Source organism: Antedon mediterranea, chromosome 11 (genome assembly GCF_964355755.1).
Source record: "Antedon mediterranea chromosome 11, ecAntMedi1.1, whole genome shotgun sequence".
NCBI classification, from domain to species: Eukaryota; Metazoa; Echinodermata; class Crinoidea; order Comatulida; family Antedonidae; genus Antedon; species Antedon mediterranea.
In genome coordinates this window covers 18,804,076-18,948,254 of record NC_092680.1, presented here as the reverse complement: position 1 = coordinate 18,948,254, position 144,179 = coordinate 18,804,076, and the positions used below count along the sequence as shown (strand labels likewise).

At 32.6% G+C, this 144,179-nt stretch overlaps 8 protein-coding genes and 2 long non-coding RNA genes across 18 annotated transcripts; 6 read left to right on the top strand and 4 right to left on the bottom strand.

Annotated features, from left to right (window-relative positions):
- Positions 1 to 1,515: 1,515 nt before the first annotated feature.
- LOC140062645 (uncharacterized) lies at positions 1,516 to 44,777 on the top strand. Its single transcript, XR_011847511.1, has 3 exons — positions 1,516 to 2,272; positions 11,256 to 11,423; positions 44,678 to 44,777. It is a non-coding gene; the product is annotated as an uncharacterized lncRNA (long non-coding RNA).
- On the bottom strand, positions 8,171 to 19,826 carry LOC140062644 (uncharacterized). Its single transcript, XM_072108948.1, has 2 exons — positions 19,614 to 19,826; positions 8,171 to 11,631 (listed from the first exon to the last, which is right to left on the bottom strand). Exons 1-2 carry the CDS (start codon positions 19,614 to 19,616, stop codon positions 9,412 to 9,414), a joined length of 2,223 nt encoding a protein of 740 aa, XP_071965049.1. The 5' UTR covers positions 19,617 to 19,826; the 3' UTR covers positions 8,171 to 9,411.
- A 16,959-nt stretch (positions 44,778 to 61,736) lies between the features above and the next one.
- On the top strand, positions 61,737 to 73,702 carry LOC140062237 (HBS1-like protein). Of its 3 annotated transcripts, XM_072108361.1 has the most exons (18): positions 61,737 to 61,904; positions 62,383 to 62,457; positions 62,597 to 62,770; positions 63,167 to 63,382; positions 64,144 to 65,214; positions 65,802 to 65,979; positions 66,474 to 66,561; positions 66,994 to 67,229; positions 67,497 to 67,614; positions 67,975 to 68,199; positions 68,662 to 68,779; positions 69,343 to 69,411; positions 69,625 to 69,729; positions 70,485 to 70,575; positions 71,577 to 71,685; positions 72,104 to 72,204; positions 72,361 to 72,505; positions 73,352 to 73,702. In XM_072108361.1, the coding sequence occupies exons 1-18, from the start codon at positions 61,862 to 61,864 to the stop codon at positions 73,361 to 73,363; spliced, it is 3,174 nt and encodes a 1,057-aa protein (XP_071964462.1). In that variant the 5' UTR covers positions 61,737 to 61,861; the 3' UTR covers positions 73,364 to 73,702. The 3 variants fall into 3 exon arrangements, with proteins under 3 accessions (XP_071964462.1, XP_071964464.1, XP_071964463.1); XM_072108363.1 differs by lacking the exon at positions 64,144 to 65,214; XM_072108362.1 differs by lacking the exons at positions 61,737 to 61,904; positions 62,383 to 62,457; positions 62,597 to 62,770 and having other exon boundaries at positions 63,316 to 63,382; positions 64,139 to 65,214.
- A 2,544-nt stretch (positions 73,703 to 76,246) lies between these two features.
- On the bottom strand, positions 76,247 to 78,689 carry LOC140062759 (ankyrin repeat domain-containing protein 66-like). The gene is made up of 3 exons (XM_072109084.1): positions 78,277 to 78,689; positions 77,456 to 77,684; positions 76,247 to 76,550 (listed from the first exon to the last, which is right to left on the bottom strand). Exons 1-3 carry the CDS (start codon positions 78,410 to 78,412, stop codon positions 76,400 to 76,402), a joined length of 516 nt encoding a protein of 171 aa, XP_071965185.1. The 5' UTR covers positions 78,413 to 78,689; the 3' UTR covers positions 76,247 to 76,399.
- A 120-nt stretch (positions 78,690 to 78,809) lies between these two features.
- On the bottom strand, positions 78,810 to 88,034 carry LOC140062043 (uncharacterized). Its single transcript, XM_072108087.1, has 13 exons — positions 87,897 to 88,034; positions 87,152 to 87,324; positions 86,540 to 86,684; positions 85,545 to 85,612; positions 85,302 to 85,377; positions 84,543 to 84,648; positions 84,069 to 84,141; positions 83,716 to 83,860; positions 83,229 to 83,417; positions 82,636 to 82,701; positions 82,110 to 82,193; positions 81,463 to 81,621; positions 78,810 to 81,052 (listed from the first exon to the last, which is right to left on the bottom strand). Exons 1-13 carry the CDS (start codon positions 88,032 to 88,034, stop codon positions 80,798 to 80,800), a joined length of 1,677 nt encoding a protein of 558 aa, XP_071964188.1. The 3' UTR covers positions 78,810 to 80,797.
- Positions 88,035 to 89,553: 1,519 nt separating this feature from the next.
- On the top strand, positions 89,554 to 95,740 carry LOC140062589 (dynein axonemal assembly factor 11-like). Its single transcript, XM_072108871.1, has 14 exons — positions 89,554 to 89,676; positions 90,106 to 90,179; positions 90,635 to 90,712; positions 90,926 to 91,022; positions 91,475 to 91,550; positions 92,260 to 92,370; positions 92,733 to 92,830; positions 93,015 to 93,080; positions 93,229 to 93,321; positions 93,773 to 93,850; positions 94,197 to 94,332; positions 94,851 to 94,946; positions 95,314 to 95,387; positions 95,557 to 95,740. The coding sequence occupies exons 1-14, from the start codon at positions 89,576 to 89,578 to the stop codon at positions 95,738 to 95,740; spliced, it is 1,362 nt and encodes a 453-aa protein (XP_071964972.1). The 5' UTR covers positions 89,554 to 89,575.
- On the bottom strand, positions 95,006 to 101,721 carry LOC140062590 (telomerase Cajal body protein 1-like). The gene is made up of 11 exons (XM_072108872.1): positions 101,703 to 101,721; positions 101,064 to 101,326; positions 100,567 to 100,665; positions 100,062 to 100,262; positions 99,422 to 99,512; positions 98,832 to 98,964; positions 98,138 to 98,227; positions 97,621 to 97,739; positions 97,261 to 97,364; positions 96,801 to 96,944; positions 95,006 to 96,353 (listed from the first exon to the last, which is right to left on the bottom strand). The coding sequence occupies exons 2-11, from the start codon at positions 101,276 to 101,278 to the stop codon at positions 96,209 to 96,211; spliced, it is 1,341 nt and encodes a 446-aa protein (XP_071964973.1). The 5' UTR covers positions 101,279 to 101,326; positions 101,703 to 101,721; the 3' UTR covers positions 95,006 to 96,208.
- A 1,165-nt stretch (positions 101,722 to 102,886) lies between these two features.
- On the top strand, positions 102,887 to 110,132 carry LOC140062042 (uncharacterized). The gene is made up of 9 exons (XM_072108086.1): positions 102,887 to 102,959; positions 103,409 to 103,472; positions 103,958 to 104,056; positions 104,326 to 104,390; positions 104,777 to 106,561; positions 106,797 to 106,869; positions 107,441 to 107,549; positions 108,038 to 108,185; positions 109,138 to 110,132. Exons 1-9 carry the CDS (start codon positions 102,887 to 102,889, stop codon positions 109,263 to 109,265), a joined length of 2,544 nt encoding a protein of 847 aa, XP_071964187.1. The 3' UTR covers positions 109,266 to 110,132.
- A 3,409-nt stretch (positions 110,133 to 113,541) lies between these two features.
- LOC140062327 (uncharacterized) lies at positions 113,542 to 116,458 on the top strand. The gene is made up of 3 exons (XR_011847471.1): positions 113,542 to 113,650; positions 113,811 to 113,854; positions 115,623 to 116,458. It is a non-coding gene; the product is annotated as an uncharacterized lncRNA (long non-coding RNA).
- A 643-nt stretch (positions 116,459 to 117,101) lies between these two features.
- Positions 117,102 to 142,845, top strand: LOC140061944 (cytosolic carboxypeptidase-like protein 5). Of its 7 annotated transcripts, none has more exons than XR_011847450.1 (17): positions 117,102 to 117,551; positions 118,038 to 118,338; positions 119,006 to 119,177; positions 120,095 to 120,252; positions 120,715 to 120,892; positions 121,781 to 122,772; positions 123,210 to 123,345; positions 123,930 to 124,114; positions 125,165 to 125,367; positions 125,716 to 125,936; positions 127,295 to 127,384; positions 130,657 to 130,742; positions 131,440 to 131,642; positions 132,464 to 132,518; positions 136,752 to 136,836; positions 137,259 to 141,864; positions 142,613 to 142,845. XR_011847450.1 is itself a non-coding variant. In XM_072107953.1 (17 exons), the coding sequence occupies exons 2-16, from the start codon at positions 118,139 to 118,141 to the stop codon at positions 136,830 to 136,832; spliced, it is 3,009 nt and encodes a 1,002-aa protein (XP_071964054.1). In that variant the 5' UTR covers positions 117,102 to 117,551; positions 118,038 to 118,138; the 3' UTR covers positions 136,833 to 136,836; positions 137,259 to 137,342. The 7 variants fall into 7 exon arrangements, 6 of the variants coding, with proteins under 6 accessions (XP_071964054.1, XP_071964055.1, XP_071964057.1 ...); XM_072107953.1 differs by lacking the exon at positions 142,613 to 142,845 and adding an exon at positions 133,546 to 133,594 and having other exon boundaries at positions 137,259 to 137,342; XM_072107954.1 differs by lacking the exon at positions 142,613 to 142,845 and adding an exon at positions 132,119 to 132,155 and having other exon boundaries at positions 137,259 to 137,342.
- The last annotated feature ends 1,334 nt before the right edge of the window (positions 142,846 to 144,179 follow it).

Genomic DNA, 144,179 nt, shown 5'->3' with positions numbered 1-144,179 from the left:
GCAAGATCCTCTATTAATGGTATTTTTTGTATTTTCTCATTATAAATTATCATTCTTTTTATTGTATTGTTATACCATTGATAGAAACTAATAAATGTTGAATTAAAAATGTCTAAATCATGTGCAAATGTATTTCTCTACTTGTCGTCAGTCTATCCACCTCTCGTAAGTGATCGGCTTTCAAAACTTAGCACTCTGATCGTAAGCAACCACCTTTGTTAGCGACCACCTTTAATATTTAAAAGGGACTACCTCTGTTAATGGACCGCTTCTCACAATGGACAACCTCCTGAAGGGGTAACCACCTCTCATAACGGACTGCTTTCATAAACTACCACCGCTCGTAGACGACCACTTCTTTTACCGACTACACCTCCCGTAAGTGACCACCTCAATAGAGGTGGTAATTTGCGAAAGGTGGTCGTTACGGAATTATGAGAAGTGGTCCCTTAGGAGAGGTGGACGTTTTTTTTTTAGAGATTATTCGAAAAATACAAAAAAACGAAATACCCTTGAGTGAACGAATAATTTTGATGCGCAATTAAGGTGTTTATTTTGCCATATAAAATATAAAAAAATAAATATTTTTTGGTAATATGCATCAACAATATTTTTCAAATGTATTTTAGATAAATAAATAAATAATGTAAAATCTCTAGAAACAAATAAAATATTGTGACTAATCAATTCAATGTTTTATTAAATAAAACCAAAAATCAGGCATCTGTGAAAAAAAATATAATGAAAAAGAACTCACTTTAACAATGACGAACTTACTTGTTTAAAGCACTTTTGTTATCAGTTAATATTATTAAATTAGTAACAGTATTATGAATATTACAAAATAATATTTTGAGAACTGAAAAATATTTTGAGGGAACAAATATATTTAGGGAGAACAAAATAAGATTTCAAGAACTGAACAATATAAAAAATGAATTACTACTTCGAGACAAGGAATGATCGAGAGAACGAAATAATTTCGAGGGAAATTATTTCGTTCTCTCGCGAATTAGTAATTCGAATTCCAATGAAATAATATTTCGAGAGAACGAAAATAGGTAGGCCCTATGCCTATATGATTTAGTGATATTCATTCCCTAGAAATAATAATACAGTACCGGTAGGCTATATATTTTTTCAAGTTGTCAGATTTACTTCAAATTGACAACAGGTTGTATATACTCAATCAAAAACAAACAATTTAATTTGATTAGACTATATGTCTCCAGATATAATAATAGTAATATTTATTTCAATCGACTTGATATTTTGCGATTCAAGTTGGTATTCTAAGGAATTATAATTACCCTAACGGGAGTTGGTGACCGTCCAGTGCCCTAGTTTTTACGGGGTTAATATGATGTCGATGGTCCTACTTTTTTATCGATGAAAGCTGCCCGGGTGGTTGCAGCCATTTTCAACAGCTGGTATTACACTATTCAATGCTGAAAATTGTCCAGTGGACACTTTCAAACACCGGACACATTTAAATCTTACACCGTTATATTCCGGGGTTCCCCGTCGAGGCTTTGACACCTTGCGCAGTCAAGTGTATCACTTTGGCGCCTATTCAATTCAATTAACAATAATAATGTGGAACTGGAGGGATAATGAGATAAGAGAGCTGCTTAAAATAAGGGGACAAGAAGAAATTTGTAGCATAATCTATATAGGCCGCTAGGCTAGGCCATTATTAGCTCTTTGTTTGTTGGTGCCTGACCTTTCGTCGCCTTGTAAATTGTAGGCCTACAGCCTTCTAAGGTGTTTTACAGATTGCCGATGACGGCAAATTAATTGCTATACCTGTATAATATATGCACAATATACTGTACATAGCATGTATTGCATAAATATGCTATAAAGGAAGATAATAATCTGTAACTTAACATTCGCCGCCATATCATCGCTAGACAAAAATAATAACAATAAAGGACGCCCTCAATAATTATTTTGTCAGAGACTTTTTATTGGCCGAATATGCCCGACTCCTTTCTCACAGAAAGCCGGTATATACCGGTTATATTTCCGGCACGATAGTCCGATGAGAATGGGTATATGCCGGTAACGATACCGGCACGACGCCAGCACTGTACCGGTATATTGCAGGCACATCTGTGAGAAAGGGGCTCAGGAGCACTCAAATCAGGTCATTAGCTCAACTTGAAGAGTTTACTCCATATCATCCAGAGTTATTAACACACAATTGATGAGCTTTTTGCATGATGAGCGCAACAGTAACATATTCTTTAATGACGAGGGTCGTTAAAAGGTTGTTGTACAATGTGATGTAATTATGTTTTGAAAAGGCTTCGGTAAAGAGAGCAACAATGGATATTGCCGAACTGATTATAAACACGATGCTTTTTATAGGTTGAAAAGTGGACTGAATGTAGGCTGAGAAATTCTGTGGTGTCCTACATAATGCAGTTAAAGCTCTGTGTACACTACCAAACTCTAATGTGATGTGCCCATATATGGACATGATGATGTCACTTCACTACCATATTTGGGTATATCACTACCATAATTGGACGCATCACACTTTTTTTTTGTCAAACTAGTTTGATAGTGTAGACAAAGCTTATAGGTCTTGAATGTGTTTTGCACTGGGGAGGACATTGTCATGGTGTAGCTTGGTTCCCACTAGGACACAAAGAAGAAGGTACAACTAACAGTTTGGATAAACGTTGTGTCATGATTGGTCAAATTATCTGTGTTGAGCTTACGCCGATGCTTTGCATATTTTTAAAGTCATAATTTCCTTATCTTTATACTGCTTACGGGCTGCTTACACAGTTTATTTTATATACTGTATGTGTACATAAAACAAGTTTAGATATTTTGCAGAAAATTTTAATTTCTATAGTCAAACTTAAATTTTCTGCAAAATTGTAGAATGTTTTTCAAAAATGTTAGATATATTTTTTTTAATCAATTACCATATTCAGTAATGATATTTAACAACTAGTAGTAGTAGACATGTGAATATTTTGTATATATTCATATGACTACTACTAAAGTCATTACAGATATTGAACAAAATTTAACCCATTTATAAATCTCATTAACCGATATTCTTCTAAAAATGAAACAAATAAAGGTAATGATAAAAAACATTATCTGTGTGGATAATGGTATTATATGTAAAATGCTAATCGCTTGTTATTAACGAACTGCCAATCATTCATGTCGGTGTGTATGTACATGACCTGGCCTACAATCGGTAACCATTTTGTCTGGTTTTCTTTTTCAGTGGATAATTATTTTGTTTACAAAATTTTTAAATAAGTGTTAAATATTTTCAACATGGCATGGAGTAATCTTCAATAATAATTTTTATAGGATTACCATGTTTTTTTTAGACCAATTTCTTTGAAATGGCAGATAAACAAATGTCGTTGAAATAGCAGATCACATGTTCAGTCATCGTTAGTTATGTCACACATTCAGAATGTAGAGAAGCAGGGCCGTAGCGAGCATGAGGCAGACGAGGTGCTTGTCTCATATGAAATTTTCAATTTTCACCATCCACCCCAATTCCTCAGGGCAGATCGTCATATTTTATATTAATAAAGCATTTTAAGCATCTTTGCCTCGTCTGTTTATAACCTCTCGCTACGACCCTGAGAAGATAATAGTTTGCATTTCATACTCAATTTGTTTAAAGAAAATGTCATCACTTAAACATTGCAAATAACATTCATTATAATCACAATCATCAACACTGCTAGTCGCATAATTATTATTATCATAATTTAAAATTGTATCCTAACAAAAAACTTTTTTAATGGAATATTTTTGGCACCACATAAAATTACAATGCAATTTGTTATTCATTTCTATTATAATAATTATAATGCAATGATATAAACATCATCAGACCCTAAGGCAATATATTGTTTAAATTCCTATTAAAAATTAATAACTCGGACAACAAAAGATTTTAATAATACTCCATTATACAACCTGCAATGCAAATAACAAATATAAGAACATGAATTATTAATTTTCACTATTCACTCATATTTTCCTCTTGATTAAGTCTCATTTATAATAATAGTAGATTCGTCTATTGTTGTATTTCATGGTTTCCAGTCGTTGTTCTTTGATTCTGCCGTTGTTCTCAGTTCGTGTTGCCTCATTATCCCAGCAAACAATCATGTTACGTGACATTGACAACTTGATTGGTTGAGTTAATTACCATCTATCCACTCTGAAATCTTCGTAACCATGGTAGTGATCTGCTTTGAATGTCACATGTGAATTCATTGTTAATAAGAATTTGATGATACATCCCAGTATCATTAATTAATGGAAGAAAGCAAATTAAACATTTTGTCTATTGAATAGGTCTACATATTTAGTAAATTTCTTTATGCTGCTAAAGCTCTGACTACACTATCAAACTTTATGTGACAAAAAATGTGATGTGCCCATATATGGACATGATGATGTCATACCACTACCATATTTGGGCATATCACTACCATATTTGGGCACATCACATTTTTTTAGTCAAAAGAGTTTGATAGTGTAGACAGAGTAGTACATCTTTTTAGACAGCTGGATATAGGCTTCGGTAAATCTAAAGGAATACATTAACATTACTCTTCTGTTATGAATGTATCATATCATCTTTTAGTATTTTATAAATAATTTATAGAAATTAGTGCTAAATTTTTGTGGGATTATATTACATATATAAAAAAAATTATAAAGTTGCTTTACCTAATATTTAGTGTGGTTTAACTAATGTTGGCAGCTTTTTTGCAGAATTTTCACTCCAAATATAAAACTTGCATTAATTGTCAGTTCATCATTTTCACCATTGTCTTTCAATATGACTAAATAAATTTCATGGCGACTGAAAAATAAAATATGAGAATATAATGTACTCGGCCTATTTGTTTCATGTTTGGTAGTACTGTGTATACTGTATGATATAATCTACAGCTCTGTCTTACTAGTTTGTATGATGTCATCATTTTTTTGTCACATAATGTTTGATGATGTTATACTTAGTATTATTCCTCCAACACCCCTAATGTTCACCAAATTTCATAACCTTGTCCTTGGTGGGATTGTGAATATAGGACTATTTTTTTTTTTTTTTTTTCAACGTTCGTTTTAAACATTTTAGCCTATTTGAAATTTTAGCAATTTATAAATTGTAAAGGTTTTAGGAACATTCTAATGGTTTGAATCCATTTAAAGCTGTTTTTAATCCTTTTAAAGCTGTTTTAAACTATTTTAATCTCCTGAATCCTTCTCAATTTTAATACCTAGTCATTTGTATTCCGTGTAGTCATAACTTATATTTTTGGTGCAATTATGTGTGTGTACATAATATATTTTATTGTATATCTATTTATTATTGTACTAATAATTGTCAATCTTCAAGAAGAATTTATGTTGTTATTTTATGATGATGATGGACAAATAAGGGATTTCAGTATTCAGTATTCAGTACTCGGTCATTGGTTGTTGGTCTCCCTGGTATAATATTCTGATCGAATTTTTGTATGTTCTCTTTTGTTGTTTTATTTTATTTTATTTTATTTTATTTTATTTCATCCAACAGCGAGTAACCCGCCAATTACAGGGTGGATACCCGCCAATTACAGGATTTAGCATCAACGTTACCTCTGCTGTTGCATTCAGTTAACTATTTATTCATCATCAGTTTGTTCATGTAATGAAGGAAGAGGCACATACGGCTAATTAATTTTGTTTGACCTCTTAAAAGAGAAACTTAATGTCCACCTTGATTAAATTCTAGGTCAAATGGTATTGATGTTTCTTCTTTATGTTGTCCTCCGTCTAATGAATGTTTATTAACATTGAATGTGTAGAATATGAATATGAGCATTGAAGACATTAGGTTCCAAGGTTCTTCATTTAGATTTTCAAGGTAAGTCTCCCTAAGTTCATGTTATTATCATTGATCATATGTACCTTCATTTACGTCATTTGCAAAGATAAACACAGAGCAAGTACATGTTTCATGACGCTCAGATTGTGTTGTTTTTTCAGCCTGACAATGTTCTTTGTACAAATCATGAAACCTTATTACACTCAACTATCCCAATACTACACTGTCACAAAACTTTTTTCGTCCAATAGGTCTTAACTTATTTTTTACCATTAATATAAGCGATTCCACCATTGACAAGCGACAGTGTGAATAGTCCATCACTTGTGATTGGTCAAATTACTTGCGTTGCACTTACGTCCTTGTGGGAACCAAGCTTTTTGCGTACATACAGATGCATATCCCATTACTCTTGATATTACAAAAGGGATCCTTTTTCATCTTGCAGGTCCATAACCAAAATTATCAAACAAAAAGAGGATTTTTCACTGAGGTGCACAAACCTGTGGGGTGGGGAGGGGGAGAGGAGAGGTAGTGAACAAGGCCATATACATTGCTGCAGTTGCGTGCTCAAATATGAGTTAGTGTTTACCGACCAACTGACCGACATAGTGAGATGTAGAGTTGCGTAGTCAACTGGATACTCTTGGGCTGGACCATAATAGTTTGGGAAATCTTTTGTATACAGTTAGTATTTATCTAGACTTTAATAATATATGAATATTATTAGGCTTACGTACAAAAATTACCATCTCATTTGCATACAAAGAAAACAATTCAAACCATAAATGCCCAAATATTGTCTTTAATTCGAGTGGAAGTATATTTTATGATTCATTTAATGAACACATGAAATATATTAACGACTATGTTGATGTCGTAATAACACTATAAACATTAATCAATGTCGGTGTAGCTTCTAACTGGAGTCACTGGTCTGGTCTTGGTGGAGTCTCAGATCTAGTCTAGCAAGTAATATTCTAGATATCAATCATTATTAATTTTCAACAGCAGTGAAGAGAAAGGTACCTGTAATTGTAAATTATGACAACATAATAATAATAAACTAACATTTTACGATAAAGGTACGTTTTTGAAAAAAACTGCACAGTGATAAAAAGTTATTTGGCATTCATCAAAATTCTTTATTTTTGAATCGGTTATTGAAATTTATGACATCTATACTGTTGTATAATCAGTTACATAAACATGAAAATGTTATTTCTATGTTTTAAGCGCTGGTACCAGAGAATTAAAAAATTGATTACACTTAAACCTCTCCGAAGCCCCACAATATCCAGACGGATATAGCCATAAAAAAACTTTTTTTTCATGTCCCCAAATCGTCAGGTTTTGTAAATGTGCCATTTAATTATATACTAATTTTCGGCCAGAAAAGAGGATTCTGCAAATCTTACATTTCAGTGCATAGGTATTCCTTTATGCTTAAGCTCTGTCTACACTATCACACTTTATGTGACAAAATGTGATGTGCCCATATATGGACACATATTTTTTTGTCAAACTAGTTTGATAGTGTAGACAGAGCTTTATATTTGAAACCTTGTCATCAAGTAGTATAGTACTTAGTTAAAGAAGCACTGCATCCTATATAAATTAAGCCTTCCTTATTATATATATACTTATCTGCTTTCCACTGCATCTTTCTGAATAATAAAAATGGTTATCCTGGTGCAATAGTTCATTTTAGTTAAATTGCATCCCCTGTCATTGTTGACAGACAAATGAGCACTGGCCATCAGCTACACAAAGGAGCCCTTGTAAGGCTCATCCACATCTGTGTGCAATTCAGCACAGTAGAATACATTCTTTTTCCTTACATTTACACTTACAGTAGAACCTCTACTAAGGGGACCCCTTCGGGACCCTAATAAGTGCTGTACCCTGAGTAAGGGTTAGGCGCGGTGTTAAAATATGTATTTGCAATCATGTAAGTCATAAGATAGTGTCCCAAAGAGGAAGTTGGTCTACTGTATCATCGTTACCATCTTGTCATCGTCATTATTGTCACCAGCACCATCATAATAATTACCATACCATTATCAAATGATTGTCATTAAATTGTCATCATCATTCACTATCATTATTGTCATAATCATCACCTCTTTATCATGTTTGATAGTCAGTAAATGTGTCCCTCTTCAATTTCAAGTGCATTTATACTCCAGAGTGGGCTTATGTGTGTGAGACAGTACTTACAAAACAAAATTCATAAAACATGTCAATTTAGTTTCAGATAATTTATTCTCAGAAAATTATCAAAAGCATCAACCTCATTACTTAATGTAGTAGTTCTAATTTCCTAATTATAAATTCAATAGACAACAATAAGAATTTAGATATTAAATTTACATTTTTACAAATAACATTGATTAAACGTTATATAACTAAATATTAAAATGTTTCCACAAATTTTAAAGTTAATTCAAAGCCTGTAACTAGGTAAATCGAGGTTCTAAATGCAGTGGTAGGTGGGTGAGAGTGAGGTGGGGTATAGTAGAGGATTTTGTCGCTGAAATGGGAAGGGAAAATGTTCACCTGAACCTCTAAAAAAACATCCAGGTTACAGGAGTGCAATGAATTTATCAGTAGAGGAATTGGATTCAATTCCATAGCCGACCTACAGTATATAAATATCCTATATAAAAAAAATGATTATGAAATGTATGGTAATCCAACAATTGTTGCAGTATTATCCTTATTAATGCTAATCCTAATCCTAGATAATCCATAAAAGCTTAAGGTGATTATATCATAAATGTCTTTATTGTTAGAAACAACTATATCATTGTGATACAACTCTTGCTTTTATCACTAAAAAACAAATTTAATATTTGTTGTTATAGCATACTCTAATTCCAAGAGAAAATGATGTATTATAACTGAAATTATAATGAAAACATTGGCAATTTGTAATAATATTTGATGTTTTTTTTTTTTTAAATGGATATTTCAGTTTTATTCCCCAAAAAATACCTGTGATACATTTTATGATAAATTGATATACCAGTAATACTAGTAGTAGTGCTAGTAGTCCTGCATTTAATGTAATTTTTTGTACCAAAGAATTCAATCAAATATAGTATTATTAATATTTTAATCCCCTCAATTAATCCATGATAAGACAAAGTAATGCCCTCATGATCTATGGTCTGTCAGTTAAAATGTCAAAACAGATTCTTATGATATTCATAATGCCATAGTTTATAGAAAGAAAGTTATCACAATTGACCCGATAAATTTAGTTTGCAATTTGATGTATTTTTTAAATAGAAAATTATTCACTTAGCCAAGATTCAGTTTACTACAGTATAATGTTATAGGCGCACAGCCTCAAGCCTGCCACGACTCACCGCGATCAAGATTTTGGTAGTGTCATCAAATGTGGATTGACTCGCACCTGGCTTGAAATCTCGATCATGGTGAGTCACGCCAGGCTTGAGGCTGTAGTATGACCATAGCCATTTATTTTTTTAATGTACAGTACAATGTTTTTAAATAGCTTAAATACATTTTTACAATTCTGTGACTTTTTCAATGAGTTTTCTTCGTTTCGCCATTGCTACTACATTATTTCTAAATAGTGGTTTAGCAAGTGTTACACCATAAACTTGATCTCCATCTATCCAATTCTCATTGTCCTCTCCACTAGCTAGACCCTGCGCATACGATTCACTCACGTAACCAGACAAAGCGATCATGTCAGCATTAACATCTTCCGAATCCGATCCTTCGCTGTAATCATACACAAAGCTCAATCGACTGCCGACTCTTTCGTGCGATAGTCTTCGTTGAAACGAGTCATCAACTTCAACAGAGTTGTTTTCTTCGACAGTATCGGTAGATCTATTAAGAGTTGTTTCCGGACTACTGTAATTACTGGATCTTGTTAACAGAGCCTGCACGCCCATGGCTGGTCTGCTGGAAGTGCTTTTACGATGACTGTTACTGCACTGTGATTTATTATGGCTGTTTTCAGGGGTTGAATTGCAAACTTTTGACCGGCTGTCAGTTAAAACAGTCTTTATAGCTTGTTGATTAACGCTGTGGGCACTACCTGATTGCCTTAAGTCTGATGATGAATTCCTCGGATAATGATGTGGTGATGGAGCTGTTCCAGATTTAAGTTTTTTGTTGTTTTGCGTTCTTTCCGATTTGTCCTCACATGTTTTATGACTAGTTTTACTATCACGTCTGGAGTTTCTCCTTTCTCTGTGTCTGTCATTTTTTATTTCAGAGTTTTTTATTTTTTTGTCTTTAGGGTTTTGATTTAATTTCTTTGAATTATGATCAATTTCTTTCATATTAAATTGAATTTCTTTTAATAAATTGCACATATCATCTTCATAAGTAGGAGTATTTCCTTTTCCTCTTGAGTAAATGTTACAAGATTCGGATACAGTCCTCCGTAGCTTTCTATGTTTCTCCACATTACTTTCTTCCTTTGTTTTTTCATCTGTACTTGTACCCATATTCTTCACTCCTTTACTTTTGTTCAAACTCAAGAGTGAACCAAAAAACTTTTCAATTTTTCCAGATTTTTTCTCATTCATTTTAATGTCTTTTTCATTTCCTTTAGAAATGTTGTTACTCTCAGAAATGTCCGAATCTTCTTGGAAAAGTCTGTTTATGTATGGAAAATAAGGAAGATTTATTGAGCTAACATCGTTCTGATTGTAAAGATCAGAAGAGGGTGTATTTGTGCAGACACCACGACTTGGTTTCCTACGATTACCATGGTCTTGTTGCATTTTACAACAACTACCATTGTGTTGATTGGTCACATTAGGTTCTATTTGGTAATAAACCGGTGCTTTACTTTTTTGGTGTAGGTTGACCATGCTTGTCCAACTCTTTGGCCGTGGTGGTAAATTTGGACCTTCAATCTCTTCAAAGTCCACTTCGTTACAGCGAATGATGTTATGCTCAGTAATCTCTTCGTATATTGGATCTTCTGTGGGTAGACATGTTCTAAATTGATTGTTGAACGATTTAGAAAGCATGTCTACTGCCCTCATAGGCTCCTCGTAACGTTGGTGATGTAACTCGCAATGAGTTGGCTTATGATGTCCATTTGGTATCCAGCGTTCATCATTTTGCCGGATGCCATTAAAATGTAAAAATTGGTTATGTTGCTTGGTAGTCCTTTTAGGATGCATACCAACTTGTATTTGTATACCATTGCTATGGTGACCACTTCTATGATGACCATTGCTTTGGTGACCATTGCTTTGACCACTGGTAAATGCATTTTGTTTTAAATGTTGTTGTTGTTGATGGCACCATTGTCTCCACTCCATGTCAATGGATTTTCTGATAGACTCTTTATTATTATGTCCTTTATTTATTTCTCTCACAGACGTGTCCATTGATTGGCTAGAAGTGTTATGCCTCCAGCAAATGTCACTCGAATTGGCCAACGGCGAGTCCAGATAAGTAGTTGATTGTTCATAAGAGGAAGTAGAGGTACCATAATCAACAATGTAGTCAGGATTTGAGCTAGGCCGGCTTCCACACTGTGAACTAGGTAAGCTATGGTATCCTAAACTTGCTTGACTGTTACAAGGAGAAGGGCCTTTGTTCCTCATGTCCGTTCCATTTACACAATCCTTTCTTTCATTGCCGAAATCTTCCCATTGATGTATCTTATTAAATTCATGTTGTCCACCAAACTGCACATGTTGTAGGTGCCCTATTAGTTCTCGATCTAGACTGTTTTCTCGGTTTTCCATCATCTGAAAGTAACAAACAAAAAATATATAAACATTTTTTGCATCAACTGACTCATGAAATTGCAATAAATATTCTTACTGTCCTAAATTGATTGTGTGCAAGATAGCAAAGTTTATTATTGTATGTAACATTAAATTTACTGTTTACTCTAATAAACATCAAATTCCATACCATTTAAAAGAAAAATAATGGATGACAAAGTGAAATTACTAAACATTTAGGCATTATAGATGTAGCGTCAGGAATAGTCCTGAACAGGGAGATGAGCGCCCCTGCCCACCGATGAGTTTCGGGATCCCTTTGACCCTGAGGGAGAGTACCCATAAGGGTCCCTACCAAGGGTTACAGGTCCCAGGTTTTTAGTTGTTTTTAAAATTAATTAGTGTTCCATGACCTTCTCATCAAAATTAACGTCTCTTATTGTTGTGCTATGTCAACATAATGTCAATGACGGCGAAATGTCCCTAATAATGGGGATAGCTATGCAAACAAGTAACAAGTCCTGAAAAAAATATTATTAACTGTATTAAACCTACAAAATAACCTATTCAAAGTCTGGTTTAATTAATCTTAATTTTTCATGTTTTGGGGGCACAATACATATTTAATTAATGTTAAATTGCTATTGGACTGCCATTTGAAATTTGTACTGTTTATTTATGTACAGTTTCTTTTTTAATCTGGAAAATAAATTTCTCAAGGATACATGCACATTCAACAAACATATGCTCATAATGATTGGCAACGTCAACATTGAATAAACCTCTGTTGATGTTTACTCTCCTCTTTTCACCACAAGATCAATTAATCCAAAAGTGTTTAATTAAAAATCTCACAGGTTTGTTTGAGTTAAATATTTCTGCTGGTTCACTACTCACAACACCCAAGGTTTTCTGATGGGAACTAAAATTCTAACGATAATTGTCAAGTTTGATTTAAATAATCTAGGGTATAGGATTAAACATCAGCACAAAGCAGTTGATACAGCGTATAATGACCAAGGGTGGCAAATAATTAACAAAATACTTTGTTTGGGAAACGTGTACATGAACAGTATTACCAGATAGATAAAGTCTTCTATAAAAATCGTAATATATATTCTAAACATTCAATCCTAACTATTATAGAATCAGTATGCAGTTAAAATCTTTTAAGACTTCAAACATTGGATTAAAAAATGCCCCTTAACTTGTTTTGTATTGACGTTAGCTAATGATAGATAATCTATAATACCATTGTTCAAACTAGTAAAGGCTGTCCGAGTAAAGATTTACCATAATCTATTTTTGGATTTTGTTCCAAATGACATGATCAGAGTTTAGAAAAGCTACAGGTACTGTCCAGACAATTGTATACAGTAGTACAGTACCATGGCCCACAATCTATTGCACAATGTCCAGTTTTTCAAATGTCCAGTTTTTCTCCTTTTTTTTTTAGAATTCAGTTTTAAGAATACAGTAACAGTAATACTGTACAAATAATTTTGGCCACAGTATTCGCATTCATTTTTTTTTTTTTTTCAGATATTGTATAAAAATGAATGTTTCGGAGCTATTTTTTTTTTAAACTAAAAACATTTTAACATTCTTTTGCTTCTCTTAAATATAAAATTTCAAATCACATTAATATGTTTTATTATAATTTATAAACTTGTATTACTTTTGATTTATTTCTAGCCACAAAGTCTCTTGCCTGTTCATTTTACTTAATTTTCATACTATAGTATAATGTCCAAATAATTAAATTTCTTTTAACTATTTTAAACTCTAAACATTTTCTGGGTCAAACTAAAAAGTGCTTGGATCTGGCAAAACAGATAGGTACTGAAAGCCTACTGCTAACACATGGTGGAACATCTAAAAAACACATTTTATTAACTGAACTTGGAGGAAATTAATTACATACAAGTGATGGTTTTAGTTAGCCCAAGGTGGTATTGTTTACTGGACCTGTGTATGCTACACTCATGATTGATGTTGACTCTGTGATGAATGTCAACTCCTGCCCCCTGGAAAACAAAGTGCAGGTTATGTTGCCTACCTCCTGGGGGTATGAATGCTACAGAAGATGAATTGTTTAGACCAGGTAATGTTATTCCCATTATAAACTTATGATAGGTATTATAGTACAATACCTTTATGTACAGATTGTGGTGGGCCACATGATATTAAATCCAGCCTAAATCCTTAACTGCTGATACAGTATAAGTTCTACGGTATCCTAATTTAAATTTTTAACCTTATTGTCTTGTCATGTTATGATATACAGTACAGTACAGGAGTTAAATAATAATTAAAATGGTACGTCTACAACTTAATAAATGCTTATTTCAAAATTATTATTTAACGATCAACAATTGAATTTTAATTTAAAGGTGCATGAATTAGTTCGGCATCTTTATGCCTTTTGTGATAACTTACAACTGCTAAAATAATATTTATATAATCAATAACAATAATTCATACGATGAACGATTACATTGTGAAGTGAGGCGTTAACGAGAAAGCGCAAAATAAACGATCGGTAAATTATCGGAATTGATTTGCAGACGGGGAAGCAATTCCATCGCATCGATCAACACCCTGCAATTTCACAGATGTCCATCACTTCAGGGCTAGTTATGGTGTTGCTTTTACCATTTTATTGACTTCATTAAAAGTTCATCAAATAGGCATTGAAAACTACAAAGCAATTATTGTTTTGTATAGCAGTGAGGTTATATATCAGTTCTTGTTCATTGCTTGTGATTTGAAAATGTAATATTTTCACAGTTGTTTAATTTGCAGAATGTAGAAGTCTGTCAATCATTCTGTCTGATAGAATTATATTAGAAAAGCTTGAATAACCATTAACCATACATTTAATATCTTGTTTTCACAGCAAGTATTGTATACAATATGAATATTCAGCTAAAGTGGTCCAATCTGAAAATAATAGTAATTTTAGATCAATCCGTTTTTAAATTTACTCTTCCAAGTTTAGGAACTTATTTATCGATTAGTCAAGTAACATAAGAGCACACGACCTTCACGCACACTATTGTTCTTATTTCAAGACAATACAGGATAATTGTCATTGAGCATGTAACACAAGTTTTTAATAGCACACTTCAGGTACAATATTAAACATTGAGATCCTATCTTTTAAATATGACAATGACATATTAAAAAAACATAATTCTGACTTATTTCTGTAGAAATTCACAAACATACAGTAGTGCGTTATTGTTAATTTTCTCAATCACATATTTGTGTTTATTAACCCATTTCCACACACGGAAACTCTGTGCTGTTTCTGCCTGATTAGTTTTTTACTACACCCGTGTTATAATCAACGGTCCATTGTCAATTTAGAGAAAGTATCAGCATTGTCTGTGAAATTAGAGACACAGAACAGTGTCATATTTATGGAGGTGGCGTTCAATAAATTCTCATTCATAAAGTAATTTCTCATTCATCAAACACTCAAACAACCAAATATGTATCGAGGAGCGCCCATGTGGAATAATGCACAATAAAGAAAGCTCAGGAAGTGAGAATAAGCACTAGAAAACGTTCTTTTGTGGACATTGCCGCGGAGATTGGTAAAAGATTCAAACAGCAATGTGATTACCCCTGTGGATCTGTATACAATAGAGTGTTTCACTCTCTGTAAGTGGTCTGTACTGCAAAGCCAAGCCTTTTTAATCAGAGGCCTGACACTAACGCTTGAAGATGTTTTTATAAGGACTTATAAAAGTGATTTTACATATGCCCATTCACTGTGGATGTTTTGAAAAGACTTTAAAACCAGTTTAGGCCTAGATAAATTTTGGTATGGAAAATGAAGTATTTTTTTAATACTGTTGAAGTGTTTACCTTGCAAATAAATACTAGTAAAGCTACAGTAGAGAGAAGAAAAGAAAGTATGGTATTTCTCTCATTTTATTTTGGGAACACATGATGATGTACCGTAAACCTTTAAACTTGAATGATATTTTTTTACCATAGCTTTTGTTTATCCTTATCAGGCACCACACGAAAATGTTCTTTTTAATTTAAATTTACAAGTTTTAACTACTTGCAAGTTATGTAGAAAATGATTGATGTTACAAACAAAATAAATGATTGAACATCTATCAAGATATTATCAAACAAATTGCCAATATAACTTTAAATGGATTTACATGATGATATGTACTGTACTATACAGTAACTACTAAAACAGCTAAGAATCCAAAAACAGCAATTAATACTGTAGGCCTACTTTATATACTTTAACAATACTGTACATTATTATTTGTAAAGATTGGTTAGGAGGTTAACATATGTATTGTAAGACAAACTTACCATTGAACTCCAGCTGCTTGCTAACATATGCATATGCTTTTTTTTTATTCAATTACTGCCCACTCAGATCAAACAACTACCATGTTTACCTGTAGTGCAGTAATTACAAAAATATGGCACACGTCTTGCTACATGCCACCACACTTCTTGTGCATTTGGCATCTACCCAATAATGACAATCCTTACACCCAGCACTTATTTATAGGTCAGAAAGAGGAGTCCTTTTTAATACACTAACAATTGAACGGTTTATTAAGATCATGCCAAGGTAGAGCCAGGGTCTTTTGTCTATTAACAGGCAATTGTTCTATTAAGTGTCCAGTTCTTTTCTTCTTGGCTTTTGTTCTAATACCCAGATAGTGACTAAACAGGATAGAGGTAAACTATTGCATTGTAAAGTCTGTAGTGTATTTGTAATTGATAATGAATAGAAGTCTTTTAAAGTATTACTGTAGATTAACAATTTTAGGGGGTGAACCTGTTACTCTTTAAGTTGAAGGTCTGGACTTGTCCACTGATGACCAGCTGACCCTAGGCCAATGGTCATTTAAGCTCTAACTTTTGTTTTTCAAGTATAAACTAAAAAACAACTAAATAAAATAATACATTGAAGCTGATAAAGAATTTAAAAACCTATACTTTTTTAAGAGAATAAAATAAAAGGAAAAAGATAATCTACCTTTTAAAACTAACCTAGCAACAGTAACTACTTATGCTTAATATATTACAAGTTATATTACAGCAAAAATGTGGTTAGCAAAAATAAATCCCTTCTAAAACGAATAACATTGACAATTGTTTGCATCAACTAATTGTTCAAGCAATTAAAATACTTTTTTTTTATTACAGAGGAAAATCTTTAAATAATTTCATTTATGTTTAATAAATATGTAAAATGTGTACATGTATACCCTTATTTTGTAATTCTTTGCCAAAATTAAATTTTACTAATAATAAAAAGGGTGATTTAGTATTCTATCCACACATTGTTAACTTTTATTCATACCAGCAAAACTATATAATTCTAATACTTTCTAAATTTAAGTAATTCTTTGATGAAATATTTTAACCTTTTGTGTGTTCTATTTTCTTTGTTTTTAAAACAAAAGTATTTCTACCTGATGTTTAAAATAATGGTAGTAATCCACTATTGTCTACTATTACCTGTAAATCTTTCACATTATGTTGATAAATTATAATTCTAGTCAAAATTAACAGAGCCAACTTTAAACCTAAATTCCTTAAATTATGTAAATTGTTAAAATGTATATATAATTATTCTGAAAACAAGACTAGTTGATGAAATTTTTAAGAAGTTGCCACTAACCAATTGATGTTTTTTCTAGAATTACACTTAGAAACTGTCCTCCATTAATTTATGTTAAAAATTGGTTCAAGATCAATGATTTTTTAATGATTGGGTCACTTTTAATACAGTGTGTATATCTTGTTTGAATTGAAAAAAATGTTGTATTTAGATAAAAACTCTCAAGCATTATTTAATATTCGATAGCATTGCCATATCAACAGTGCTCAAGGATATCATGTTCTAAAAGCACTTAATTGTATCTTTATTTAACATGCTACTTAATAGCTGTATGTAAACAATTGTGTTTTCAAGTATCTGGAAGTGGCTACCACCTGGGCCAATTCACAGGTAAAAACAATGTTTACATAGCTTTCAAGCAAGGCACATGGCTAAACTTTTTTAAGTCGCTAAATCCTATTGAAGACTTGCTGAAAATTTGTGATTGCATTTAATTGTAGGATTAGCAGTATCAATATAATTAAGTACTGTACAGTATGTTGGTACAGTATATTATGTTCTGTTCACACTGATGAAGAACATGCTGTGTTGGCATACAGCACTGACACATTCTTTCAGTAAAGTCAACACCAGGGAGTTGTATTTACAACTCCCTGTTAACACTGAACCACATTTGTGGAAAAAGATAAAGTGTTTAAGAGCAAGACACTAACAATTCACTGATGTACAGTAATTAAGAGTTTTTAAAGCTTGGTTCCCACTAGAACGTAACGCAAGGACGTAAACGCAACGCAAGCGTTTTAACCAATGACAAACAAAGTTATAGACAGTTAGCAATCACAAGCAAATAAGCCATCGCTTTTGATTGGTCAATTCACTTGCGTTGCGTTACGTCGCTAGTGGGAACCATGCTTTAGTGAATGCCACTGCCAATAGCTGTACATGTACCGTATAGTAATTCACACTCAAAATCAGACAGAAAACTGGAATTCATACATTTTCATCCATAGCTACAGTACAGTGTGTATTGTGTACAGATCTTTGTTCTTTAAAATGCTGGCTGGATTTTGGATAGTTAAATGAACACTACTATGTTTAAATGCTGGTTTTATCATAATAAGTTTTAATGGTATCTAATATAGAGCTTTTCTCATTTACATAAAGATAACAATATTTAATGGGCACCATCTTGAATTGAGGATGCCAGTAATTAAAGTGTATTCTTACAATGTTTTATTTTAATATCATGTGGAAGTAGGAATTAACAAATCATGTGACCTAAGTCAAAAATTCCTCAAGCAATTTTTATTTTCAGACTACTGTATCTTTTTTTCAGTAGTATCACATAAAAAAAAATGCCCTTAACAAAACAATACAATTATTTCACTTCAAAAAACCTGAGCTAAAACTTTAATTCCACTAGTACAATCAGGGAGTTGTGACTTCCTTGGTACAATATAGAAAAATGGTATTTTTAATGATAAAACATGTGTGATTAATGACTCTAAAATCGTTAGGTGCTTTAAAGCTAATAAGTCCTATCAAAACAGTACGTGCTAATCAGTGGATATAACAGCCTAGCTAAAGTTAGTTTACAAACACTTCAATTTGAGACCTTATATAAATATTAGTTCATAGTTTGGTGGTGATTATACTTTTGTGTTTCGTTCCGACCTGTTTTGTCGGAGGACGTTGTACTTTGTAATCAGTTGACATTCATTTTATGTTTAAATACTTAAATATATAAATTACATTTATCAAATTTAGTATCAACAAAGTTTCAAAGTAAGAACATCTGATTCTGATGAAACATTTCAACAGCCATGCTATTACACCAACATACAAAGTTACATTACAGTATATACACACCATAAACTAATTTAAAATTGCAAAACCAATTATTGGAAATATATTTCTGAGACTGCACGCCCATCAATTGCAAAGCATTACCTAACAGCTGCCAATACAACCAGTACATATGCTTAATTAATCAATCAACTTGAAATTAAATTTATCATTTTTTTAAATAAGCAATATGAAATATACAACATACTGAAATGCTGTTGGGGACGGTGCCCTGTTGGGTACCAGTACACTGTATCACAATTTAAAACAAAAATAAACAAAAAAATATTTTTTGATTAAAGAAATTAAATTCAGAAAAAAAATATCAAGCTTTTGGAAAAACACAAACTAACTACTGCTACTGTATTCCTTTGCTATATATCAATAAATCTAATGCAATTATTGAAACAAAAATGACAATGCTGTTGGTATCAGTGGCTACAGTAGTTCTCAATGGATACAAATAAATTAAGCAAAAGCTAAAAGTAACACAACCAAAAAGAAATTGCAGAATTTTATACTAAATATAAAGTTATAAACTCACCATGATTAAAACTTTTTGAGTGAACAATAATTCCTCTACTAAGTATCCTTGTTTTAGTTTCAGAAAAAAATATTTATCCAAACATTGCTACAGTTATAATACTGGTATTCACAGCATCTCTTGCTGATGTCTTGGGGATTCTTTAGTCTGGAGTATTGTAAAAATGTACTTCCACTGTGAATGCTGTCAGCTATAAGAATGATCTAATCTTGCTAAACCAGTCAACCATACAACTTACAGACTGTTCCATTTTTTAAATAGGGAAGTCAGTTTGACTAATCTATTTAGCCTTGTATTGTATAAGGTGATAAACGTTTAGATAATCCCCTACTGGTTTCATTCAAATAGGTTTTATTGATTTTTACCTGAGTCACTACTTGTTTAATTGAGTTTTATGTAGATTTTATAATTAAAATGAGTGATTCATTTCTGTTTTTAAATGGTTGAGCCAACTATTATGTTCTTTGTACTTGAGTTAATTTCTCCCAAGTATACTGATAAGAAACCTCAAGGCTTAATTTCATTACTTTTGCTTGATGTGAGCTGTTTAATTGACCCAACACAAAATCTTTTCATCGAAATTCCTTAATTTAAAGACTATAACAATGTTTCCATTTGTTTTAAGATGCCTTTGAACAAAGTTACCATTTATGCTTAATTTCCCTCATATTTACACAACTTTTCTACTCTGGAAAATGCAATGAACCCCGGACTCCCACGCTGCTGAACAATACCGAACCCACACATCTTCATGGGAAAGTAAGTAGTGACTGTAGAAGCCGTGAAAACAGAAGTTATTTAATTGGATTAAAACGAACGAGTCAAACATACAACAAAAATCTGTTTGTAAGGATACATCACTTAGAAACTAATTCCTCCATACTTTAAATAACAGTATGGCTAATTAACTTTTGTACTCTTCTAGGTGAAATACTATGCACAAGCATGGGTCTGTACAGGCCCTGGGAGGTTGGCTTGGGCTAAGATGGGGATCGATTCACATAAACACAATCTATTTACAGGTACAACTTGGTACGAAACCTATATTTAGACAAGGAATTGAATTAATTAGAATCTAAAAAAAGGAAATTAAATTCTTCGCAGGGTGTTTTCCCCTTGTCTTTGGTTGGATCGGATTTTATTTTTAATGAATTTTTTGTTTGATGCTTTTGTCTTGCTTTTTAAGGAATACTTGTAAACAAGTTTTGTCTCTGGAAATGTGATTTAGCAGTGAAAGCTTTGACAGGAAGTTATTTAGTAAAAGCAGACCAGTTCGCTTATTTTTAGACAGTTATGTGTGCCTACGTGAACTTCTATAAAGGCTGTAATTATTTCAGAACACATTGGTATGTTTTGTACCTCTTATGTGCACCTGATCTACTGACAAACACATGACATTGGTTATGTAGTCAATCATTTAATAATATATTTATGGCAGTAAAAGAGACTACTAAAGGATTCATTATGATTAAGAATTATTAATAAACTCATAAATAAACTTACAATTTTAGCATGTATGCTTTGCAATATTTCAGTATTCAAGATAATTTGGTAAACAGTTTATTTTTGTTCAGTAAAGTTCTTATTCCATACTGTATATATAATTAATATTAAAATATTGCTTGTAGTTGTTTTCTGAGGCTTAGTCTGTCTGTCCATACTGTCATCTGTAAATAAGAAAACGTTAAGGCCTGTCTACACGATCAAACTAGTTTTACAAAAAAGTGTGATGTGCCCAAATATGGTAGTGATATGCCAAAATATGGTAGTGATATGCCAAAATATGGTAGTGGTATGACATCATCATGTCCATATATGGCCACATCACATTTTTTTGTCACATAAAGATTGATAGTGTAAACAGAGCTTTAGAAGCTAAAGTATACCTTGTGAGGTACCTCTATATAATATGCTGAAAACAACATACAACGTACAAACCATGCACACACAAAAATAATATGATTTTTAATATATTCCAAAAATTAAGATGTACATTGATGTACAGTATCTGTTTTCCACGTTCTTGTTGGAAGAGAAGTAATAATAGCATCTATGTCTCGTAGAATGTTAATAGGTATTAGTTAAAGTGTCCATTAGGAGCTGACTTCTGCTCATAAACTTTAGCCTCTGAACATCTTGTAAGCTTACTCTGTTTTAACAAGTAGTAAAAAATTGTTAGGGTATTGAAATTGATGGATGGCTTGCGCTTTTTATTACGCTGAATTGTCTTCAGTACGTGAGAATCTTTCCAAATATGGACAGTTAGTTCCGGATGATCAATTATCATTGAAAATAGGAATTTACTGAATTTTGAGCAGTTGTCAGAGTTACAGATTAAACGCTTCTTCTTTATACAGTAGTAGATTCAAAGCATATTTGTCATATAAAAAATGATATTTAAAATAAATCTAAATCACATTTATTTTAAACAGGTTAAGGTGAATTAAAAGCTTATACGCTTTATACTGTACAATAATATTTTCAAAGCATATTTGTCATATAAAAAATGAAATTTAAAATAAATTTAAATCACATTTATTTTAAACATTATAAAGTAAGAATCTTATCCAAATGTAAACTGTTAACTGCAGATAGTTTGGACATTCAAAAGGAGAAAAAAAATGAAATTTTCTTCTTTTTTTCTTGTCATGGGATTTACCAGACTTCTATAGTCCATTCCTGCCTAAACTTGGGTTTCTGAAGTTGTCTGATTGTGGACTTTACTCTAGAAGATAGTTGTGTATCTGCACGTAATGTCGAGACATCTTCCTTTTTGGGGAATTGTATGGTGTACCACAAACCTTATGTGGACAAACTATTTATCTATAGAGTGATAATATGAATAGATTTATGACTAAACTGTTTAGTGTAGAGAGAACATTGAGGTATACAATAAGTTTGCATTGTACAATTATAAGCCCTTTTCACATATATGCAATATTGCAGTAAGCATTTTACCATTATTTCCAGTCTATAACCTTTTACCCAGATAATGTTATGGTAGTTTACCCATTTCTGTGTGAATAGAGTCTAAGTAAAAGTGCAAAATTGGACCAGAATTTGAATAGGTAGGCTACAGAGGCACTTGAGCATTTTCACATAAGTTGGTAATTTACAGCTGTGTGAACGAGGCTCTAGATCATCACTTGAGCATTTTCACATAAGTCGGTAATTTACAGATTTGTAAATGGGGCTCTAGATCATCACGTAAGCATCACATAAGTCGGTAATTTACAGCTGTGTGAACGGAGCTCTAAATCATTTGTTTGTTTGTTTCTTTATTTCCATTCACAAAAAAAAAAAAACATTAACATACATAAATATTCATTACAAAAATGAAAGAATGGAATCATCACTTGACCATTTTCACATAAGTCGGTAATTTACAGCTGTGTGAACAGGGCTCTAGATCATTAAAAGCATTAACGCTGTATGGACTTCCTGGATTATTGAGACATTGAACCAAAAATGATCTTTTGTTTTATTATAAATTTCCTGTTGTGTCTCTTGATCCTTATTATTTCCTATTTTACTTAAATTTCATTGTTTGATTTTGCTGAATTTGATTTATTTTAATTTCATTATTACATTGAACTTATAATTTTTGTTCAGTGAACTTGCCTAGAGCAGTATTATATTTCCTCATTTTACATTGCAAAATGACGGAATATTTTAAGATGTGTTGCAATTTGTAAAAAGGAGTATCTTATAATAACTTTTTCTTTTTCTCGATTGACTTTGTAATCTGCTGATTCCAAAAGCCTTTTTAGAGTTGTGCTTTATCATAATTTTTTTTTAAATAATAGATTAGTTGAATTGTTTATCAAAGCTTATTATGATTATGTAGCTGTATCTGGTTTGTCAGTCACCAAGCCCCAGGTCTGCCTGCCTTGTGTATCCTGCCCATCAACAAAAAGTGTTTTTGCTTTAAAAAAAATCTGCTTTTTTTCATATAAATGCTGTACATTATTTACCTTCATGTCTATTTAGTTAATAGTAATACATTTATATGTTTGCATATGTTCTGACTAAGTATTAAATATTTTAATACCCACGATAAAAATCAATATTTAGTGACAATCCTCCAATATTCCTACTTCCTAGGTTAGGGTTCTTGTCATATGATGTATCCTCCTCTCTCCTCTTTTTTAAAAAAAATTATACAGTAGGCCTATAATTCAAATCTTTCTTTTAGAATTTGTTACTTTAGAGATTCATTTTGGTGTTAATTTTATAACTTTTACCACTAGTGTAATGATAAAAGTGCTGTTATTTAAAAAAATGTGAACCCAGCTTAATGATACCAGTACATACCAAATTGAAAAGCCATCAATTTTCAATTCATTTCATCATCCAGGCTTGCTTTTCCAAATTAAGCTGGAATGCTCAATAAGCCTCCAGCACAGGCCCATAAAAAATTATTACCCTGTGGAATGGGCCCCTTGATGTTTTAGCTCTCCCCGGTTGCCTAAGCTAACATCGTCCGACAGCATGTTCCTGATTGCAGATAGGGCATAGAGAACGAGTCCGCTGTCACATTTCATAAACATCATGCTGGTTTTGCCACTAATGAGATTAAATACCTATAGTTATTCAACTATCAAAATTGAAGGCTTTAGCTTATGTACTAATAAATTAAAATTGTTGAATTGTGACAATTTTACAGCATTGTTTTTTCCCCTCAGTTCTCCTTAATACTATTACTGTAATGCTACTCTCCTTTAATGTTCTTCGACCTGTATTCAATAAAAGAATTTCCTAATGTTGAAAGAGCATTAAAACTTGTTCACCTCTTTGCCTTAACATGCACATAAAAACATGTTAGACTTAAGCTCTATCTACACTGTACACTATAGTTTGAAAAAAAAAATTGTGATGTTCCCAAATGTGGTAGTGATATGCCCAAATATGGCAGTGATGTGACATGTCCATATGGACACATCTTATTTTTTTGTCACATAAAATTTGATAGTATAGACAGACCATTTACAGTGTTCAATACTAGCAATTCCTCTTCAGTTAATTTACATTTGAAATGAATGAAATAGTATATCTTTAGACAGGTATAAAAAAAAAAGTTTAGTGTAGCTGTCACTTGTTGGCTAATGTGCTTGCCTTCTAAACCCGAGGTTCAGGGTTCAAGCCCTACCTAGTGCTAGAGTTGTAACTCATGACTCTTTCAACTCTATTCCCCAAGTCAAATAGTTTAGCCACCCTGTAATTGGCGAGTTGGATAGGATGTGTATTACATTTTAAATATAGATTTTAAAAACAGGCTGGGAGTAAATTGAACTGGACTTTCTGAAAACTGGAAACTTTCCCAAAACCAGATAATGTTTTAAAAAAAGTTTCCAAATGGTGATTCCACTATAAATGTTTATGATTGAACCCAAGTTTGCAGTTTATAAATTGGGTGGGTACCCTAACAATAAATTTACATCTGTTGGCTTTGGAATGAAGTCATAACAAAGATCATTAATGTTGGATGAGTGACATGATTGTTGCAACAAAACGATTGCAAGCTATATCCCTTTGTGCTAATGTATAAATGATTTGATTTCATGATCTCTTGGTTTTAAAAGATCATTGTTAAAATGCTTATCACAAAAATCAATAATAATGATATGTAAATAATTTCATATATATAGTGAGAGGCAGGGATTTACCATTCAATGACCTGAGCAATAATTTTACTTAGTTTAAATAAATATCATAGAGTTGGTAAAATGAAATGATAACGTCCTTCAATTGAATATCAATTGTTAAAAATCATATCAAAAGAATTTTATAAATGGACATAATATGGAAATCCTTGGCTTGGAAATGAGATTGTCCTTCAGTTTCTTTTGTGCCCATTAGGCTTTTTTATAATGTTATTTTAATGATGAGTTAAGTGTGATGTGCCCAAATATAGTAGTGATATGCCCAAATATGGTAGTGATCATGTCCATATATGTGCACATTTTTGTCACATAAAGTTTGATAGTGTAGACAGAGCTTAAGAAAACATTTAAGTAAAATTACTACAGTCAACTCTCCCAATACTGGGTACCATTGGGCTAGCCTAATTATTTCTTCTGGAAAGTATGGTATTTGGAAAGTGTTTTTAATGGTAAAACAAAATTTGTTGATGTTTTGGACCTCATGAAAAGTCCGGTTTTTGGAGAATTTAGCAGCCGAGAGGAGTTATTTTAAAATATGCAATTTACAGGTATTTTGACGTGCAACTCAACATTATTCTCTCACCACCCAAACCATACACAATTTTAAATTACCTTGCTAAGAATCCTATCCCTAACTACAAACATTTAGCAGCCGAGAGGAGTTATTTTAAAATATGCAATTTACAGGTATTTTGACGTGCAACTCAACATTATTCTCTCACCACCCAAACCATACACAATTTTAAATTACCTCGCTAAGAATCCTATCCCTAACTACAAACATTTATTGATCTAGATTCCTTTATCCATTGCAAGGTGAGAGCAAGGAGGTACACACGAATAATATCATCAGTTTAGCTTGCTATACACAACCCAATGTCAACTTGAGAACAGCTGCCAAAACAGGTTATTAAAACATTGATTTAACTATTATTACATTCTTTAAAAAAAAATCATCTTCGAACGAACGTGTGCAATAATAAAGTTAATTGTGGGGTTCTGTTGTTAACGTTGGCCTTAAACTCTAGGCACACTCTGTACTGTCAGTGTACTATATGATTCATGAGCTATGAATAGGTGTCTGCCTTGGTAATAAAAGTCTAGCATGCATTATATAGTATTTATAGTTATGATAAATTGCTTATAAGTCTACCACATCACCCTGGAGTATTTTTTACAGTGTTTGATGTAGGCTACCCCTGTTTTTATATCAAAACCAGACAGAAATAAATGAATTTTAGAAGAGGGATTTAGCATCAGCCTGGGTTTTTTTACTGTATTACCTTGATGTAGGCTACCCCTTTTTTTATATCAGAACCAGACAAGATTAAATAAATTCCCGAAGAGGGATTTAGCATCAGCCTGGGTTTTTTTAATGTATTACCAGTACCTTGGTGTATAGGCTACCCCTTTTTTTATATCAGAACCAGACAGGAATAAATTAATTTCAGAAGAGGGATTTAGAATCACCCTGTTTGTTACTGTATTACCTTGTTGGTGTAGGCTACCCACTTTTTTTTTAAAGAACCAGATAAGAATTCGTTTTAAATGAATTCAGAATGAATAATAGTATTGACCTTTATTGTCTTCTTCCATTATCCAAAAAATGTTGTTTTTCTTCTGTCAATTAACAATGTAGTCTTATTTGTAATACAGTATAATGCACTTTTTCTCAAACATCTTGCGACCTACATTTTATACAGATTATCCTTTATCACAATAGATAACTCATTTAATTTATAAAATCTTACTTTTCCTGAATATTAACCACTCTTTAATTTATTTTTTACTGTTTTATAGGGTTGGCCTTTCAATATGTTTTCATTAGTTTTTCCATATCCATTCGTTTTAATTAATATATACATTTAGATTTACAGTTTTAATTTGCTGGTAAGGGTAATGAGTACTGGTAGGCTTACGGGTTGTTTGTACTTTTCATTATCAAATTTGGGTGTGTTACAGTATTTACATAAGTAATTGTACTTTTAGCATTTTAATTATTTATTGGATTTGTTTTTCTATTGTAAACAAATTTGATTCATTAGTTTTATTCCTCCACAACATCCGACAGGTATTAAGTAATATCAATTATTTCTAAATAAGGTATAGTGGCACTGTTAAGCATGAGAGAACATCCTAATACTATAATAGAGTCCGAGTCATGATTTGAATGAGTAATTTTGCACAACATGTAATTGTACTTTTTTTTTTCTGCTCTATATGTTTTTTTCGACATTATTGTAGCTTTGTTTTTTATTATTTATTATTAGTTTATGTATTATATATATATATATATATATTTTTTTTTCTTTTTCATATTCGTATTTAATAATGTTATATCTTGGGGTGGGTCAAACTTAAAGTCTTTCTGACTTATATGACTCTCCCCCCACATGAATACTTAATTGCATTTATTATACTGTATGTATGTTATAATATTGTGGAAATAAAATTGATTTGATTTGATTTGATTAATATACTGTAGTGTACTTTAGTTCCACCATGTGTGAACAAATTGATTTATTAGTAATTGTTTACTTGGGAGTTTGAAATTTTATTCATTTGTTGGCCTATAATAATTAACATACTGTAGTTATAGAGTAAAAAATGAAACATTTGTAGTGTATTTAGCATACATATATTAGAAGACCAACCATGTACTATTCTTGATAATTATATTAAGGAAAAATGTGCAAAATAGAAGGAAAAAAAATAATTTTAGAGTAACATATTATTTATTACATTTTGAACCATCATCAGCTGGTAGGACTGAAGTAAATTATGAGAATCAAGGCACATTTGCTACTGTAGACAAATTTATTAAATGTGGCTATGCCCTAACTTTGATCTTTATATAAATAAATAGTAATACAATATTTCAATTTTTTCAGTAAGTTCACAAAAGTGTATGCAATCAAATGATACAATTAAGCACTTGACAAAAACTGTATAAAAGTACTGTATACTGTATTTAACTTTAACAATAAGATACAAGAAACTTTATTTATCTTCGTAAAAAAAACAAAGAAATTTGGTTGTCAGCAAATCCCATAAATACATACCATAAATATATTTTACTATCTTTATCTTTCAACACTTTATTTAAGCAAATTGATTAGATTAATGTAATTACAAGAACATTTATGCCTTGTTAAACTTTCCACTTGATCTATTATTTAGGCCAAAATTACAAGGCCTCCGATTAAAACACCAAGCCAAGAAAAAGTGTGTGTTTCTTAGTAGGTCTCTCCATGGAGAAAAATCTGCCTGATTATCTCCTAATTGAGTTATGAAATCCATTTGATTAGAGCATTATTCTCACTAGTACGTGCTTGATATTGGTACGCCTACACCATCTTTCACCGCGCCTATCTAAAAGTGATCAAACTAACAGGAAAATCATTAAGAGATGCGCATTGTACACCCTTCATTGAGTTTTGATGGCGATAATGTTAGGTAATTTGTTATAATCATGCAGTAGGTGTCCTTACAATGCTACAATCAAAAGTACAAATTTGGAGGTTATTAACTTATCAAGTCTTTGTCTCTGAATACATTAACCTAGAAATAATATATTTCAAGATGCATCGCTTTATAGAATATGTATCAACAGATGGGAAAATGCATATATGCTAGTACCGTATCTATTAAAATGTAAATTCCATTACTAGATGGTAACCTTCGGTTAGATTTTTGTTACTTACTGTAGGGTTGGTTGCTGCTGCATAGTGCTGAACAAACAATTTATTTAAACAATTGAATTTATATTTACTGCATTTCAACTTAATTTATGCTCCCAAAAATAACTGTTTTAATCAGTCAGTGGTTGTCGGCAAAAAGTATTCACATTACCCAAAATGCAATATGCTTGGCGTTCAAACGTTCAAGATGCTTCAATAGTTGGCTCAAGGACAACGGCGGTCAATCAAATAACCGTTATTTTGTGTTGGTATTCTAACCTACAATCATTCAAGTGTTTTAACCACTTTTTCAGGTTACAATTTAACTAGTTGAATGTATGCCCTGTCTCTGCTGCCAAGAAACTGGCAATAACACAATAATAAACAAGTTTTATTTCTTGTAGCCTAAAATTGTAATAAAATTTTAAAAACCTTTAAATGAGCTTGCTATTTAATATATTCACATGTATTTTCTATATTTGAATTTATATACTGGTATTTATTTATTTATTTATTTATATACTGGTATTTATTTATAAATCCAAAGGCAAATTACTGAAAAAAAATGACAATGCTGTGGGTATCAGTGGCTGGATCTCAATGGAGATACAAAATAAACTAAGCACTGAAAAAATAACAATGATGTGGGTATCAGTGGCTGGATCTCAATGGAGATACAAAATAAAATAAGCACTGAAAATGACAATGCTGTGGGTATCAGTGGCTGGATCTCAATGGAGATACAAAAAAAAAACCGAAAAGCTAAATCAAAACGATATAAAGTAAACAGCCAGAAAAGTTAGCAGAGCTGGTATTTATTTATATAAACTTCAATAAAATCAAAGAGCTAAAATTGTTGTCTGATTTTTACTTGTGTGGCTGCAGTCTTTTATTTTGATTTTCTTTGTAACACCCTGTATGGCTTATTTATATCTCATTTACCCATACTTAAGACAATAGACTTTAGTTATAATTGTCTGCCTTTAGAATTATTGTTTATTCCTGATGATGATGATGTTTTATATTTTTACTTGTTATGTTTTATGTCGTATTGTTGAGGGCCCCTTAAAATCAGCTTCCGCTGGCTGGGTCACCCTCTTGAAACATGCTTGAATAAATAAATAAATGATGATCAAATAAAGATTGAAACGTTGAATCAAGGCTTGCCTCTCGTATTGGAGTCAGTTTTGTACTATTTTATAACAAGATTCATCATAATGAATAGTAACATATTTTTATGACAAACATGGCAGAAAAAAAATGTCTCTTATCATATCATTTTTTTAAAAGAGAAAAAAATAATAAGTCTTTCATTATGATGAATCTGGTTATTTTATTGATATTTCCTGAAAAGTAAAATATTTTATATGACAAACATGCCAGAAAAAAATGTCTCTTAGTCTTATCATATCATTTTATAAAAGAGAAAAAACAATAAGTCTTTCATTATGATGAATCTGGTTATTTTATTAATATTTCCTGGATGTCCACTAATAATTAATCCTGCTCTCGTTAACAAAGAAACTTTCGTCTGTTTGTAAATTTACGGAATTATATCAGGATGTGGGTATCATTGCTTCCTTTAACAGGTGGTTCACACATTTTTGTTTATTTATTACCTTTTTTGTAAAAAAAATTCTGAATTTGATATCAATCGCAATGTGACAATGTCAATTCTTATTCTTTATTGCCAATTAACAACAACAAACAAACAAACAACTACAAAGTAAGTGGGAAACTAACTTATTTCTCCATGGGGAAATACAAAAGGGAATAAATCCCTTTGACAAGAGCCTGTTACCAAGTAGCACATAAAGATAAAATATAGCATTTCAATATATATATATATATATATATATATGATGAAGGGCTAGTGTTGCCCGAAAGCTCTGCTAACTTTTCTGCCAGTTTTACTTCTCGTTTTGATTTAGCTTTTCGCTTTTATTTTGTATCTCCATTGAGATCCAGCCACTGATACCCACAGCATTGTCATTTTTTCAGTAATTTGCCTTTGGATTTATATATATATATATATCCAATATAATAATATATATATATAAACACATTAGGCAATGAACATTAATTCGAAACCGCCCGGTGATATACTGAAATTTAATTAATTAATTTGAAACGATATATCAAAAAACAACAAAAAAATTGGAAAAAAAATTAATAAAAAAAAAAAATTATGATTATCCACAATTTACACCAGTAAAAAACAACATAGGTGACTGTTGTATAAACACACATATGAATAATAAATTAACACATCTTATTTAAGTCCATAGAAAATAAAATGACACCTTTTAGTTTTTTATATTAAATGTTTAAAAAAAGTTTTAATTAGGAGATAAGAGTTTGAAAGGTTTTGTAATTATTCAAAATTATTTTTTATGTTATCGTAGCATTCTCATTGTTACTTTTTTTTTTTAACTAAACATAACAACATTTCTAGTTTGTCCAGTCCAGTTATTACCGACGGATTAGCCGTAAGTGAGCATACTTTAGACAACGGTAATGTAGGTCGTTATCAATCAATTCATGTTTGGGTCACGTTTCGGTGTATCTGTCGGTGTCTCTTACACAGAATAACTAATGAATACTCCTGCATTCTTACACACATTTTCTTTGTTGGGCCATATTCCCTGATGTGTTGAAATGCTCTGTACTGATGTCGGTTTCGGAAGTGAGGTGATCATATTAAAATATAATTTGTGATATGCAGATAGAAGCACTATTTCCCCTTGGGGGTTAGGATGGTGTGCTGGATATGGAAAATCAGGTGTATCATTAACTAAATTGATTTTTACTGATAACAAATACTACATAATAGCATCCCTATATATGTGTACCTCTACATTTATATTCTGTCATGTAAACCCACCCCGTAACATTTTACCTTGTTTTTCAGTGTTCAATGAGATGGGCTTATCCCTCTACTCATATATGAGGAGGTGCAGCATTTATGGGATATATTTCCGAGGATTTGGTAGGACAAGCGTGGGAAATAAAGGGGTGAAATTAGTAGTTTAAGTCCCTGGCCCGTCCAGGGTCAAAATGTTACGATTTATCGCACAAATTTAGCTATAAGCTATACTGGATGCTAAGTCCATCACTAAAGAGATCCTACCTTTGAATCGATGAAAACTGGCCACCTATGTTATTGCAAACCCTGTCATGAACAGTTCCTAGTATAAATTTTTCCTGTCGTCTTGGTAGTTCAAGTCCATAGTATTTTTCAGTAAAACAGGTACCACAAGTGCCTTATGTCTCGAAGTGGCTGCTGCACCCCTGTTTGGTTTGTATACAAGTGGGGGTAAGACCCAAAATGTATGACCCTACAGTGAAGCTATGATGATTTTTTTTTTTACATAATCATATTTAATGTTTGCATGTTAAAAATATTATTCAGTAGATAATATTTTATTGTGGTTTATTTTATACTGGGCTTGAGTGATTGGCCATTAGGCATATACATTTATGTAATAGCTTGATCCACCTTGCTATGGATAAGGTTACAATTTATTTTAAAGCTTACGGATTATAGGATAACATGTTCAAAGAGTAGATGTTATTTCATTCACCTGTACATTATGTAAATCACTTTCCGTATTAGCATTCTCATGTTACATATCCATTAATAGAGTAATATTTATCAGATTGCAATTACATTAAGTAGTTCACTCACTTTACCCATATCTTATCCTCCTTCAGTTGTCAATCAAAAAGTAACTATCATAAACAGTTATCCATATTAAAGCACCTTATTCAAATTGCCCACTTAAATTAGAGTCTCTACCAACAAAACTTAAAAATTTTGTAAGGACTGTAGGCTTGGCACTAATAATGGAATTATTAGAAAATACATTGGATAGAGTTTATATCAGGATCATATCTAAAACTCTATCTCATCGTGTCCATATATGGGTGCACCACTTTTTTTGTTACATTAAGTTTGATAGTGTAAACAGAGCTTAAGAATTGCCAGAGCACAGTGTTTAAATCAAGGTTCCACTATGGGCCACCTATACATAATGTCTGATTGCCTGCCACATTTATTGCAAGAACAGGCCAATGGAGAGGATCCTGGAGAGAACAATAATGAGATAATTGAGAGCAACCTATTTGCTCAGGACGGAAACTCAATAAATTATATAACAATATTAATAGGTTTGTGTAATAACAAGAAAGGTTTATTATATAATAAGGAAACTTCACAGGAAAAAAAAACAACTACTGAACAATTAAATTATTAATTAATAAACAAAAAATGGTGTTTCATTGTTTTAATACTGATAACTCCTGGTAAAAAATTAACTGAACATTGATTTGATTAAAAACATTTCTTAAGCTCTGTCTACACTAGTTTGACAAAAAAAAGTGCACAAATATGGTAGTGATATACTTAAATAAGGTAGCAATATTGTCATCATGTTCATATATGGGCACATCACTTTTTTTTTGTCACATAAAGTTTGATAGTGTAAACAGAGCTTTATAATAAAGATCCTGCTCTGATTCTGCTGCTGTTATTTTGAAGTGAAGATGCCCGACTCTTGAGATATTATTTTATTGTTTTTGGAGTATAAATCAATTTTGTATAACTTAATGGAAATAATCATATCATTTATTAAGATAAATTGCAATCGTTTCCATGGAATTGATAAATTAAATTTGTTGTTTTGGAGGAAGGGTGACAGGGAGAAGAATTCATCACCCACATCTTGCTAATACAGACATCTTTAGTCATCATTTACTATGAGGTTCTACGAATTAAAATTGCCATTGGCTTACTACACAAACTACAGCCTTAGGTGTTTTTTTGTTCCATTTACAAGATAATTGATTTTAATCAGAATTATGTTTTACACATAATGATAATATTAGGTGCAGCTTTGTCCTAGCATGTACGACAGTCCTTTGGTATACTTCTCACGAGTTAAATTAAGCTGCGTTACCGGCATTTCTATGAATTAATTTACGGGTTGATGATCTGTGGTTTTCTATTTGTAGAACCCCTGTGGTGGCCACTTTTGGATCAAGTTCCACATTTTAGAAGGAACACTTGATGCAAAATCATGTACTGTGTCCTGTCACATAAAAAACATCATACTATTTAATTTATTTTTACAGACCCATGCTGGTAATTACAAATTCCATTCATACAAATACTTTAAATGACAAATTGAACAAATAGTTTAGTTATAATATGTTTGATATGTATTGTTTATAAAGTGTTTTATAGTTTTTTAATGCAAATTGAATAAATAGTTTTAGTTTCTTTAAACATTTGTTTTATTTTCATAGTTGTTAGAACAAATATTTGTGTTATGGTTTAATCTGTTTAATATTTACAGTTTTTTAAATGAAAATTGAACTGATTTTGTTGTTATTTTACATTTTGTTTAATATTTATTTTAAAGTTTTTTATATGTTTGTTATCCAAAGTAATAAACCTTTTACATTCTAATTTCATGTGACATTTTACATAACATAACCATAAACAATATTTGTTATGTATTATTTTTCACATTGTATTATTTTTCATTTCTGTGCCGACTATCACAAAGAATGTTAACGCCATGCAACCATAACAATTATTATTTATTTGTTTCATTAAAAGTACAATATTTTTTTCCAAATAATAAACGATTAATAATAATAATAATAATAATAATTAATAATAAACCATTAATAATATATCTATTTTATTATTTTTTACTTATCTGCCGCTTTTTACAAACTTTATCGAAAATGTTTGGTTTTAATCTATAATTTAGTATTTATGATACTATGATGTTGGAATGCAGTTATCATAAATTTTGTTTATTTAAAAATTTCATTTTTAATAATTCAATGTTATAACAATATTGTTATATACAGTTTAGAGAACTGTAAAATGTTTACATTTGTGTTGATAAGGAAATTCTTAAATTCTTTTACTCATTTTTGTTCCGATCATGAAGTGCGTCTATACAGGTGTTTGGTCAATTAAGTTCATTTAATCATTCTTAAGTTAAATTAATCTACTCATATTATTCATATGCAACTGTGATCGGTATACTCGTTATTTTTATTAACTCAGGGGGTGTTATTTGATTCTTCAAACATAAATACACTAAAACAGGCCTATTAGAATTTGTTCATACCAGTCAAGCCGCTGTATAAAGTAAACAATATAATGGAATTCTTATGTTACTGATACGCACGTGTTAGCAAAGGACTGCCGTGTGAGTAAGGTTTCAACCATCGTTATCTATTTATGAACGTGCTTATGATCGTAACTCTCTACTTTATGTCAAGCGTTTGTTTACTTTCTTAGGGTATCTCAACAACGGTCGATGTGACGCGTGCTAAGGAGAACAAATTTGTTAACGAGGAGTCAAAGCAGATTTGCATTATGCCACCTGTTTTAAACGACTTAAATCATCAAAATTAATGAGTGAGTTTAAGGGAAATGAACGTTTAGGAAAGTGATGTTAATTAAATAAAAATATATCATAAATCAATATTTTGTACACATTTTAGGCAAATCTCAAAACATATTACTTTATAATTTTTCTATTTTAGCTGTTTTATTTTTTTTAAACATTCTTCTATTAATTAGCATTACTTTACATAATCTAAGAAAAGGCACCACACTCCCTTCCTCTTAACCCCCCCCCCCCCCTTAAGTTTGAAAATTGCAAAGCAAAAGATAGGACTTTAGGTTAAGTTCAGCACTTCATTTTACAATGTTTAGGCCCCTGCAATAAGAAGCATGGTACATGACCAACAAGTCATAAACTCCCTAAATGATAAATCCTCTAATTAGTACCATTGAATATTGATGTCTGCTGGGTACGTTTGTTACATATTGAAAGAGCCGGGCTCATTGATGTATTTAAGTCTTTCTCTGAAGTACCTAAGTTTATTTATTAAGCATGATTAGCATTAATAAGATAGTTAATTACATATTAGTCGGTGTTATTTATCACTAAGTAAACACTCATTAACCTCAAGAAAAATAACTATTGTTCAAAAGAAGCTCAATAAGAAAACCTATGATTTATTTAGTTTCTGTTTCTGTATATTACTCTTAATCCCCGCCAAGGTTTCGGTTCCTTTTTAAAAATTCTACCACTTCAACTGAAGAAGGCTCTTTCATGTTCATTTCAACTGCCGATTGCAAAGTAAATGTGTTTACTGCTGATTGTGTCCTTCTAACATTGCCTAATCAAAAGTCATTATTGTTTGGCTAAATATCTAATCTGGCCCAGTTAAAACTTTGCAGGGGAAAGAACATAATTCGGTAGCTAAACATGACAATATGTTGGAAATTATAACACAGTGTGTGTTGTTCTACCAGCTGGTTTTATATATTTTTACGACAAATGTTGAATAAAAAGTGAGTTCAACTGAAACTATACCTAATTTCACCCTGCACGTCTAATAAACCGCTCATCTAGAAAGGTGATTACATGCTTAAAAACAATTAATTGTTTCACAAATGTTTAACAAATAAAATGGAAATAAATTCAGTCATGGAAAAAATTTCACAAAAGAAGTGTTAATCAGCAGGCAATGTTTTTCACCTTATGGCTAAATTGACAAGTTCAAACCGGAAAATCTTAGCCTACAGAACGTGATCCGTGACTGAGGGGTAAAGCTCAACACTCCTATAGGCCAGGGCATCTGTTATTTTAACCCAAAAGTTTATTGACTAAGGTTTAGCAATACTTAAAAGAATAAAGAAATATAGTGTTATTGTTTTTTATTAAAAAGGGGTTTATCTGCAAAAGGATTGTTCCCATACAAAAGAGTAGGGAAACAAGAGACGTGTGCCATTCAAAAGTCTTTGAATTTGTTAATCTTTATTTACACTTGCGACTTATAGAATAAAAAATACACAATAAAAGAAATGAACCGGGGGAAATTTAAACCTTTAAAATATACAAACACTGGAAGATAATCTCTTATGTTATTTCTGTTTCTATTGGATTACAGTTGTAACAGAAGAAAGTGTGAAATCAATTGTTTCCTATAAAAATGGAAAATAGAAACCGATCCTAATGTTGCAAATGAAAAGAGAAAATCTTACTGTATAACCGATTTAAACAGTTAAGTAAGAGCATGGAGTTCAATAAACAGTCAAAGTATTGGAATGAAGTATCACACCCTAATAGCTTATACCCAGACTATGCAGATGTAATGAAAATAAGATTATATTAAATGCTTGGATTTATTTATAACGAAGATGATAAATTGTTGATAGAAAAGGCATTGTCTGAATGATACTTTGATACTAAAACGGACGAGGTCATTCATCCTAATAAAATAAGAAAATATTAATATTTATTTTCTTTTAACATTTAGTATGAGTCACCAAAAACAGATTGAAAAACATTTTAGATGGTAACTTCCTCAAAAGATAAACCTAAAATATTTGTTGCTATGATTTTTTTCTCCATTTTCCATTTCGTTTTCATTATTTACAAACTTATACACTTATAATATAAAATCTATGTCCAATTAATTGCTTTTCTTAAAAGTGATATACGAAATAATGTGATGACGGGTATAGAAAACCTTCACATTGGAAAAAAAAATGGTCTTCAACACATTAAAATGATAAGCCAACTTGAGCCGTTAAGTATGATGTATCATAGTCACGCCCTTAATAACCTAAGGTTGTGCAGTTCTCTCAATTCTCATTACTTAATGTACCAATAACAAAGCTTGTTGTATTGGTATATTGTACTTAAGTTTTAAATTTGTATTGTTTCACACAATACAATATAACAGAACATAAACTAATAAATATAATTGTGAGAATGCCAGGGCCAAGGCTTTAAGTTTGGTCCTCCAGATAAATAAATATATATTATTATTTAAATATTTAAATGACTATTACATGAATATTGTTTTTTTTTGTTTTTTTTTTATAATATTTTTTATTTACAGAATTAATATTGATCGTAAATTAGAATGTTGTTTTACCTTGTTTATATTATTGCTGTATTATTTATGTTGTATATCTGATCCATTTTTAGAATCCTACTCTGACAATGAATGTGTTATTATGTAAAAGACAGAAATAAGTAGACAGATAAATAAATATATTAATTAATTATGGAGGAAGGAGGTAAGTATAAAAATTGTTCAAACATCTTATGAGAGGCTTCTAAAAAGTGAAGGCATGGCCCTGGTGGGGGATGTTGACAAATGATGGCAATACCCGTAACGTCTTACCAATAGGAAACATTATAAAATTTATTCAGTAGAAAAGTGAGTCAGTGAGTGTTTAAGATCCTTTTATTCACACACCAACCAGGCACTAAGGTTTAGTATTTGTCCAACCAAAGTAAACAAAATTTATTTATCATCAAACTTTTCTATATTTGGACTAAACTGTCGTAGTGTTGTTAATAAGTTTGACTTAATCTCAAACTATTTAGACTCACTCGTACATGCCTTCTCCGTCATTGCCTTCAGTGAAACCTGGTTAACCGAAAAAGATAATATTAATCTATACCAGTTACCAGGCTACAGTTTGATTCACAATGATAGGAAAGATAAGAGAGGTGGTGGGGTAGCGTTCTATGTTACCAACAAACTAACATATATTATTAGAAATGATCTGTCATCTTGTATGACTGAAGCAGAGACTATTTTTATTGAGATTGAGTTAGAATCAGGAAATAATGTTATTTGTGGTATAGTTTATAGACCACCCTCACGTTCCTTGCAAAAGTTTGATGATGAATTAACATGTGTAATGCAAATGATTAATCTAGAAAAAAAGAAAGCTTACCTTGTGGGAGACTATAACATAAACTTACTCCAACAATCTACCGACAACACTATCCAATCACACTTAGACACAATATTTTCTCAGTCATTTCAGCCAATCATAAAAAGTCCTACTAGAATATCCGATAATTGTGCTTCAATAATTGATAACATTTATTGCAACATCGATTGTTTTACTACGTCCCTTAAAAGTGGAATACTTATTACTGATATTTCTGATCACTTCCCAATATTCTGTGTAGATACTTTGGAAAAACATAATAAGCAATATCCTCGATTTGTATATAAACGACAATACTCTCCTCAACAAACGGAGTATTTTTTGCAAGAATTACAAAGTAATCAGTGGAATGATGTGCTATTCTCAAATAATGCGAATGTTGCTTATCAAAATTTTACAAACACTTTAAATAAAACAATTGATAATTGTTTCCCTTTAAAACGAATTAGAAATAAGGCGAACAAGTTAAAATCTCCTTGGATCACAGCTGAAATTGCCAGAGCTATCTCTCAAAAACATAAATTATATAAAAAGTACAAACAAAATAACACCACTACTAATAAAAGTACGTACATACATTTTAGAAACAAGTTAACCACTACTATTAGAAATCGGAAAAAAGAATATTATATGGTCCAGTTTGAACGAAATAAACAAGATATTAAAAAAACGTGGACAATCCTAAATGATATAATGTGTAGGAAAAAGACTACCAATTTGCCTACAAAAATAAAATTGGGTACTGAGACTTTCTCTGATAATGATGAGAAAGCTGATGCATTCAACTCTTTTTTTATTAATATTGGAGAAAAACTAAATAATAAATTTAGGCATGAATCTCAAAATGAAGAAATCACCCACAGAACTTTCTTAAAGGGAAATTTTACCTCTTCAATGTTTTTTAAGCCTGTTACTGAACATGAACTTAACCACTATATTAAAAACACAAAGAATACTTCTCCTGGCCATGATGGTATAAGTGCCCAACTCATAAAATCTGCTTCCCCGTTTATTTTAAAACCTTTATTGCATATTATTAATACGTCATTATCATCGGGCTGTGTCCCGGCTGATATAAAAATTGCTAAAGTTATCCCGGTATTTAAGAATGGTGACATCTCCGATATAAATAATTATCGGCCTATTTCCATTTTACCCTTTTTTTCCAAAATATTTGAGAGGATTGTGTATGATCAAACGATTTGTTACCTCTCAAAATATAACGTACTGAGTAAAACACAGTATGGATTTAGACAACACCATTCAACTAGTCATGCTTTAATACAATCGATTGAAAAAATCACAAACGCTATTGAGAATAAAGAGTTCACACTAGGAGTTTTCCTTGATTTATCAAAAGCGTTTGATACAATCGATCATGATATATTATTAGATAAGTTAAGATTTTATGGTATAAGAGGAGTTCCGCTAAACTGGTTCTCAAACTATCTTAAAAAAAGACTACAATACACATTTATTGTTAATACTGCATCTAGTAAAATGACAGTAAACACTGGAGTTCCTCAGGGATCCATATTGGGTCCATTATTATTTCTTATATTCATTAATGATATTAGTCTAGCATGTAACCATGTAGACATGATTATGTATGCAGATGACACAAATGTGTTTTATAGTCACAATGATATTACTCAAGCTTTTGATACAATGAACCAGGAGTTATCTATACTTTCGGACTGGTTTATTGCTAACAAATTAACGCTAAATGTAAACAAATCAAAATATGTTATATTTAAGGCTAGAAATAAGTCAGCTGACACTACCTCACTAGAATTGAGGATGGGAAATGAATGTATAGTAAAAGCTACTGAAGTTAAATTTCTAGGCTTATTTCTGGATGAAACTTTATCGTTTAATTATCATGTAAATGAGGTAGCAAACAGTATTTCTAGAATAATTGGTGTCTTAAACAAAGTGAAGTCTATGTTATCAAGTAAAATCTTGTTAACGGTATACAATGCACTTATATTACCTAGAATAACGTATGCTATCACAGTATGGGGTGCTACTTCTGCTACAAACTTAAACCGTATACATATTCTCCAGAAAAAAGCACTTAGAAATATTTGTCATGTTCATTTTATGCATCCTTCTCATCCACTTTTTATTTCAACCCAAACATTAAATATTTTTGACCTTTATACGAAACACACTGCTATATTTATGTATCAATATAAACATAATCTATTACCTGAATCATTTAATAACTTATTTAGTACATCTGCCTCATTCCATAATTACTCAACTAGAAACAGGTCAAACTACTGTCCACAACTAAAACGCACCAAAGTCGGACAGCAATGTATTTCCTACCAAGGAACACATATTTGGAACAATTTAACAGACTATATAAAACAATCCCCCACTTTAAGTTTGTTTAAACAGAGATTAAAGCAATATTATAACAATAGAAATATTTAAGTTAAGTAAATCACATTATGTTATTTTGGTTTGTTCTTTTTGTTTGTACTAATTGTTTGATCTTTTTGTTAGGGTTACATGCTTAAAGCACTTGTGCTTATTTTGTATCCCATTCCATTATCTTATTATTTGTATTGTATTTGTATATGTTTTTATTTTGATTATGGAATAAAAATGTCGATGAATTGAATTGAAAAAATCAGACTTAGAACAAAAGCATATAGAGTATCACGGTGCTGACGTCACGACAGTAGGTGGCGCTGCGTGGTTGCTAGCGCAACCAAAAATGCGTTCAACCTGCCTCGTCTGAGTGACTCCAATGGTTTGGAATAGGGTTATTGAAGTAGTCATTTTAAAATTTAATAATTTTCAATAAAAACAAACTAAAAAAGATCACTAAATATTTGTTTTTAATAATCTATTTACTCTTCAACTACAGTTTAAGTTAAACAAAATCAAGCTAAGATACATAATTTGATAGAAATACAAATCTTTAGGCCTACAGTTTATCAACATAGTAGCGTTGAACGCATTTTTTGGTTGGCTAGCAACCATGCAGCGCCCTCTATTGTTGTGATGTCACACCGTGATGCTCTATAGGCCTACAGTATAAGTAGTACAGTATATCAGTAAGTGACTTTTAAGTAGAAATAAAAGCATTGTAAAGCATTTAGATTGCTATAAAGTAACCCCATAACCAGAGAGACTTTGAGATTGAGGGATTGAGTGGGGTCTTAGAGCCTATTATCATTCCATACTGTCTCATCTTTTCTCTTGAGTTCCCTACACTATACCATGCATTTCAATACATTTATAACTGACTGTATTCTAAAATTTAATTTACACTACCAATTCACAAAGTAACGCTTGCATTACAAGGAAGGTAGAAGATATAAGTAGCATAGAAAAAATAATTTTCTTTATGTGCTTCTTCTTATATAACTTAGTATATGTAATCACAACTATAACAATACATAGAAAATGGTTTCTGTCCATTATTACTATCATTGTGTTTTAAGTGCATTGTGATACTGCTATATAAACATAGAATTCAATTCATGCATATAGATCAATCAATCAATACTATTACATTAAAAACTGAATTGCAATATAAAAATACAGTTGATTGACATGAAATAATGTTAATAGAAATAATGCATTTAAACTCTGATGAACCCAGTGTTATAAAAATAAAATGCCTTTGTTGGGTTTATCATAAAGTATGTATTGTACTGGGAAACTTAGAGTGTGAGATGACTCAAAATAGGAGACTCACCATTATCGATTGAGAGTTGGGAGGTCTGTTCTAACATTGTTTTATTTATATCATACCATTACCAACTTGATGTTTCCAAAACTGCTAGGTTTAATTTTGTTTAATATTTATATTAGATCTGGCTTATTTCAGTTACAGCTATGTATTTTTTTTTTATATGTTGTATTGTATATATCTTTGTATAATTTTTAATTTAATAATAATAAATTATATGTTTACGAGAAAATGAACAGAAACAAAAAGATCGTTACTTAATCATTTAATTCCTCTACTTCTATTTTCTCATATGCTATTGTTATCTCATCATGCAGGAATTTTTATGATCATTCTCAATTATTGTTTACTCGTTGTGGTATCAGAAAAACAATGATAACAAGGCCATTCACCTTATAGGCCCAGAAGAATCAATAAACGTAAATAGTTTGAAGCTAGCATCAGTTTCACAATAGCCTTCTGAGAGAGGGTTAATCTGATAGACAAATTGACATTAGCGCAAGGTAGCAAATATCACATACCCAAGACACAATAGGTTGAGAGGTTGTACGATGTCTGACGCAGACAGCACACTTGTATGCAAACAACTCCAAGGCGAATGTTATGAAGAACATCTCACCTGGAATTTGGTGATGAAAACTTGTATCGTGTTAGGCAGGTGTAAATATTGGTTAACATGTAAATAATTGCTTACGTTTTTTGTTTTGCTTTTTTGACCATGACCCTGTAAGTTTAAGGCTGCTTTAAGGTGTATGTTCACACATAGCATTTAACAGTTTGAATAATATGATAGAATAATAGGTGATAGATGCATTGTATGCTAAAAGTGTTGTTGAATCTTGGTTGGGGTGACTCAATATTGAACATAAAATTGAAACGAATTAGGACTTTTACCAGCACTTTCAGGTTACTTGTTTGTATAGGGCACGTCTTCTTCAGAAAAAGGGTTTTTTTTTTAATCTCACGAACCCCCCCCCCCCCCCCCTACAGGCTTGGGAACGTCAACTATTGGGAAATTACCCTATGAAAATATCAGTCAACTCTATGCATGTATGTCTTTTATAAATTACTTTATATATCTGGAATTTGGTATGCATTTATTTTTCTGTATATGTGTTATGCATGTTTTAACGTTTCTTTTCTTTTAAACCTTGTAACTGGACCAGTAGTACCACATTACTGACAATACAATCCAGTCAAAAGAAAGAATGAAAAATACCAGACTCTGGGAAAAACTGGAAACTCTTCTAAATTGAAATTTCTCTGAGACCCAAATTCTTTTATCTTTCTTTTTTATCAGAATTTCTGAAAAACCAATACTTGTGCCAGGCTGGTTGGTCAATAGTGGGAACTTACTGTATTATGAACTGTTTCTAATCACGGAGGAAATATTTATATTTATATTATTTGATTGTTGTATATATATATATTTCCTCCATGTTCTAACTTCTAATCTTGATTTATTATACCATAAAGGCAATCTTATTTATTTCCTTCGTGATTAAACCTATTTAAAATGCTTTTAAGAAACAAATTTTTGAACAATTTACTTACTTATTATGAACTTAAGGTTATTATAGCCTGGGAATATGTCATAATATACATATTGCAGTAATGAAAATTTAAAAGGAACATGTAATAACAACTGTAATTTATAGATTTCAGTTGTTATATATGTAGTCAAGCTATTTGGAAAAGCCATATAGTTATAAAAGGTTATAATTTTGCGATAAACAAATGCTTTTAGAACAGCAAAATATAAATTTTCTGAATTCTGACCTAGTTTCTGGAAGTATGAAGAAAAAATGTTACTAAATATATATATATATCTAAAGCTCTGTCTACATTATCAAAGTTTGACAACAACAAAAATTGTGTTGTGCTCAAATATACTAGTGATATGTCCATATATGGGCACATCACATTTAGTTGTCACATAAAGTTTGTAGACAGAGCTTAATTTTTTAATTTTAAGCTTGGTTCCCACTAGGTTTCCACTTGGGCACAAATCAAAGACATAGCGCAGCTAAAGCAAAGGCTAATGATTGTCACTCAAAAGAAATGTGATCAATGTATCATTATTTTGTACAAATCATCCATGACTTTTACTCATCTCCTAATAATTGTCAAGATTTTAAACGATAATTGTAATTGTTTAACTGCGATATATATCAAGATTAGTCAAATATATATATTTTTTTCTCTACACCACTTAGATACAAGATACAATACAAGATACAAGATACAAGATAACTTTATTGTCAAAATTGTTAACAATTTCGAGATATGTTTTGTACCTGAGTAGAATAAATAATACGATGTGATAACTATATAAATAAATACAAATGATACAAGTTTTGATATTGTTGTTGATAACATTACATATCGTTCCAGATAGCTATCCTATTTGCGCCAGTAAACTAACAATATATGTACTGTTTACTACTATTAGTTTTTAATACCGACACTCTCACAATATCTTGTCTACCAAGGAAGAGTAAACATTACTCTTTCCAGTTCTACCAAATATTACAGTTGTTGCTTGTTTGATTAAAGATACATCTAATACCCAAATAAATTGTATGGCTGAAATTAATAAAATGAAATATTGAGTCTGGGATAAATGTATATTCCCCATGATCATATTTAAGTAGAGTAATCCATCAAATGTTTGATTGATGTAGAAAAATACATTTTTCAGGCTAGACATGTTTTAATAACCTTATATAACAAATGACCTTATAGTTTTATGATGAATGTGTTGATCAATGCGCCATATCACAATAAACAACCTTCAACGTCTTACAAAGGCCCACTGTGTATCCTTCTTTCTAATACATTATCTTTTGAAAACCATCAAGATTATCATATATTAGCCTATTTATAAAGAGATATATGTGTTTTTAGAATATTAACTCTTCATAGATTATCTTCATTTTGTGTTAATCATGAATTTTAATGCAAATCACAAATTTCAGCTTAGTTTCAATCTCATGTAGACCTTCACATCTTGCTTCATGATTTTTATACATTATTGAATGAAGACGTTTATCCTAATCGAGATATATGTATTTAAAATGTTAACACCCAAATTTGTCTTCTTTATCTTCATCTTTGTTAATATTAAGTTCATCTTTGTTTTCTTGCATGATTATTATTAAACAAAGTCTAGCGCTTATTTAAAATGATATATGCATATAAAATGTTAACACCCAATGGAGTTCTTTGTTTTTTAAATATTATCAACAACTTTCATATGAGAAGTGAATAATTAATCACCAAATGTGTTTGATTATATTTTCTAGATACACACCTAATTCGGACTGCTAGTTTAGACAATTTTATAAACGTGTTACAATTTTATTTTTTTGTAGTAATCGGCTTTGTTCTGTTTTAGGAGCATTACATTGATTTTTTGAAGGCTGCATTTGAAACTTAATGAAAGAAACAGAGTTCTCAAGTACAGTAATATACAAACATCTATAAATATTACAGAATTTGGTCCAATTACAGATGTACAGAAAAAGAGATAAATACCACAGACCTAAATTCAAACAAGAAAGAATGTTTTTGGAAAAAACATTGATCAAACATTATGATTTTGATCAAGCAACAACCCATAACAATACTCATCTCTCCATGTTTCCACAAACGCACCTATGCAGAATATACCCTTTTAGCGACCTTTCTTTGGTAACGATGCGGCACTAGACTATGCAGCTATTGAGTCAAAAAGTCATTCTACAAGTTTATATGTTTCTGAGCTAGTTCAGAAACTTATATATTACTTGTATATGTTTGAAATGCAGTATGGAGAGCCAATTTCATAGTGCTTAGCACTCACGGCAATCCTCAGAGTGCTGCACCGTTGTCATGTATTTATGTGGTTGTTAGTGCCTGAAAATTAAATTAAATAAATTTGTATAGAATGACTTGCTAAAACTATTGAAATATTCTTTTTACTTTTTTTATGAAGACCTGAGTACAATTAAGGTAACTACCTGTAACCCAAACACAAGTTTTTGTTCAATTTCATAAGAGAATTGTAACTTTTTTTGAGGAATTACTCCCATGTTTAAACCACTTACAGTTAAAGCCAGTGGTACAATAATATTGACAATAATTAAAATGTATTGTAAATACATGTAACCGCCCAGATGGGTAAACAAACCCAAGTGCTTAAAATCTCCTAATCTCCTCTTATATAGCCACTGTTACTTCCTGCAAAATCTACTCCAGTTTAATTCCTCTATTCACTGCTAATAATTCAACTATTATAGACTGGATTACTCTAGGCCCTAAAGTGTGTATAGACTGATCAAGAAGACCCATTAAGATCAGGGTGTTGATGTCTGTAGGACCCTATTATTACAATCCAATTGTAATCTCTATTTAAGCTATTAAATAGCGGTGCATCTAACAACTCGTCTTTATAAGTTTAACCGACAACACAATTAAAAGGTACTGAGTTAAGCCTGTTTAAGTGGATATTATCACAAGGTGTTTTAAGTACACTACTTGAACGTACTTTCAGAATTTTTATCAATTGTTGAAAATATTAAATGACCTTAAATATGGCCAAATTTTAAAGGTTAAAAGCGATTTTTAAGATTAAAAATGAATGTCCATTCATGTATTGTTGCTTTCTGTTTTATTCTTCATTTAAGAATCAGGGCAATCATTCTGGGGCTAGGGCACTAATCCTAAAATTAACTTTTTTGTACTGTATACTGTACTGTTTTTCTTTGTTTTCTCTAACAATTTTTTAGAGTAGTTTTTATATGAAGTAAACATGCATGTTTTCACAAATTATAAATTGTTTATGTTACATATTTTCAGCTTTTATCAAGAACCTACAAAAGGTATTCATATTCATATTTGTCCTCAAGCTTAACTGGAAACTGAGGAAATTCGGATTAGGCCCTTCACGGACCCACAGCAGCCAGCAGTGCAGCGCCTACCAGATCAGCACACCGGGAGACGATCCCCTACTCTTTTCGAATAGTGTACCAAGTTCTTTAACGTGCACTGTTAAGTACACGGGACCAACGGCTTTACATCCCATCCGAAGGACGAGGCAATGAGAGTAAAGCACCTTGCCTAAGGATGCAATTAGTATGGTACAGATGCCTATCACATGATAGTCCGATATTACCATTACACCATCACTCTCCAGTATATACAGCACCCGCCGCGATTTCTAGACGGTCTCCCATCCAGAATGCAACCAGGCCCAACGTTGCATATAAGCAATTACATTTAATAATTTCTTATAAATTTCAGATAAAAATGGATGAAAGATAGTGCCAATGATTGAAGAAATAAAAAAGTACAGAATAAAAAAAACTTACATTAAGAAGAAATGTCAACTATCAAGCTGGATTACAGTTGTGTTACTACATAAAGCTCTGTCCACACTATCAAACTATTTTGATAAAACAAGTCTGATGTGCCCAAATATGGTAGTAATATGCCTATCATCATGTCCATATATTGGCACATCACATTTGTTTGTCACATAAAGTTTGATAGTGTAGACAGAGCTTAACACAAGTAAATATATGTTCATAATGATTAAGTTCAATCAGAATAAATTACCTATTAGCTTTCACTTGTTGATCTCTTTAATTAAATATTTTTTAATTTACCATTGATTTACCATCCTCACATTGTCTACGGACATATCTGGTTATTTTTTAAATTCAGGTCATACACAAAGATCAAACAAAACTATTGTTAAATTACCAATAATTTCTGTAGTAATTAATTAACTATGGAAACCCTGCGAAAAGAAAGAGGCCATATGAGGCTTGAGGCTTAGCCACGTGCCAGTTGGTAAACCTTGCCTATGGCCGTACACATTGGTCATTCAGTCAGCACTAAGTTCCACGTTAGGTGTTTTAATTCCTGTGTAATGAATATTCATTCATCACAAAATCCTGTGATTTTGAATTAAAATTAATCATTGCCACTACTGTGTCGCTATTTGGAATTTACCAAGCAGGATGTGGATACGCTACAGTAGTAGTTAAATGTTAAAATATATTATTTAAACTCAACTTTACTCCCATAAAACAGTATAACAGTTAGGGGAAATGGAAAAGGTCTTCCTACCTACTTTCTATATTGTTTTGACAACTCTTGTAACATGACCACAGTGCTGATTTTGCCATTTCAATCATTTTATTTGATTGCTTTCAAGAAATAAACAAATTAGAAACACCCAACAAATCTGTAAAAGGTATTAAATAAATGGAAATTCCTTTTGATATAAAAAACTTTTAATTTACAACTTAAAGAATAAAACAGTAGTAAAGTAATTAATCACCAATTTGCTTAATTGTTTCTGACAAATAAACAAATTAGAAACAATAAAAGATCTGTAAATCGTATTAAATGAAAACTTTTTAGTTATCATCATAAAAATCAAGGACTCTAAATTTACTGTTTGAAGGTCTAGTGTTTGGACTGCCTGTAGAGCCGTAGAAATGAAATGATCCTAAAACTTTAAAACAGCTAATAAATGTTTTGTCATGTTGCAGTATTTTATTTTATTTATTTAACATGCATGCAGTGGTTTTGGGGTGTTTTGAGTGAAATTTGACTCTGGCCACACCCTGGTTGAGTTGGTTTTTAGTAATTTTGGTGCGTTTTCAATTATTTGTTGATTATTTTTGTGTTGTTCTTTTGTGTATTATATACATTGATATTGCATCATTATGTATTTGTAGGCTTTTTATGAAAGCACTGTTTTCAGGCATAGTTGACCTTCCCAACCCCTTGGTCTGAAAGAAATTTCTAAATGAGAAGTTATCAATACTTGAAGTGTCCTAGTATATTAGTTTATTATAATGTAACAACTATTGTAATGATAAATTAAATTAGAACTGAAGGTTTTTTTGTTACAAAATAAAGCAATGCCATCACTGTGGACCAATCTGTAGAAGTTTCACTAATTATCATTACCTACCAGGTTCATTATGAAACATCTTCATTGAATCTTTAATACCATTTATACCGCCATGGTAATACCATAGAGTTTACAACTCCCTGGTAATACCTACCTGCTTCATGATCGGTCAAATTAAATTTAATTATTTGATTATCTCAGTATAGGTCAATGACTCTAAAATATTTGCATATATAATTAGGACTAATCAAGCAAATCAACAGGTTTTAGGTTAATTCAACATTTGCATACAGGAATATCACATAACACTATATACTGTGTTGGCTTTATCTCATCTCTTGAATTTCAGTGAATAAAAATTGAACAAGAAAATATTAATTCTGTGATAAAATGTAATTTAAATGCCTTCATAGAGGGTGGTTTTATGCCTTCCGTTGCAAGAGATTTATTAACTTTTAGAACAAAGCATTCAGTGTATAGTATTATTATTGGATGCCTAGTTGTGTGTTTTTCCACCCATTTTTGTGCTGGTGGTTGTTTATGGGTTAAGTGCCTTACACTGAGTGGTTATTAAGTGCCATTACAGTATTACACATAGATAATTTATATGTATCAATTACATTAATAGTATTGATATTTACCGCTATTAATTGACATGAAATAAAATATTATTAGTGGATCATTTTCATTAGTGTGTTAGTTGTTTATTTGGGTCAATGATCTTTGATATCTCAGTTAAGTACCGTATTAATATTTAGGCGTTACCATCGTGTTGCAATCACTCCTGATATTGAATTGAAAAAAAAGTCTATGGAAAAATAACAAATTAGTTAATTTTTATTGATATCTTTTGTATGACTTGAAACTTTGTTCAACTTATTGGTAAGTGACTTTTACATCATGTGGCAAAATTTACATAATATTACCAGATAATTTGTCGTAGTATACTACAGCGGTAAACACTCGCTTTAATTTTTTAGTCTCTTAAAATTTTATTTGTTTTCACTTAGGGCCTAAATGAAGCAGAACCGAACACAACTGCAAGACCACAACTCCACGAACACAAGTGCAAGACCACAACTGCAAGAACACAACTGCACGAACACAACTGAAACAGCACAGCTGCAAGAACACAACTCCACGAACACAACTGAAAAAAAAGAACACAACTGCACGAACACAACTGCAAGAACAGAACTGAAACAGCACAACTTCAAGACCATAACCCCACGAACACAACTCCGTGAACACAACTCCGTGAACACAACTCCGTGAACACAACTGCAAGATCACAACTGCAAGAACACAACTGCAAGAACACAATTGCAAGAACACAACTGCAAGAACACAACTGCACGAACACAACTGAAACAGCACAACTTCAAGACCATAACCCCACGAACACAACTCCGTGAACACAACTCCACGAACACAACTGCAAGAACACAACTCCACGAACACAACTCCACGAACACAACTCCACGAACACAACTCCACGAACACAACTCCACGAACACAACTGCAAGAACACAACTCCACGAACACAACTCCACGAACACAACTCCACGAACACAACTCCACGAACACAACTCCACGAACACAACTCCACGAACACAACCACAAAAATGGCAAGATGTCTTTTTTTCGTTCGTGATCGAAAACAATATGAAACTTGAAAAATAATACAATCAATAAATCAGCTGTTAACATAATACATTTAAAATTGCATAGTTTATTGTGTCTACTAGTGAGTCATAGGTAAATCAAGTTAACACTGCAACGTATACTAGTTTGTAATCACCTCTAGTTTTATGTAAATATAATTTGTTCAGGAATGGCTACACATTACTTGGTCGATTGTGTCTTTATTCAAGCATGGATAAAAGAATTATCTATTCTTTAATCCATGATTCAAGCATTATATAATATGGGCGGCCATCACACACACATTGCCATATGAACAAATTGCCGTATGGTTAAATTGGCGTTAGGACAAAAATTGGCGTAAGGACAAAAATTGGCGTAAGGACAAAAATTGGCGTAAGGACAAAATTGCCGTAAGGACAAAAATTGCCGTAAGGACAAAAATTGGCGTACAGTCTAACTAAATATAAACGTTAAGGGCAGCATAGTATTTTAAAACCACGTGACTGAAACCACTCTGTGTCCAGTCCTGCTGGGGATTAAAAACATAATCGATCATTGAAGGCCTGTTGTCAAGCCATGTCTTACTTATGGTTTTTATGGTATTAGAAAATAAATATTTGTGAGAAAACGGCGGATTGCTCCTGGGAGTCACTTTGGTGGGATTATACTAGGGTACCTCCTTAGTCGTCCAGTATAAGTTAGAGTAGGACCGCTGGTCCCGTTTTTACCCGGCATTTATCTTTTAAATCTGAGTGTAACTCAATTACGTTTTTTTCCCGCGTTTTTTATATATGTATAGTGAAATTTGATACTGTATTTGTGAGAAAACGGCGGATTGCTCCTGGGAGTCACTTGGTGGGATTATACTAGGGTACCTCTTTAGTCGTCCAGTGAAAGTTAGAGTATGACCACTGGTCCCGTTTACTCAGCCCTCATCTTTTAAATCTGAGTGTAACTAAATTACGATTTTTAATATTATATTATAGTGAAATTTGATACTGTATTTGTGAGAAAACGGCGGATTGCTCCTGGGAGTTACTTGGTGCATGGATTAAAGAATAGAATAATATTCCTTAATCCATGCTTGGTGGGATTATACTAGGGTACCTCCTTAGTCCAGTATAAGTTAGAGTGGAACTGCTGGTCCCGTTTACTCAGCATTTATCTTTAAAATCTTAGTGTAACTCAATTACGATTTTTTATATATAGTGGAATTTTATACTGAATTTGTGATAAAACGGCGGATTGCTCCTGGTTGTCACTTGATGGGATTATACTAAGGTACCTCCTTAGTCGTCCAGTAAAAGTTAGCGTATGACCACTGGTCCCGTTTACTCAGCCCTCATCTTTTAAATCTGAGTGTAACTCAATTACGATTTATTAATATTATAGTGAAATTCGATACTGTATTTGTGAGAAAACGGCGGATTGCTCCTGGTAGTCACTTAGTGGGATTATACTGGGGTACCTCCTTAGTCGTCCAGATGTTAGAGTAGGACCACTAGTCCCGTTTACTCAGCATTTATCTTTTTGATGAATATTACTTGGACAAGTATACCAAAATGACTATAGTTGAGAACAGTGTTAAACTGGATCGTACATTAATGTTATTTGTTGTATTTTATTAAGTTTATCCTATTCTTTATCACTGTGCTCAAGTAGACCAAAATGACTATAGTTGAGAACAGTGTTAAACGGGATCGTACATTTTTGTTGTATATTGTTAAGTTTATCCTATTCTTTATCACTGTGCTCAAGTATACCAAAATGACTATAGTTGAGAACAGTGTTAAACGGGATCCTACATTAATTTTATTTGTTGTATATTGTTAAGTTTATCCTATTCTTTATCAATGTGCTCAAGTATACCAAGTATACTTCGTCGTACAGTCGTACTGTGGTAATAGTTGAGAATTCTCAGCTAGTGACAGAGTATCAATGTAGGCCTATTTCATGATTTAAAATGTGAATTGGTGGGAATACCTCTATGAGCCTACTTCTACTGCCAATGTTACGTTCCTAATTAATACGATAACTAAAAAATAATGAGAAACCGTTTAGACACCGTCCGTTTACACGCGAAACTAATTTTAATTGATGGTGAAGCCACATTGCTTTGTCAAGTTGGACAGTAATTAATTGAATGAATCAAAGGGATCCGCCGCTCTCTGTGTCCAATATTTCGACGACTGAAATGTATACAGTGGTGCCATAATTAAACGAATAAACTGTCGGAATGAAAATTTTAATTAAAAGTGCCCTCAGAAAAGCAGTATTACTTTTATAAGATCGGCGCGCAAAATTACACATTGTGTTTTTTAGATTCCTAGTAATTTTCGTATAAAATTAATTAAATTGCCATTGTCTTGCGCTTGTGGGAGTCATAAGGTCAGACATAAGGTGGAGTAGCGCATTCCCCTCCTCCTAGTTTATCAAAGAAATCCGATATTACAATTATGTCAATATTATTTTATATGACTGAAATGTACAGAATTGATGATAATTAAACAAATAAACTGAAAGAAGGTTCAATTAAAATAGGCCACAGAACTTTTTTAACAATATATGCACATTACGGTATAGAACATACGTACATTTAGTACGTTGCTCTCCGGGGTGTAGGTTGGGAAAACCCAACAGCATTTTAGTACGTTGCTCTCCGGGGTGTAGGTTGGGAAAACCCAACAGCATTTTAGTACGTTGCTCTCCGGGGTGTAGGTTGAGAAAACTCTGAAAGACGGCATTACTGTCCCATAATTTTAATGCCTGGAAAGTTAATAATATTGATATATGCTGTGATGTGTATCTGTATTTCGATCTAAAATGAATGTGAAAATATTTTGTATAAATCTAATGGTTTTTGTTTTCGTTTAGAGTTTGGCGGCGTGTGTGCAGGTGGTTTATAGTTAAGAATATATACGTAAACATGATTATTATTATTATTTAACAATACGTATTTATACTTAGCCTACTTTGACTATTTAATTAATAAACGATGCTCGGAATAAAATTGTAAATTACTAAATTATTGATTGGTCTAGTTGTTTTGTGTTATTGTGAACGTAGGCCAGTTAATGAACTGGTGAACAACAGTTTTTTTTACTTACTTTGACTATTTTATTAATGAACGATACAGAGAATAAAATTGCAAATTACTGAATTATTGATTAGTCTAGAGTTGTGTTTTGTTATTGTGAACGTAGGCCACTTATTAAAATGATGAACAACAGTGTCTCTGATTGTCCACAGGGAAACACACCCAAGCTGATCTAGATGTATGACTCACAGAAAAACAATCGCTTTTATTATTTTTATTAAAAGATGTATATGCTTCTGGTCATTGTCCTCCTGAAAGTAGGTGAGTTGAAACGGTAGAAATGTGTGTGCTTTATCTTATTTTTCTGTAATATATGCATAAGGAATTTAAATTAATTATTTATTGTCCGTCCAGGTGTTAAACAGACTTAAAGGTGCATGGACATCTTGAGAAACTAGTACTTATTGTCTTATGAAAAAAGTGCCGTTTTATATTTTAAAATTAATAGGAGATCTACAATGTAAAATTGAACAATTAAAAAACAACATTAATTTCCAACATTGAAGCAACTTAGTAAGCCTAATTTTTGTTTAAAAAAAAGATATTTATTAAAATGAATAAATGATATATAATCATAACGAAGATATTTGTAATTTATTTAAGAGGCGATATCTACAATGAATGTGAAATTAAACCATTAAAAAGCCTTATATTTGTTAAAAAAAGATATTTATTATTATATAATATTGAAAAAAAAAAGATCTATAATCATAAGGAAGATTTATAGGCCTAATTCAGTTATCTAATGAAGAAATAAATGTGTGAATCTCGCAAGACAAAAAAATTATACTTTTTAACGAAAACAAAAGACAGATCGGACAATAACATTTTATTTCTACTTGTTAGAGTTTCTGGCCGCTATTTTTTAGTGAAAATCATCCGAATCTTCCTTGTTGTGGGCCTAATACGTCCTCCTTCCGTTGGTCTTATTGGGAACCAACACGCTCAAATGAATAATACTGTTCAATTAATTAAATTAAACGTTTTTTTGTATTTCCATATCTTAGAAGACCTAGGCCTTAATGTTTCCAAATTCTGACCATCCATAATTTTGTTTTCGTTGATAAGTTACAATTTTCATTTCAATTGTGTTTCAACTATTATTATGACCGCGTCTCTCTAATACAACTGAATTTGAATGGATTAAATTATTTAGTGTATATTACAGGTATGGACATTTAATGAATGGACGGATTTCAAGTATGGACATTGATTAAAATGATGGCCAAATGCCTTTAAGACTTGATCAAACTTTACGTGACAAAATTGTTGATGGACAACACTGGATGCATTTATTATCGTTCTAGATTAACGTTGAAAGTGTGAAGTGTGTAAAAACTGACAAACGATTACTAAAGCATGGTTCACACTAGCGACGCAACGTAACGCAATCTACGCAACGTAAGAAAATGCCCTAAAGCGTGGTTCCCACTAGCGACGCTACGCAAGGACGTTAAACGCAACGCAAGTGAATTGACCAATCACAAGCGATGGCTTATTTGCTTGTGATTGCTAACTGTCTATAACTTCGCTTGTCATTGGTTAAAACGCTTGCGTTGCGTTTACGTCCTTGCGTTACGTTCTAGTGGGAACCAAGCTTTGCCTTGCGTTTACGTCCTTGCGTTACGTTCTAGTGGGAACCAAGCTTTACACTCATTGCGTTTGCCCCCGCCTGCGTGAAATCAAACCTGCGATGTTTTCAGCACTATTGCGTCGTCGGTTCCCACTTGTGATTACGCAATACAGCACTTTGCGTCGATACATCGCTGCGTTGCGTTCTAGTGGGAACCAAAGCTTAAAGAAAAAGATGACGGAAATATTACATAAAATGTTTCCTGAAATGTATAATATATAACACTACGGTAGGCCTATGTTATAGGCTTACATTATTATTTTATAAACTAAAACGTACCAGTATTCGTCTGTCTGTAAATAGACACACCGCAGATATACACAACACTATATAGTAAAGTACTTAAGATCATCGTAACACCTGCATTTTATGACTGAATGGAGGTACGGCAGAATAATGGGTTTCTTATTTAGTAGATTCAAGTTTTTCATTCCAAAGATTGGTTTTTGAGAATGGTTTATTACCTCCATGGTTTAAAGTTTTCGAACCTTTCTTCTGTAATAAAACCGAAACACGTCCGTAAAATAATTTGACTAAAAAAAAATAAAAAAAGTAATCCCAAGTAAAACAATTTACGGGTACGGTAAAGAATGACTAAATGCTCAGTTGTCCATAGTAATTTAATGACTGATTATAATTTATTGGCCATTTACTACTTATTGGCTCCAAACTGGTCTCACGAAAGCTTCATTCGGACGAATTGCCAATTCATGAGTAAATATATCCTTCGATATAATTTGATAACGCAAAATAGTTAAGCCAGTTATGAAATGTTATCTGCTTATATCGCTTTAGCAGTAATGATGTATTTGTTAATTTTGAAGTGGATTACCTCCCTATGGGGAAGGTACCTCACTATTACGTTAAGCACTTGTCTGATCAGCCGTAATTTGTACGGTGATGTGTTCCAAAAGGGATTAGTTCAAGCAACACTCGCTCAAAATAGCAGGGATCAATTGCGGTATACTTTACACAAACTTCGGTATTGTTCCATTTGATAGGAGTTGTCGCTGTATAATGGGTTTAAACTAAACTGTACAACATACTATTGTAAAAACAGTTCATCGGATTTTAAATCAGATTTGCTTTGTAAAGACTTTGTCTCCATCGGGTCTTTTATCTTCTGGTCTTTCAGTTGGACAAATTCATTTAACAATGTATCTGATACAGCCCGTTACCGGAACACCGGATATCTGATTTTAATTTTTTTCATAAATAATAGCTACAAATTGTCGTCACCTAAATTACACTGAATTCGTTATTATTAGTAGATTTCACGTTAATATATTAGTCCCAAGGACATGTGGAGACGCCTTCTTTATAAAGTTGTTCGCACTGTTTGTGTCTCCGTTTCAATTTGTTTAACATAATACGTTTATAAAGTGAATAGGCCTACCGTTACAAACAAATAACGTAGAATTATTCAACCAATAAATATCTCAATCAGATCAGTTTTACAGGCATTAACTCTTTAAACCTTCTTCTAGTATCTCATTCAGAGGTGTAGATTGGTTGCTGTCTGGGAGGGTGCACAAATTATATACATTTAGAAAATATAGAGCTGCTATTAGGCCCCCGAAAATGACACCTATAATTTTGAAATATGAAATCAAATATATAAGAGTCTCCATTTTCTTAGCCCCAACATGGTTTGGTGGAGCTAAGGTAAAAGCTAAGAAAAATAGAGCTGCTAAGTATAGTTCTCTATGAAATCCCCCTGCTTTTACGGTCTGTAAAGTGGGAAATAGAATAGGGTGCATGCAATGGCATAACATGAACATTTGGTGTTTTTTGTTTGTTAGTTTTACGGAATGTTACTTTACCGTTTATTGCTTCTGAGTATGTCGTGAGAGGTTGAGACTGAGCCTCAGTATACGATGGTCACATACCTTCATGCATGCATTGTTAAGATTAAGAATTAGTTTGTTTCGTTTTATTTCTTCTTCAGGAATATAATTATAAGTATATCTTCTTGGCCCTGTTCTGCGGTCTGACTTAGTCCTACTTCTAAGGGAATCGTAAGCACCCGCAGTATGCAATGTTTCGATAATTGTACATAAATTAAATTCTTCACAAATCAATCGATACAATCCTGCCCTCCAATTAGGTATAATTACTTTTCTTATCGATGTATGTTCACCTAATTGTTAAGCACATCGTCACAATTGAGTAACTCATCATCGGTAACCTCAAAGGTAAATTTGCTAAATGCCGGTAATACGTTGGTCCTTGGTCGGGACACTTAACGAAAATACTGAATAAGAACGTCGCCTTATTACTGAATACAATTGTCATTGTGGATTATTCAATAGAACAATATAGAGCCGAACTTGGTAACGTAACATGTGAAGTTCCGTAACCCTCATTCAAGGATGTAATCAGACAATGGACGGAGCGAGCGGGTGTCCAAAGGGAAAAGGAAATGATCCCCTCTTTCTGTTGTTCTTCACTGCAATTAGGCCCCCTACTACTTGTTTCATATGGCCTAGAGTTATATCATGTTAAGCGGCCCAACAAGGCCTATGCAGAACAGATAACGCTATAATTTGATAATACAGTATTAAATAATACAACGCCGGTAGCATATTGTTTAGAATAGCTATTACGGTAGTATTAAGATCGAAAGAGGCTATAGTTCATCCATGGACCTATAAATGTATAGGTCCCAGGTTTATCAGGCATTATTTTTTTTAGATCTTATCATATCTATTATTACTGTTCTATAATTATCTTTGTAACCAACACGTGACCTGATACCATCACAATGCAGTTACCTGATCGTGTGTTACATCGCAACTTTGATTAAGGTCGGAAAACACATTTAATTACAAATTGTTTGAAAACATCGATACAATCGAAGTGTGTATAACACGTGTCTTAAAGTTCAGTGACAAAATCATCTGATAATCAACAAGTTAATTTTGGTAACAGAAGATATATGGCCTAACAACAATACAATAATTCCAAGACAGTCTACAGTACACTATCAAACTTTATGTGACAAAAAAGTGTGATGTGCCTAAATATGGTAGTGATATACCCAAATATGGTAGTGACATGGCATTATCATGTCCATATTTGGGCACATTACATTTTTTGTCACATAAAGTTTGACAGTAGATACGAGCTTTAGAATGTTACAAAGTTAGATTTAATAGAGGGCGTTAAACAAAATATTTCATTACACTAAATTTTATAGTATAGACCTATTTTACACCTTTTGATTGTATGCGGAAATTACGAATTAAGAGATTAATTAAAAGATTAAAATTAAACGATTAAAAGTGTTATTAATCCGAAAGCTTATTTTCGGGTCTTTTTGATAATTCGATATGATCCCGTCGAATCGTTAACAGTTTATTTATTGCCACAAGTACCGCTATCAATCGCCACATGCAACGACCATTCCTGCCCATACTGTTATCTGTAAGACAACGTTAAGCTCTGTCTACACTATCAAACTAGTTTGACAAAAAAAAGTGTGTTAGTGATATGCCCAAAATGGTAGTGATATGACATCATCATGTCCATACAGGGAGATGTAAAGTTTGATAGTGTAGGCAGAGCTTCAGGCCATGGAATCACGCGAATAACTGAAATTATGTATACATTAATTATTCTTACCTGTTTTACCATCGATATTTCGACTAAAGATTGTATCAATTCGGTATTTGTGTTGTGAAATTTTGAGATAATTGTTACACAGAGAGAAATAATACGAAGAACTAGCATTTAATTCGTCACTTTGACGAATTATAGGTGATCATTTTCATAATTTCCCTGAAATTTAATTTAAAAAAAATCAAATTTAGGCCTATGCTGTGTGTGTCTTTCGAATTTTTCAAATTGAGAGTTTTACAATAGAGAATTTATTTTAAACCTACTTTGGTATATAATAATGTGGCCTTTACTATTTTAAAAACAACAAGTTTTATAACACAGCATGACGTACATTAGACAATGAGTGTTGATTGGTCAATGAAGTTAGCAAATTCTGAATACAATGACTTGCTAATGTTGTGGTTCCGTTGAGTCTTTAACCCTCGCGTTACATCTTTGTTATCTGTTATATTATTGTTGGTGATGAGCAATCCGTACCTGGTTGGTTGCGGTACCCGTTTGAAGTCAAATTAAACAAAAAATACAAAGAGAACTTCTAAATGTTAAAATCTCCTATTATCTCCTGTTTGTATCCGGTTGTAATGTGATTAACACGTTCACTGCCACGGCGTATTTATACGTCAAAAATTGCGTGTCGCTACTTGCCAAGACGTAATACTACGTCAAAATCGTAGCACTTTTGTATTGTATGTAGAATCGCTGGCAGTGGTGATTGGAACAGGAATTATCGCATGGCAGTTTATGAATGATGTACGTAAACGATAATCTAAAAATAAATGTCATATGTTTGTTTGTGTTTATTCCCTCATGCATTGAATATGGTTGATACGATGGCGCCCTCACACTCAATATAATCATCTCAAACATGTCATAAATTGCGCTAATAGTAAATAAAAATAATAAAGGATGAAATGATTCAGTGTGGTTTACTGTTTTTATCTCTCGATGATAGGTTTGACCGATTTTAGCGCGGAAAATCCCCGACGTATATTTACGTTCCTGGCAAAGTCAATAAAATTGTTGGACCATTGCCAGTGACGTATTTATACGTCTCAACGGTTTTTCCCGCCATCGTATTTTGAATGACATCATGATAGTCTGTGACCAGATGTTACACTTTCAAACTGTAATTTAATATGTAAACGGGACTTGGCACTGGGACAGAAATTACGGAAAATGCCTTGGCAGTGAACGTGTTAAGAAAGCTCATTAATAAAATAAAAACAAAACAAAAAAACATGCGCATAGGAGGAAGATTGAGTACAGCCTATCAAATCTTAATTTTATTCGTAGAACGTCGGTAAAATTATCTTCTATCACAAAGATCACATTAATTCGTAAAAGTGACGAATTAAAATCTAGTTTTTAAACAATTGTTTTGATTATTCCGGAATAATTCGTTTTGTGTGAATTGTAAAATAAGAGTTACTCGTGTTGATATCATCTGAATATTCATCTTCAATTATTTTCCACATGTAGGCCACACACAAAATCATATTTTAAAACAAGTTTAAAATATTAGAAAGACAATATAAATTATGCTTAATGTATTTACTCCATTAATTGTATAGAAGAAAGTGTATTGACAAGGGGCGTAGGCCTATAACGTAGGCTAGTGATAAAATAATTTGGGGTGAGAGAGATGGTCATTAGGAAAGGAAAAATAAGGGCATCAGGCCGGGCATCAGACATCAAAATAGACACCCACATAGGCCTATTTATAAATAAATAAGACATTAAATTCGGAGTTTTGCAGTTTGTTGTTGTTGAACAAAGCATACATGAGATGAATCTGCTGCGATCATGCAATTAAGCAGGTTCGGAATTAAGTGATACATCTCCTGATAAATAATTGACGACATGAACTCTAGTCAATAACTCATAACTGTCACGTGTCCGGAAATATTCTATTAATTACCACGTTACTGATAATTAGATGAGTAAATGTTGACAAGGACCCTTACAGGGAACAACACCGGGGATTGATTGGACGACCCAACAAAGTATCCCCTGAATAGAGAAACGGTTTTCCTCATGATGGTTATAGCCTACTTTCATTATCTTATTACAGTAGGCCTAGGCCTATTTATATTTATTCCATGAATTTTATCTGTGTAATATTTCCTTTTTATTTTGGTAATTTTGGTTTTAAAAATCGTACCGTATCCTTATTTTAGTACATGTTTGTTATTGTAATTATGTGTATTTGAAGATAGCAAAAATTATTTTGATTTGGCTTAAATTACATGTCATCCAATTGCTGTTTTTTTTTATTGGGCGGGGGGAGGGGGTTGAAATGTGCGATTCATCCAGGCTGCTGCTATGCCCATCATATACAAACTTCAATTCTCTTCTAGAGGGCGCACTTCCTTTTAAAATGGCAGCCACTACAAAATGTACCATCCTGGAAATTTCTCCAAAATACAGACAAGTATATTGGCTGTTAAAATAAATGGATTTCATTGCAATATAAACAGTTTAAATAGTGCAAAATGTCACGACATAGAAATGTCCGTAGCATGGACTACGGAGAAGGTAACCATAAGTTATAACACCGTAACATTTTGTGACGTGGGCTAGGCTAGCTAGCCTAGCCTCCTACCTACTCCTCCTAGTAGGCCTCTGTCTGAGGCCTTCTTAATCTTAGAGGTAGCTAGGATTGATAGATAGGTTGGGCCTAGGCCTAGCCATTCTAGCTAGGCATGATGATGAACGAGGCAAGCCTAGTAGAGGGTAGGCCTAAGGTCTCAAAAAGCAGTAGACTTCAGCTAGCTGGGCTAAAAGGCATAATAAATACATTAAATGAACGTTATAATACAACCAACTCCAATGTCTTTCCCTTTTTTGTAAAATTTCAAATTGGTAAATGAAAATAAAAAGTAGAGCCTACTCTACTACTACTAGCCTACTAGGCCTAGCTATAATATAGGCCTAGACTAACTAGATTAGTCTGGCGGTCACTGACCCTGGCTATACGTACCTTTGTAACTACAGTAATTTTATTTTCTTTCAGAGTATGATGGTTACTATGATGTTTATGGGCATTCAGTAGAAGATGATTATGGTGTTGGTGTGTCACCCTCGACGGGTAAGTGTTGAAACTTCAATTACTGTAGTAGAATATCAGATGGTGCAATCAGGCTGCTCATGAAAGAAGGCACTAGGCCTAGCTAGTTAGAGACGGCTTATTTTGATCGTTTTTAAGTGATTTCTCGTCTTTCTTTCAGAACGTCAGTTTATGTTCCATCGTGGGCATCATGACACTAGCTTATCACATTATTTGGATAAGATAGGAGAAGGAGATGCAGAAGAGGAAGAAAAGGCCAATGAAAGTGAAGAGGAACAACCACTGCAAGATTCTAAAGACTTCAAAAGACCTAAGCTTAGTGATGATGATCAGGGTAATATAACCAGCACATTTATTTTATCTATAATAGACTACTATTATAATAACTACAGTAAAAAAAAAATAATAATCATCTAAAATTGTTACATACATTGGAGTATGGGTAGGACTGAAGTGTTATATTTGCTTTAAATAAGCTATGTGAGACTCTTTTAAACAAAAATTCTTCTGTCTTAATTTCAGTTCTTTGACTTACTAAAGCTCTGTCTACACTATGACACTTTGAAATGTGATGTGCCCGTATAGTGTATGCACATGATGATGTCATATCACTAACATATTTTGGCATATTACTACCATATTTGGGCACATCCCACTTTTTTGTTAAAACTAGTTTGATAGTGTAGACAGCTTTAAACCTGACAATTTCAAATGCATTTGTATTTTTCAGCTCTTTTAAACTCTTGCATAGATGGCATTCGCAATGTAATGGGTGATAGTGTACCAGAGCATATTATGACAGATATGATTATCAAAAGCAATTTCAACCTTGAGAAAGCTCTTGATTCTATTCTGCATACCCAAGCTAAAGAACCTAGTAAGAAACCGGTACCAGATGTCTTGCTCCTAGGACCAGGTGCTAAGCCTAAGAACCCACAAAGAACAGGTTGGTATAGCATAACGTTTACTAAATGTTTTTGTTTTTGTTTTGATGTGCCCAAATATGGTTGTGATATGACATCATGTCCGTATATGGGCACATCACATTTTTTGTCACATAAAGTTTGAGCTTTATACAGGTGCCAATTTCTTGTCAGTAAAGTTACAGTAAGTTGTTTATGATGTTTGCCTAGCAATACCATGGTAAATTGGTCATTTGGTTATCCTACTCTATTGTAATAGCACTTTATACTAAGAATTTTGTATAAAGAACAAATACGCCGGAGTAAAAGAGTACATCTGACCAATTAACATAGCTAATCAAACTAATGTTCAGATGTTTATCACCAGGAAGTCATTGGTACGAGTCCCACCAAAGTATTACTTGCAATTTAGTTTTTCTCAATATGTACTTAGCATAAGGTACAATCACATCTAACGAATTAGTTATTAAATTTTTAATGAAAAGTTTTCTTTACAAAGACAAAAATGTTTATGGGTTGTGATGACTATTAATAATCCTTGGCATCCCATAATTTTCTCATGATCAAGGTTAAAGAATGGCACTCATGCTTTTTATATACCATTTGGTTGATATAGAAATATATATTCAACATGTTTTCAATATTTTAATTTATTGTTTTTGCTAACTGAAAGCATCTTTGTTTCCTTTTCATGTTTTCCTCTACTTGTCCTGCCTGCCTTCCACACTGCGACCTTCCCACAATACCTCATCTGCTGATATCTTTTGCTATGGTATAAGGTAAGGAGGCCTAGGTTTTTCTTTGTTAAATCCTTCTGGTTTAATGACTCCACCTAGCTCGGTAGTTAACCTTCATTCCCCACCTAAGCCTACTTCTTCCCTTGTCAGCCTTTTGAATCAAAGTAAATTAAAAGGAAAAGAAGGAAATCGAAATAAGGAAGTTGGCTCTTATGATGGCACTACATTGGGAAAAGAAGGGCTAGGAGGACAAATTGTACCATTAGCAAATTTAGGTAAAAAGACTAGGCATGTTAGTGCAACACCGTTATGCAACTTGGCTAAAATGCATCTAGGCTCTGGGCCTAAAGCTAACCCTGGCAGAGGGCAATCACTTTCTGCCTTAGCTAATGTACGCTTTCACAGCAGTGGGAAAAGCTGTTCAGAAAAAGATTCAAATGGGCAAACGTCTGCTAAAGCAGTATCATTAAGTGCACTAGCTTCCAATCATCTGTCGGGTAGTCCTCAAAATAAAATTGTTGGAGGTGTTCAATTTGGTTCACCTGGAGGTGGTGCGTCATTGAATGCTTTAGCGACTACTCACCTTAATAAAGAACAATCAATTCCTGTACCTAAAATTACCAAGACTACACAAACCAGTATTATCGCTCTTAAGAAGTCAACCATTGACTGTCAATCCAGTAGCAGTCCGGAAGAAACAGTGACTCACCGACCAAGAAATGCTAGAAGAAGACGACAGAAAGGTCACCAGAAAGAAAAAGACCAGATGGTAGTCGAAATAGGAAACCAACCAAAAATCATTCCACAGATTTTTAACGAACAGGAATCCGAACCAGCTCTGATGGCTCGGATGTCTGCCTTCTCAAAAGCTGTATGTGCAGAACTTCAAACCAGAGTTCTTCCTGGACATCTGCAGTCACTGTCAACATCACCTTACCATCAGTCACTCAGCCCACCAGAGCTGCCATGCGCTGACACATTTCAATATAAAAGGCAGTTGTCAGAGAACTTGTATCAAAGTTATAAAGCAATTGTTCCGTTTGATTTTTTAACTCCCTCTCCTGATGACATCATTAAAGAAAGACAAAGTAAAGCTTTTAAAAGAACCAAGGGAGATAGTAAGTATTGTTAGGACATTTTGTTGTAGCTGTTTGATAAATCAAATTAATACACACAAAGAGTACTTTTTATTTGACCTGGAAGAGTAAAGATCATATTTCACTTTATTGGACCTAGAAGAGTAAAGATCATATTTCACAATATCAAATCATTTTTCACTTCACAGGTGAAAAGAGGATTATCCTTTTTAAAAATTTGGCATTTTCATCATTCAAAACAAGTTTTACCATTTGATTAGAAAACATACTTAACAGATTTTAAGTTGAGCACAAAATGTTCCTATCGTTTAGGCTAATAGAATTAGTGACTAGTAATTGGGTTTCAATTTCCATTTTTTTATTCGAATTCAAAACAATAATAACATTAAAAAATAGTATAGGAATGAATTCAGGGTAGCACAAAAAGTAACCAATGGTCAAACATATTTCCTTGTGGCCCTTAAGAATGAAATAGAAAATTGTTATATTTAAATTTTTTAATTTATTACAGTATTTATTTGTTATTCATAAAAGTCATGATTTAATCACATTCATGTTTTATCTAAATTAAATATGTATTAGTTTCTATTTAACCATTCTCTCTGAAGGCGTGAATGTTACAACATCAGATAGTGCACTTACTGTACCTTTGCAGCCCCCTCCCACCAAGAAGAATGTCACCTCTCCCACAAGGAGTGTCACCAGGGGCTTTAATGTCACCTCTGATGACTCAGGAATGGGTAAGCGCTTCTCTGTGGATTCTGGAAGAAAGGCAGAGCTATTGGCGTAAGTAGCATTTTACAGGATTCATGTGTGTGGTCATTGAAAAGCTGGAAAAAGCCTGACATTATTTCTTATAAGTAATTTCCAGGACTGAATTCGTCATAAAGGCCAATTTACAGACGAATGGTAAGCGGTAATGGTAAGCAAAAACCGTGTAGCTTGTCCCATTTACACAGCGCGTGGAATTTGCGAGCAGTGTGGCAGAAAGTAGGTGCTTGTAGGCCTTGAGGCTACTGCATGTTGCAAGCACTGCTGACCTATACTAGCCTAATATGACTGACTGTCAGTAGGCCTAGAGCAGTAGCCTACCACACACATACCGTTACCGCTCGTCTGTGTAAATTGGCCTTTATTCTGGTTAGGAAAGGTCATGGAAATTAATAAACAAAAGTATGTGTGAACCCTGATTTATAGCCTCACAGCACTGTTTCCAAACATCCTTATTTTGCATATACCTACTATTACTTGTAACAGTTTTAACTGTTTTACATTTTCAGACATCCAAAGCTACCAACAGTACGAAGCACACCAGATTTGCTCTCTATGGCAGGATCAACAATTCCAAAAAACAAAAGTGGCAAATTGGTAATCATTTTTATAATAATAGTTTTCACTCTATAAAAGAAAATTGTTAACTTATGGTGGTTATTTACTTTTGTATAAATACTCAAGCTTTTAAATGAGGGCGCACTTTATACCAGGGTGAGGGTGATTTTTGACTGGACTATCAAGCTTTTAAATGGGGGCGCACTTTATACCATGGTGAGGGTGATTTTTGACTGGACTATCAAGCTTTTAAATGAGGGCGCACTTTATACCATGGTGAGGGTGATTTTTGACTGGACTATCAAGCTTTTAAATGAGGGCGCACTTTATACCATGGTGAGGGTGATTTTTTGACTGGACTATCAAGCTTTTAAATGGATATACTAAGATCTATGTCAATTTCAGATATTGTAGTAATCGAGATAAGAATACGAAAAAAATATACAGAAGATATATTTTATTTTTTCGCAGAGCATAGACATTTCTAAGGCCTTTGAAGAAAGGCAATCTGGCAAGCCACTCCTAAATCTTGTAGTCATCGGGCATGTAGATGCGGGCAAGTCAACATTGATGGGCCACTTGCTACACCAGCTGGGTAACGTTAACCAAAAAACAATGCATAAATATGAACAAGAATCAAAGAAACAAGGCAAAGCCTCATTTGCATATGCATGGGTTTTAGATGAAACTGGTGAAGAAAGACAGAGGTATTAATTTGCCTTGTATCATAGGCAAATTCTATGATACAGCATCACATGTGAAGCCTGTATTTTAGACCATAACCTAACTGGTAACCTAACCTTCCATGATACAGGCATCACATGAGAAATACATAAGATGCTGTATTACAGAGTTTCCCTATGTATAGGTAAAGTTCAGTTGTCTAATAAACCTGCTATCCTTTTATACTAGTATAGACCGATTTAACTCTTCAAAATGTCATTCATATAATCATTGTGTTTTTTGTTGTGTAGAGGAATCACCATGGATGTGGGTATTAATAAGTTTGAGACTGAGCACAGAATAATCACTCTTCTTGATGCACCTGGACACAAAGATTTTATACCAAACATGATCACAGGTGCTGCACAGGTAAGCTTCACTTTTATTAATTTCTTGATTTTATTTTTTTTTTAAATAAATGCTATTATAAAAATCAGTTTAATTTTAGTTTAGTTGGATACTTAACTTGTTCTTGTTGTAGTGTGTATTGTTTGAAATTTGTTTAAATGTTATTTACATTAAAAATAAAAATCTCAAAATTGACGAACAAATTGATTTTCTAATACTCTGTCTACACTATCAAACCTTATGCGACAAAAAGATGTTATGTGCCCATAATGATGTCATATTACTACCATATTTGAGCACATTATTTATTGTGATAGTGGAGACAGATTTACAATCATATAGGATTATATTCTGATAATTTATCACATTTCTCTTTTTAAGGCTGATGTCGCTGTATTAGTAGTTGATGCAACTCGAGGAGAGTTTGAGACCGGTTTTGATTCTGGAGGTCAGACCCGAGAACATGCCATGCTTGTCAGGTCATTAGGGGTCACGCAGCTTGTAGTGGCTGTCAATAAGTTAGACACAGTGGATTGGTCTGAAGATAGATTTACTGAAATTGTAAACAAATTAAGTCAGTTCCTGAAACAGGTTGCAGGATTTAAGGTAATTGTTCTTAATACATTTTATATACAGTTGAGCCTCTATTAAGGAGATACGTTGGGACCCAGCAATGTGTCCCCTTAATAAGGGTCAACTGTATTGTTAAGACGCATGTTTCCCCTTCGTTTCACAGGAAAGAGTCCCTTAAGCTTGGTTCCCACTAGAACATAACGCAAGGACGTAAACGCAACGCAAGCGTGTTGACCAATGACAAGCCAAGTTATAGACAGTTAGCAATCACAAGCGAATAAGCCATCGCTTGTGATTGGTCAATTCACTTGCGTTGCGTTACATCCTTGTCCTGCTGTTTATATTTATTTTTATGTTTTCCTTATTAAAACTGTTATTTTTAGTCAAGTCACTAATATGAATTAATGATGAGATAGGTATGGTACCCCATTCCTTTTTAAATTATTAAGTTGATCTTTTTAAATTGTTTACTATCAAATGTTGTTAATACTTCAGGAATCCGATTTAGTATATGTGCCTTGCAGTGGCTTAACAGGAGAAAACCTAGCTAAAAGAACACATGAGAAACTGCTACGACAATGGTACAAGAATAAATGTTTGCTAGAATATATAGGTAGGATATTTGATTACGTTATATGAAAACTAATGAGGTTTTGTGTGTATGCTTTTCAAGGAGCACTTTCAATTTTACCAAAAAGAAATCATGTACTTATGTATTTAGGTGAATTGGCAATAATGAATGTTATCACTGTCTGTTCAAACTTATTGTTGATAATCCATTCCCAAACATACACACAAGATCAGTGGTGTATCGGCTATGAGCGCTCACTGACTAAACCTAGAGGCCCCGGAGCTCATGGAGGCCTCTGAGCAGTGTCAAGAGAAAAAAAACAGGCATTAAAATATGTCGAAAAAGGCTAAAAAAATTCCAGTAGCCTCCAGCGTTGGATGGCCACTTAGGGTTCCTAAACCAGAGGCCTTTGACCTCTGCATTATGCCACTGTACAAGATGCTCCACATAAATTAACACCAGTGTTTTGTATGCCATGTGCTTTGTTAGGAAATGTGAAATGGATAATATTCTTATAACAGTGAACCCTCCACTCCTACTTATTGTTGTTAAAGTTTAAAACATTTAGATGGTATGTAATGGGTTTTTGTGACTTTTTTTTCCAGACTCTTTGAAACCTCCAAAGCGGTCAATAGACAAACCATTTAGGCTATGTGTTTCTGATGTATTCAAAGGTAACATGATTATATTTATTATTTGTCTAAATGAGCAACTTCTTATTTCAAGTATTTTTGCCATTGTTTTATTTTGTAATACCAAATTATTGATAACCCAAACCATCTCACAATACAGCTGGTCCAAATCAGCCGATTGCTGTATGATTGTAACTATTATTTCATAGGTTATCTTCTGAGGTATCAATTAATTATAATAAATTGTTCTTCAAGGTATGGGATCTGGTTTTAGTCTAAGTGGTAAGATAGTCTCTGGTAGTGTACAGGCTGGACAGAAAGTAGTGGTCATGCCAGCTGGAGATACTGGAGTTGTTAAATGTAGGTATTCCAAATATTAGACAGTAATTAGTAATACTGTATTTATAATTTGTCGATCATCATAGGAAAATTCTGTAATACAGTGTCATGTATCACATATGATGCTTATAGAACATAACTGTAGCAAAATACAGGCTGCACATACATGCCATGTGGAGGTACAGTACAGAGAATAATACATTGTCACATATTTATCACATGTGATGCCTATATAACGGAACATAACAGTAACGTAATACAGGCGCCATATGCGATACATATGTGAAACTGTATTATAGATACTGGACATAAATGCCATATGTGGAGATAGAGTACAGAGAATATGGTGGTAATTTTAATACTCTAATGATTTTAAATATTAGTGCTTTATTTGGTGGTGTCACTTTCAATATGAATTACTCTACTTGAATTATATAATCTTAAATTAGATTAAAGTCTTAAAAATAATACAGTGTTTGGTTTATTTTAGTATACATACCATTTTCAATATCAAGTTTAATTGATACTTAATTTCTTAGTATTGTAGGCCATCTTTGAAGTTAATTAACCAATTAATTAGTATTTCCTGTCACCCATTGGTGTTTGTTGTTTTTGTATTATTTAATCACTTGATCTTGAAAATAGTTTCATGATGGTTCTGAAACGTCGATCTTTTTGTTTTTTGTCATTACATTTTTTTGTAAAGTTATATAAGAAGCGTCTATTAATTCGTAAAGTTAGTTAGTTTAGTTAATTATTTACACATGTTTGTACAGCTGTGTTTATCCATGAAGAGGATGTGAAGTGGGCGTGTGCAGGGGACCACACCACACTAACAATAACTGGAATAGACCAGATGAATGTCACGTAAGTTTCTATTCTCTATTTATCAATTACAGTTGAACCCCTTCTTTTCCTACACCCCTATTAAAGTTTGTTGACACTATAACCTACCTCTATTCATAAGACACGATTTAGTTGGCTCTATACTTTATTTTTTTTAACCGATTTATACAAAATTGAACAAAAGTCCCGAACGTTTATTTAATGGAAATATACCTTTTAGTCTAGCTAGCTGGGGTCTACTGCCTAGAGACCTTTATAAAGAAATATTATTTTTATGTATTTTTGTGGAAATCAAATAAAACAAACCAACCTAGGCCTACCCTAAGCTTACTACCCTAGGGTTGTCTCATTCATCATCATGCCTAGCTACTCCTCCTATCTATTAAGGGGAAACTTCCATAACAAATGAAGTGAAAATACATGTTTTACACAATGCCAACTTCTATTCATGGGACACTCTACACACTTGTTTCCAAAGGTGTCCCTTTTAGGGGTTTTATTGTATTTCAGAACACATCCAACAGCGACCATATATCTAGTATAATAGATGTGTAATAACTTTATAGTCACAACCAGGTAGGCTTGCTTCATCAACGCTTCTGTGAATGGATGACTAGTTGGCAGCAGGAACGCTAGTAGACCAAACCCAGTACCGTTTTTGATTGCTATCATGCAGGAAATTACCTCGCAACACATCCAACAGCAACCACATAGCTGGTATAATAGATAGTGTAATAACTCTATGGGCCAGAGGATTAACAACCATTTTAACCAACTTAAATTCAAAGCATCTTGAAGCTTGGTTCCCACTAGAACGTAACGCAAGGACGTAAACGCAACGCAAGCGTGTTAACCAATGACAAGCGAAGTTATATACAGTTAGCAATCACAAACGAATAAGCCATCGCTTGTGATGGGTCAATGCACTTGCGTTGCGTTACGTCCTTGCGTTGCGTCGCTAGTGGGAACCACGCTTTATAGGAATATCAAATTGATTTGTTTCAATTTGTTTTTCTTTCTAGCGTTGGTAACATTCTATGTAGTGCTGATCAACCAATTACGTCTTGTGTTCGTTTTAGAGCAAGAGTCATTACTTTTAATTTAGATATACCAATAACAAAAGGATTTCAGGTATTTAAATTTAAGCTAATAAATGTTTTTTTTTATATATATTATATGTTTATATTATATGTACAATCTTTTAATAATCCAAGAATGATACAGTAATATTATAAATTACAAAACAATCAGTGTTTGTTTTATGTAACATCACTTTTTATTCTCTAGAATTGTAAGTCAGAAATCAAACTTTTTCCGTTTCCGGTATTCATTAGGAAGTGATTGTCATATAGTTTTGATAAAATATTAGCCTAAAGGCCAATTTACACAGACGAGCGGTAAACTGTAAACGGGGAAAAAACATTGAATCTATATTGGCCATTTACACACGTAGACAAGCATAGTGTTTTTTTTTTTTGCTTACTGTTCCTGCTCATCTGTAAATTTGCTTTAATTGCTAAACGTTTTGAATATTTGTTTAATTGTGCAGGTGCTAATGCACTACCAGACGTTAAGTGAACCCGCTACAGTCCGAAAACTAATAAGTATATTGCATAAAAGCACCGGTGAAGTACTCAAACAGAGACCAAGGTAAATACAGGTGTTTTCTTTGCAAAAGAAATGTTGTTATGCATAACACTAAAGCACTGCCAGATTGGTTTGAGGAAAAAACCTACATTATTACTTTAATAAGGTCGTTCACAGTAAGATATCGATGTCATTTTATTGTTGCATATTTATTCGCAGATGTCTAACCAAACAAACGAATGCCGTAATAGAAATTGACGTTTCACGACCAATAAGTTTAGAGTTGTACAAAGACTATAAAGACCTTGGACGATTTATGTTACGATATAGTGGATCAACGATAGCTGCTGGGGTGGTAATTGATGTAAGTCAACCTTAAGCTCTGTCTACACTATAAAACTTTATGGAACAAAAAAATGTGATGTGCCCAAATATGGCAGTGATGTGCCCAACTATGGCAGTTATATGCCCAAATATGCTAGTGATATGTCATCATCATGTCCATATTTGGGCACATCACACTTGTTTTGTCAAACTAGTTTGATAGTATAGAAAGAACTTTAGGAAATCTGCTTTGTTTAAATCATCAATGTGGAGTTGTGGCTTGGTGGTTATGATGCTTGGCTACCACCCCAAGGGTCCTGGGTTCAAGTCCCGTCACATGTCAGGATTTTTTCAAAGGACTAAATTACAACTCCTCTCCCAAAGGCTTGTAATAAGACTTTGTTTATGTAAAGCATCTTGTATATAATGTTTGTCTTGTGAACCTCTGAGGGTCCCTAATGATCAACAATAGCTGGATGGATCACCCTCATTAAATATGGTTTTAAAAAAAATGTCAAGGAATAGCTGACATATTTATCAACAACAATAACAAAAAGTGAAGACTCACTAATGAGGAAATTCAATGATCTTATGCTTTTCTGTTTATCCTGGTTAAAACTATCTCGTATCCTCTTAACTTATAATAATACCAAAAGCCATTGAGAACTAGGAAATCCTATTTGAGTTGTAATTCAAACATGAGTACAGTGTTAATGTTAATATATGTTGCCTCTGTAACTATAAATTAGTATCAATAACTGCCACAAGACAAGCTGACAATGCACTATGCTTTCACATGTCTGTATACATCATTTGAGCTTACAATTGTTTCAATAGACACTACAGTATGGCTGTATTTATATAAACTCTTTCTTTGTTTTTCTAGATTTTAAAATGAGTTAAAGATGTGTATACCTTCACTCGGTTGCTACCTACTTTAGCACATGACAGCCTTTATTAATACACAGACATTTCAGCTGACCAGTCTCTATTGCACCCGGGGCAATATTTGTATATATCATTTTGTTTTTATTAACGACATCAATCCGGATTATGTACTTACCTTATTTAACTGAAATTCATACGTTTACTGGTAGATCTGCTGTTTGTTATGTGTGTTTTCATGCGTAACAAAATAGTCTAGATTCCTCTTACTATTCGTATACAAAAAAAACGCACTACTTGTGGCGCTATTCGCTCATTTTCGCAATAAACAACGTAAAAATGGAAGTGGAAATATTTTTGATTCATTGATTGAATGATTTGTGTGCCCTCTAAAATTAATTATCGGACCAAAATGTTGAGAGAAATGAGGACGGAAGCAAATGGAGGAGGAATGATAATAAATTTGTTAAAATGTAATTGACATGCATCATTGAACAATTTTACCTTAATTTAAATATAATATATAATTTTTCACTGCATTTTAGTATATTGACAAAGTCTATACCAAGTCATTCTGGCCACAATCAGAAACGCATGAACATGTGCAGAATGATTGTTAGACTTGATACTGTGATCGATTGTAAAATCAAAAAGTCACCATGTTGTATTCAATAAATTTGGGGGTACAATTTATTTCGGATACAATTGTAGCTCTTTTTTGTTATACATGGAGTTACCAACTATTACAAATCGTTGTTTTATCCATGGGTTTATCTGTATGTTGACCACCTTTAATAAAAGCTTCTTTTGCAGGTCTGTCAAAACAATTACAGTTGATTTTACTTAATATCTAGACACAGGGTTATGCTTCCTAATCACATTAAATCAATGATACAGCTGCTAATTTAATTCTATGTAATTGTAAGAACATTCATTTACCAGCCTTTGACAAACATCTCATTAAATCATGTTTTTAAAATAGAGAATATTGTATTTGATATGTATATTATTAATAAATATTGTTTTATATTATTTTAAAAATTGTTTGAATGGGGTGAATAAATTAAAAATAGAGAGAATAAATTATCTGAAAATGTTTTTGGTTTGAGCATTGAATAAGTCGCAATTGAGTCCAGGTAAATAACCTAGGTAAATATTTACAGTACTAAATACAGGTTCACTTTTAGATGCAGAAAAGCATTGTAAATTGTATGTTTTCGAATGATTACATAATTAATATATCAATTACCATCAAAAAATGAATTAATAATGAATGTAATATAATAATTATCATATTGAATATCTGAATACAATACTATTTTATTTGATGCAAAAATGTGAACTTATTTTAATCATTTTAGTCTATTCTATTTAATAGCGTGTTTTTTTTGTGTATTTATTTCATTTGATTTAAATCACACAATACTCAGTCTATATTATTGCTTGCCTCAATAAAAGTGTTCTAAATATTGAATTGTTTTCTCTACTGTAATATTTTCTTAAGCATGATTTTGATGATTCAAGCATAGATGTAATTTGATTACATTCATTTGTATTTTGGGTGTTCTTTTGAAAAAATACATGTACTGTACTCTAGTACCAAGATTTCGTCAAGAAATTGGAAAATTGTTACCGTTTTATTTTTTGATATAACTTCATCATTTGACACTGTATCAGATGACAATAAGGCAAGTATGTGCATATGTAGCAATTTGTCAAATTGCAACCCTCTTATTTTTTGACATAACTTTGTCCTATGACACCGTTACCATGATACTGTACTATAGTATTGAGATTTCGTCAAGAAATTGGAAAATTGTTACAGTTTTATTTTGCGATATAACTTCGTAATTTGACACTATAAGATGACAATCGCAATATTAGCGTATTTTATCAAATGTCAAACGACACTTTTATTTTTTGACATAACTTTGTCCTATGACACCATGATGTGATATGGCAAGTTATATAGCAATATTAGTGCATAAATAATTGATATAAAAAAACTACAATATTTGAAAAAAATATCTCTTTGCATCCAGAACTACAGTATATACTAACTACAATATATATGTCAACCCATTTCTACCATTTTTGCTCTATATTTTATTACAATATTAAGAATTACAGTACGTTAAAATCTGAACAGACAGTTTAAAATTGTTGCATTTACTTGATTCTGAAGAATACTACATACAAGATACTAAAAAAGGCACTATAAATATAATGTAAAGATACTAAAAAAGGCACTATAAATATAATATAAAGATACTAAAAAAGGCACTATAAATATAATATAAAGATACTAAAAAAGGCACTATAAATATAATATAAAGATACTAAAAAAGGCACTATAAATATAATATAAAGATACTAAAAAAGGCACTATAAATATAATATAAAGATACTAAAAAAGGCACTATAAATATAATATAAAGATACTAAAAAAGGCACTATAAATATAATATAAAGATACTAAAAAAGGCACTATAAATATAATATAAAGATACTAAAAAAGGCACTATAAATATAATATAAAGATACTAAAAAAGGCACTATAAATATAATATAAAGATACTAAAAAAGGCACTATAAATATAATATAAAGATACTAAAAAAGGCACTATAAATATAATATAAAGATACTAAAAAAGGCACTATAAATATAATATAAAGATACTAAAAAAGGCACTATAAATATAATATAAAGATACTAAAAAAGGCACTATAAATACAATATAAAGATACTAAAAAAGGCACTATAAATACAATATAAAGATACTAAAAAAGGCACTATAAATATAATATAAAGATACTAAAAAAGGCACTATAAATATAATATAAAGATACTAAAAAAGGCACTATAAATATAATATAAAGATACTAAAAAAGGCACTATAAATATAATATAAAGATACTAAAAAAGGCACTATAAATATAATATAAAGATACTAAAAAAGGCACTATAAATATAATATAAAGATACTAAAAAAGGCACTATAAATATAATATAAAATGCATAATAATATAAACTATAAATATTCTTTTTTTATAAAACATTTTCCGAACTATTTGAAATTTTGGTTTTTGATGCTGAATTTGGTTTCTTTCCTTTTTTCTTTTTTGACATTTGTTCAAAGTTGCTAATTCTTTCATCTTCTAATTCTTGCAGCTCTTTCTCGACCGCTTCATGTTCTAATCTATAATAATAAAACAATCAACAATTATAATTGGCATTAATATTGTACACAAAAGATAAAAACAGCAGCTTATTTACAATTTAATCATGAGAGAAGTTTACTTAGTGATAATTAATATTACTTCAATAAGTGTTTTGTTATTTTATAATCCACTTTTATAAAATGTAAACAAACTCGATAATATATTTTGACAATTTATTTTTCAGGTTTACTCTTAGGTTGTTATTGGATTGCATTTTCAATAACGTTCAAATTGGTCCTGTCAGGTTTAAAATATTTTTAAATTAAATTTTAGATAATAAAAACAAACTTTACACGTAAAAGTTAAACGAAATATATATACTGGATCACTTATGCACTTGTCAATTGTATGACCCACTATACGACCCCCGGGAGAGGTGCGTCATGGGTGCGTCATTTACAAATAATTACTGACGCAGGGGTGCGTCAAAAAACCTAGATGGTACGTCGCATCAATGAACAAGGTGTGTCAATGACCGTCACTTTACCACCCACCATATCATAAACAACATGGTCACAGTGCGTCAAAATGGGTGCGTCATGGTCACCTAAAGGTAAGTCACCTTTTTTGACGCACGGGTGCGTCATGGTATTCAAAAGTATGACGCACATCGGACAAATGACGCACCTCTCCCGGGGGTCGTATAGTGGGTCATGCAATTGACAAGTGCATTAGCTAGCCATGACATTTAAATTGATATATTTGTTTTAAAGCTCTGTCTACACTATCAAACTAGTTTAACAAGAAAAGTGTGATATGCTCCATATATGGGCACATCACACTTTTTTGTCACATAAAGTTTGATGTAGACAGAGCTTTACTCCAAATATAAATGAAATACTGTAAGTTAATTACAGTAAATTAATTATAATACATTACTTACATATCAAAATAATCAACACATTCATAATGGCCGTACAACTGTGCGATGTCTCTGGGTGTATCCCCAGAATTGTCTTGCATGTTCATCGGAGCTTTGAACTTTTGTAAGACACGAAGAACGCCGACTTTACCAATCTCAGCCGCAAAGTGTGCAGCCGTCCAACCACTCTCTGTTGCCATTCGAGGATCAGCGCCATTGTCCAACAACACCCTTGTACACTCAGCATGGCCTGAAAATAATAATTCCAATTAACATGTAAACACAACAGTCAAATATTAGGCATATTGTGTACAAATGCATCATCAGTACATCTCATAGGTTATTCTTAGTAGGCATATTATATAGGAATATAATATTATTTTATTGTCTGTCTACCATGTATCATTTCTTTGTTGTCAATTGTCCTTAAGCCTTCCTTTAACATCTTTGTTATGTTTTATGTTTAGTTATATTAATAATTATGTGGGTGGTGGGCAGGTTATTTTATCTAAATTTTGAATATTTTTTAATATTATATTTTTGTTAAACATTGCCTGTAAGAAAGTGGGAACTTTGTTCCTGTGTTAATAGTAAGCAAAATAAAATAATAAATTACTTCGGAGGGTTGTTATCTTTAATGGACAAGGCTTAGAACCATGGGGACCCTTATGGATTAGGTTAAAAGTGCTAGGCCTCTGGGCTAGTAAGTTAAGTTCCTGTCATGTTCAATGTTTTAAATCATGCACCTCTCTCTCATAAGATTAGGCATTTAGAATGATAGGCTGGCCATGCATGGATGACTAATAAAATAGGCCTAGCCTACACTACAGCAGCTAGCTTGCCTTTTATTGCTGCCCAATGTAAAGGTGTACGACTATCCCATTCTAGATCTGGTAGATTCACATCGTATCTAGCCGTCTTCATTAATGCTTCAATTTGATCACTATCCCCATTTGATGCAGCTTCGTGCACCTCCATTGTTGTATTGGTAGTAGGCCCAGGCAGCAGCAGGTCTCTTCCTAGCCAGTATTTTCTAGGCTAGGCTATTTATTAAGAATAAGTGTTAGTGTTTTCGTAAGGTTAAGGTAGGCCGCCCTAGGATTTAACTAGCATTTTTGTAGAATTTACATGCCTGACCTACATAATCTTCCAAATACAAAAACAGTATTTTATTGAAATAATAGGCTCCTAGTAGTTTAAAACCCGTTTGTCTACTAGGTTAGGCCTAAGCGGAAAGTAGAGCGTCATGTCGCCATGGTTGAGCAAGTGCGTTGAGGCGTGACAAGTTTTAATTGAGGGCGGACTTTAATACTTGTTAATTTTAATCCATTATATCCAAGATCAGACAAAATCATTTAAAATTTAGCCAATATCATTTATTTAAATATACTCCAATACAAAAAAATGAACAATTTATGAAATGTAATTTGTTTCTTATCTGCAACTAATATTTTAAATATTATTAAGGCACTAACGTACATTTAATGTGAATGGAATATGTACAGTACATTTCTACAACACACAGAGAAAATACATTTTATAAGGTATAATTAGTACTACAAATTAATTAAATCAAGTTACCATTTCATGATGAATAAAGTAATTATACAGTATATGCACTTATTATAAACATGCACAGAACATTAATTATAAACTGTTCGGTGATATAGTACTGGAAATTAATTTAAAACAATAAAGGTCTGTGAATGAGAAAAACCTGCTCCAACCAAGATCGAACCCAGAACATTCTGCTTGATGATATGCAGATTACCATAGTATTAGTAGCAACCATTTATACATATGATAAATACAGTAAATATCTATCCTTATTATAAACATCACATGCACAGAACATTAATTCTAAACCACCTTGTGATATAGTACTTGACATTTTTTTTTTCATTCAAAACAATAAAGATCTGTGAGAATGAGAAAAGCCACCCAAACCGAGATCAAACCCAGAACCTTCTGCTTGATGATATGCAGATGTCCTAACCATTAGACCACTGGGGCTTTCAAATTTGATTGGTTAACACTGTAAATATATACCTCTTGTGAAAATAGATATTATTCTGTAAGGCCCTTAAGGTGCCTCATAGTAGACATATGACCTTGTTCATCGCTACCTAGTTACTGCCTAAAACTACCTTACCACATGATGTAGATTTTTATATATATGTGAACTTTATTCAATCAATCGTACATTTGTTATAATGGTAACTACAATAAGGTATAATATTACAGTAGATTTTTACAAAAAACAAGACCAATATAAATATTAATTATAAAATATATACAATGATTATTTACAGTAATGATAATAATAAAAATTAATTGTTTATATTGACTATTATTGGAAACAGAAGTTGAATAATAAAATACTGAAAAGTTTAATTAGAGGTTTACAATCAATGGAAAAGATGAAAACATATAATATTGTAAGTATTAAAAGTAGCAGTGTTTAGGAAGATTACTGTATTGGCAGCGGCCTACAGTTGAACATGGTTATAAGCAAAAGTTATATATTGATTGATTGAATCGGGCATCACTATAAGCTATTCAGACTTGATGCATAAGAATCTTATTAAACCATCACCATTATTACAGACTACATCCATAAACAGGCAGTCCTGCCAGAACGTACAGCAAATTATTATTGTTTGTTTTTTTTGTTGTTTTTTTTATCTTTATACTGGGTGACCTCTTCAGTCAAAGACTGATCTCCCAGAGGGCCCAGTTGGTGATCAGTGGCTGTGATGTACTAATACACCGGGGTAACCCCCTACTCGTCTCGAAAGATGTACTAGGTTCTTTAAAGTGCACACGAGCTAGATGTGTACACTGGACCTACGGTTTATAGTCCTTATCCGAGAAGACTCGTTCTACCACCAGAACCATGGAGTGAGTGAGCCTCGAACCCCTGCCGATGTTATGGCTACATGATTACGGTTCCACTGTCTTAACTGCTCGGCCACTCACCCACCCACCCACCCTACTTTATTACATATACCCTTATAATTATACACACCTTTGGGTAACAGCTAGATTCTACTGTAGAACACCTCTATTAATGCAGTTTCTATTGTAGTTTTATTAGCTTACTATTCACATAAATTTATTACCAAAATCATCTAAAAACCTCCATGGTTAGTACTGTTCATAGAGAATACATTAAAGAAAATATTAAAACCTGGGATTACCATACTATTGAAATAATATAAGGTTAAAACATATATGTTCAATCTGTGTATTGCACCATTTACCAACCTCTAAGTATGTTTTAACTGTTATGAAAGCAGTGGTAGTTTTACTGGTCTTCCTATGAGAGTGGTATAGCTAGACAACCATTAATTACCTATGACCTCACACTGGTTCATCTTTGGGTTCGTCAATTGCAATTTTTGAATATGACCCTTTTAAGCCATCATTCACTGGTTCATCTGTGTTAATTGGTTGATTAAAAGGAGACATAAATGTTTCTTGTGAAATAAGTCGGTGAAGTGCTCCATTGCGCTTCGGCACTGGTTGTGATCCTGCTGGGGTTTGCTTTGACTTCCAGTCTATGTTTCCTATCCATTCTGGTGTGCTTGGTGCTATTGGAATCTGACTGGATACATTCTTTAAGATAAAGAGAAAAGAATTTTCAGTCATTGATGATTAATTAATTTGTTTCAAAACAAATAAACAAATTCTTTATTCTTCAAATACATGATAAAGTGAATAAAGAGATGAAAAAGAAACACACTGAAATAAGCTTGATCAATTTTCTCCCCAAAAATGTACAAAAAAATTAACTACATCCTACTAACAATTTCCTGATTGATCAAGAAATTAAAACAATACTGTGTATTACGCACAGCAGAACATCCATTCAAGGACCATTGGTTACACTCCAGCAAAAAAATGCTCTTGATATAGGTGGAAGTAGATCACCTTCCAGCTTTATTTTTATTTTAAACTTTAAACTACTTTAACAGAAAAGGAGTAGAACATAAATATATTGAACAGCTTAAGAAAAAGAAACATACCAACTGCGGATCCTGAAGCTTCTGTACAAAATCCTGATAAGGTGGCTCCCTCTCTAGTTCACCAAGCAACACCTTAAAATCTCTTGCAATACTGGCTGCTTTTGGACCTTTTAGGGTGTCAATTGCGGATCCTTCAGCCTTGTCTATTTTTTGCATAGTCTGTGAATAAAAAAAGGTTCAAAATAAATACAAAATATAAACGTATCATGCAGTATACCTCAACATTAACTTGTCTCACACAACATATCACAATTATTTTTGTTCCCCATTTTTCTTTTTTTTTATGTTGTGGTGTTTTAAGGCATAAACTGAATTGAGGTCAAACGGCTCAGCTACAGTGATTTAGTTTACTTTAGGTTGGCCCTGGTTTTTTTTTGTTAAGTACTAATACTGAAAAGGACCGAATACATAGTGAAATGAATGGAATGAAATTTCACAAATTATCAACTTGTTACAAGTTGTCAGTATTTTGTAAATAATAACAAATTGTTACAAGTTTTTTTTTGGAGGGGGGGGGGAGGGAGCGAGTCACAACATTTCATAAAATCTGGGGGATAAAAACAAAAACATCTTTGGAGATTAAAATTACAAGTTAACTTTGTTAATATACTTTTTTCTTGAAAACAATATTTAAAGAGTTTTTTTACTTCTTGAAAATCTTGGAATAACTTCTTTCCAATGTTTTGTCGCTCTGCATTTCCACCAATGACATCATAGTACTCCCTGGCAACCTTTAAGGAAAAATAAACAAAATATTTATATATTCTTCTTACATTTCATTGCTAAATTCTAGGTTAAAGTTTCCAACGATCATTAAACACTCATTTATTTATTTTAGATTTATACTATTGTTGTGCTTTTGCTTGCCTCTTTGTGTACTTTTTAAAATGTTTTATGAATCTTTGTACTACCACAAATAAATTTCCCCAGAGTTTGGGATAATAAAGTTTTATTGAATTGAATTAATTCTAAATTTATTAAATAATAACAAGTCTTATATAGTAAAATCAATATCAAAATTCCAGCAGCAAGACAGAAATACAAGGATTATGTGAAAAATATTTATTTTCGCAATGGAAAAAACTCGTTCACCAGAAAGGAGTTCTTCCACTAGGCAGTATAACATTGCAACACAAAGTATTTAAATAAAAAAAACAAACAAAATAAGCTTACCTTAATGTCATTCTTCCAAAACTGAAGTGTGGCAGCGGTACTGGTTTTAGGGGCCACTTCTTTAATCTTGATTGTAAAAAAATATTTAAAAACACAAATGTTATACAAATAATGAATGGTGAGAATATTTCAGGAGTTGTAACATTGACTGCATTATACGTTATATATATATATATATATTTGAAATAGAGCAGTCATAGGCATATTGAGTTTTAAGCAGAGTAATTATTCATTATTAAATGAAACAAAATCTACTACCGTATATCCTTGGGTATAATCCCACTTTGGGTTTAATTCCACTCCCTACTGACTTCACAAACAGGCATATTTCCGGGCCTCTCTCTAGCCAGTTCATATGAGTTTTTACAAGAAATGCTTACCAATCATTCTGAACCAAGGTTTCCCGGGTATAATCCCCCACATCCCAAAGTTCACCTAATTAAGTGTTCTAAGGATTATACCCGAGGATATATGGTATTAAAATATGAATCAATTACATTAGGTTAAGTAAATGAGAACAAAAAACTGGGACTTGGTATGAACTTATTTTATCATGTAAACGTATCAAAGAATTGCAGATAAATGTACAGTACCTTCATAACTAAAACGGCCATCAGAAAAACACATACAATATTTAGAAGTGTAAGTGTTAAACTGAGTGTACCAGCCACTGCCAGGTCTGATGCATCGTTCATTGCAAATACATCGTCCGTAGTGTTGACCAATGCATCATCCATTGCAGATTGACATGCTTTGATTATAGATGTTGCCCACAACATTCCCTAATAATAAAAAAATATAGTCACACTACACAATATTTGTGTTTCTTTTTACCTACAGTAGTGATGTTAAGCTAGGCCTAGGCAGGTAAGCAACAAGTACCTGCACTTCGTTAAAATTTACCACAGTCATATTTTGGGCAGCGTCCTCAATATTTCATTGCCATGCAAAACAGATATTTACTTGCTTACAAAAAGGAATACGTTCGTATGATTTATGCATTTTCGTTTTCATATTCGTAGCCTTGCGAAACTTCCCTATAGTTTATTTTATTAAAACATCAATGTGAGGGTAACTTACTGCATTTACAGCAGGTGGCAGTAAGGAGGCAGATATGGCAACCCCAATCAGAGAGCCAGTGTTATTGCTTAAGATTGATAATGCCACTCCAGCACCAGATGGTAAAGCTATAAACAGACCAATTAAAAGACTCCTTGATTCACCTCTGAAAAAAAAACCACAGTTAAAATTGTCATCTCTGATTGAAAGATAACGTTCCCTCCACTATTTGACTCTATCTCTCTTTATCTAAATAAATGTAAATGTACTGTAAATGTAATTTATAATCATCCGCATATTCGAAATTTGCAATAGGTGCAGGTCCTCCATGGACCCAATGTCAACAGTGCATAATTAAATTGATAATGTTTTACCTGCTTGTCATCTCAAAAGTTGGCCATACGTCTTTACCTAACACCGGATAAGCCACAAAACCAAATAACAGTCCTAAAAAAATAATCAATTTTGATTTTGAAAATTAATTTTCAAACCTGTTTATTGTAAAATTGTTTGCATAAAATTCAAATGATTTTAAACCTTTATCCAATATCTGTAAAATATGAGACTGCAAAAGGTAACCAAATTATGTTGATTTAACAAAATTGTGCTAATTTAACCAAATTATGTTAATTTAACCAAATTATGTTAATTTAACCAAATTATGTTAATTTAACCAAATTATGTCAATTTAACCAAATTATGTTAATATAACCAAATTATGTTAATTTACCCAAATTATGTTAATTTAACCAAATTATGTTAATTTAAACAAATTATGTTAATTTAACTAAATTATGTTAATTTAACCAAATTATGTTAATATAACCAAATTATGTTAATTTACCTACCGCATAAAACACACATGAGTAAACCAACAACTTCAGTTTTAATTCCGTTATTGCGTAATGGATTGTGTTTGATCACAATACCAAATGTGCCTCCCATGATAGGCCCCTAAGAAAAGTAATAAAACAAATACCCGTATAAGCAGGGAGTTGTACTCCCTGGTATAAGTAACTATTGGGTGCTTGCAAGGTGTGGTGTTGTGTCAGGAATGTTGGGAGAGTCATATCGACATAAAGACATCTGAAAACACTTTCAAAACACAACTAAAAACCCATTTTTACACAGAGGCATTTCCTGCTTAACTTTGTCAAGCGCCTTTGAACATTATTTGTATGGATACCGGCGCTATATAAATCTGATTGATTGATTGATTGAGTATGCATTCTCTACCCCAATTTTCAGGTCACATCATTTTAATAAATAAAGTCCCTATTGGTGCATGTGGTGCTATTAATATGTATAATGTGCATGTGGTGTTTAGTAAAACCATTTCAGACTGTTCATATGCATCGGTGCCCATGTTATCCACAAAGTAGTGGACATCCTCAGTATATTTGGTAAATATCTCTATTTCATTTTCAATTGAACTGTAATAAATTTAATAATGAAAATCTTGTTGATATGGGTATAATAAATGTGCTCCCTATAATTTTATTTAAGGCTTTGATAAACCTGTTTTTTTAACTAGACAGTTTGCAAACACTGAATTCTAATGTTTGTATACATTTTAGATAGTAAAAGTAATATTAACAATTGCTTACCATTAATGGAGATATTAACATACTTGCAACCAAAATCACAGAACTATTCTCTGACAAACCAATCGCAGATATCAAACTAACAAAGAGGAAACGTAATGTACAATAAAATGCAGTTTGACTGAAACACTCAATTCCTACAATCATTTCTAAATTGAGAAATGTTTCTATAATTAATTTATATGTTTATACATGATATATATACAGTTACAAACAAAAACTTTAATTTCTTTTTAATAATTTTACCTTGCTAATATAATCAGTAGTACAAAATCAAATGTTAGATTTGATGAACTTTTGACTTCTTCCACAACCTTAAAAACAAAAGAAATATATTATTCAAAATTAAGACACATGGAAAGTCCTATGAAATGAACATGAGACAATGCTTTAATGCTATGGTCATTCAGGGGACACACCTATTTACGAAACACATTCCCATGAAACAAACAAGAGGCTATTTATGTTTTAATGCTATTCTATGCTATATGCTTATTCAGGGGACACACCAACTGTATTAAGATGTTCAACCAGAATTTGGTCTGGTGGGCTATATGTTACGCCTATTGATCATGTACATTCAGATTCAGATTCAGATTTGATTTATTAAGTCATTCATACATAGTATAATTAGCAGAAAAACACAAACAAAACAATACACACAATATTTACATTTGTGATCAACATGGAACTAACAACTGATCACGCAATATAAAATACAAAAAGACCTAATGACCTATCTTTGGAACTCATTGTTGTGTAGTCTAATAGCGCTAGGTAAGAATGAAAATTTATGTCTATTTGTTTTAACTGGAATTGTTGTTAATCTTCCAGATCTGTTGATATAAAGTTTGCGGTACACCACGTGTATTAGTTCTGAAAAGAACTGTTGAGTTTCTCGTGAGGACGATCAAAGTATATTGATCGAAACGTCGAGAAACTCAACAGTTCTTTTCAGAACTAATACATGTGGTGTACCGCAAATTTTATATTAACATTTGATTTCGCCATGCAAACCTTCAAACAATATACTTCCAGATCTGGTAACTACTAACTTATTAGTGTGAACGTACATTAGTGTGAACGTACGTTAGTGTGAACATACATGTGTTAACACACACTCCCCATTTGTTATGCAACCATCAGACTGGAATAGTGTAAACTTTGCTAGGTCATTTTTAGGGGTTTTTCTCTATTTGAGTATTCTTAACAAATTTGTTATACTGTATATTTAAACTTACCTGAGCCACAATCAATCTGGAACGAATTGACTTGACAAAGTTTTTAACTTTCTTATCTTTTTGTGTTTCATCTTTTTTGTGTGTAAGGTCTTCCTGAGACCCTGTTACACTGTTGTCAGCAATATGAATTGGAACTGGAATAACACTAAATAAACAAAGAAAAACACATCATTAAGGCTTAAATTACATTATAGTATTTTAAAGATATGTTCATATTCATATTCATTTATTATCCAGAAAAATAAAACAAAAACAATACAAAAAGCATAAATTACATAGAACAACAACAAGCAGAGAAAAAGCGCAGAACACTATCCTGGCGGATTGTCAAAAAGCAAAAAAATATCGCTATAAAAGACTATGTTATTCACTTTAACCAAAAACTGGATCGAACAAAAAATATTTACCTGAAAAAAATGTTATTTAAAGCAAAAAATACTTAAATTGTCTGTCACACAATGGTTTTTGGTTAAAATAAACTGTTTCTTTTGACTTGTTCATGGTTTTTACCTGCAAGTTTTTATCAATGTAGGATGATGAGAGTTGGCTGTATTATAAATTATAAATAAATTTTAAAGAAAATAAATAGTAAATAAATTTAATGTACCGTACCTGAGAGAAGACTGGAAGTTTTTTCCAATACCCTGTTCTGATAGAGAATTCAAAGCTTTCTCCGTAAGTTCTGCAGTGCTACAGATAAATGTCATTTGTACCCAAAGTTTGTTTTCAGAGATTGTTGTCACTTGCTTTTTGATTCCTATAGAGGGCAGTACAGTTTTTAAAATCTAAAAGAAAAACTATTCTGTATTATTTTTTATTTATTGAAAATAATTTGTTATTGGTATCATCAAAAACCGTATAATGTCCTGTCAAGTTTCACTATTTACTATCGGCACGGTTTAGTAATACGACACACATGTTGGCTGTGCCAATAGCCTCATGCCAAATAAACATCATTACATTTTCCATCAGTGAGTTGGCTGAGCTAAAAATGTGTAAATTTGTGAAAAATACTATTAAATTATAAATATTATTTAAATATTATTTAGTATTATTAATAATAAAGAGGTTTCATAAATATTTATTGAAAAAATACTTAACTTTGCCCACGTAATTTGAAATGGTAGACATTATTTAATCATAATTTTAGGCAAATATTCATATTATGTGTATTGACTAGAGTAGGCCTATGCACTCAAAACCAAGTTGGTGATCTTTTCCTTTAGCTAATTAGCTAGGCCGAGAGGTTGGGCCTGCCGCCGCCTAACTACAACTACAACTCTAGTCTACTCACTCAGGCCTACTTTCTTGGCCTAACTAAAACATTGGGGGAAAGGGTTTTCTGATATCTTCCTACCTGTGTTACATTATCATGAGCAACAAAACTTTTTTCATCCGTTTTTTCTGCTTGTCCATTTTGTGTTTTATCTTTGTTATCCTTCTGTTTACCATTGTTTTCAACGGGAAACTTTATAATAAACATATGAGCAGCCATTTTGACGGTAGCAGACGTCAAATTCCGTCTGCTTATCTGCACAATAGTTTATATTTGTGTTTGATAATTGTATCATAATATATATTAAAAATAAAACTTTTGTTAAACAAATTATTATATTACATACTAGGGTATTTACTAAATAAACAGAAAGGTGATTATTACAAAGTATTGTTTTGAAATAATTTGAAAATAAAATTTGTATAAGCTTTGTGGTTTCCACAGTGATGCTATCTATTTATCCGGGGATCTGGAAATTCATGGATATGTTGTTGTGCATTTTGATATCTACAATTGCCGTTCAAATAGAACTCGAGCGTAACCAAAACTATTTATGTTTTGTGAAAAAGGAATCTTCATATCGTGTCTATTTTTATACTTATTAGTTAGTTTTTTATACAATATAATTCATATTAATGAAGCATTTTATTATGAATATTAGCCTAGTTAGTTAATCAATTGAGGAAAATGAGGCACAATTAACTAGGCCTAGGCCTCTAGGCTAGGCTAAACCTTTTTTAGTTAGGCCTCTCTATCTAGCTACTAGGCTAGGAGGCTAGGCCTCCTAGTAGGCTCTAAGATCTATAATATGGGCTTAATATTACTATTAAGCTTAGGCCTAGTATAGTCTAGATAGGGAGACTAGGCCTAGTAGTAGTAGTGGATAGGTAGGTAGGTAGGTAGAGGTTACTAACTGGCCTAAACCTTTCAAAGACAAAGACCTATAGGCTACTACTAGTAGTCTAGAGGGGCCTAGGCCTACTTTTAAAGTAGGCCCCTAGCCTAGTAGTAGCCTACTACTACCCAGCCCCGGCCAGGGACAGTAATTCCCAGGAGGGACGCCTAAACTTACCCATCTAAACTAAACAGGGAAAATATAAGGCAACAGCCAGCTTTCCTGACCCGGCCTAAATTAGTGTATAACATAGCTACTGTAGGCTAAGAAGGAGGAGGTTTCCTAGGCCTTACATAATAGATAGATGAACACACGAACCATGCAATAAAAAAAATTTAATAAAAAATTGCATAATTGAACAAGTCACATTTTCATGAAGATCATACTGTAAAAATTATTGTTTTGAGCTCCTCTAATACAATGTGTCTTTTACGATTGATAAATCTACCATATTATTCTCAACTCAATATTAATACTAATTTTTATTCTGAACAGAAATCTTACAGAGACTGACTACTAGTTATTGTTCATTATGGTACAAAGTAAGTGAACATATCTACATAGCTACTATAATATAAACTCTTCCCAGTCCATTATAATGCAGGACAACAATCCCCTCCCTGTGCAACCACAGGGTTTTCAAAGACCTCTGTGAAAAAGTGGTTAGGTTGAAACCTTACCAACTATACTGGTGGCTACGGTCTTGCAATGTGATATTGTAATGCTATATTTTTTATACATATCAATTTTGTAACAATATAATATACCATTTACTATACTCTCAACGTGAAGGTTGAAGAATGATGACAATGTTATAATAAGTAATGAAATTGTATACCTGAATTAATTGTTATTTGTCTTTTGGATGATAGTCACTGAAGATCTGTTGAGGCGTCGTGCAGAGCACAATAATATGGAGTTGTCTACTTTGGAAGAAATCTCCCTACATCAACAAGACATTGAAAAGTAAGACAGGGTGCATAACATTTCAAATTTATAAGAGTAAGTGATGGGCATCTGTAGGCACTACTCTGCTGCTGCCATAGGTAGGTCCGTAAAAGGCCTATCAGAATTTCCTTATTTCCTAGTGTTTAAGGACAATTAATAATTAATATTAAATTTCTTCCAATGAAGCTTTCTCCTTCCTTTCTTATGATATACATTTCCGTCTTAAAGCCCTGTCTACACTATCAAACTTTATGTGACAAAAAATGTATATAATGTCCATATATGGACATGATGATGTCATATCACTAGTGACTACCATATTTGGGCACATCACATTTTTGTCAAACTAGTTTGATAGTGTAGACAGAGCTTCAATTTATCCTGACATATTATCTTATTTTAGAAAAATTACTAGTTGATTTTTTGGTATTTTTATTTTTTTTTTAGGATTGAATTGCTTGATAAAGTTTGTAGGAACCTGAAGATTGTTTACCTACAAAGTAACCTGATCCCAAAAATAGGTAATAATAATTTGTTTAATGTTTTTATCCTAGTTCCAAGACTTGCAACAGCTGGGTTATTACAACCTAAATTTGTATTATTACTAATTTTTAGTATCATCGTTATTTAAAATTCCACCTAAATCTCTGTCTACACTATCAAACTAGTTTGATAAAAAAAAGTGGCATGTGCCCAAATATGGTAGTTATATTCCCAAAAAAGGTAGTGATATGACATCATCTTGTCCATATATGGACACATCACATAAAGTTAGATAGTGTAGACAGAGCTTAAAATGATCAAATAAGGATAAAACTCCCAAAAGATTCACATTCATTTTATTTAATCAATTCTCAATATCTATAACATGTCTTTATATGTCAAAAGTTTCTGTATCTCTAATTATATTGCTAATTACTGTTACATGTATAGTATTGTAATACTCACTGGTATTTTTATTTTTTTTTTATTTTAGAGAATGTGAAACGATTAAAGCAATTGGAATACCTAAATCTTGCTTTAAATAACATTGAAAGAATAGAGAATCTTGAAGGTAATTAGATAAAGGAAAAATACTGACAATACATTGTTATAAGTTTTTTTACAAACTACAGTACTATATTTTGATATTAAACTCTGTGATCTAATTTATAAATACAAAGAAGTGAACAGAATGTAAACCTATACAGTACAATGATGAAGAAACTAAATTATTAAAAGTGGTTTCATTAACGACAATGAGGTTATATTTGTTTCATGTCAACAGGTTGTGAGTCGTTAAAGAAATTGGATTTGACCATTAATTTTGTAGGGGAGTTAACAAGTATAGATTGTCTAAAACAGAACTATAATTTAGAGGAATTGTAAGTAATGTTTATGTTTACTTATTTTATTATTTATTTGCTATTTCTTTTGTGGTATTAGGTATTCATTTGATTATGCTTTTTATTTATTTAACTTATTTATAAAGGGTGACCCTAAACAGCGTATAAAGGGTGACCTTATAAAGCATATGCTGACAATCAAGGGGCCCTCATGATGAGTTATGATAAGTGTCTGTGTGTGACAGTGGCCGTGTGTTTATACTAGTACACCGGGAAAACCACTACTCGTCTTAAAAGATGTACTAGGTTCACATGAGCCAGATGTGTACACTTGACTTTTGGTTTATAGGCATGATCCTATTATTATTATTGTGTATTAAGTTAAGTATGGCCCTTTCTGTATATCAACAATGATTGAGTTTTGTTACACTGTATAATTTTATTATTAGAATATTATATTATTCATTTATTATTCATTTATCATACTGTAGGTTCTTAACTGGAAACCCATGTGTTGATTTTGATGGTTATCGTGAATACGTGACTGCAACATTATCACAACTGAAGGTGAATTATTAAATATTTACACATTGTTTGATTGTTAACATGAATACATCTGCATTTGCTAGTATTTGTGTAAAATTAATGAATACATTACAAAATAAATGTATTATGTATGATTTAAGGTAGAGGTTTTCATTTCATTATTTATTTGGTCTATTTGAGTATATACATAACAAAAAAAACTGAAATTGGGGAGACCAGGGTCAACCTAAGTGAACTGAATCACTGTAGCTGAGCCGGTTAACCCAACCCCAAAGTCAGTTTACACATAAAAGACAAAATACAGTTACAGCAAATCAAAATGAATATGAACTTTTCTAATCACTTAGCATTTCCAATCAGGAATCAGGTCTAATACTCCAAACATTAATTAGATTAATTGCATACATTTATTATGTAAAATAATTTGTTAAATCAAGACCAGAGATGCTCACTTTAATTGGCTGTTTCTTTCAAAATTTAAAACAATTTGACTGTTTCTTTTAGTAGCTACCTTTACTTATTACTCACAACTACCACCACCACAACCCTAAACAATATTTCATATTTCAATTTAAGTATTTTTTGCTTTAAATTACATTTTTTTCAGGTAACAACATTTTTTTGATCCAGTTTTATGTGACATTAAAATGGCATATTCAACAAAAATTGTTTAGGGGACAATATATCTTTGAAATAATATGCATTGTAACTGAATCTTTGAATTTGTTAGCGACTTGATGGTAATGAGATTGAGAAATCAGCAAGAATCAAGGCGGTCCAGGATTATCCAGTGATCAGAGCTAGTATACTTATGCAACAAGAAGAATACTGTCAAAAAAGGGTAATGCATGTTGTTCTATTCTCAAGCTCTGTCTACACTATCTTATGTGACAAAAAGTGTAGCCAAATATGGTAGTGATATGACATCATCATGTCCATATATGGGCACATCATATTTTTTGTCACATAAAGCTTGATGTGTAGACAGAGCTTTAGTAGATGGAGAGATTATTCTTTTACATTAGCATTTTAAAATTACTAAAGCTACTCTATATTTCTATACTCTCAAGACTGCTTTTGTTTTATCCACATTCTAATAAATCGACAAAACCTGAGCACTTTTGTTGGTTTTTAACAGGGTCAATGTGTTTTTTATATTTACGCTCTGTGTCTTTATGGAACTGTTGTATCTTTTATTAAAAGGAAAGAGAAAAAAGAGAAGAAATTGAAAAACAGACAAAGAAATCAAACAAGAAGCCAGGATTTGATGGTAGATGGTATACAGATATAGATGCACAAAGGTATTGATGCATGTTTCTTTCAACAAATACTTAGTTCGTGAAATAAAATGGTTTTGGTCGCAATTTTTTGACAAACCATGAATTTAAAACTTGCTGGATTTGGGTATATCCCTCTAACGTCCACGCCCCTGATTTATTTCATATTCTCAATATGGTATTTTATTTCATTTTGGTTGTAATGTAGTAAAGAACAAGATGTGGAAGAGGAAGATAAAACAGAGAATGATAAGAATGATCAGGAAAATAGCAAGTAAGTGAACATAATGCTGAATTTAATAATCTGTCCAAATGGCAACACATACACACAAGAGGCACTACATAAATAAATATACTGTATATGTATACTGTATATGAATGAATTCAGATTCCTTTAAAAATATACTTTATATACAATTTAGATTTTGGGAGGAAAAAGTAGCCTTTACTCCAGAGTCCAGAAAAGAAGTTCATGAGCATGTAAAAAAACAACGAGAAAAGGAAGATATTAAAAGGTTAGTTAAATATTTATATTTCTATATGTATGTTAACTATTTAATTTGCAGATTGTAAAATACTTAATGCACATGCATATGCTTTTAGAATATCAAATTGTCATTTGTTTTTGTAGACTTTTATATACATGACAACCAGGAACTACTACTTACAAGTCTGGGGCCTTGTAGTTAGGAACCAACCCTATGTTTAGATTGAGCACCCCCTTAAATACCTACCCACATCATTGAATACAATATTATATAGTAGAATCCAGAACATTTTCAATGATCCCTTGTCTGTTATACACACAATTTCAGAACTAAATATCTTATGAGGTTAGTGATGCTCTTCTAATTACGAGAAACAGGTTGGCCAGAATTTGTTTTTTCTTGGGTTTGGTAAAAGCAAGCGTGGATATCTGGTGCCACATCAAAGTAATGTATGATATGCTTTTGTTTTTCATTTTAGAAATGGTCCTGAACCAAAGAAACGTGTGGTACGATTAGTTGGAGACGACGGTAGAATATTGAATGTAAATGAAGCAAAGTAAGTATAAATATCTCCTTATTAAATATGCCGCAGTACAAAAAAAAACTTAAAAACATAGTGTTCATAGAGCCAAATTACCGTACCTAAAGAGCCCAGACTTTCAGCAAAGGTTTGAGGCCAACTCGCTCCTAGTTCTGGTGGTGGAACAAGTCTTGTGAGGGGGATTACCACCTATCTGAATAGGACAGTGAATAATTTACTTCCGGTAATACGTTAGTTAGGGTCTGCATATTCTGTATTTTACTTTCTGGTTTCACATCTACACAGGGCATAAACAAAGTACTTTTTAACATACTTAGAACTGTAGAAAAAATTAATAATTAAGTTGACGTTTTATTTTTAGATTGGATTTTACATTAGGAGATAGTGAAGACGGCAGTTGTGTGGTTCTAGATGTTGGATGCTATAAATACTTAGACACTTCATTATTGGATGCTGATGTTCAACCACATTATGTCAAAGTTACTGTTAAAGGGAAGGTAAATAAAACTACCAATATTTGATCATAATTTGGATTATCTATATTAAAAAGTTATGTAAAATCTTTCAAAACATGATTGTAGTACAATAACGAAATGTCAAGACATACCTCAACTATTCTCCTTTCGAGTGTTTACCACAATCCTACACTGAAGTCTGTTTTCCACCAGGGTAATTTAGTCGCATGAATTCAATGTTTTAGCAGAGAAAAAAAATACTGCTTTCCACTGCGAATAGCTGTAATTTTTATTTCTAGGCCATCGCTTGCTGACCTGTTTCATTTGAATGTGTTCATGAATGTGTGACCTTTTCCAGAGCTCTGATTGGTTGAAAAATACGAAGCTAAAAGCTCAAGGAACTATAGGGAAGATAGAAATATGAATACACTTTTGATTCAAGCGAAAAAATTCACCAAGTGGAAAACCATATTTAATCCTTGATTAATGTTACAGTATAAATGTTAATACAATTTAGAATTATGAATTATTTCACTGTTTTCGTTTTAATTTTATTTTAGGTATTGCAAGTTGTTTTATCAGAGGAAGTTAAACCAGATTCAAGTACAGCAAAAAGGTCACAGACTACAGGTCACCTTGTCATTGAGATGCCAAAAGTAAGAACACAATAAATAAAACAAATAAATCAAATACTTTTATTAGTGATACAAAAATTGCTTCATTTCATGTACAATATACTGTAACATATAAAAAATGATAATGTTGGACAAGGGCAACTTAACCAGTACACATGTATTAAATGATATACAATTAAAATAACCTTAAGGCCAATTTACACAGATGTAACGATAGCTTGACCCATGTAGAATCTGTATCTATCCTGAGCAGAAACTGCCTGTCCGCTCCGCGTTGTGTGTAAATGGTCATAAGGAATAACATAGATTCTATATTTTTATGACTGTTACCACTCGTCTGTGTAAATTGGCCTTTAAACTGCATAATGTCTGTTTGTTTTCATGCCAGCTTTATCCAAGGAAACCTTTGAAACTATCACTAAACGAAGATAAAAATAAGGAAAACATTGAAAAAAAGAAAAGGTAAGTTTTGATTTATTTCATTATATCTCTAATATATTGAATTTGTCATACATTTCTGTATACACCTTTATTATGATATTTTTTATTTTTCGCAGGCAAGCAACAGATTTCCTCGCACTGAAAACATTATTGTATATAAATACATTTTTCAATCTTTTTTTTATTCTAGAAATGAAATAGAACACCTGGAAGTTGATCCAACAGCAGCAAAGAAAATTGATCTACTGGTCACTAAAACTAAGACAATGTCCACTAATGGACTTGGACCATATACTGGTAAACGTACACAAGCAACTGAACGTCCAAACAGTCACGATTTTGTCGATGATCCTGATGTACCTCCGTTAATATGAACAACTAAATATTTTTCCATCATAAACAAATTACATTCCAAGGCATTTCATGCTATTTTGCAAGATATCTGCTCCATTTCAATATTTGCTGTTATTGCCAGACCGTGTTCTGCCAAGTTCCATTGGAAGTAAGAGGTTTGAACTTCTACCTACAGCTTAGTACATTTGTTGGATCTGATCCTACATGTGTACACTCTCATTCCAAGTGATAGTCCTGATGTTTCATTGAATTCATTTTTCAATCCATTGAACATTGTTCACTGCATGCTCATCGAATTGCTTGGGCTGGCCCAAACATGAAAGCCGCTCCTGAACCTACCTCAAGAAGTGGTCCAGCATCAGGGCCGGCCTAACTTTTTGGAATGTTTATATATATCGATTGCCGACCCAGATCAAGCCCGCCTAAGTCAAAAGATCACCAGGTTTCTGGTTACCGAGAAATACAAAATCAAAAGCAGTTTTCATTTCTTAATATAAAGACCACAGTCGAAGAGTATGTTCAAAAGTTTTATCAGTGATAAGGTCTTCATCCTGTTCATCGTTGTCAATCATAGGGGTTATGAACTTGCGTTGACCTGATGCAGTGGCTAGCATAGGCATAGTTGGATGGTAGCTGAAAAGATGTGAAAGTCATTGTATAGTATTATAAGTATAGTACTGTACAGGCATCAAAAGCATGTATTTTTATTATAAATCAATTTACTGCATTTTTCATCCGAAAATATAATTCATATACTTTACAGTAGAGTCTTTAAAAAACAAGTTGGCTCTACTTTATTTATTAAAATCAAATGTTGGGTTTTCGCGCTGCTCCGTCAGGCAGTTATATTCAAGAGAACAGAAGTATTAGGAAACAGTTACCATGCAGTAGCTTATAGTTACTACTGCTAAAAAAATGGGTTTTTGGAAACACAGACTTGGTGTGGTACACCCCAGAGCATGTCTGGGAAAAGAGAGTCTATGAAAACAAATAAATATTAAGATGCATGTAGTTAGAGACGGTAGTTATCGCCAGATGAGCGGCGTTTTTTTGTAAGAAATATTTCTTGTTTAAACTTACCTGATACCATTTACTGCATCATCATGTGCCTTGAAAGTAGTGAGAGGTTGAAGCATTGGTTCTTCATATGTACTAGGTGCTGAAATTGTATCATAGACTGTCACATAACCAGACTGATTACCAGATATAAGATATTGACCAGTGCTTTAAAAAAACAAATGTTTGTTATTAATACTGAAGATTTTTTATGAAATCTACCATAATGTAAGCAACAGTGCTGTTGTAGCAAAGGGGAGAGCGTCATAGTTGGTTGCACTGATGAGGGAAAGCATTGAAGGACCTTAGGTCTCTATGTTACACCACTGATGATGCGCTTATCTATTTCAATTTAATAGCTTAAGAATTCCGTAGGATTTATTATAATAAAGTTGATAAAATGTTGATACAGTATTTCAATAAACTAGGGGGTCTGTTTTAGCTTCACTTCACAAACTATTATAATTTTGAAATGATTGCACACCTATCCAGGTCAAAATACATTCGTTGATTAGTGGTAACCTCTCGTTGCATTCTGTACAGAATTACACCTGGTTTGCGCACATCCCAACAAATTATTTCAGGATCCTATAAAAAAAACATTTCTTATTAATAATAAGAATAATAATCACTTCCTGCATCTGTCAAGTCAACCAGTTTAAGCTGGTCTGACCACAATATGTTTTCTCCTTAAATGGTTTATTCTTGGCACAGTCTGAAATATCTCACGATCAGGTATATTAAGGTATATATACAACACAAGGTGTTCGAGGGTGTGATCATAGTCTACTGATGTTAAAAGTTATTATTTTTTACACAATTAAATAATGAAACAAAATGTTACCACTCTTGCTCCACTGTACAGCTTTGTTCCATCTGGTGAAAACATAAGTTGTGTAACTCCACCAACGTGACCTTCTAGTACACAAAATTGAGTCCCAGTCTCCTCACAGTAAACACCAACTATAATATAAAAAAAGTTGTTTCATTCTGTAATTTAAATTTATAGAAGTTTTGCAAGTATTTTCCATTAATGTATTCTGATAATGTTAGTTGTTGTAAATCTATAATTACTATTTCAGTACAGTACTTTTGAGTTGCACTGATGAAAACAAGTCATAGTGTAAAAAGGCATGCAATTATTTTGTTGCCAAGTTGTGGTAAGGGGAAATAAGAAGGCAAGGTGTTGCTTGTGCGGTGATCACTGGAAAGGTGATACTAAAAAGCATATCAATTATAAGGGATAACTTTTGATACTGAATGTTATGTTATAAGACACTGACCACAATGAATTAATGAAAATACTGTAGGCATAGGAATAGTGTTCTAATGATGTGATTCCAGTTAAGGTAACCACCTACTTGATTTTGAATATGAACCAGCTGCGTACAGTCCACCAATTTCATCCATCGCAAAACATGAAATAATTCCAGACTGTCCAATTCCATTCACTGGAATAAATTTTTCTTATTTTATTTAAAAAAATATGTGAATATAGAAGACATTTATATATAGCAGTAGTATAATAATAAAATTTAGGTTCACCTCAATACCATTTTTGACATTTAACATGCGAGTCCAAGGTACTTTTTATTATATCATAAAATGTTAATAATAAATTAAATTTCGAAATTTCACATGATCATAGCTGTTGGTTGTCAGCATAAAAAATGGTGAAATAGTTGAAATGAGCCGATGTGAATATATTACTATATTTTTTTAACGTATTGTGTTTTTTTTTTTATTGTTTTTAACTATGATTAATGGTGCTTTGATGTTTCAACATATAAACAAACTCCACTCCAAAATATTATTATTACGTTGTTATATAGAGTATCTTTCAATATATTTCAACACTATTCAGACAGTGATTAAATTTACTTAAGTATTGTCAATATGACTAAAATATTATTCTTTATTCTTTATACTGGGTAGCCTCTTCAGTCAATAACTGTTCTCCAAGAGGGCCCAGTGTACAGTTAGGGTGTACTATGATGAATTTGTTACAGTGGCTGTCACAAACATGAAAGAACGAAAAGGGAATTGACTAGTTACCTAGTGTTGGTCTCTCTTCACATTCTCTACCAGGCCTATCTGTATAAAACACACGAATCATCTTCTTAAAACCAGCATACAGTTTTGAACCATCAGGACTGAAGGCTACAGACAGAGCACTTGTTACTTCATCCTAAAGGAATGGTTAATTATATACTGTATATTCATTATATTTTCAACCAAAATTTATAGAAAAAGATTTGAAAGAGCTGTTACATTCAAAATATCCATTACTGTATTAACAGTAATTACTAGAGTAAATGAACATTCCAAGTTATGTATTAACAGTGTTTCAGGTAAAATTTAAAACATTGTTTTTCATTATTAATTTTCATTTCCTGTCCACGATCCGTCTTACGCATACACAAACCAAACACAATAGAACCTCTTTTAAGGGGACACCTTCAGGATTAAAAAAGTAAACCCTCTGAATAAGGAGTGGATATAGTTATATTGCATTACTTATTTAAAAGCTGTGTCCTCTGAATAGGAGCGTCCCAAAGGAGCTGTTGTACTGAAATACAGTACCCTATTGCGTCACAAATGTGAATAACCAGCAATTTCTTTTCACAAAATAATATAAAACTTACCAAGTGGTTGTACGGTCTGTAAGTGCACCGTAACTCACCAGTGAAGGCATCCCATAAATGAATTGGATGGTCTCGCGATGTTGACACCAAACTAAAGCAGAAACATACAAGTCATAAGTATAGCATTTTTCTGGGTGGATCAACCACTTATTCATTCTCTCAGTCTAAACAATATTACCCTGAAAACTTTTTTTATATTAAGTAATAGGTTAGACAAGTTGCCTGCTGTTGAATGCGTATAAAAAAAAATTGTAATGTAAAAACTAGACTTTCCCCAAGTCTGTATTATCTTTTTTTTTTTATTTTTTTTTTTTTATTTCGACCGCGATTTTTGTCTGAAAATACAAAATCAAGTAGTATACGTATGAAACGCCATATGTGCCAAAATATATATCTTTTTACTAATATTAAGACAAAACTCCGTCTGGAACCCAGACTATGTAAAAACAAGTACATAAATATTTCACAGAATACAAAATAAACACTATAACCCTCTTGTTTGCACACAATTGATTTGTTATATGATATACTGTATAAAGCTCTGTCTACACTATCAAACTTTATGTGACAAACAAATGTGATGTGCCTATATGCATGATGATAGTCATATCAATACCATATTTAGAATAATTTTAAATACCAAGCTGAAGATGGGTCCATTGAGCTCATTGTTGGATACCAGCAGTAATCGTAAATCAACTCTCCCTCCGGCATCTTTAGGACAGATTCCCACTCTGGTAAGTCACCATCTCTGTTTTCCTCCCATAATTCAGGTGGAAGGTTGAAGAGACGGAGCGTGTTATCATCACTGTTTGTTAGGATACAAGAGCCATCTGGAGCCCTGTAGAAGAAAACATGACATAAGAGTACTCTACACTATCAAACTTTATGTGACAACAAAATGTGATATGCCCATGAACATGATGATGTTATATTAATTACCATATTTGGGCACATCACACTTTTTTGTCGAACTTGTTTGATAGTGTAGACAGAGTTTAACATGAACGAAGCCAGTTCATCTTTATCGGCCTTGGAGAGGCTTTATTGTCAAAATCTAAAATAATAATAACAATAACATTGCTCAAATTGTTTGACAAACATTTATTTAAGATAGCCTAGCCATAAAATAATAATAATCTTACCATTTACAACCTTTTAGGAAGTTTTCCTTTTTGGTTAGAAATTCTGATTTTGTGTTAATTAGTGTGTATGGTTCTTTCGTCCAATCAGGCTTGTACAAGCTAAAACGATAAAAAAACATTTGTAAGAGGGAATTTAATTCTTCCTGTAGCTAGAAATTGTACTCAAATTTCCTGAAATGTTACTGTTTTGACTTAAAATACGAACAAATCAACAACGATCTGAAAGATTACTACAATATTAGGGTTTAATGTATCTAAGGCAATCTAACAACAATACACTGAACTCGCCTTAACAAGATAGGAACTCATAATAGTCCTTTAATCTTATGTCTGGCTGCAACAAATACGAACAGTACTGTACTACGTGTTCATATTCTCTGTGGCGTGGGGTGTCTGTTAAGGGAGGTGGAACTGATTGTGTCACAGACACAGATAAACCCTTTTATCTCCAGAGATCAGCATTCTTTTAAGATTTCCTTGATGTATCTTATTTGTACCTTGTATCCATAGTCTGTGTATCTTCTGCATCAACATCAATAGTGGGTTCTTCCGATGACTCCATTACAACCTCTCTGGGTTCCTCACTGGTTTCGTTAGTAGTCTTTGCTTCATGTTCAGGTTGGCTTTGATCAATGTTAAGTGCTTGATCATCTGGTGTGCAACTGACTACCTCCTCCTCATCCGCATCTTGAACTGCTGTTTTGTCTGACATTATTCAATTTCAATACTTCTATATAATTTCAGCTCACATTTTGCATTGCTATAATATAAATAAAATATGATACAAAAACAAGTTGTTGATTAGGATCAAACATTTTGCCAGGTGGTAAAAAAGAATGTTGCTGTAAACCTGATTACTACTACTACTACTACTACTACATCCTATTCCTAGCACCTTTTTAATAAGTAAACATTCAATAAATAACATAACATAGCCTAGGCCTAGCTTTTTATAGAGCTAGGCCTTATTAATATTATTAATTATTTATTACAATACAGTAATCATAAAATAAGAAGGCAAGGCTTCCAAAAAAGATGAGACAGCCTAGTGATTAACTTCATTAGTTATATTATAAATATACAGAAAAAAAACCATAAAGAATTAAATTAGAGTTGTTATACAGAAATGCACAAACCAAAAAAACAGATCAAAGACCCAACAACACATGTTGATGTTGACATTTTGTTATTTCATAATAGCGCCACCTATGGGGTAGATCAAAATGGAATATTGGCAGAAAGCACTGTGCATTACACTGTGTTTAAAATTAAAACTGTATTTACATTTACACGTTTTACATATACATCATATACATTAGAAATGAATTTTAACTATAAATAAAAATTATTTTTTCCATCTTAGTTTTATCAGGGGGTATTTTACAACTCCCTGGTTTTATAATATAGAAAATTATAGATTAATATCGACGACAACAACGTAATTACATGTCATAAATTATCTGGCAACACTTGATAAATACTGCGGGTTTTTCAAAAGACGACACGATACTAGCTAACTAGCAAAGCCTAGGCCTAGGCCTAAAATACATTCCAGACATCGCTGGGAAAGCAGTATTTTACTAAACAGTTATCTTAGAATACTTTATAAATGTGTTCACTGCATACTTGTGTTGCTTGATAAAGGTACAATTTTATTAAGACCCTTTTTGTAGGCCCAAAAAAGTAAGTCTATATATAGGCGCGGCTAGCCTTGCTTGGACCTGGTAAGGTAAGGTATGTCGGGACTAGGCCAGCCTGTTGGTGTTGTTTGATTATTTCGGTGGCCATTTAGTTAGGTCGGCCGCTCGTTATAGAGCGCCTAAATTCGTTATTATTCGTCATAATTTACTCATCGTCTTTATTGAGTAGAAAGATGTGATAGGCCTAGCTACATTACTAGCCTAATAATAGTAGTTAATTTATAATAATTATTATTTAATAATAATTAATTAATAATATATAATAACATATTGGGAGGCTAGGCCTATACCTATAGCCTAATAGGTAGGCCTAGGCTAGATACCTTAATTAATTATTATAATAAATAGGGCTAGGTTTAGGAGCTTCGCTTGACATGACACACATGGAAAAAGTGACTGAGATGGTCATAACCATGTCAACACCAAGAACGTACCCCAAACTGCGACTGAGGACCCAATAATGCACAAGTTTTAAAAAAAGACGAAATCTCAGACCTATAAAAACTGGTTGTTTTTTATGTCTGTTAGTCCCGATCGCCTTCCCGGGCCCTACCTCCTCCCTAGTTAGAAATAATTATTTTATTTTTTAAGGTTTAGTAAAAAGAGAAACACAGAAGAAAATGGCAAATGATGATAATCAATTTATGAGCTGTCTGTTAAAACTACAAGAAGCACATTTGCAGATTGTGAAAAGTAATTTTATTTTTAATTGCTGCCTCAAAATTTAATATAAAGCTCGGTCTACACTATCAAAAATATAGTTAAATTCATCACATTTTTTTTTTCACATAAAGTTTGATAATGTAGACAAAGCTTTAGATCAAGCATACATTTGAAGAAGTAAAACATTTTTACTAAATAATTATAATAGTATATTATACAATATGTTTGTTTCCTGATATTAGCAAAAAACAGATAATTTAAGCTGTATCATTAAGTGATGCGTTTAGCATTTGCTGTTACCATGCAAACAGAACTTAAAACATACATATAAAACTAACTTTATTGAACAAAATATCTGTAATATTAACAGTATATTAAATGACACTTGTACTTTTATGTTACAAAATTAGTTTAAATAACTTCCATTTGATAAATAAATGTAAGTAATTGTTATTATTTAATTTTTTTGTTCTAAATAGAATTAAAAGATGAGGTATGCATGATAACAACAAGATACCAAAAAGTTCACACCAATGCAAATCAGTAAGTAATTCTACAATGTTCATATATTTACTAAAGTAACATATGGTTTTAGTTGTAATAAACAGCAAAGCGTGTATAAAAAAGTTTGCTAATTGCGTACTTTACTTAAATACAGCCTCGTTGTTGTTGTCATTTGTAATTTTCATATATCTGTTTTTGTATATCTCAGAGCAAACATAATTTCTATGTATATTTTATATGCAAATGACAATAAATGGAAGTAAATTTCCACTGATGAAGGCTGATGAAGGAAGAGATTCATGTATTCTCCTCCACCTAGGTTGCCCTTGGCTCACACCTCACAAAATCTCTACATTCTTTTCTGTTTTTTCAATGGCTTTTATTTTTCTAGATGTAGTAACTGCAGAATATATTTATGGTCTGTCCCTAACAAAGACTAAATAAATCCTTGTGATTAGTTAAATGTCTAAATTGTTTGTCTTTTGTTAATTAGATTGATATTGAATATATTTTTCTTAATAAAGGAGTGCTCATTATGCGAAGAAATATTACACAAAATGTAAATTAATGCTAAATGAACGCGAGATGATGAAGACAAAGATGCAAGAGCTAATGAAAGATAAGTAAGTAAAACACATGTATAATACTAGAGTACATACCTCCTGCCCAACCTTTGACCCTTACTTTTAATGTCAAACTCATTTGTTGGTGAGATTTGGATTTATAAAAAGTAAAAGCTGTAAACATGCATATGTTGCCATCAAATAATAATCGTTCAGATCTGACAAGAAATTTCAGATCTGTGCAAAATATGAATAGCTATTACGCGGCAAATATTAATAATATGACCACCTTGATGTTCATTCAGAAACCTGCTATTTTTTTTATACAGAATATGTAAAAAGTGTAAAGAGACAACAGATCAACATAAAACATGTGTAGATGCTTCAACAGAAAGTAAGCCTATTAGTTTGGAATTATTAGGAAGTTTTGCTATTTATACCCCTTTATTCAATACAGTACTTCAGAGTAGGCTATCATCTAGTATCAGTAATATATAAGGATCATACTACTGTATTACTTAAATCATGGAATTATAATTTAAAAAATTGTCCCCACCTCAAAATTTATGGCTATCATTAAAAAGTCATGGATAGAGTATATAATATGATCGGAGAGTTATTTGTATACACCATAAGATGAAAACAATTTACATTTTTATTGGAAACCATTCATGCACAATTTATGTAACACTGTTCAAAAGTCATGGAAGTTTTACTAAAAAGTATATTGGTATATTGAATCTTTATTAATTAAATTGCAAACTATTATATTGTTTATAGATTTCCCCTCATCAGTGGTATCTTCCACAATTGGATCTAATTTATCTCCAGTTAAAAAGCCTAAAGGGAAGCTTAGAAGAAAGAAAGGAGTAAGTTCTGTAGCAGTGAGTGTGTTGATGACAAAACCTCTAGTTATACCAATCACAGGTCAAAGTTCAAAAGAAAGTAATACTAAGATAGCAACAGAAGGAAGATTCAATGAAAGTGACTATTACATTGGTGCAAAAGGTGACAATTTAAAAATGGCTTTTGTTCCAGATACCTTTCCATCTGATATGTCGTTAGACATTTCTGATGAGATTAACATACCGTTAATAGATGATTCTGATATTAAAACACCTGATGTGAAAGGCATTATGGGAAGAGATATCATGTCGGTGTCAATACCAGATACATGCACGTTTCCAGATGATGAAGGAACAGTGTTTAATACACAAGATAAGGTGGACGGCCCACAATACACCAGCACACAGATTGCCCCTCAACTAGAAGATAATTCTCTTAATTTACGTAAAGAAAATCCTTCGCAAATGGAAGATTATGATCTGACAATGATTCAATCTCAGAGCAGAGTGTTGAAGGTACCACCATTAAGCAGTACACCAAACATACCAAAGATTAAGAAGGCACGACAGATGGTTAGTAAGCAAGACAAACAAAAGAATGGAGATGGTCAAACAAAGTGGGCTGCTGACCGTTGCACCTCATTGCCAAGGTCAGAATCACAGTATCCGGTCGATCTTAATAGTACACAGATTCCTTCACCAACATTCCAACGAGACATCTCAGCAGTTCTTACAAAAGAAGATGAAGAAAAAGCTAAGAATGCTAGCAGAGTTCTTGAATTTTCTGTCCAGAAAACACCTTCCGTTGTTACTCAAAAGACCCCTGTATCTTCCTCGATATCTATGGCCCTAAAGACTCCTTCTTCAGCTTCTCTGATAGGGGATGAAAGCTACATGTCTGATGAATCACCATTGTTGTTAAGAGAACCTAAAATTGATTTTCAGAAAATCAGATTGTTTGACAAAACTTCAAAACAAGAAATGGAAGAAGAAACACCTTCGACTAGTAAGAAACGTAAGCTTATTGATGAAAATACCGATTCAAAAAATATTGTGGAAAGCAAAAGAAGATACAGAGAAGATAATACTGAAAAGGAAATGAATTTAAACTCTCCAGCAAAACACAGACTTGTCCAAAAAACTCTGTCATGTTTTAATGGCAGTAATAAAGGTAGCTCTGACATTAGAACCAGTAACAAAGGCAGTATCACTTGTGATGACACTCAGCAAGACATCTATTTTCAAGAAGCTGTTAAACAGTCTCTGAAAGATTTTAAGACATCAGAATTCAAGAAACCCTTTGTACCTGTTAAAAGAAGAACTTTATATGATGACCAAAAAGATGGAAGTGAAATTGATCGCAGAAAAGAAGACAGTAAAATTGATCGCAGAAAAGAAGACCGTGAAATTGATCGCAAAAAAGAAGACATTGAAATTGATCACAGTTTTCTAAATGGTACTATAGATCCTGCCATTGATCTTAGCGAATTTGACAAGAATACTCCACAGACAAATGATCTTGCCAATCATAAACCTGTTTTAATAAAGTCTGGCACAGTTTGCATTGTCAAAGAGGTGCCATGCATTCTAGATGATACCTTTGCTACTAACATGCAAGAAGGTGATGCTGTTCATTCTTTGATGGTTGATAAGGATGTTGAGAATTTAAGCGAAGATGATATGTTTGGTGTCAATGAGGAATATGAGGAACATGATGGAGGTAGTTTTTTTTTTTATAACAATTGAATTTACTGTACTAAATTCAATCTCACATTTTCTCATCCTCTATACCACACAGAGTTTGTACTGTATAGGTCTTTATGAAAATTAATGGAACTTTACTATAATATTTTCTATGTCTGGAAAGTCACAAAAATAGATTAGGGAGGTATATTGCTGGAAATGTCATCATGACATTTTATTTTGTTCATTATGTTATGTTACCTTTTCCACAGATATGGCCAATGTTGTTGAAGATGAGAAACCAAAGAAGCTACCTGTTGATTCTTTCATCAAAGATTACGATGTGTAATTATTTTTTTTCTTGTACAGTACTAATGTGTTACATTTTTATTTATTGTCTGACCAACTTGGTTGATCATCATATTATTGTCCCTCTTTAGCATGGTAATATTAGTTTGATTCCCACTTGGATATAATTCAAGGACGTAGGCACAATTAAAGTGAGTTGACCAATCACAAACAACATTTCAGATTTCTTTTGACTTGTGACAATTTCATGTTAATTCTGGAAGATTTGATTGATTTTTCTTTGCTGATCCGAGGCGCCTTGAAGCTAAGGTGCCTCTGTGTTAAATATTGAAAAAAAAAACCAGTTTGGACAATCTATCGCGTCATGGTTGGTGAAGATTAGAGTAGAATCTCTATTAAAAGGACACGTTCATTTATAGGGAGTGTCCCCTGAATATGTGTTGGTCATATATGATATATTTGCCCTTGTCCGTTTCACAGGAAAGTTCCCCTCGAAGGGTGTCGCCATAATTGGAAAGAGCAAAATTAGAGGCTTTACTGTATAGATACTAAATGCAAACAATTTAAACCTGATGATATTAACATATTTTGTATGCAATTCCTACAGGGTGCCATCAGTAGCTGAAGAGAAGCCCACTTATAAGTACGTAGAAGTAGTACGTAAGCAGGCAGACAGGAGGAAACTAAGAGGCTTTGAATGCAAAGACTGTGAAGCGGTATGTATTGTTTGTGTATTCCTCTATTTCATTTATTTTCAAAGCATTTAAATGAATTTAAACAAACATATAAGTATACAGTGTATATTATGGGTGGATGGAGGTTGCAGTAAGTTCATTGAATTTTAAGTCGTGACCCCTTTATCAGTATAACAATAACATAGTGAGTGAGTGGCCGAGCGGTTAAGACAGTGGAACCGTAATTACGTTGCCATAACATCGGCAGGGGTTCGAGGCTCACTCACTCCATGATTCTGGTGGTGGAGGTTTGGCAATAAAAATATATTTTGCTTCTCTTTCATTACATATAATGTAGGTGTCCCACACGGATGAGTTCTACTGTAGTAAACTAAGTATTCTACAGGAAAATTTAGTTGTGTGAATCGAAAGTGTTGGTGTTCACTATTTTTTATTGTACATTGTTGAGGACTTGCTCTTTATTTGCTTTTACAATATTGTTTCTGAACTTGCATTTTTTTCTCCTAAAGTATTTCAGTACGATGGATTTGACAGATTCACAAAAGGCTGATCGTATGAAGGCTTGTTCACGTCACAGAGGTCATTACTCTCCCCCTGCTACTCAACCTCATTATTGGGATGTTGACTTCCCTAATACACAGATATGCCTTCAAAAAGGTAATGGTTCTTGACAATTATCTAATAATCAATGAATAGGGGAAGTGGTTCTTTTTTCCAGGAAAGGGCAAAAATTGTCATTATTTATTTTGCCAATTTACAGAATGTACAACATAAAAACAGAACAAGAGTAGAATTACTTTTAAGTAATCCTACTCTTGTTCTGTTTTTATGTTTAAAAACTCTGAAGGTCTGAACTGGAACTTGTATGCTGCATACAGTACAAAACCATACCTCTGTAGGTCTGAAAAAGACCTACTGTATGGAGTTGTATGCTGCATACATTACAACACCATAACTCTCCTGTAGGTCGTTTTTATTTTATTTTTTTATTACACCTTATTTATAGAGGGTGACCCTAAACAGCATATGCTGACAATCAAGGGGCCCTCTTGATGAGGACAGTGGCTGTGTGTATACTAGTACACCGGGGTAACCCCCTACTCATCTCGAAAGATGTACTAGGTTCTTTAAAGTGCACATGATGTGTACACTGGACCTACAGTTTATAGTCCTTATCCGGGAAGACTTATTCTACCACCAGAACCATGGAGCGAGTGAGGCTCGAACTCTTGTCGATGTTAATATGGCAAGGTATTACGGTTCCACTGTCTTAAGTGTTTTGCCACTCACTCTGAAAAAGACCTGGACTGTATGCTGCATATAGTACAAAACCATAACTCTGTAGGTCTGAATAGGACCTATGGTGTTGTATGCTGCATACATTACAAAACCATAATTCTGTAGGTCTGAATAGACCCTATTGTTGAAATTGAGCGAATTTTTGTTCATATTCCTTCAAAAGTGACATTAAATTGATTTTGTGTCAACAAGAAAACACACAAAAATAAATATACATTATTATTTAAAAAATGATTAGGTTGACAAAAGTGCATACATTTTTGTTATGTGTTTGTGTACATTTATGGTTAAACTATTTTTTTTGTCACAGGTTATATTAACAACGCGTCCAAGGAGGAAGAGGAAACAGCTGAGGAAACACGCAAGCTACTTGGTAGGAGGAAAAAATATAAAAGAAATTTCAAAAGTAAAACAGAATCAACATCTAAACAAAAATAGGACAGTGTGGTATTTAAGAATTCTATATATATTAATATTAATTATATATGGTTAATTGCAATAACATGAATAATTTCTTGGTAAAAATCTTAAATGGTTTTTTTTTTTGTCTTGTGTGGGTTCGTCCCACTTTTATTATAGTTCTATAAATATAAATAATATATGTATATATGCACATTTATATAATTCTCTTATTTATAAGGTACATTGTTAAAAAAATACATATCTTTTGAACAGTATATACATAAGACTAAGATCTTAAATGTTTGCGTAAAAGGATCATAAAAGAATACGTTCTCACATTAATATGTTGTAACAGAGGCATAGTGCATGACAAAGTAAAGGCATGACTTCAAACTGCTGTATCCAATTTACCAATTAGTACCAGCCTTATTATTGTCCCTTTCCATATGATGACTTTTTGAGATATATTTTTGTTAGAGTTGATTTTCTAGTTTATTCAATTAAACGCCTCCCTCGAATAAATTCCCCCCAAAAACCCTCCTGAACAATAAATGCCCTGGGGCTTCTATTCGAATAAATACGGTAATAATATTTGATGTTACACTGAGATAGATTATTTATAGTGCTCTGTATTGATGTCTAACCACCAAAAAACCTTTAAATTATTAGATAATTGATGTATAATGCTTTGGTTAGGACTTGCCAACTTCATCAGTCATTTTCAATTTCATTTGACATGTTGTTGGCTATAAACAGCATAATTATATTATGCACATATGCTCAGGCCAAGAATAACATAAAAACGTTTTATCCTACGTTTTTTCTACACTTTCTAAAACAAAATCACCACTTGGACACAATACCAAAATCATTTTTACATTCCTAAATTTGTTAATATGTATTATTACAGCAGATGTGTATATTTATTATTAATCAAAATAAACTGAATTTTGTAAATAATGTTTGCCATGATGTGTTATTTGGTATGGTTGTAAAGGTTAGAGTTAGTGTATGGACGCCAAGCTAGTCGTGGCTTGGATTCCCTCGCAATATCAACTATTGTAACTGTTCTCTACATTTGACCAACCAAAAGTATTAATTTAAGTTACAATATTAAAGCTGTATTTTTAGTTCCATTCCAAAATTGTTTATATTTACCAAGCTATCAATTTTCTACACTTACTCTCTCTATTCACCAGCCTGTGCCGCCTTTGTTTTTATTTCTTTTATTCCAGTCCACTCGGGTAGCGCTTTTCTGCTTAATACTAGCTACTTTGTCTAAGTACTTGCACTGATGAAGGACTAGTGTTGCCCGAAAGCTCTGCTACTTTTTCTCGCTGTTTTACTTTATCGTTTTGATTCAGTTTTTGCTTATTTTATTTTGTATCTCCATTGAGATAAAGTCACTGATACCCACAGCATTGTCATTTTTTTCAGTAATATTATTAGAATACATTATATTCTTACTGTTGATATGTAAGAAACTTTTTGAGGAAGACAAATATTATGCAACCAGTGCCCGAGTTGCAACAGACAAGATCATCTATCGGGTAATCACCAATATTCTGTTTACAGACTCTATGTATTTACTCGTTTTGATGTGATAAGCTATGACGTCCCACTTAATCAGATAAGTTGATGATATTGACCATGGTACTGATAGTGACCCTCGTGTTTTCAGGTCAGTTATTTTCCACTTAAGGTCATATTTATCCCAGCCTACGTGACTACATTTTGTTGTTGACGACTACAGCAATCTGTGTCAATAAATTGAATTTGGTGAAACAGAATTCTACTTTCCTCGTTTCTAATCCACTCATGGCCGGCAGCTATACTTGGACTGCTTTCTATTTCGTATTTCTCTCTTCTGATAGCCGCTTTATATTACCTTGATTCAGAGCCTCTACTAATTTTATTTATATCTTCAGAGATCCAACCACTTACCTACAGCATACTTGTCTTTGAAATCCTACAAAATTTCTATTAATTAAAATTGTTTAAACTCGAAACTTGTGCAATTTCGGTTTGGGCCAGAGAACAAGAAAATTAGGCTCTATGGGTCTAAAGCTTGGTTCCCACTAGAACGTAACGCAAGGACGTAAACGCAACGCAAGCGTTTTAACCAATGACAAGCGAAAATATAGACAGTTAACAATCACAAGCGAATAAGCCATCGCTTGTGATTGGTCAATTCACTTGCGTTGCGTTACGTCCTTGCGTTGCGTCGCTAGTGGGAACCACGCTTAATAAAACAATTCACTAAATTCGAAAAAAAGAAAGGTGTTTTTGCTATTCGAATCTATGTCAATGCAAAATTATGTAAAGCGTCGTTCCCACTAGAGACGCAACGCAGTATTGACGCAAAGTGCTGTATTGCGTAATCACAATGATTGGATGGGCATTCTATTACGTTGCGTAGATTGCGTTACGTTGCGTCGCTAGTGTGAACCAAGCTTAAGGGCAACATTTTGAATTTGTTTCGAAACATCTATTATTATAGAGCTTGTTAGTTTTATTTATTTATTCAGGTTTCAATATTTTTATATTATTATAAATATGTATTGTATATTGTTTATAAAATATGGCATATCTGTGAAATCCTCAACAGTCACAATTGGGCTGCCGTCAAATATCTTATCTGATTGACTTTGGAAGTGACATTGAGTTAAGTGATATTGTAAATACATACCGGGCTCACTTATGAAACAGATACGACTCCTCCAACCCTCTATAATTCACATTTGTATTCATTAAACAAAATAAATATAAGTATTGTTTTATTACAAAAAAGAGAATATGGTAAAAATTCCCAAACGGCATATGACGTCTTTTTTACCGTATTCACTATATAAACTAAACGAACTTTAAAAAAAAAGTAGAGTTTAGTTTGAATTGAAAGAAGTAGGCCTATATTGCGTGTATTTGATTTGATAACAAATTAGGGCCCTGCTTCGTTTTCTCCGTTGATTGTTGACCAGATTTTGGGGGGTCACTGTTTTTTCATTGAAGGTCATAAATTTATATGACGTCACTAGTGTTTGTTTGACGCGATTACTGGCACGTAACTTCTTACGACTGGTATCGATAATACGTGTTGACACAATGAAAGCTGAGTTTATAAAAAAAATTTATGCAATATATAAACTGGGCAATATACACAATATCAACCTGTTTAATGTGTGCTTGGTAAATAATATGAATACAAACATTAATACCAAAGATTTTAAACTATTGAAACTAAATTACTTTCACTTCCCATTAAAAAACAAACAAAAAACGATCCAGAGTTCCGGTTTTACCATGTTGAAGACTACAGTAGGTCTGCATTTTTGTTATTTTTCCAATAATCGTTTCGGTTATTTCTTGGACAACTGGGTCGGGTCAACATATTTTTTTGCAATGTGCGAATTGTCATCAGTGTAAGCAAAGTAAAAGGGAACCATTGGAACGTCTCTAAATAAAAATACATACACGATCAGTCCCGGGGTCTCTCTTAAATTGCCTATACATGATGAGGGGTGGGGGGGGGGGTTGCCGCATTTACGGGGTACGGTACTATGAGTGCGTGTACCGATTCTTCGGGAATATAAACCATAAAGCGTGGTATTGACGCAAGGTGCTGTATTGCGTAATCACAAGTGGGAACCGACGACGCAATAGTGCTGCAAACATCGCAGGTTTGATTTCACGCAGGCGGGGGCAAATATAATTATTAGAAGGCTTTGCTTGCGTTGCGTAGATTGCATTACGTTGCGTCGCTAGTGGGAACCACGCTTTACAAAAAGATAAAAACATTAGATTCAATTTCACTAAATAGTTGACTCATATGGAGGTATCTCTGATTCAATTTTTGGCCCGCTAGTCACTGAACTCACCAACCCCCACAATAACCTGCATCCGCTGCAAAATTATATTTTATTTTCATACAATTGTTGACAATATAATACTGTATTTATTATATGATTATAGTTATCCAAATTCGTCATAAGGCTAACAATTTTATGATAATATTTACCATTTATATTTGTTCATTTGCCTACGTGCTGTTGATCCCGTATCATCATGTAGACACGGATTATTTCACTTTCATATGGGGATCATTATAGTTAAGGTTGACAAATAAAACGTTAGTAAAATCAGTTACATAATTATTTGTTAATTAGTTAATGATATACTATTGCACTACTAACGTTCAGATCATGTCATTGGGAAATAACCTTTTTAGGATGATTAGCTCATGCAGAGTTGAAATTGTGGCGTACCCCGTATACAAATGGACTTGGCTACTACGAATCTTATAAATATTATTGAATTTCATCACCCCGCACATAAGATTTTGTATATCTACAAACAATATTGGAAGTTCTAGTTCTACAAGTACGGTATCACAAACTCGACAATTATGGACAGAATTGAGAAAGGTAAGTTATGACCTTTGTTGTGATAGATTAATTGATTTGTATTATTTGATTCGATCTCAACTATACTGAAATTTAAGTTTAGTTTTACGAAACGTCTGCTGCTATTATTGTGAACATTAATATACAAACATTAGTCATGATCAATCTTCTTCCTCTGCAGGTTCTGGATCACCACCCGAGCGAAGAAATACAAAGCCATCCGACGTAAGTTACCATTTATATTTACAACAATTCAGTAGTATAGGCATAACCTAATAATATTAATTAATATATTTGATATACATATAGTGGTAATTCACTGGACTCCCATGACAACCAGTTTGCCTTCAAATCTGGTCACTCAACCGAACTGTGTATATTTGCTCTTAAACAGATTATCGAGCATTACATTACAACAATCATGGTAGCCCATGTTTATTGCTGTTTCTTGGACGCTAGCAAAGCCTTTGATAAAGTGAACCACTGGACACTTTTCAAGACCCTAATTGACAGGGGTACCCCTTCACCTGTAGTTAAGATACTGAGGTCATGGTAGATATAATAGAGCACTCTGAGATCACTGAAAGTAGGCCTATGTTATAACAATGCCTTACGTTTGCTGCTGAAGCAGCCTAGACATTGTAGTGCAAGCATGATGTTTGTCTTAAATGACGTCCCATCCTTTGATGAGTTCATTGGAAAATCTGTTTTTTTAGTTTTAAATATCGTGTGAACGCAAGTAGTAATTCCTTGATCATGGCCATTAATCGCCACGTTCTTAATGTGTCAAGAATGCACATACAATGGAATGCTTTGTTGCATTGACTTTATATATTTACATATCTTTGTTTTTGTTCTATGAGCTGTTAGATTAAGATTTTTTTTTCTCTCTTTTACTATGGATATAATATTATGTCACCATGATATTCCGAAATAAAAAGATAAATGATAAATGAAATAGGCCAGGCTCTGATTAGATTGCCTTGCTCTGACGTAGGCGCTACGATACGGGTGGGTTTTTTTTTTAAAGAAATCGAAACTCGCCTAACAAAAATGACAAAAAAGAGCCATTGACTTTTTGTCATAGGCCTATTATACAAAATGTAAAGGTATACTATCTAGATATCGTTATTATTTTGAAAGGGGAGGAGGAGTAATAATTGTTCATTCTTATATAGCACATTATAAGCAAGCTCTCAATGCGCTGAACATTATCACCCCAGTCATTTTTTTGGATCAAACACGTATGGAAACATACTCCCATAATGCAGCTAGTATTCAGCGCAAAGTTATGTCTTGATCTAACCGGGTACCCATTTATACACCTGGGTGGAGAGAGGCAAACATAAGTAAAGTATCTTGCCTACGGATATATAAGCATTGCGGCGAGAGTTGGATTTGAATCTCGGTCTGACGATCGGTAGTTCAACGTCCCACACACGCCCTTAAAAGTGCCTGCATATTTTTGCACCGAAATTTTTCGAAATTTAGAGGGAGGATGGGAAATGGTGGGAAAGGGAGGATGGGAAATGGTGGGAGAGGGAGGATGGGAAATGGTGGGAGAGGGGCGGTGAAATGGGGCAATAACTTGCATGTTGCAGGATGTTCACTGATCGATACATTACATTACATGTAACTCCTATTTTGATGGCTGCTGGTAAATAATAGGCATATGACGTACAAATCCCTTCAAATAGACTGACCGAAGTTTGTAAATTTCCATCAGCTGAGTTAGAACTTCCGTGCTACCCTGGAGGATCGCTTATGTGATACTTTGCCAAGATTTAAAGTTATATCTTATTCACCCTTAATTCCTTGCCAACATAAATTATTCAACAACAACAACTACTGCAATGTTATTAACGTAAACGCGGTATAAGTTATTAAAATTGACATTAATTTGTTTGATTCGATTGTTCTTTCATATTTTGGGGATAGGAATGCCTCTTTAATTAATAGCATATCACAATAGATCTATATTATATTTTTTTAGGTAAAAAAGAATGTAAATGGTGAAGAACTATGTCATCATTACGGTCACTATCCAAACTACGATCACCACCACCCACACAACAGCCCTAAGGCCCACCCGAGTCACCCGTGTCATCGACTGGACAGCTCTCCTGGTACTCCATAGAGAACGTGTGATCGGAAGATTGTCGGACTACACGGAAAAGGGGATGTCTTTTTGCATGCGAAGTGTACAAAGATCAAACAGAAGCCTTTAGACAAATCTCTTCCAATATGGAATAATGGTGCATGGGGTTGACGAAGCTAGCACAAGGCTGTTGCGTCGACGCAAAAGAAATTCTCGTCGACTATGAGCGTCATAATACTAAATACATCATATTCAACCTACGCCTACAGTTTGTATGCATCATAAAGGGTTGTAAACATGTTTGACCAAGTGATGTAATGAACTTACTTCATCTAAAACGAACCATGACACTGATTATAACATATAGTATTTCATAGTTTACCTTAAGTTTGTAACTTAACTATGTAACGTATTTTAAATGTTTCACATCACACCTGAAATAAAAGGTAGAAAAAAAAAATAAAGCGTATAACAATAATCGTGCTTTTTGATTGCGTTAAAATACATTTTTCTGGATCACTACATGTAGCCTACTCTCTCACAATAACGATCGAAGTATATTGATCGAAACGTCGAGCTCTACATGTGGTACCACAAACTTTATACATCATCTGATAATGTTCTGTACTATACAAATCCGTTATAAAATAAATGTGAGAAATGATATGAACATTCATTAAATATGACATTATGTTTATTTGATTAAATAAATGGCAATGTACAATGCTGAATGTTTTTGTTGATATTTTGTGCTGTTATCTTCTAACTAGGTGTTTAACATTGATCCCCAGCAGTCTACTCTTATAAGGTTATGTTTAACGAATCTTGCGACAGTCGATATCATATAGGCTAGATGTACCGGGTGCGGTAAAGGAAGAATGAGAAAATCAAATATAATATATGGAGAAATAGGCCTAAAAAATGAGTTTTAACCGTAATAAATGCATTCTTTTTAATAATTTGGTATGGTTACCCAATTTCCAACGATTTTCAGAAAAATGGTGGGAACTGACTTAAGACCACCAATGAGTTCCGATTCTTATACAATATAAGGCGCATGTGTTTTGATAATAAATATACGGTAATTATGTAATTATATAATTTTCAAATCGCATTTATATACTGTAAATACTGTATTCAGCGACATAATATTAAATAATAACATTAATAAAGTAACAGCAGTTTACTCATGTACCAAAACACTGTACTTAAGTTCGACCTTAAGGGATACCCCTAATAAATGAACATATGAAGCAATAATAATTAAAAAAGAAATGAAGAAAAATAATATAACTATGACAAAAATTATATCCCTTCAATAATTTATTCAAATGATCAATTAAATTTAAAATTACGCATAAAAAAGTCTATCCTAAAAAACTACACCAACTTTATTTGTAATCAACCAATAGAAATGATTGAATGGATTAGTGGATTACTAAATTGACCAATTGAAAACAAGTATTTAGGTCAAGTGACTGCAACCATAGCAGTCTGTTTTTTTTTAACCAAGTAACTTGAAATTGCCTCTTGAAATTTCTTTCGTCAAAATACCAAGTTTAAAACCGAAATATTTATGGAGGTAGAGATAAAATTTCTCATTTTGACCGTGATTATATGCATACGTAATTTATAAATTGCAGTAGCGCCTAAACCCGTATTTTTTGTATTGTTTTGTTAGGCCGCATTCGCATTCTTTTCATTTTCTATTGACAAGACTTGCTAGCATTCGACGTGGCCTTGACGCCGTCCATTGTTTTGTTAGTGTAGCATCCATCGGCCTAGCTTAGGCCTAGCATACAGTTCTAACAGGAGGGTGAAGGCGTAAGTAATACTGTAGACTCTAGGAAATTACGTTCGTAGTAGTCTAGGCTAGTATTCAGGGTGTTCGTATTTAGGCACACAATACAGATCCACGCACAAGATAAAAAATGTTTTAATTGAGTGGAGCAAAAGTGTGAGGTCATCTGTCAAACTCTGCAACCTTAACAGTGCATGGTTGGTTAATTTAGAGAGGATCCCTGCTGAGCTGAGTGAGGTGAACATATGGCAAAAACAAAGTTATTTTCACTCTCTCTCTTCCAAGTCTATGTTTATGCACTTGTCAATTGTATGACCCACTATACTATACGAGCCCCGGGAGAGGTGTGTTATGGGTGCGTCATTAACAAATAATTACTGACGCAGGGGTGCGTCAAAAAACCTTATTGGACAATTGACGCACCTCTCCCGGGGGTCGTATAGCTAGTGGGTCATACAATTGACAGTGCATTATTATTATTGAGAAGAAATCTTTGCAATATCTTACAGATTGGAGGAAAGAGAAGTGAGAGAAAAGATCCTGGAAATGTAGCATCAATCACCTTCTTGTTTTTGATTCATTCTTTAATAACCATCAATTAGAGGAAAAAATGGAGTGTCGATCTGGAGGACTTCTCTTCACCTCCAAGTTTGATTCTGGAAATTTAGCTCGTGTGGAGCGAGTGTCAAATGAAGATGAAGACACTGCCATCATTTCTAGGATCGGTGATCTTACTCCAGTTCCAGATTACGAATTTAAAGTATGGACATCACCTGACTGTGAAGGCACAGAATTTGAAAATGGAAATAGGTGAATATTAAATAATTCATTTGTAGAAAAAAACAAAGAAATATATTAAATTGGAATCTGTAGTATTCTCCAAACCCTAATCAAATTCATTACATAAGGTCAAATTTAATAACATTTTGTTTCAATGAATTGTATTGTTCATGTTGGAATCTCGAACGTTTTGCAATTTTTTAAGTAGCTTATATCAGCTGCTGCTTTACGGCAACATTATTCACGACATCATTATTCACGACATCACCTTAAACACTTCGGTGTCAATCAAGGACTTACGAAAGTTATAAAAGCTCTCTAAAAAATCCTTACAAGCAGCAGCTGATATAACTACTTTAAAAAGGGTATTGTTATTTACATAGCAAGGTCAGTGGCAATGCTTGATCAATAATCAGGGAATTAGTTTGTTTATGCTTTAACAAGAGAATATTTTAGTGCATTAATATGTCCAAGCATTGTTGTTTGTCATTGAATATGCAATCTAACTAATACATGTATTTGAATAGCAATAATATTTGATATTAAATGATGAAATATACATTAATATGTTCTCATTCAAAAGTATGCATTTAATATATTCACAATGCTTTTGGAATAGCAATATTTGAAACAGTGCCTTCAATCAAAGATTGTCATTGTTTTAATACAAGTACATTTATAATTGTTATTCTTACAGGTCATGGTTCCATTTCGCTGTGAAAGGAGGACCAATGAACAAGCTGATAAAGATAAACATAATGAATATGAATCGGCAGGGGAAACTCTACAACCAAGGCATGACACCCATGGTTAAGGTACTTCCGCAGAAACCAAAATGGGAGCGTATCAGGGAAAGACCAACATTTGAGGTAAAATATTGTATAAATAATGACTAATAATACCACATTCACATACAAAAATCACATTCCTCTCATCTCCGATTCCACCTCTCTATCCTTCACCATTCCCTCTCTCTCACCTATACAGCAATTCATATTAGCCCCTTTTCTATAAGACGATAATTACACTGAATTGTAAATAATTGTAATTTTTTAATTTTTTTTTATCTACAGCATTTATATTGTTTTGTCTGTTTATGCAGATATTTGTCCTTGATGGCATCAGTATCGAATAAAATTGAAATAAAATCAATGTACAATTGCATATTTGTCATCTTTACAGGCCTCGCTATGTCGATAAAACATCAATGTAATACACAACAGCAGTATGCTTACAGTACCTGCATGTCTTTTTATTTTAATGAGTTTTTTACATGTTGATTACACAACATACACAGTATCAAATAAGCGTGTGAAAGCATTGTAACCCAGAAGACATCGTAACAATTTGTTAAGATCTGGCTACAATATCAAACTAGTTTGAAAAAAAAGTGTGTTGTTCCCAAATATGGTAGTAATATGATTTAACTCGTCTTCGTCCCACTTGCTTCTTTTCAGTTTCACTGTCCGTTTCTTAACTAACTCCTCTTTGTATGTTTAGTTTACGGGTTGGACTTAATGAAGCTGATCTCTTTTTCAAAATTACTGATTTTTTTGGTGGATCAGTCCTAAGATAATTTTAAAGTTATTAATGATTGAACAGGGACATTTAGCTTGACAAAAAAATTGGGATGTATGGATGAGGTATGACATGTCCATATTATGGTCACATCACATTTTTTGTCGCATAAAGTTTGATAGTGTAGACAGGGCTTTACAGATGAAAATTGGGTATTTAAAAAAGGAATCATCACACATATATATTTAAATTGTCATTTTTTTTATAGAATGTTGATGGTCAGTTTATTTTATCATTTATGTATCGTTTTGAGCACCGATTCTCAAGCGTTTACTTTGCGTTTTGTTATCCATTTTCATACACGGAATACCAGCAGAAGTTTGAAGCAATTGAGTGTCGGTTTAGTAAACAACCAGTGAATAAAAAGTGAGTTATTTCACTTTTATAAATATTTGTCATTATTTTGATATTATAGTGTATCCTTGCCTACCTTTTATAAATGTTAATTGAATGGCCTCTGAAGCCTTCTCTTTGTGGAAGAGAAATAAAATTTGAGTGTAGCATTTAAATGCCTCCACCAAATCTATTTTCTTCCTTAGTCATAAGCTCTGTCAACGCTATTACATTTTATATAATATAATAATATAAAAATGTGATGTGCCCATATATATGGACATGATAATGTCATATCACTACCATATTTAAGCATATTGCTACCATATTTGGGCACATAACACTTTTTTTTTGATCAAACTAGTTTGAAGGTGTAGACTAAGCTGTGGAAAGATTTTTCTATGCAAACTTACAAACTCTGTACTGTGTGCAGGTTGAAGCATTTGGCATTGGAAACTTTTGCATTATTTAAAGTAATCTGTTTTATATTTTTAGCCTACCAGATGATATCTACTACCATCGAGAACTGTTATGCCACAGCCTGGACAAGCTACGAGTAGACCTGATTACTATAACTTCACATCATGGTATTACAAACAAAAGAGAGCCTAGGTTAACAAATTTGTTTCCGGATATACATACACCACGCGCCTGTGTATTTGAAAAGAAGCGGGTAAATATTTTATACACAACTTTCAGTGGCGGATCAAAGATTTTTTAAATAGGGAGAGCCCAGGTCATAACAATTTTAAATTAACCATAACAACTTAATTTCCTATTGTTTGCATGGTGACATTCAAGTTTAAGGGGTAGGGCAGGATCTACCTATGGCTTTTAATACCTTTTCAGAGATCCTAACTCTAGAAAATGAATATTGTGAGACTTTAAAAAATAGACGCTATTTAAAAAACCTTAGGCATCAGCATCTACAGTATAGTAAACAGTGGATATGCCAAGTTTCAAGTTTGAGGAAAATGAGTTGCAAAAAAGGCCTACAGTGGTAGTAGCATATCGAAAACAATTGGGAGAAATAGCATCTTTAGTGATGATCTTTTGTAATTGTTACTTTCTATATCTTGTTGTTTATTTTTTTTGTACATTTCTTTTGGATGCACCTTCCATTTGGTCGAGTGCCACTGTTGTAAAAGTGTAATCTCCAAATAAATTATTATTATTATAGTGAGAAATGGAAGAGCACACAAAATATCAGGAAGCTAAATCTCTGTCTACACTATCAAACTTTTTGTGACAAAAAAATTTGATGTGCTCATATTTGGTCACGATGATGTCATATCACTACCATATTTGGGCACATCACTACCATATTTAGGCACATCAGACTTTTTTTATCAAACTAGTTTGATAGTGTAGACAGGGCTTGAGACTGGAGAGAGTGAGTGAAGGGTTGTTATGTTATCAAGGATTTAATTGTCCAGATATGATGCACAAGTAGAATACTCCAAACCTGCCCTAACCTCCTAAACACATAACAAACATCTGACCTAGCATGTCTGGGACATATTTGTTTCATGTTCAGTAACTTTTGTTTGCTTTTATCTAGGTCTTCTTTCTAAGTAGCCGTGTCCATCCTGGAGAAACCCCTGCAAGTTTTGTATTTAATGGATTTCTAGACTTCATTCTACGTCCAACTGATCCACGAGCCGTACAACTACGTAAACAATATGTCTTCAAGCTTATCCCGTTATTAAACCCAGATGGTGTAATGCGTGGCCACTACCGAACAGATCAGCGAGGAGTCAACTTAAACCGGGTTTACACTGATCCACACTTTGAAACGCATCCCACAATCTTTGCAGCTAAGTCTGTTTTCATTCATCACCATGTGAACTCACGCTTATGTAAAAAAGATCCACATGCAATAATTAAAGATAAACAGTGCAATTCCAAAGACACTGAGAAACTAAATGTTTTACAAGATGCTACAGAATTATGCCGTCCAGATATGAACACACCAAATGTTATTGTAGGTGCTCATAATAATATACCAGACACTGCTGAGGTTGTTGATCTTGAAACATCAACCTCTACCCCTATCTCACAATCCGTTGAAACTACTAATATGGTGCTAAACGGGGTCAAGTCAGAAGAAACGCTCCAAACAACCTCAAGTGTGCTAGACACAATATCCAGTCCAACAATAAGCACAGATAGTATTTTATCTGATGTCCAACACAGTTCTACTGATATACAAATTGATGTAGCCAAATCCAGTAGTATCACTAATGATATAAATAACGAAGATACCGCACTTTCTATACCACCAAATGAGAGCGGAATTGCATTTTATGTTGACCTACACGGCCACGCCTCGAAACGTGGCTGTTTTATTTATGGTAATCATTTCGAGGAGGAAGAAAAACAAGTTGAAAATTTACTATACCCAAAGCTTGTATCCATGAACACAGCCCATTTTGATTTTGATGGATGTAATTTCTCCGAGAGGAATATGTACACCAAAGATAAACGAGATGGAATGTCAAAAGAAGGTAGCGGAAGAGTCGCTATGTATAAAGCAACAGGAATAATACACAGGTAAACAAAATGTACTGCAGCTACAAACAGATTGGGTTCTCTTCTAAAAATGTAGGTACCCAGATTTAGCAGCAGGTTGATGAAAATAGGATCGACGAGTGTAGTGAGTGCTGAGAGAATAGTAGTACTTAAATTAAACTGGGTAAAACAAATTTTGGTCACCCTGTTTCATAGCTGTACCTGTTTTTATAGCTTTCATGATAAGACAAGTGGATTATATACTGTGGACAAGAAACGTAATTTCATGATGCGACTAGGCCTAAATTTTACACTTACAAAAAGGGATTAGTAGATTCTACATATGACTGATCACATTTTTAGTAGCTATGGTGTTAACATGCTAAGTGTGTTGAGAAACAAATTACCCTGAAGAGATTACGGCTGAAAAAATGTTTTGTATTTCTTTCAGTACTTAATTTAACATTTTTAAATTTCAGCTATACACTAGAGTGCAATTACAACTGTGGACGCTTTATGAATTCAATTTCACCCGCTTCATGCGACAATGGCCGAGCTACCCCACCACCGGTAGCTGGCTTTCCACCTAAATATACCATTGCTCATTTTGAAGAGGTAGGAAAATGTACTGTATAGTGCTTAAAAAATAACAAAAAAATTCTTGCAATTTAATTGGTTGATTTCATATCACATATAATGATTGAAGGTACTATTACACGCTCAGCTTTTTGTAAACATTTTGAGAATTTTGTTGACTATAATTCATGATTAAAATCAAACCTGTTTCTTTGTATGTACAGTTCATAAAAGACAACATAAAAGGAAAAGTTTAGACGGTGTGCAAGAATATATGATACCATACATAGCGTTTGTCCTAATTGTTATGTTTATTTATGAATAATAAAATGTAAAATTAGTAACTGAGTAGGAAACGTATTGAAAGATACCCCAAAGTATAAAACACATAAATAAGTTTGGCTTCACCCTACTTGGTACTTTGTCTTAACTAAAGCCAGAAATATTTTTTTTTTTTTACTTTAGCAAGAACAAAATAAGACATAATACATATTTTGTTCGTGTTTGGTTAGTGGATAATAATAAATTAAAATAAATTTACCTTGTGCCTCATTAAGCTCAAGATTTCTCAAAGTTAAAACTAGAAATTAGAATAATATTTAATAAACTACAATGTACTACAGGTTGGCAAAGCAGTGGCATTATCAGCACTTGATATGACTGACACAAATCCCTGGTCAAGACTAGCTTCTACAGAATACCAAAGCGTACATGGTATGCGCACATGGGTACAAAAGTATTTACGCAGCTCACGAGGTGCACCATCACTGCCTAAAAAAATGAACCGTGTCATATCAAAAACATCTGGGTAAGATAACACTTGATATTATAATTAAAGTATTTTTAATATAATTATTTGAATATAATATAGGTAAATCTCCCGTTTATCAATTCTGCACATAGGGTAATGAGCTGTTAGGAGCTCATTTCACTTAAGCCTTGGCATTATGTGGAGGGTGGCCAATTCCTTTCCACGCCGCCTTATCCTCCCTAGTATTTTGAACCAGGTACTTGCAGCTGAGTAGACTGGGAGTTATCGGAAATTTAACCCAGGTCTCTCTGTATGACCAGACAGTCAAGTGTCCTAACCACTCGACTACCCAACTCCTTTTGATTTGAATGGTACAATAATAGTATTAATTTTTACTTGCATTGTACCTTCTTTTTTCTTGATTTACATAAAAACAAATAAGCTGTTGATTCTACAGTGTTTATCGATGAACTTATTCCCTGAAGTGTAATTTCAGAATTGCTAAATTGAGCTTTATTTAAATACAACTTAAATTCAAATTCTCTTGTAAATTTTCTTGTATTATTAACAAGGTATTGTATCACACAACATAAACGATAAAGATGAATAAAACCAGACTTTAAATGGGCCATTTTGTGGTTTTAATAAAGCTGTTCACTCAAAACAGATTATATTATAATGAACTAAAATTTCGCTTATAAAAAGCCAAAATAAACCATTCCATTTAACTGCTTGTTGTCTTCCAAACAATCAGCAGATTGTCCCAAACCACTTAAAAATAAGATGAATAGCAGTTGGATACAACTAAATTGGTGTGTTTGAGTTTGAAAAAAAAAAAAAATTAAAATAGAAATTTGTCTTTTACTTCTTTACTGAATAGGTGTACAACCTGTTTATCCCCTAAATATGTATTATGCTCTGTCTACACTATCAAACTAGTTTGACAAAAAAGCGTGATGTGTCCAAATATAGTAGTGCTATGCTTAAATATGGTTGTGAAATGACATCATCATGTCCATTATATGAGCACATCACATTTTGTTGTCACATAAAGTTTTAAAGATCAAATTGAAATCTTTTTTTTTATTACATTTTATACTTTTATAGTATTGTGGCAACAGTAGCAACAACAAACTTCCAGGACCGACACAAGCTCTCCAATGTGGAGCATAAAAGTGTATCTAAGAGTATCTCTGGTGGTTTTAGCTTTACGTCTAGTAATCTCGCACGGAATTCAACCGGCAGCTTCAATTCTAATTCTAACAATCTGAAGAAAACTGGCAACCTGAGAACTTTAGCTCCAGTTAGAGGTATTATGATAAAAAAGAACATAACAAAAAATAGAATCTTGAAAAATAATTTCATTTAGTTTCAAATAATTAATTTACAAATAATATTCTTTTTTGTTGATCCAAAGAGAAATAAGTTTTGGAGAATGATATATATGTATATTTTTGCACTTATTTTAATTAACAAAACAGAATTTTAATTCTAAAGTAACAAATAAATTGTACCATGTTTTTATTTCAATATTAAAAAAAATGTAGATCTTTCCCAATTACCATAATTATCATGATACTTTTTATCATTGTTTATTAATTATTATAAGTTGTTTTCATATTTTTCATCATATATTATTTATTTTTCATATAATTTAGATTATCGTTTGATGTTAGATCGAAAAAAGAAGACAAATACAATCACCACTAGCAGCTTATCTGACAACAACGTAACTGAAACTTCCAACCAATTAAACAACTGCAACAGTAGTCAATCAGATCATCTGGCTGTTGGAGCGCTAAATTCTAATAACATATTGAATGCAGAAGGAAAACCACTTGATAACTTGGGAAGTTTAGCGTTTAAACAGCCAAATTTGGTAACTACTATTAGATTTTTTTAAATACTAACCTTTTCAGGTATTATAATACAGATCTCTGTTATGTTTCTTTATTATAAACTTCTGCACTACTTGTTGGAAACATCCACATTAAAATATATGAATTCTATCAATTTGTCTAATGTATGCATATGTCATTCACCCTGTGGTGCTTTGAATAACTCTCTAAAGCTCTGTCTACACTATCAAACTATATGTGGCAACAAACATGTGATGTGCCCATATATGGACACGAGGATGTCATATTACTATCATATCACTACCATATTTGGACACATCACACATTTTTTGTCAAACTAGTTTGATTGTGTAAACAGAGCCTAATAAAATGCAGTTGAAATGAAGAGAAATCTGTATTATGATATAATAGCTTTGTACATCAAATATCCATATCCCAGTGCTTAGTGAGCATAAACGTTGCTCATGCTCGTAAAGGTCACTGCAGGTCATACCATCAGCACACTCATCAGTTTATACGATAATTGCTTTGATGACCAATGCACAGTGGCACCACATTCTCTATTCTGAAAGATATGGAGAATTGATGTGGAGAATTTTGTACACCTTAACAATAGTACCTTTCTGTTGTCTGACATTCTTTCATTCCTTGCCTTCCTAAAGCCATAACTGCACTGGACTTTGTTTGGTAATACTTACCAACCTCATAGTTTTACGATAATTACCATGCGAACAGCCCTGTAACTTTCCCTGATTTACTGAGCAGCACAATAAGTTTCGCTGAGTCCTGCTTGCCTACTTAAAATTGTGTGGCCAAAATATCCAGTACCAATGCTAACACTCGATGGAACTTATCGAGTGCTTTTTGTTTTTACGGTTTGAAAGTCTTACCATGACTGGAAAATCTCACCAAGCCAAGAAAGTGTGTATTGACAATGGTATGACTTCCCTTTGTGGGGTCTTGTTAATAATAATATTAATTACCACATTTATGTAGTGCCCTTTTTATGAATAATCATGCTCAAAGGTGCTTTACGTAGCATTTACATTTTTTGGATCAAACACGTATGGAAGCATACTCCCATAATTCAGCTTGTAATCCGCGCAAAGTTGTGTCTTGATCTAACCAGGTACCCATTTTATACAGCAGGGTGGAGAGAGGCCAATGTAAGTAAAGTGTCTTGCCTAAGGATACAATCAAGTACGATCAATAATCCAATGTCCAACACACTGCACCACACACCCTCTCACGAGTGTTACGATTTTTACTAAAACAAGCCCGGTGCGATTGTGGCTTAAGTTTTTGCTTTAGTCATTTTTTTCTCATTTTTCACTAATCAATTCCATGTGTGTCTTATCCTTACACATCACTCAATCAGTGCTTTTCACCACCTAACACAAGTACGATGCCACAAATTGCTGACAGGAACGAACCAGTCGGCCGAGTGCCTATGCAGCTCTCGACAACGGTAAGTTAAGCTTGGCACCTCATTAATAATTCATTTTTATTTATATATTTCTCGGTAACAATTTCTTTTAATTGGTTAGTAAAGGGAATAGTATTTGTTCTTGATATGTTTTTGTATCAATGACAAATAAGAAATAATCCTTAATAACAGAGGAGGCACAAACGTCTGCGCATATTATTATAAACAAATATAATCATTGTACACACAAGGTTTGGATTCACATATGGTTAATAATAGTGGTATTAGACCTCTCACGAAGCGCCACTAGACTAATGCAGCTATAGAGTCATCAACTGTCATTCCAGTGCATGATGAAATGTTTCTGAGAGTGCACAGAATGACTTTGTAACTCGATAGCTGCACAGTCTATCAATGTAATTAAATAAAAGCTCATTTAAGTTTGTGCATAGTGTAATGGTTTAAATTGAATGCAACCATCAAATAGTACGGTTAGTATTCTGCGATTCTAAATATACTTGTGCAAACTGGTTCTTGTGTCAATAAAGGCAGATCATCTGCACAATAGCAATATGTTATCTGAAAAAGAGGACCTTTTGCTTTGCACTCTTTGTTACTCATAGACAAGGTTAACTTACTTTTTAACTTAAACATTAATTCAATATAAAGTGTGCCCTATGGGGTTTCTTATAACAGGTCTTATGCAAATACAGTGTAAATTTGGGAAATCATTTGTGTTTTTACCGACATCACAAAATAAACAAATAAACTTTTTTATAAATTAAAACAACTTAGGCCATACTGTCTAATATATTGAATTCAATAGAGCCTTGAGACCTCCTGCTAGGTTACTTTAAAATACACGATACACACCTCTGTGTATTATGTTTGTACATAATAAGTTTATAGAATCATTTGTGTACTGTCTGGTTTACCCACAGTGTATTACTAAATAAACAAAGTGCAGTCAATTATTTCAAAACGGAACACCCTTAGGCTGGTGAAAAATATCTGGTTTCAAAACGCATTTTAAAGGAAAATATTGGAACATTTGAAAGATAATTTTATGCTGCATAATTTTTTTGATTGTCAGGTTTTTTGGAAGAAAAAATTAACTATAGTACTTTTTAAACTATTATTGACCACAGTGCCTGGCATTGAATTCAATGGAGTGTATAACACAATACTACATTTTAGTTTCACATACATTAATTATACAGTAAGACCTAAATTGTATGTATGTACCCTGAAATACATAATATGTTTTTTCTGTGCATTTTTCATTCTTTAAAACTGTATGTTCCTATGCCTAAGTATGGTAAACAAAACATGCCTTATTACCTGAAATACATATGTTTTTTCTATGCATTTTTTTCTCTTTAAAACTGTATGTTTCTATGCCTAAGTATGGTAACAAAACATGCCTTATTACCTGAAATACATAATATGTTTTTTCTGTGCATTTTTCATTCTTTTAAACTGTATGTTCCTATGCCTAAGTATGGTAAACAAAACATGCCTTATTACCTGAAATACATATATGTTTTTCTATGCATTTTTTTTCTTTAAAACTGTATGTTCCTATGCCTAAGTATGGTAAACAAAACATGCCTTAGCTATTATATATCTAGTTTTATGGATCCCATGTTTACTTACAGCCTTTGGTGGCGTAACATACATTTTCGAATCTACTATATTATCAAAGACCACATTGTCTGAAATCGCCTATTATGTGGTTACTTCATCAATAGTAAATGTACACCCTTATATTATTCTCTAGTCTTATATCAGTACAGTATGTGTTTGTAATAGCCCTACCTAGCTACTGTAAACTAATTTACTCTGTTTACCAATAAACATTTACTAGCTCTTATTCTTATTCTTTTATTTAAAATTGACACCATAGAACGGAAGTTCTCTATATAAATTTATCTATTTTCAATAAATATTTAAACTACTTAAGTTAAGTAGTTTAGATGTACACAATCACATACCTTACACTTTAGAATTTTTAAAATACTTTTTCATTGTTTATTCTGTGCAGTTAAAATGTTTGTTTTCCTAACTATAAAGTGTTGAAAAAAAAGTTGATTAATGTTTATGTTTAAGATTATAGAAAGAATTTAAGTTTTATAGAATCTATTCTTTCAAATTTTACTGTTTTAATTATTATTTTCTGCTGCCTTCTTCAGATGATAGAATTCCAGGTAATTTATTTTCAGCCATGGAGTATGTCATCATAGACTAAATGTACATTGTGTTAAAACCTGTTTTTCACTCAGAAAACATATTTGTGCGAAGAGAGGGAGCTTTTAATTTACGATGACCAAAGTGTTTCATATTAGTTCATTGTGCATATGAAGGAATGTTGAAACATGTTTTCTCGCTCCTTACCTTAACACAGGTTTGATGGTTTCTAGGTCCAGCTGATGACCCATCGTTTGACCTGACCTAGGTCGGTCGTTGAAAATTTAAAGCTCCCTAATAAGGCGCTACACCCTTAAGGAAAAAACCTAAAGGAAGTAGAATTTGTCGCAGAAAGGGATTTGGAAGAAATATAAATATGCATGCATATAAACATTTTAAAAATCCTTGCCTAGCAGCACAAACACTGTGTAGTTAATCAGCAAAGCATTGAGCTTATATTGTCATACTCAGAATAATAAAACTGTATCACTCTGTTCTTGTGCATAGTTTTGTGAGATATAATGTATTTTTTCTTTTTCATTTCCATTGATACCTGATAACATTTAATATAGCTCTACTTTTTATTGACAATGTTGATTACATCATCGTACAGTAAACATTCTTTTTTTACATAACATTTTCATTAGTATTTTACAGTAGAACTCCTATTAAAGGGACAACTTTGCCATCCATTAAATTTTCCTTTTATAGCGTGTCCCCTGAATAGGTGTACCCCTAGAATAATCCCTGAATACCGTCAAACCACAGAAATTATCACAATTCTTATGATATAAATTTTTTAATTAATTAAGATATTATAGTAATAATAATTATTTTTGTGATGGAAAAAAAATATTGTCCTCTTAATAGGGATTGAATCAACTATTTGGCACACTTGAAATTCTTTAATAGGGGTGTCCCAAGAATAGGGGTTGGCCGTAGTGTTAAAACATACATTGCTTCTCGTTCTGTGGGAAAGTTTCATCTTAATAGAGGTGTACCTACTGTATTAGATTCGTGTTTAAAGCTGACAATGTTTTGTGCTACATTTTGCTGTTTGTTTTTATTGTGTCTGTTTGTATATAACAAAATAGCTTTAAATAATTAATCTAAACTTAATGTTTCAGTCTCCTGGTTTGCGAATACCTCAAGTTCAGAAGCCTTTGTTTACACCATCGAACTGTAAGAGTTACACAAATCTAGATCATCCCAGGTATGTATGATATTCCTAAAGCTCTGTCTACACTATCAAACCAGTAAATCACTACCATATTTAGGCATATTACTACCATATTTGGGAACATCACTCTTTTTTTGTCAAACTAGTTTGATAGTGTAAACAGAGCTTAAGTTCCTTTTCAAGATTTAAATATATTTAGTGAATAATGTTTACAATAATGATGAAGAATGTATTGATTTACTTTAACTTGTGGTTCCCACTTGGATGTAAACCAAGGATATAAGTTCAACAGAATTAATTTGAACAATCACAATATAACAAATGTCACTTGTGATTGGTGAACTCACTAGCGTTGTGCCGACGTTGCATTGTGTGCAAGTGGGAACCAAGATTTAATGGTATTTGAAAAATACAGGGCAGATAAAAAATTGTGTTTTAATTAATTATTTTTAATCTGTGAGTAAAGCTTTTTTTCATTATATATAAGAGAATAGAGTGAGAAAAGAGTATTGTTTTATAAATGTATTAAGCTCTGTCTACACTATCAAATATTTATGTGACAAGAAAATGTGATGTGCCCATATATGGACATGATGATGTCATATCACTACCATATTTGGGCATATCACCACAATATTTGGACAAATCACAACTAGTTTTATAGTATAGACAGAGCTTTATTAACTTTCCCTGTTCAATCAGTAATAACTTTCTTTTCAAATTATCTTAGGACTGATCCACCAAAACGACGAACAAAAAAATCAGTCATTTTGAAAAAGAGATCAGCTTCATTGAGCCCAACCCATAAACTGAACATACAAAGAGGCGTTAGCGAAGAAACAGACAGTGAAACTGAAAAGAAGCAAGTTGGACGAAGACGAGTTAAATCATATGGACAGACGGACAGCTTCTCTGATCCAACTCCATCCATAAGTAAGTGTCAATTTTGTATTTAATCTTTTCTACATTGCGTAGCAAAGTTTACATATACACCTGTGTTTTGTGTGGTGTGCACCATTGAGTTTGCTAGGCAATGTGAAAAGGGGATAATTAAAAATACAAACTACTACTTAAGGCCAATTTACACAGACAAGCGATAACAGTAAGCGGAAAACCGTGTAACTAATCCCACATAGAATCTGTATCTATCCTGGACAGAAACAGCCCGTCCGCACTGCGTTGTGTGGAAATGATCATAAAGGAATAACATAAATGCTATATCTCTATTACCGTTACCGCTTGTCTGTGTAAATTGTCCCTTAGAGATAAGAAATATGGTTACATTTTCCATTTTTATAAAGGAAAGACATTTTAGAGTGACTTAGTCATATTCAAAACTTATTCTTTCAACCTTTTTTGTTGTTGAAAGTTGACAGTACATGTTTAAACATAATAATTGTCATTAACAGATCAAGATCTTCTGAATACATTGAATATGCCTGTTGTGTATGTACCATCTAAAGTGACATAGTATTTTATTTTTATCATGCCAAAGATCACTGATTAAATAAAATTATGCATAAAGATTAAATTCATAGAATGAACAACTACTTTGTTAACCCTAATCTGACTTGTATTAAACTTGCATCTACGGATTAAACAACTAAAAAAATGAATGTTGAATGAATATATTAGTGAATGAATTGATTGATATTGATAATGAATTAATTCAATAGATATCATTTTTATATCAAATATTATCATTATGTTATTTTATTAATGCATGCAATCTAATTTGCCACTACCATTTTCAGGTTCCAAAATGTATTCAAAGATTGGATCAAAATCTGGCAAGAAAGTACCAAGAAGGTAGGTTTAATATTTAAAAAACTGAATTACATCTTATTTGTTTACCTCAATTTATTTGTTTACCTCAATTTACTTGTGTGTATTTCACGTACTATTTAAGCTTATTAAGTCATTATTAATTTTATTTTAGACTTCTTTATTATAAATTATTATAAACCTGTTATCATCATAATCTACATGATAACTTGTCATCAACATCAATATCATATCATCATTATCACCATTATCTAATTATTTTCATATTATTTTTATCATTGTCATCATCATCCTCATTATTATCATCATCGCCATCAAATTATCTTTGTTATTATTCTTACCTTATTTTCATTATATCATCGTCATATCATTATATCATCATCGTATCATTATTATAATCATCGTATCATTATATCATATCATTATATCATCATCATCGTATCATTATATCATCATATCACTATATCATCATATCACTATATCATCATCGTATCATGTCATCATTGTATCATATCATTGTATCATATCGTCATCATATCATCATCGTATCATATCATCATCATTGTATCATTATATCAACAGCATATCATATCATCATATCATTATATCATCGTACCATTATATCATCGTATCATTATATCATCATCCTCTCATTATATCATATCATTATATCATCGTACCATTATATCATCATATCATCATCGTATCATTATATCATCATATCATATATCATCATCATATCATTATATCATCGTACCATTATATTATCATATCATTATATTATCATCGTATCATTATATCATCATCATATCATTATATCATCGTACCATTATATCATCATCGTATCATTATATCATCATCATATCATTATATCATCGTATCATTATATCATCATCATATCATTATATCATCATCGTACCATTATATCATCATCCTCCCATTATATCATCATCGTATCATTATATCGTCATCGTCATCATCACTTCCTTCAAACTTCCTGCTCATTATTTCATTCTCAAGTTTTTCTTCTTGCTTTGTACATTTTCTTAAGATTGGATAAGATCAGAAATTATCTGAGAGTTCTAAATTCCTCGGCACTGGTACAGTATAAAATAAATACCATGAAAACAGCTATTTTGTAGTTGTTTGTTGCTAAAGCATGATGGGATGGATGAATATCATTAAATTTTTAATAATTAACATAGCATGAATAAACATTAGTCTTAACTACTATAAATTAACAGATCATTAGTTCGATATTGATATCAAGAAATAATTTTCAATCCACCATAGTTTATTGAAGTTGAACTTAAACAAACATGAACGCCCCAGTGCTTACTGGTAGGTTATATGCATTCAAAAGTTTTGGTATAAAGAAAATTGTTAACAAATCAAATTTGTTAATACATAGACCCTTTAACAGAGAAGAGCCAACACTTCCAGTTTTACGATTGTCACATCAACAGCCAGACTATGGCTTGTATGGCAAGTAAAGTAACTGAACAGGCATTTAAAATCTATTGTACAATGCATATATCATGCTTACTTAAATACCCCTTTTACACTGCCAGTGATTGAGTAACTCGAGTCATGTACCACTTTGTATAAATGCAGAATTGCCTATAATTACCCAGGTAACTGAAATACCTGGTGAGATTATCATTATATTAAAACTTGTTTAGCAACATTAAAATAAATTATAGTAACAGCACTAGAGATCTCTGTCAATGTATGAGACGCAGTATTTCAAATATTGAAAGAAAATCTATGCAAGTTGCCATGCCATTCTCTGACACGTGAAAAAAAATGAGTTACACATGTTTTCAGCTTGGCAGTGTAAAAGGATTAATTTAAATTGCTTCTTTCAAATATTATTTTTGATATACTCTTTGACACCTTATTTATCAACGTTACTTACCCAATAGAATTTTAACAATTAATTTTACATTTAACTTAACACAAAATTATAACATTCTCAGTTAAATTTTATGTTAACTGGCCTATCCCTGTTTTTGCACTCAATTTCATTTCAAGTATATATGGCACTGTCAAAAATGTTTTACTCTTAAACTTGAATTATTTATGATATCCAAAAAGTGTACTCTGCTAACATAAATTAGGGAGCTTTTAATTTGTGACAACCGAGGAACTAGTTTCATTTTCCTTGACACAGTTTTGGTGGATGTTAGGGTCCAAGACACAGTATGCGTACGTATTAGGTCTTCGCAAATTATTCATAAGCTCCCTAATAGCTCTTGCATGATGCTATAAGAAACTTTGAGAAGCTATCTTTATGACTATGTATATGGCTCTGGTTGTCAGGACTTGAGACAAAATATTTTACTGTTTTTCTCGTTTTCTGAACTACTTCATGTGGTAAAATGTTTAATGTATGCATAGCTCCATGGTATATGTATTATAATGTTGGTTGCTTGGTTGCAATATAAATACAACATATAAATATGTATATAACATCATATTGATGATAATTGTTTACTTCTGCGGACTAGTATTACATTAAATTTGCCAAACTCTTGTGTACCTTGTTTTTCAGTAAAATTATGTTAGGGCAAACATCTGACTAATATAACATTATATTATTATTTCTTGACAATAAATGCATTGAATAATAATTATTAATATCACAAACTAAAGCTAGAAATGTATTACAAAACTAACAACCTAATACGGAAAGCATTTATTATATAAATATATATCTTCTATTACAAACTTAACTGATATTTTCAATTATAATATAGTATTAATAATTATGGTTAATCCACTAATGTTGTTTTTGTTATATTAAAATAGAAAATCATGCCTTTAAAATTCATTAAATATAAAATCCTCTCCTAGTGCAAGCTTTGTAAGGTTTAATTTATGGGATGAAAAGAACAGTGTTTAATTCATAGCATACAATAGGGCTGTGTAGCTAAAGGTAATTAATCACAGAACAATAATATAGAATTTAAATCAAAATCCTATTTGATATTAAATGTAGCCGTATTTCTTGTATGTAAATTCAGCTCTTAAGCTCTGTCTACACTATCAAACTAGTTTGACCACAAAAATGTGATGTGCCCATATATGGTAGTGATATGACATCATAATATCCATATATGGGCACATCACATTTATTTGTCACATAAAGTTTGATAGTTATCATCAGTGTAGACAGAGCTTTAAGAATATAATAAACAAATCACATACAATCAAACTCTTCAAAAATGTGGGTGCATTTTAAAGAGTAGGAAATATATTAGGCTCTTATTTTTGTCTTTTGAGTATTTGGTTTTGAACTCATAGTGTCTGGTTTTCAATATTCAGTTTTGTGCTTTGTATCAAAGGTGATAATCGGCAGTGTCACACCCTGGCTTGTATACCAGAAAAATACAGTAATAATTGTTATTATGGTTATCTATATTAAAAGAGAGAGATAGTTTGTGAGTCTGTTGGTCATACAAATCTGAGGTATCAATGAGGTATCAAAATAACCGGAAAAAGTTTGAAACTACATTATACAAACCTGGCCTAAAGCAGGTATCTTTGAATTTATGAAGCACAAAAACAAGAGTTTTGAAGCGCTGACTAAATAGATAAATGCACTGGTTTTGGGTTCCTTATAAGGTTCATTCAACTGTCTATTATTATTTCCCTAGAGGTGATGAGGCAACATTGGTGATACAATACATTTACTCAAACAATTATAATCTAAATATCGTGGGAGAGCAATGTTTTACGATTCTTTCTGATTTGTGCAGTGTAAATATTTGTAACTACTGTATCTGAATGAAACTATTGTGATGATGTGTTTGGTATTTAGAACATGCCTTCTGGCCTTGGTGAAAATAAAGATGATATCCAGTCATAATATGTATCTTATAATTAAGAAATGAATACTACAGTGTAATGATATATAGTCTAGCTACTAGACAGTATTTTGGCTTAATATGGTAAAAACATTTTGGCACATATGGCTTGTCATATTATGTATGGACAAAATCAAAGGAATATAAAAGAAAAGTCTAAGTACAGTATGATAGCGAGTAGTAGGGCTGTGATATGTTATATGTCAAGCAAACATATATCTTCTTCTTAAATAAAAAAAAATGTTAGTTACTGTATTTCTCACTGCCAACAGCTTTATCTAAGTAGGAAGTTTTATCTTTCTATTAATCTATCTTGCTAAGTGTCAAACAAATTCGAATAGGGTTGAGCTGTATTATAAATAATTTTTTTATTTTGTGTTTTATGTAGGAGGAGCATCGGAGCTTCAACCAAAGGAACCAATATCAGGAAGCTTCAATTAGGGCATATTCACAAAACCCATTCATTTAATGAGGTTAGTTTATTAAGATGGCGGTTATGCAACCCATACATGGTGCCATTCTAACTTGGTGTTAATGGTACTGTAGCTTGGTGCTTAACATGCTTGTTTAACAATCCTAGAGTCATTTGTTCAAATCCTGGCTTCTGTCACAGATTTTTCTCAAGGCGTACAAAACAGAGCCAATGCATATATGGGACTTCACCAAGTTTCTTCTTAATAAGGGTTTTTTCTGGGGTGTCCTAAAGTAGGGACTCCAGTTACAATTCTTCAACTAAAACAAGATAATATTATTTGAGATGTCAGAGAGTTATTAACACTGGACTACTGCTTCTATTGTTATTTTCCCTGATTCCATTAGTTTTCTCGATTCTATTAGTTATTTCATTTTTAGGTCAGATGAAAAAAAACATTATTTATTGCTTGGTTACTTTCAGAAAGCTTGTGAAGCTGTCACATGTCAGGTAGTGGATCTCACAACAATGCCACGCAGTAAAGAGGAATCAAACCTTGGATTCTGGATTGACTTTTAAACAAAGTTTGTGACCTGTCAGGTAGTGGATCTCACAACAATGCCACACAGTAAAGAAGAATCAAACCTTGGATTCTGGATTGACTTTTAAGCAAAGTTTGTAACATGTCAGGTAGTGGATCTCACAACAATGCCACGCAGTAAAGAGGAATCAAACCTTGGATTCTGGATTGACTTTTAAGCAAAGTTTGTAACATGTCAGGTAGTGGATCTCACAACAATACCACGCAGTAAAGAGGAATCAAACCTTGGATTCTGGATTGACTTTTAAGCAAAGTTTGTGACATGTCAGGTAGTGGATCTCACAACAATACCATGCAGTAAAGAGGAATCAAACCTTGGATTCTGGATTGACTTTTAAGCAAAGTTTGTAACATGTCAGGTAGTGGATCTCACAACAATACCACGCAGTAAAGAGGAATCAAACCTTGGATTCTGGATTGACTTTTAAGCAAAGTTTGTAACATGTCAAGTAGTAGATCTCACAACAATGCCACGCAGTAAAGAGGAATCAAACCTTGGATTCTGGATTGACTTTTAAGCAAAGTTTGTCACATGTCAGGTAGTGGATCTCACAACAATGCCACGCAGTAAAGAAGAATCCAACCTTGGATTCTGGATTGACTTTTAAGCAAAGTTTGTCACATGTCAGGTAGTAGATCTCACAACAATGCCATGCAGTAAAGAGGAATCAAACCTTGGATTCTGGATTGACTTTTAAGCAAAGTTTGTCACATGTCAGGTAGTGGATCTCACAACAATGCCATGCAGTAAAGAAGAATCCAACCTTGGATTCTGGATTGACTTTTAAGCAAAGTTTGTCACATGTCAGGTAGTAGATCTCACAACAATGCCACGCAGTAAAGAAGAATCCAACCTTGGATTCTGGACTGACTTTTAAGCAAAGTTTGTGACATGTCGGGTAGTAGATCTCACAACAATGCCACGCAGTAAAGAAGAATCAAACCTTGGATTCTGGATTGACTTTTAAGCAAAGTTTGTCACATGTCAGGTAGTAGATCTCACAACAATGCCACGCAGTAGAGAGGAATCAAACCTTAGATTCTGGATTGACTTTTAAGCAAAGTTTGTGACATGTCAGGTAGTAGATCTCACAACAATGCCACGCAGTAAAGAACAATCCAACCTTGGATTCCGGATTGACTTTTAAGCGAAGTTTGTCACATGTCAGGTAGTGGATCTCACATCAATGCCACACAGTAAAGAGGAATCAAACCTTAGATTCTGGATTGACTTTTAAGCAAAGTTTGTGACATGTCAGGTAGTAGATCTCACAACAATGCCACGCAGTAAAGAAGAATCAAACCTTGGATTCTGGATTGACTTTTAAGCAAAGTTTGTGACATGTCAGGTAGTAGATCTCACAACAATGCCACGCAGTAAAGAAGAATCAAACCTTGGATTCTGGATTGACTTTTAAGCAAAGTTTGTGACATGTCAGGTAGTAGATCTCACAACAATGCCATGCAGTAAAGAAGAATCCAACCTTGGATTCTGGACTGACTTTTAAGCAAAGTTTGTGACATGTCGGGTGGTAGATCTCACAATAATGCCATGCAGTAAAGAAGAATCAAACCTTGGATTCTGGATTGACTTTTAAGCAACGTTTGTCACATGTCAGGTAGTAGATCTCACAACAATACCGCGCAGTAGAGAGGAATCAAACCTTAGATTCTGGATTGACTTTTAAGCAAAGTTTGTGACATGTCAGGTAGTAGATCTCACAACAATGCCACGCAGTAAAGAACAATCCAACCTTGGATTCCGGATTGACTTTTAAGCAAAGTTTGTCACATGTCAGGTAGTGGATCTCACATCAATGCCACACAGTAAAGAGGAATCAAACCTTAGATTCTGGATTGACTTTTAAGCAAAGTTTGTGACATGTCAGGTAGTAGATCTCACAACAATGCCACGCAGTAAAGAAGAATCAAACCTTGGATTCTGGATTGACTTTTAAGCAAAGTTTGTGACATGTCGGGTGGTAGATCTCACAACAATGCCACGCAGTAAAGAAGAATCAAACGTTGGATTCTGGATTGACTTTTAAGCAAAGTTTGTGATATGTCAGGTAGTGGATCTCACAACAATGCCATGCAGTAAAGAAGAATCAAACCTTGGATTCTGGATTGACTTTTAAGCAAAGTTTGTGACATGTCGGGTAGTAGATCTCACAACAATGCCACGCAGTAAAGAAGAATCAAACCTTGGATTCTGGATTGACTTTTAAGCAAAGTTTGTAACATGTCAGGTAGTGGATCTCACAACAATGCCATGCAGTAAAGAAGAATCAAACCTTGGATTCTGGATTGACTTTTAAGCAAAGTTTGTCACATGTCGGGTGGTAGATCTCACAACAATACCACGCAGTAAAAAGGAATCAAACCTTGGATTCTGGATTGACTTTTAAGCAAAGTTTGTCACATGTCGGGTGGTAGATCTCACAACAATACCACGCAGTAAAAAGGAATCTGCTTGTAGAAGTTTTCTGTCTACAATATGAAACTCTTTGTAAAGCCGTATGCTCAATCTCATAACTTTAAGACTGTTATTTGCTGAGCTCATAAACCTTAGTTTTCTAAAGTTTGTCAACTGTTCTGAATTGGCAAACTTTGGAAAACTTCTTGTCAAAGTGGGAGTTTGCTCTAGTTTGCTAATGTAGACTCTGATTTAAGCTCTGTCTACACTATCAAACTTTATGTGATTTGACCATATATGGGCACTATGATGTCATATCACTACCATATTTGGGCACATTACACTTTTTTTGTAAAGCTAGTTTGATAGTGTTGATAGAGCTTTGGACTAATCATCTATTGAGCCTAGCCTACACTGGCTAAGTTTTGTTGCTAAATCAAACAAAACAGTTCACAAACAAACATTTGGTAAAGCTTTCAAGTGTAGATTAGACCCGGCCCATTGACTTTTTTTTTATCTGTTGTTTTTGCTTATCTTATCTATGTCATAAAACATTTTGCTAGATAATATGTACTTTGACCAAAGTTTCAGAAATTTGGTTTTTAACTTATATTTAACGGTTTTTAGGAATAAAAAAGTTTTCTACTACCAAGATCTTTAAGTATTTGTAATATACAGTACAAACATATTTTTTTTATACAGAAATTCCAATTATTTTCAATGGTACTTGAATTTGTTAAGATACAAAACCAAATACAATTATATACTGTATGTACAGCATGTGTTGCTATCTTAGCTTGAAAATAACAGCTATATTTTTTAACCTTTTGTAATGTACATACTGTACTGACTATTATATTTTACTATGGTTGGTAAACAACTGTAAAATTAATATTTTAATGTGTGTGCATGTTACTAGTAATACAAACATTTATATTAAACTGTTTTTAAATGGTATACAGCTTTTTTAGTTTTTCGAAACATTATTTATTAGACATGTGTTTAAAGCTCTGTCTCACTTAAAATGTTATGCGACAAAGTCATGTGCCCGTATATGGACATGACGATGTCATATCAGTACCATATTTGAGAATATCACTACCACGGGCACGTCACAAACTAGTTTGATAGTGTGGACAGAGATTAACTCTCACATATACCTTGGACTTGAGGAGGATGTCTTCTTTTGAGAATTGAAATTACCTTTACTTTTGAAATATAATTATTAATATAAATTAAAATGCAAATGTAACCATATTTATAATAACTCTACTTATTTTTGTATATATTTATATTGGCTTATATTTTATAGTTTAGTTATTTTATTTTCAACCTGTTATTGGTGTTTTACACTGTTGGCTTGAAATAAAGAATAAAGAATAAAGAATTTTCCAACGACTGGCAAACAAAGTAAACAAATACTGTACCCTTTTCTTTCAGATATATGTTCAGATATTTTAAGGAATTTACTGTATTTTTATAACATATTTTTTATTTTACATTAATTACTTTAGTGTAATCTTACTACTGTTTATTTGTTTCTTTAAACAATTTATTTCATTGGTTATTTTCTTTAAAATGTAAAAACTGTCACACTGAGAGGTTTGGCCTATTATTATTATTATTATTATTTGGTTTGTTATATACAAGTTTACACAATAGTTATAATGGATAGGATACAAACAATTCATAAAAAAATAAATCAAACGATAAATTCTACAGTCAATAATAGTAAGGAATATATTCTTATTAGGAGTGAAAATGTTTTCAATGTTAATTATAAAGTGTTAATATTTAGTTAATAATTTTGGGGTTTTTCTGTTTTTTTTTTTAATTTGTTAAAGAGTCTATTATCAATAATCTTACCATCTTTCTTTTTAAGTGGTCTTTATTTAAAAGATGTAGCATTGGATAACAAAATATTGCTGAATTCATTTTGCATTGTTCACTCAATTTTTTCATTAATATCAATTTCTGAGAAGGGATGGATGATGGTGTCCTTAAACACAGTATTAAGTAAATGAAAGCTAATAACTAATTTCTTTGTTGTTTATCCCATCTATCCTATGTAGGCCCTGTGGCCCATATGTTTGTTTATCCCATCTATCCTATGTAGGCCCTGTAGCCCATATGTTTGTTTATCCCATCTATCCTATGTAGGCCCTGTAGCCCATATGTTTGTTTATCCCATCTATCCTATGTAGGCCCTGTGGCCCATATGTTTGTTTATCCCATCTATCCTATGTAGGCCCTGTGGCCCATATGTTTGTTTATCCCATCTATCCTATGTAGGCCCTGTGGCCCATATGTTTGTTTATCCCATCTATCCTATGTAGGCCCTGTGGCCCATATGTTTGTTTATCCCATCTATCCTATGTAGGCCCTGTAGCCCATATGTTTGTTTATCCCATCTATCCTATGTAGGCCCTGTAGCCCATATGTTTGTTTATCCCATCTATCCTATGTAGGCCCTGTGGCCCATATGTTTGTTTATCCCATCTATCCTATGTAGGCCCTGTGGCCCATATGTTTGTTTATCCCATCTATCCTATGTAGGCCCTGTGGCCCATATGTTTGTTTATCCCATCTATCCTATGTAGGCCCTGTGGCCCATATGTTTGTTTATCCCATCTATCCTATGTAGGCCCTGTAGCCCATATGTTTGTTTATCCCATCTATCCTATGTAGGCCCTGTGGCCCATATGTTTGTTTATCCCATCTATCCTATGTAGGCCCTGTGGCCCATATGTTTGTTTATCCCATCTATCCTATGTAGGCCCTGTGGCCCATATGTTTGTTTATCCCATCTATCCTATGTAGGCCCTGTGGCCCATATGTTTGTTTATAGTACAAATACATTACTACATTTGATTTCCTAAAACCAAAGATAACGTTTTTATAGTGCAAGTGTATTTTTTTATAAATATCAATTTTAAATTTTGATAATTGCAACAGTATTAGTTCATAGTATTATTTGAACCAAAGCATGACTTAGTTGTATATGCATATTTTAAACAAATGTTTAAAATAATAGTTTTTTTGTTAATAATTAATTTAAAGGTGAATAATAAAATAGTTTATGACAGACAATTTGATTCAAACAAATTTATTGCTTTGTCTTCAATTTAATTCAATCATAATGCATCTAACACGGGAAGAGTAACATTCTTTCCTGATCTAACTACACAGGTGGTAAAGTAACCCTATCCGTGTGGATACATCCCTATTCAGGTGACATCCCAACTTTGTAGGGTCACAAAGATGTCCTTAATATGAGCATGGACCAACATATACGTCCATGATACGAGTTCTATTGTAGTTAAACCAGGGAAGAGTTAAATTAATAATTTAACTCTTCCCTCGGACACCTACAGTAAATTGTTAATTAAAACATAAAACGAACATTACATTTATTTATTGCAGTATATTGAAAAAACATTAACAAATTTCAAAGCAATAGCTCTCAGCGTGGCTGTGTATAACTGTACAGCCGATTCTCGGTACTGTATCTATTTCCGAAGTATCATAGGAATATTAGGTAATACAACATCACATGTGTTTCACATGTATCTAGAGAATCTAAAGCTATGTCTACACTATCAAACTTTATGTGACAAAAAAATGTGATGTGCCCATATATGAACATGGTTGTGATATATCACCACCATATTTGGACACATCACACTTTTTTAGTCAAACTAGTTTGATAGTGTAGACATAGCTTTACCCTTAACAACCTAACTTTACATGATACAGCACTGGGAATCCCTTATTACGGTAGCCCTTTAGAAAAAAGTGGTTTAACCCCGGAGGTACCATTTAAATGTCTGTATAGTTGAAATTTTTATTAGGTTTTTCCAGATAGCATCCAACCTACGCCTCTTACGTAGGCCTATATAGTCAGTAGGCGTGGCATCCAAACCAGGAATTGCAACTCCTTGTCCAAACAACTGACGTATCACAAACGTGTTTCATAATGTAAAATAACGCGCCATTTATAACATTTAGCCTTAAAACTTGTACACTATATAAAGAAATACCATGAACGAGCCTCACTTAAATTATATGATGTATCAAATTACGCATTTAGTGGCTATACAGTTACTTTAATTGGTTTGTATTTGTTGATATTATTTAACGTTAACTATTTAATCGAATAGTATATCATTTTACGAGGGTTTGATTTACGTTAGTCTTCAAACACTGATAACTGTCATTCATTAAAAAATGTTCTTGCGCATAGTAGGCCTAAAATGTAATTGTTAATTTATAAAGAAAATAAATAATAATGGTTATGGGTGGTGGTCGACTCTCTCGTTAGTATTTTTAATCAGAACCGGTTATCGTAACAAACTAAAAGAAGTTACCGTAATACTTGCGTTATAAA

Bases quoted from the DNA above. Each gene is read 5' to 3' on its own strand.
- LOC140062237 (XM_072108361.1), top strand. From the start codon at position 61,862: ATGTCACGACATAGAAATGTCCGTAGCATGGACTACGGAGAAG. The intron at 61,905-62,382 runs GTAACCATAAGT...ATTTTCTTTCAG, and splicing joins TAGCATGGACTACGGAGAAG to AGTATGATGGTTACTATGAT. The intron at 71,686-72,103 runs GTATTTAAATTT...TTAATTGTGCAG, and splicing joins CAATAACAAAAGGATTTCAG to GTGCTAATGCACTACCAGAC.
- LOC140062759 (XM_072109084.1), bottom strand. From the start codon at position 78,412: ATGGAGGTGCACGAAGCTGCATCAAATGGGGATAGTGATCAAATTGAA. The intron at 77,685-78,276 runs GCAAGCTAGCTG...TATTATTTTCAG, and splicing joins ACATTGGGCAGCAATAAAAG to GCCATGCTGAGTGTACAAGG. The intron at 76,551-77,455 runs GTAAGTAATGTA...TTATTATTATAG, and splicing joins TGTGTTGATTATTTTGATAT to ATTAGAACATGAAGCGGTCG.
- LOC140062043 (XM_072108087.1), bottom strand. From the start codon at position 88,034: ATGGCTGCTCATATGTTTATTATAAAGTTTCCCGTTGAAAACAATGGT. The intron at 84,142-84,542 runs GTAGGTAAATTA...TTATTTTTTTAG, and splicing joins ACTCATGTGTGTTTTATGCG to GACTGTTATTTGGTTTTGTG. The intron at 81,053-81,462 runs GTATGTTTCTTT...TTTATCTTAAAG, and splicing joins AGCTTCAGGATCCGCAGTTG to AATGTATCCAGTCAGATTCC.
- LOC140062589 (XM_072108871.1), top strand. From the start codon at position 89,576: ATGATAGTCACTGAAGATCTGTTGAGGCGTCGTGCAGAGCACAATAAT. The intron at 92,831-93,014 runs GTATTGATGCAT...GTTGTAATGTAG, and splicing joins ACAGATATAGATGCACAAAG to TAAAGAACAAGATGTGGAAG. The intron at 94,947-95,313 runs GTAAGAACACAA...TTTTCATGCCAG, and splicing joins TTGTCATTGAGATGCCAAAA to CTTTATCCAAGGAAACCTTT.
- LOC140062590 (XM_072108872.1), bottom strand. From the start codon at position 101,278: ATGTCAGACAAAACAGCAGTTCAAGATGCGGATGAGGAGGAGGTAGTC. The intron at 99,513-100,061 runs GTATTTAAAATT...TTTCTGCTTTAG, and splicing joins ATGGACCCATCTTCAGCTTG to TTTGGTGTCAACATCGCGAG. The intron at 98,228-98,831 runs GTAACTAGTCAA...AATTTATTCCAG, and splicing joins TGAAGAGAGACCAACACTAG to TGAATGGAATTGGACAGTCT.
- LOC140062042 (XM_072108086.1), top strand. From the start codon at position 102,887: ATGGCAAATGATGATAATCAATTTATGAGCTGTCTGTTAAAACTACAA. The intron at 102,960-103,408 runs GTAATTTTATTT...TGTTCTAAATAG, and splicing joins ACATTTGCAGATTGTGAAAA to AATTAAAAGATGAGGTATGC. The intron at 104,057-104,325 runs GTAAGTAAAACA...TTTTTTATACAG, and splicing joins CAAGAGCTAATGAAAGATAA to AATATGTAAAAAGTGTAAAG.
- LOC140061944 (XM_072107952.1), top strand. From the start codon at position 118,139: ATGGAGTGTCGATCTGGAGGACTTCTCTTCACCTCCAAGTTTGATTCT. The intron at 120,253-120,714 runs GTGAGTTATTTC...TTATATTTTTAG, and splicing joins AAACAACCAGTGAATAAAAA to CCTACCAGATGATATCTACT. The intron at 124,115-125,164 runs GTAAGATAACAC...ATACTTTTATAG, and splicing joins GTCATATCAAAAACATCTGG to TATTGTGGCAACAGTAGCAA.